Genomic DNA, 128,462 nt, shown 5'->3' on the forward strand with positions numbered 1-128,462 from the left:
TGTGAGAGCGGCAGTGCAGGATCAGTGGTGTCATTGCTCTGTGCGTCCTGTGGGGGAAGTGTGGTACCGTATCTATAGTACAGTATGTTATTTGTGTGTGAGGGCAGCAGTGCAGGATCAGTGGTGTCATTGCTCTGTGCGTCCTGTGGGGGCAGTGTGGTACCGTATCTATAGTACAGTATGTGATTTGTGTGTGAGAGCGGCAGTGCAGGATCAGTGGTGTCATTGCTCTGTGCGTCCTGTGGGGGCAGTGTGGTACCGCATCTATAGTACAGTATGTTATTTGTGTGTGAGGGCGGCAGTGCAGGATCAGTGTTGTCATTGCTCTGTGCGTCCTGTGGGGGCAGTGTGGTACCGTATCTATATAGTACAGTATGTTATTGTGTGTGAGGGCAGCAGTGCAGGATCAGTGGTGTCATTGCTCTGTGCGTCCTGTGGGGGCAGTGTGGTACCGCATCTATAGTACAGTATGTTATTTGTGTGTGAGGGCAGCAGTGCAGGATCAGTGGTGTCATTGCTCTGTGCGTCCTGTGGGGGCAGTGTGGTACCGTATCTATAGTACAGTATATTATTTGTGTGTGAGAGCGGCAGTGCAGGATCAGTGGTGTCATTGCTCTGTGCGTCCTGTGGGGGCAGTGTGGTACCGTATCTATAGTACAGTATATTATTTGTGTGTGAGAGCGGCAGTGCAGGATCAGTGGTGTCATTGCTCTGTGCGTCCTGTGGGGGCAGTGTGGTACCGTATCTATAGTACAGTATGAGATTTGTGTGTGAGGGCAGCAGTGCAGGATCAGTGGTGTCATTGCTCTGTGCGTCCTGTGGGGGCAGTGTGGTACCGTATCTATAGTACAGTATGTGATTTGTGTGTGAGAGCGGCAGTGCAGGATCAGTGGTGTCATTGCTCTGTGCGTCCTGTGGGGGCAGTGTGGTACCGCATCTATAGTACAGTATGTTATTTGTGTGTGAGGGCGGCAGTGCAGGATCAGTGGTGTCATTGCTCTGTGCGTCCTGTGGGGGCAGTGTGGTACCGTATCTATATAGTACAGTATGTTATTGTGTGTGAGGGCAGCAGTGCAGGATCAGTGGTGTCATTGCTCTGTGCGTCCTGTGGGGGCAGTGTGGTACCGTATCTATAGTACAGTATGTGATTTGTGTGTGAGGGCGGCAGTGCAGGATCAGTGGTGTCATTGCTCTGTGCGTCCTGTGGGGGCAGTGTGGTACGTTTCTATAGTACAGTATGTTGTGTGTGAGGGCGGCAGTGCAGGATCAGTGGTGTCATTGCTCTGTGCGTCCTGTGGGGGCAGTGTGGTACCGTATCTATAGTACAGTATGTTATTTGTGTGTGAGGGCAGCAGTGCAGGATCAGTGGTGTCATTGCTCTGTGCGTCCTGTGGGGGCAGTGTGGTACCGTATCTATAGTACAGTATGTTATTTGTGTGTGAGAGCGGCAGTGCAGGATCAGTGGTGTCATTGCTCTGTGCGTCCTGTGGGGGCAGTGTGGTACCGCATCTATAGTACAGTATGTTATTTGTGTGTGAGGGCAGCAGTGCAGGATCAGTGGTGTCATTGCTCTGTGCGTCCTGTGGGGGCAGTGTGGTATCATATCTATAGTACAGTATATTATTTGTGTGTGAGAGCAGCAGTGCAGGATCAGTGGTGTCATTGCTCTGTGCGTCCTGTGGGGGAAGTGTGGTACCGTATCTATAGTACAGTATGTGATTTGTGTGTGAGAGCGGCAGTGCAGGATCAGTGGTGTCATTGCTCTGTGCGTCCTGTGGGGGCAGTGTGGTACCGTATCTATAGTACAGTATGTTATTTGTGTGTGAGAGCGGCAGTGCAGGATCAGTGGTGTCATTGCTCTGTGCGTCCTGTGGGGGCAGTGTGGTACCGTATCTATAGTACAGTATATTATTTGTGTGTGAGAGCGGCAGTGCAGGATCAGTGGTGTCATTGCTCTGTGCGTCCTGTGGGGGCAGTGTGGTACCGTATCTATAGTACAGTATGTTATTTGTGTGTGAGGGCAGCAGTGCAGGATCAGTGGTGTCATTGCTCTGTGCGTCCTGTGGGGGCAGTGTGGTACCGTATCTATAGTACAGTATGTGATTTGTGTGTGAGAGCGGCAGTGCAGGATCAGTGGTGTCATTGCTCTGTGCGTCCTGTGGGGGCAGTGTGGTACCGCATCTATAGTACAGTATGTTATTTGTGTGTGAGGGCGGCAGTGCAGGATCAGTGGTGTCATTGCTCTGTGCGTCCTGTGGGGGCAGTGTGGTACCGTATCTATATAGTACAGTATGTTATTGTGTGTGAGGGCAGCAGTGCAGGATCAGTGGTGTCATTGCTCTGTGCGTCCTGTGGGGGCAGTGTGGTACCGCATCTATAGTACAGTATGTTATTTGTGTGTGAGGGCAGCATTGCAGGATCAGTGGTGTCATTGCTCTGTGCGTCCTGTGGGGGCAGTGTGGTACCGTATCTATAGTACAGTATATTATTTGTGTGTGAGAGCGGCAGTGCAGGATCAGTGGTGTCATTGCTCTGTGCGTCCTGTGGGGGCAGTGTGGTACCGTATCTATAGTACAGTATATTATTTGTGTGTGAGAGCGGCAGTGCAGGATCAGTGGTGTCATTGCTCTGTGCGTCCTGTGGGGGCAGTGTGGTACCGTATCTATAGTACAGTATGTGATTTGTGTGTGAGAGCGGCAGTGCAGGATCAGTGGTGTCATTGCTCTGTGCGTCCTGTGGGGGCAGTGTGGTACCGTATCTATAGTACAGTATGTTATTTGTGTGTGAGAGCGGCAGTGCAGGATCAGTGGTGTCATTGCTCTGTGCGTCCTGTGGGGGCAGTGTGGTACCGCATCTATAGTACAGTATGTTATTTGTGTGTGAGGGCAGCAGTGCAGGATCAGTGGTGTCATTGCTCTGTGCGTCCTGTGGGGGCAGTGTGGTACCGTATCTATAGTACAGTATATTATTTGTGTGTGAGAGCGGCAGTGCAGGATCACTGGTGTCATTGCTCTGTGCGTCCTGTGGGGGCAGTGTGGTACCGTATCTATAGTACAGTATATTATTTGTGTGTGAGAGCGGCAGTGCAGGATCAGTGGTGTCATTGCTCTGTGCGTCCTGTGGGGGAAGTGTGGTACCGTATCTATAGTACAGTATGTTATTTGTGTGTGAGGGCAGCAGTGCAGGATCAGTGGTGTCATTGCTCTGTGCGTCCTGTGGGGGCAGTGTGGTACCGTATCTATAGTACAGTATGTGATTTGTGTGTGAGAGCGGCAGTGCAGGATCAGTGGTGTCATTGCTCTGTGCGTCCTGTGGGGGCAGTGTGGTACCGCATCTATAGTACAGTATGTTATTTGTGTGTGAGGGCGGCAGTGCAGGATCAGTGTTGTCATTGCTCTGTGCGTCCTGTGGGGGCAGTGTGGTACCGTATCTATATAGTACAGTATGTTATTGTGTGTGAGGGCAGCAGTGCAGGATCAGTGGTGTCATTGCTCTGTGCGTCCTGTGGGGGCAGTGTGGTACCGCATCTATAGTACAGTATGTTATTTGTGTGTGAGGGCAGCAGTGCAGGATCAGTGGTGTCATTGCTCTGTGCGTCCTGTGGGGGCAGTGTGGTACCGTATCTATAGTACAGTATATTATTTGTGTGTGAGAGCGGCAGTGCAGGATCAGTGGTGTCATTGCTCTGTGCGTCCTGTGGGGGCAGTGTGGTACCGTATCTATAGTACAGTATATTATTTGTGTGTGAGAGCGGCAGTGCAGGATCAGTGGTGTCATTGCTCTGTGCGTCCTGTGGGGGCAGTGTGGTACCGTATCTATAGTACAGTATGAGATTTGTGTGTGAGGGCAGCAGTGCAGGATCAGTGGTGTCATTGCTCTGTGCGTCCTGTGGGGGCAGTGTGGTACCGTATCTATAGTACAGTATGTAATTTGTGTGTGAGAGCGGCAGTGCAGGATCAGTGGTGTCATTGCTCTGTGCGTCCTGTGGGGGCAGTGTGGTACCGCATCTATAGTACAGTATGTTATTTGTGTGTGAGGGCGGCAGTGCAGGATCAGTGGTGTCATTGCTCTGTGCGTCCTGTGGGGGCAGTGTGGTACCGTATCTATATAGTACAGTATGTTATTGTGTGTGAGGGCAGCAGTGCAGGATCAGTGGTGTCATTGCTCTGTGCGTCCTGTGGGGGCAGTGTGGTACCGTATCTATAGTACAGTATGTGATTTGTGTGTGAGGGCGGCAGTGCAGGATCAGTGGTGTCATTGCTCTGTGCGTCCTGTGGGGGCAGTGTGGTACGTTTCTATAGTACAGTATGTTGTGTGTGAGGGCGGCAGTGCAGGATCAGTGGTGTCATTGCTCTGTGCGTCCTGTGGGGGCAGTGTGGTACCGTATCTATAGTACAGTATGTTATTTGTGTGTGAGGGCAGCAGTGCAGGATCAGTGGTGTCATTGCTCTGTGCGTCCTGTGGGGGCAGTGTGGTACCGTATCTATAGTACAGTATGTTATTTGTGTGTGAGAGCGGCAGTGCAGGATCAGTGGTGTCATTGCTCTGTGCGTCCTGTGGGGGCAGTGTGGTACCGCATCTATAGTACAGTATGTTATTTGTGTGTGAGAGCAGCAGTGCAGGATCAGTGGTGTCATTGCTCTGTGCGTCCTGTGGGGGCAGTGTGGTACCGTATCTATAGTACAGTATATTATTTGTGTGTGAGAGCAGCAGTGCAGGATCAGTGGTGTCATTGCTCTGTGCGTCCTGTGGGGGCAGTGTGGTACCGTATCTATAGTACAGTATGTGATTTGTGTGTGAGAGCGGCAGTGCAGGATCAGTGGTGTCATTGCTCTGTGCGTCCTGTGGGGGCAGTGTGGTACCGTATCTATAGTACAGTATGTTATTTGTGTGTGAGAGCGGCAGTACAGGATCAGTGGTGTCATTGCTCTGTGCGTCCTGTGGGGGCACTGTGGTACCGCATCTATAGTACAGTATGTTATTTGTGTGTGAGGGCAGCAGTGCAGGATCAGTGGTGTCATTGCTCTGTGCGTCCTGTGGGGGCAGTGTGGTACCGTATCTATAGTACAGTATATTATTTGTGTGTGAGAGCGGCAGTGCAGGATCAGTGGTGTCATTGCTCTGTGCGTCCTGTGGGGGCAGTGTGGTACCGTATCTATAGTACAGTATGTGATTTGTGTGTGAGAGCGGCAGTGCAGGATCAGTGGTGTCATTGCTCTGTGCGTCCTGTGGGGGCAGTGTGGTACCGCATCTATAGTACAGTATGTTATTTGTGTGTGAGGGCGGCAGTGCAGGATCAGTGGTGTCATTGCTCTGTGCGTCCTGTGGGGGCAGTGTGGTACCGTATCTATATAGTACAGTATGTTATTGTGTGTGAGGGCAGCAGTGCAGGATCAGTGGTGTCATTGCTCTGTGCGTCCTGTGGGGGCAGTGTGGTACCGCATCTATAGTACAGTATGTTATTTGTGTGTGAGGGCAGCAGTGCAGGATCAGTGGTGTCATTGCTCTGTGCGTCCTGTGTGGGCAGTGTGGTACCGTATCTATAGTACAGTATATTATTTGTGTGTGAGAGCGGCAGTGCAGGATCAGTGGTGTCATTGCTCTGTGCGTCCTGTGGTGGCAGTGTGGTACCGTATCTATAGTACAGTATATTATTTGTGTGTGAGAGCGGCAGTGCAGGATCAGTGGTGTCATTGCTCTGTGCGTCCTGTGGGGGCAGTGTGGTACCGTATCTATAGTACAGTATGTTATTTGTGTGTGAGGGCAGCAGTGCAGGATCAGTGGTGTCATTGCTCTGTGCGTCCTGTGGGGGCAGTGTGGTACCGTATCTATAGTACAGTATGTGATTTGTGTGTGAGAGCGGCAGTGCAGGATCAGTGGTGTCATTGCTCTGTGCGTCCTGTGGGGGCAGTGTGGTACCGCATCTATAGTACAGTATGTTATTTGTGTGTGAGGGCGGCAGTGCAGGATCAGTGGTGTCATTGCTCTGTGCGTCCTGTGGGGGCAGTGTGGTACCGTATCTATATAGTACAGTATGTTATTGTGTGTGAGGGCAGCAGTGCAGGATCAGTGGTGTCATTGCTCTGTGCGTCCTGTGGGGGCAGTGTGGTACCGTATCTATAGTACAGTATGTGATTTGTGTGTGAGGGCGGCAGTGCAGGATCAGTGGTGTCATTGCTCTGTGCGTCCTGTGGGGGCAGTGTGGTACGTTTCTATAGTACAGTATGTTGTGTGTGAGGGCGGCAGTGCAGGATCAGTGGTGTCATTGCTCTGTGCGTCCTGTGGGGGCAGTGTGGTACCGTATCTATAGTACAGTATGTTATTTGTGTGTGAGGGCGGCAGTGCAGGATCAGTGGTGTCATTGCTCTGTGCGTCCTGTGGGGGCAGTGTGGTACGGTATCTATAGTACAGTGTTATTTTTGTGTGAGAGCGGCAGTGCAGGATCAGTGGTGTCATTGCTCTGTGCGTCCTGTGGGGGCAGTGTGGTACTGTATCGTCCCTAATCTAAAGCATATTTGTGTGTGAGAGCGGCAGTGCAGGATCAGTGGTGTCATTGCTCTGTGCGTCCTGTGGGGGCAGTGTGGTACCGTATCTATAGTACAGTATGTTATTTGTGTGTGAGAGCGGCAGTGCAGGATCAGTGGTGTCATTGCTCTGTGCGTCCTGTGGGGGCAGTGTGGTACCGCATCTATAGTACAGTATGTTATTTGTGTGTGAGGGCAGCAGTGCAGGATCAGTGGTGTCATTGCTCTGTGCGTCCTGTGGGGGCAGTGTGGTACCGTATCTATAGTACAGTATATTATTTGTGTGTGAGAGCAGCAGTGCAGGATCAGTGGTGTCATTGCTCTGAGCGTCCTGTGGGGGCAGTGTGGTACCGTATCTATAGTACAGTATGTGATTTGTGTGTGAGAGCGGCAGTGCAGGATCAGTGGTGTCATTGCTCTGTGCGTCCTGTGGGGGCAGTGTGGTACCGTATCTATAGTACAGTATGTTATTTGTGTGTGAGAGCGGCAGTGCAGGATCAGTGGTGTCATTGCTCTGTGCGTCCTGTGGGGGCAGTGTGGTACCGCATCTATAGTACAGTATGTTATTTGTGTGTGAGGGCAGCAGTGCAGGATCAGTGGTGTCATTGCTCTGTGCGTCCTGTGGGGGCAGTGTGGTACCGTATCTATAGTACAGTATGTGATTTGTGTGTGAGAGCGGCAGTGCAGGATCAGTGGTGTCATTGCTCTGTGCGTCCTGTGGGGGCAGTGTGGTACCGCATCTATAGTACAGTATGTTATTTGTGTGTGAGGGCGGCAGTGCAGGATCAGTGGTGTCATTGCTCTGTGCGTCCTGTGGGGGCAGTGTGGTACCGTATCTATATAGTACAGTATGTTATTGTGTGTGAGGGCAGCAGTGCAGGATCAGTGGTGTCATTGCTCTGTGCGTCCTGTGGGGGCAGTGTGGTACCGCATCTATAGTACAGTATGTTATTTGTGTGTGAGGGCAGCAGTGCAGGATCAGTGGTGTCATTGCTCTGTGCGTCCTGTGGGGGCAGTGTGGTACCGTATCTATAGTACAGTATATTATTTGTGTGTGAGAGCGGCAGTGCAGGATCAGTGGTGTCATTGCTCTGTGCGTCCTGTGGGGGCAGTGTGGTACCGTATCTATAGTACAGTATATTATTTGTGTGTGAGAGCGGCAGTGCAGGATCAGTGGTGTCATTGCTCTGTGCGTCCTGTGGGGGCAGTGTGGTACCGTATCTATAGTACAGTATGTTATTTGTGTGTGAGGGCAGCAGTGCAGGATCAGTGGTGTCATTGCTCTGTGCGTCCTGTGGGGGCAGTGTGGTACCGTATCTATAGTACAGTATGTGATTTGTGTGTGAGAGCGGCAGTGCAGGATCAGTGGTGTCATTGCTCTGTGCGTCCTGTGGGGGCAGTGTGGTACCGCATCTATAGTACAGTATGTTATTTGTGTGTGAGGGCGGCAGTGCAGGATCAGTGGTGTCATTGCTCTGTGCGTCCTGTGGGGGCAGTGTGGTACCGTATCTATATAGTACAGTATGTTATTGTGTGTGAGGGCAGCAGTGCAGGATCAGTGGTGTCATTGCTCTGTGCGTCCTGTGGGGGCAGTGTGGTACCGTATCTATAGTACAGTATGTGATTTGTGTGTGAGGGCGGCAGTGCAGGATCAGTGGTGTCATTGCTCTGTGCGTCCTGTGGGGGCAGTGTGGTACCGTATCTATATAGTACAGTATGTTATTGTGTGTGAGGGCAGCAGTGCAGGATCAGTGGTGTCATTGCTCTGTGCGTCCTGTGGGGGCAGTGTGGTACCGTATCTATAGTACAGTATGTGATTAGTGTGTGAGGGCGGCAGTGCAGGATCAGTGGTGTCATTGCTCTGTGCGTCCTGTGGGGGCAGTGTGGTACGTTTCTATAGTACAGTATGTTGTGTGTGAGGGCGGCAGTGCAGGATCAGTGGTGTCATTGCTCTGTGCGTCCTGTGGGGGCAGTGTGGTACCGTATCTATATAGTACAGTATGTTATTGTGTGTGAGGGCAGCAGTGCAGGATCAGTGGTGTCATTGCTCTGTGCGTCCTGTGGGGGCAGTGTGGTACCGCATCTATAGTACAGTATGTTATTTGTGTGTGAGGACAGCAGTGCAGGATCAGTGGTGTCATTGCTCTGTGCGTCCTGTGGGGGCAGTGTGGTACCGTATCTATAGTACAGTATATTATTTGTGTGTGAGAGCGGCAGTGCAGGATCAGTGGTGTCATTGCTCTGTGCGTCCTGTGGGGGCAGTGTGGTACCGTATCTATAGTACAGTATATTATTTGTGTGTGAGAGCGGCAGTGCAGGATCAGTGGTGTCATTGCTCTGTGCGTCCTGTGGGGGCAGTGTGGTACCGTATCTATAGTACAGTATGTTATTTGTGTGTGAGGGCAGCAGTGCAGGATCAGTGGTGTCATTGCTCTGTGCGTCCTGTGGGGGCAGTGTGGTACCGTATCTATAGTACAGTATGTGATTTGTGTGTGAGAGCGGCAGTGCAGGATCAGTGGTGTCATTGCTCTGTGCGTCCTGTGGGGGCAGTGTGGTACCGCATCTATAGTACAGTATGTTATTTGTGTGTGAGGGCGGCAGTGCAGGATCAGTGGTGTCATTGCTCTGTGCGTCCTGTGGGGGCAGTGTGGTACCGTATCTATATAGTACAGTATGTTATTGTGTGTGAGGGCAGCAGTGCAGGATCAGTGGTGTCATTGCTCTGTGCGTCCTGTGGGGGCAGTGTGGTACCGTATCTATAGTACAGTATGTGATTTGTGTGTGAGGGCGGCAGTGCAGGATCAGTGGTGTCATTGCTCTGTGCGTCCTGTGGGGGCCGTGTGGTACGTTTCTATAGTACAGTATGTTGTGTGTGAGGGCGGCAGTGCAGGATCAGTGGTGTCATTGCTCTGTGCGTCCTATGGGGGCAGTGTGGTACCGTATCTATAGTACAGTATGTTATTTGTGTGTGAGGGCAGCAGTGCAGGATCAGTGGTGTCATTGCTCTGTGCGTCCTGTGGGGGCAGTGTGGTACCGTATCTATATAGTACAGTATGTTATTGTGTGTGAGAGCAGCAGTGCAGGATCAGTGGTGTCATTGCTCTGTGCGTCCTGTGGGGGCAGTGTGGTACCGTATCTATAGTACAGTATGTGATTTGTGTGTGAGAGCGGCAGTGCAGGATCAGTGGTGTCATTGCTCTGTGCGTCCTGTGGGGGCAGTGTGGTACCGTATCTATAGTACAGTATGTTATTTGTGTGTGAGAGCGGCAGTGCAGGATCAGTGGTGTCATTGCTCTGTGCGTCCTGTGGGGGCAGAGTGGTACCGCATCTATAGTACAGTATGTTATTTGTGTGTGAGGGCAACAGTGCAGGATCAGTGGTGTCATTGCTCTGTGCGTCCTGTGGGGGCAGTGTGGTACCGTATCTATAGTACAGTATATTATTTGTGTGTGAGAGCGGCAGTGCAGGATCAGTGGTGTCATTGCTCTGTGCGTCCTGTGGGGGCAGTGTGGTACCGTATCTATAGTACAGTATATTATTTGTTTGTGAGAGCGGCAGTGCAGGATCAGTGGTGTCATTGCTCTGTGCGTCCTGTGGGGGCAGTGTGGTACCGTATCTATAGTACAGTATGTTATTTGTGTGTGAGGGCAGCAGTGCAGGATCAGTGGTGTCATTGCTCTGTGCGTCCTGTGGGGGCAGTGTGGTACTGTATCTATAGTACAGTATGTGATTTGTGTGTGAGAGCGGCAGTGCAGGATCAGTGGTGTCATTGCTCTGTGCGTCCTGTGGGGGCAGTGTGGTACCGCATCTATAGTACAGTATGTTATTTGTGTGTGAGGGCGGCAGTGCAGGATCAGTGGTGTCATTGCTCTGTGCGTCCTATGGGGGCAGTGTGGTACCGTATCTATAGTACAGTATGTTATTTGTGTGTGAGGGCAGCAGTGCAGGATCAGTGGTGTCATTGCTCTGTGCGTCCTGTGGGGGCAGTGTGGTACCGTATCTATATAGTACAGTATGTTATTGTGTGTGAGAGCAGCAGTGCAGGATCAGTGGTGTCATTGCTCTGTGCGTCCTGTGGGGGCAGTGTGGTACCGTATCTATAGTACAGTATGTGATTTGTGTGTGAGAGCGGCAGTGCAGGATCAGTGGTGTCATTGCTCTGTGCGTCCTGTGGGGGCAGTGTGGTACCGTATCTATAGTACAGTATGTTATTTGTGTGTGAGAGCGGCAGTGCAGGATCAGTGGTGTCATTGCTCTGTGCGTCCTGTGGGGGCAGAGTGGTACCGCATCTATAGTACAGTATGTTATTTGTGTGTGAGGGCAACAGTGCAGGATCAGTGGTGTCATTGCTCTGTGCGTCCTGTGGGGGCAGTGTGGTACCGTATCTATAGTACAGTATATTATTTGTGTGTGAGAGCGGCAGTGCAGGATCAGTGGTGTCATTGCTCTGTGCGTCCTGTGGGGGCAGTGTGGTACCGTATCTATAGTACAGTATATTATTTGTGTGTGAGAGCGGCAGTGCAGGATCAGTGGTGTCATTGCTCTGTGCGTCCTGTGGGGGCAGTGTGGTACCGTATCTATAGTACAGTATGTTATTTGTGTGTGAGGGCAGCAGTGCAGGATCAGTGGTGTCATTGCTCTGTGCGTCCTGTGGGGGCAGTGTGGTACTGTATCTATAGTACAGTATGTGATTTGTGTGTGAGAGCGGCAGTGCAGGATCAGTGGTGTCATTGCTCTGTGCGTCCTGTGGGGGCAGTGTGGTACCGCATCTATAGTACAGTATGTTATTTGTGTGTGAGGGCGGCAGTGCAGGATCAGTGGTGTCATTGTTCTGTGCGTCCTGTGGGGGCAGTGTGGTACCGTATCTATATAGTACAGTATGTTATTGTGTGTGAGGGCAGCAGTGCAGGATCAGTGGTGTCATTGCTCTGTGCGTCCTGTGGGGGCAGTGTGGTACCGCATCTATAGTACAGTATGTTATTTGTGTGTGAGGGCAGCAGTGCAGGATCAGTGGTGTCATTGCTCTGTGCGTCCTGTGGGGGCAGTGTGGTACCGTATCTATAGTACAGTATATTATTTGTGTGTGAGAGCGGCAGTGCAGGATCAGTGGTGTCATTGCTCTGTGCGTCCTGTGGAGGCAGTGTGGTACCGTATCTATAGTACAGTATATTATTTGTGTGTGAGAGCGGCAGTGCAGGATCAGTGGTGTCATTGCTCTGTGCGTCCTGTGGGGGCAGTGTGGTACTGTATCTATAGTACAGTATGTGATTTGTGTGTGAGAGCGGCAGTGCAGGATCAGTGGTGTCATTGCTCTGTGCGTCCTGTGGGGGCAGTGTGGTACCGTATCTATAGTACAGTATGTTATTTGTGTGTGAGAGCGGCAGTGCAGGATCAGTGGTGTCATTGCTCTGTGCGTCCTGTGGGGGCAGTGTGGTACCGCATCTATAGTACAGTATGTTATTTGTGTGTGAGGGCAGCAGTGCAGGATCAGTGGTGTCATTGCTCTGTGCGTCCTGTGGGGGCAGTGTGGTACCGTATCTATAGTACAGTATATTATTTGTGTGTGAGAGCGGCAGTGCAGGATCAGTGGTGTCATTGCTCTGTGCGTCCTGTGGGGGCAGTGTGGTACCGTATCTATAGTACAGTATATTATTTGTGTGTGAGAGCGGCAGTGCAGGATCAGTGGTGTCATTGCTCTGTGCGTCCTGTGGGGGCAGTGTGGTACCGTATCTATAGTACAGTATATTATTTGTGTGTGAGAGCGGCAGTGCAGGATCAGTGGTGTCATTGCTCTGTGCGTCCTGTGGGGGCAGTGTGGTACCGTATCTATAGTACAGTATGTTATTTGTGTGTGAGGGCAGCAGTGCAGGATCAGTGGTGTCATTGCTCTGTGCGTCCTGTGGGGACAGTGTGGTACCGTATCTATAGTACAGTATGTGATTTGTGTGTGAGAGCGGCAGTGCAGGATCAGTGGTGTCATTGCTCTGTGCGTCCTGTGGGGGCAGTGTGGTACCGCATCTATAGTACAGTATGTTATTTGTGTGTGAGGGCGGCAGTGCAGGATCAGTGGTGTCATTGCTCTGTGCGTCCTGTGGGGGCAGTGTGGTACCGTATCTATATAGTACAGTATGTTATTGTGTGTGAGGGCAGCAGTGCAGGATCAGTGGTGTCATTGCTCTGTGCGTCCTGTGGGGGCAGTGTGGTACCGCATCTATAGTACAGTATGTTATTTGTGTGTGAGGGCAGCAGTGCAGGATCAGTTGTGTCATTGCTCTGTGCGTCCTGTGGGGGCAGTGTGGTACCGTATCTATAGTACAGTATATTATTTGTGTGTGAGAGCGGCAGTGCAGGATCAGTGGTGTCATTGCTCTGTGCGTCCTGTGGGGGCAGTGTGGTACCGTATCTATAGTACAGTATATTATTTGTGTGTGAGAGCGGCAGTGCAGGATCAGTGGTGTCATTGCTCTGTGCGTCCTTTGGGGGCAGTGTGGTACCGTATCTATAGTACAGTATGTTATTTGTGTGTGAGGGCAGCAGTGCAGGATCAGTGGTGTCATTGCTCTGTGCGTCCTGTGGGGGCAGTGTGGTACCGTATCTATAGTACAGTATGTTATTTGTGTGTGAGGGCAGCAGTGCAGGATCAGTGGTGTCATTGCTCTGTGCGTCCTGTGGGGGCAGTGTGGTACCGCATCTATAGTACAGTATGTTATTTGTGTGTGAGGGCGGCAGTGCAGGATCAGTGGTGTCATTGCTCTGTGCGTCCTGTGGGGGCAGTGTGGTACCGTATCTATATAGTACAGTATGTTATTGTGTGTGAGGGCAGCAGTGCAGGATCAGTGGTGTCATTGCTCTGTGCGTCCTGTGGGGGCAGTGTGGTACCGTATCTATAGTACAGTATGTGATTTGTGTGTGAGGGCGGCAGTGCAGGATCAGTGGTGTCATTGTTTTGTGCGTCCTGTGGGGGCAGTGTGGTACGTTTCTATAGTACAATATGTTGTGTGTGAGGGCGGCAGTGCAGGATCAGTGGTGTCATTGCTCTGTGCGTCCTGTGGGGGCAGTGTGGTACCGTATCTGTAGTACAGTATGTTATTTGTGTGTGAGGGCAGCAGTGCAGGATCAGTGGTGTCATTGCTCTGTGCGTCCTGTGGGGGCAGTGTGGTACCGCATCTATAGTACAGTATGTTATTTGTGTGTGAGGGCAGCAGTGCAGGATCAGTGGTGTCATTGCTCTGTGCGTCCTGTGGGGGCAGTGTGGTACCGTATCTATAGTACAGTATATTATTTGTGTGTGAGAGCGGCAGTGCAGGATCAGTGGTGTCATTGCTCTGTGCGTCCTGTGGGGGCAGTGTGGTACCGTATCTATAGTACAGTATATTATTTGTGTGTGAGAGCGGCAGTGCAGGATCAGTGGTGTTATTGCTCTGTGCGTCCTGTGGGGGCAGTGTGGTACCGTATCTATAGTATAGTATGTTATTTGTGTGTGAGGGCAGCAGTGCACGATCAGTGGTGTCATTGCTCTGTGCGTCCTGTGGGGGCAGTGTTGTACCGTATCTATAGTACAGTATTTGATTTGTGTGTGAGAGCGGCAGTGCAGGATCAGTGGTGTCATTGCTCTGTGCGTCCTGTGGGGGCAGTGTGGTACCGCATCTATAGTACAGTATGTTATTTGTGTGTGAGGGCGGCAGTGCAGGATCAGTGGTGTCATTGCTCTGTGCGTCCTGTGGGGGCAGTGTGGTACCGTATCTATATAGTACAGTATGTTATTGTGTGTGAGGGCAGCAGTGCAGGATCAGTGGTGTCATTGCTCTGTGCGTCCTGTGGGGGCAGTGTGGTACCGCATCTATAGTACAGTATGTTATTTGTGTGTGAGGGCAGCAGTGCAGGATCAGTGGTGTCATTGCTCTGTGCGTCCTGTGGGGGCAGTGTGGTACCGTATCTATAGTACAGTATATTATTTGTGTGTGAGAGCGGCAGTGCAGGATCAGTGGTGTCATTGCTCTGTGCGTCCTGTGGGGGCAGTGTGGTACCGTATCTATAGTACAGTATATTATTTGTGTGTGAGAGCGGCAGTGCAGGATCAGTGGTGTCATTGCTCTGTGCGTCCTGTGGGGGCAGTGTGGTACCGTATCTATAGTACAGTATGTTATTTGTGTGTGAGGGCAGCAGTGCAGGATCAGTGGTGTCATTGCTCTGTGCGTCCTGTGGGGGCAGTGTGGTACCGCATCTATAGTACAGTATGTTATTTGTGTGTGAGGGCGGCAGTGCAGGATCAGTGGTGTCATTGCTCTGTGCGTCCTGTGGGGGCAGTGTGGTACCGTATCTATATAGTACAGTATGTTATTGTGTGTGAGGGCAGCAGTGCAGGATCAGTGGTGTCATTGCTCTGTGCGTCCTGTGGGGGCAGTGTGGTACCGCATCTATAGTACAGTATGTTATTTGTGTGTGAGGGCAGCAGTGCAGGATCAGTGGTGTCATTGCTCTGTGCGTCCTGTGGGGGCAGTGTGGTACCGTATCTATAGTACAGTATATTATTTGTGTGTGAGAGCGGCAGTGCAGGATCAGTGGTGTCATTGCTCTGTGCGTCCTGTGGGGGCAGTGTGGTACCGTATCTATAGTACAGTATGTTATTTGTGTGTGAGGGCAGCAGTGCAGGATCAGTGGTGTCATTGCTCTGTGCGTCCTGTGGGGGCAGTGTGGTACCGTATCTATAGTACAGTATATTATTTGTGTGTGAGAGCGGCAGTGCAGGATCAGTGGTGTCATTGCTCTGTGCGTCCTGTGGGGGCAGTGTGGTACCGTATCTATAGTACAGTATGTGATTTGTGTGTGAGGGCGGCAGTGCAGGATCAGTGGTGTCATTGCTCTGTGCGTCCTGTGGGGGCCGTGTGGTACGTTTCTATAGTACAGTATGTTGTGTGTGAGGGCGGCAGTGCAGGATCAGTGGTGTCATTGCTCTGTGCGTCCTATGGGGGCAGTGTGGTACCGTATCTATAGTACAGTATGTTATTTGTGTGTGAGGGCAGCAGTGCAGGATCAGTGGTGTCATTGCTCTGTGCGTCCTGTGGGGGCAGTGTGGTACCGTATCTATATAGTACAGTATGTTATTGTGTGTGAGAGCAGCAGTGCAGGATCAGTGGTGTCATTGCTCTGTGCGTCCTGTGGGGGCAGTGTGGTACCGTATCTATAGTACAGTATGTGATTTGTGTGTGAGAGCGGCAGTGCAGGATCAGTGGTGTCATTGCTCTGTGCGTCCTGTGGGGGCAGTGTGGTACCGTATCTATAGTACAGTATGTTATTTGTGTGTGAGAGCGGCAGTGCAGGATCAGTGGTGTCATTGCTCTGTGCGTCCTGTGGGGGCAGAGTGGTACCGCATCTATAGTACAGTATGTTATTTGTGTGTGAGGGCAACAGTGCAGGATCAGTGGTGTCATTGCTCTGTGCGTCCTGTGGGGGCAGTGTGGTACCGTATCTATAGTACAGTATATTATTTGTGTGTGAGAGCGGCAGTGCAGGATCAGTGGTGTCATTGCTCTGTGCGTCCTGTGGGGGCAGTGTGGTACCGTATCTATAGTACAGTATATTATTTGTGTGTGAGAGCGGCAGTGCAGGATCAGTGGTGTCATTGCTCTGTGCGTCCTGTGGGGGCAGTGTGGTATCGTATCTATAGTACAGTATGTTATTTGTGTGTGAGGGCAGCAGTGCAGGATCAGTGGTGTCATTGCTCTGTGCGTCCTGTGGGGGCAGTGTGGTACTGTATCTATAGTACAGTATGTGATTTGTGTGTGAGAGCGGCAGTGCAGGATCAGTGGTGTCATTGCTCTGTGCGTCCTGTGGGGGCAGTGTGGTACCGCATCTATAGTACAGTATGTTATTTGTGTGTGAGGGCGGCAGTGCAGGATCAGTGGTGTCATTGTTCTGTGCGTCCTGTGGGGGCAGTGTGGTACCGTATCTATATAGTACAGTATGTTATTGTGTGTGAGGGCAGCAGTGCAGGATCAGTGGTGTCATTGCTCTGTGCGTCCTGTGGGGGCAGTGTGGTACCGCATCTATAGTACAGTATGTTATTTGTGTGTGAGGGCAGCAGTGCAGGATCAGTGGTGTCATTGCTCTGTGCGTCCTGTGGGGGCAGTGTGGTACCGTATCTATAGTACAGTATATTATTTGTGTGTGAGAGCGGCAGTGCAGGATCAGTGGTGTCATTGCTCTGTGCGTCCTGTGGAGGCAGTGTGGTACCGTATCTATAGTACAGTATATTATTTGTGTGTGAGAGCGGCAGTGCAGGATCAGTGGTGTCATTGCTCTGTGCGTCCTGTGGGGGCAGTGTGGTACTGTATCTATAGTACAGTATGTGATTTGTGTGTGAGAGCGGCAGTGCAGGATCAGTGGTGTCATTGCTCTGTGCGTCCTGTGGGGGCAGTGTGGAACCGTATCTATAGTACAGTATGTTATTTGTGTGTGAGAGCGGCAGTGCAGGATCAGTGGTGTCATTGCTCTGTGCGTCCTGTGGGGGCAGTGTGGTACCGCATCTATAGTACAGTATGTTATTTGTGTGTGAGGGCAGCAGTGCAGGATCAGTGGTGTCATTGCTCTGTGCGTCCTGTGGGGGCAGTGTGGTACCGTATCTATAGTACAGTATATTATTTGTGTGTGAGAGCGGCAGTGCAGGATCAGTGGTGTCATTGCTCTGTGCGTCCTGTGGGGGCAGTGTGGTACCGTATCTATAGTACAGTATATTATTTGTGTGTGAGAGCGGCAGTGCAGGATCAGTGGTGTCATTGCTCTGTGCGTCCTGTGGGGGCAGTGTGGTACCGTATCTATAGTACAGTATATTACTTGTGTGTGAGAGCGGCAGTGCAGGATCAGTGGTGTCATTGCTCTGTGCGTCCTGTGGGGGCAGTGTGGTACCGTATCTATAGTACAGTATGTTATTTGTGTGTGAGGGCAGCAGTGCAGGATCAGTGGTGTCATTGCTCTGTGCGTCCTGTGGGGACAGTGTGGTACCGTATCTATAGTACAGTATGTGATTTGTGTGTGAGAGCGGCAGTGCAGGATCAGTGGTGTCATTGCTCTGTGCGTCCTGTGGGGGCAGTGTGGTACCGCATCTATAGTACAGTATGTTATTTGTGTGTGAGGGCGGCAGTGCAGGATCAGTGGTGTCATTGCTCTGTGCGTCCTGTGGGGGCAGTGTGGTACCGTATCTATATAGTACAGTATGTTATTGTGTGTGAGGGCAGCAGTGCAGGATCAGTGGTGTCATTGCTCTGTGCGTCCTGTGGGGGCAGTGTGGTACCGCATCTATAGTACAGTATGTTATTTGTGTGTGAGGGCAGCAGTGCAGGATCAGTGGTGTCATTGCTCTGTGCGTCCTGTGGGGGCAGTGTGGTACCGTATCTATAGTACAGTATATTATTTGTGTGTGAGAGCGGCAGTGCAGGATCAGTGGTGTCATTGCTCTGTGCGTCCTGTGGGGGCAGTGTGGTACCGTATCTATAGTACAGTATATTATTTGTGTGTGAGAGCGGCAGTGCAGGATCAGTGGTGTCATTGCTCTGTGCGTCCTTTGGGGGCAGTGTGGTACCGTATCTATAGTACAGTATGTTATTTGTGTGTGAGGGCAGCAGTGCAGGATCAGTGGTGTCATTGCTCTGTGCGTCCTGTGGGGGCAGTGTGGTACCGTATCTATAGTACAGTATGTTATTTGTGTGTGAGGGCAGCAGTGCAGGATCAGTGGTGTCATTGCTCTGTGCGTCCTGTGGGGGCAGTGTGGTACCGCATCTATAGTACAGTATGTTATTTGTGTGTGAGGGCGGCAGTGCAGGATCAGTGGTGTCATTGCTCTGTGCGTCCTGTGGGGGCAGTGTGGTACCGTATCTATATAGTACAGTATGTTATTGTGTGTGAGGGCAGCAGTGCAGGATCAGTGGTGTCATTGCTCTGTGCGTCCTGTGGGGGCAGTGTGGTACCGTATCTATAGTACAGTATGTGATTTGTGTGTGAGGGCGGCAGTGCAGGATCAGTGGTGTCATTGTTTTGTGCGTCCTGTGGGGGCAGTGTGGTACGTTTCTATAGTACAATATGTTGTGTGTGAGGGCGGCAGTGCAGGATCAGTGGTGTCATTGCTCTGTGCGTCCTGTGGTGGCAGTGTGGTACCGTATCTGTAGTACAGTATGTTATTTGTGTGTGAGGGCAGCAGTGCAGGATCAGTGGTGTCATTGCTCTGTGCGTCCTGTGGGGGCAGTGTGGTACCGCATCTATAGTACAGTATGTTATTTGTGTGTGAGGGCAGCAGTGCAGGATCAGTGGTGTCATTGCTCTGTGCGTCCTGTGGGGGCAGTGTGGTACCGTATCTATAGTACAGTATATTATTTGTGTGTGAGAGCGGCAGTGCAGGATCAGTGGTGTCATTGCTCTGTGCGTCCTGTGGGGGCAGTGTGGTACCGTATCTATAGTACAGTATATTATTTGTGTGTGAGAGCGGCAGTGCAGGATCAGTGGTGTTATTGCTCTGTGCGTCCTGTGGGGGCAGTGTGGTACCGTATCTATAGTATAGTATGTTATTTGTGTGTGAGGGCAGCAGTGCACGATCAGTGGTGTCATTGCTCTGTGCGTCCTGTGGGGGCAGTGTTGTACCGTATCTATAGTACAGTATTTGATTTGTGTGTGAGAGCGGCAGTGCAGGATCAGTGGTGTCATTGCTCTGTGCGTCCTGTGGGGGCAGTGTGGTACCGCATCTATAGTACAGTATGTTATTTGTGTGTGAGGGCGGCAGTGCAGGTTCAGTGGTGTCATTGCTCTGTGCGTCCTGTGGGGGCAGTGTGGTACCGTATCTATATAGTACAGTATGTTATTGTGTGTGAGGGCAGCAGTGCAGGATCAGTGGTGTCATTGCTCTGTGCGTCCTGTGGGGGCAGTGTGGTACCGCATCTATAGTACAGTATGTTATTTGTGTGTGAGGGCAGCAGTGCAGGATCAGTGGTGTCATTGCTCTGTGCGTCCTGTGGGGGCAGTGTGGTACCGTATCTATAGTACAGTATATTATTTGTGTGTGAGAGCGGCAGTGCAGGATCAGTGGTGTCATTGCTCTGTGCGTCCTGTGGGGGCAGTGTGGTACCGTATCTATAGTACAGTATATTATTTGTGTGTGAGAGCGGCAGTGCAGGATCAGTGGTGTCATTGCTCTGTGCGTCCTGTGGGGGCAGTGTGGTACCGTATCTATAGTACAGTATGTTATTTGTGTGTGAGGGCAGCAGTGCAGGATCAGTGGTGTCATTGCTCTGTGCGTCCTGTGGGGGCAGTGTGGTACCGCATCTATAGTACAGTATGTTATTTGTGTGTGAGGGCGGCAGTGCAGGATCAGTGGTGTCATTGCTCTGTGCGTCCTGTGGGGGCAGTGTGGTACCGTATCTATATAGTACAGTATGTTATTGTGTGTGAGGGCAGCAGTGCAGGATCAGTGGTGTCATTGCTCTGTGCGTCCTGTGGGGGCAGTGTGGTACCGCATCTATAGTACAGTATGTTATTTGTGTGTGAGGGCAGCAGTGCAGGATCAGTGGTGTCATTGCTCTGTGCGTCCTGTGGGGGCAGTGTGGTACCGTATCTATAGTACAGTATATTATTTGTGTGTGAGAGCGGCAGTGCAGGATCAGTGGTGTCATTGCTCTGTGCGTCCTGTGGGGGCAGTGTGGTACCGTATCTATAGTACAGTATGTTATTTGTGTGTGAGGGCAGCAGTGCAGGATCAGTGGTGTCATTGCTCTGTGCGTCCTGTGGGGGCAGTGTGGTACCGTATCTATAGTACAGTATGTGATTTGTGTGTGAGAGCGGCAGTGCAGGATCAGTGGTGTCATTGCTCTGTGCGTCCTGTGGGGGCAGTGTGGTACCGTATCTATATAGTACAGTATGTTATTGTGTGTGAGGGCAGCAGTGCAGGATCAGTGGTGTCATTGCTCTGTGCGTCCTGTGGGGGCAGTGTGGTACCGTATCTATAGTACAATATGTGATTTGTGTGTGAGGGCGGCAGTGCAGGATCAGTGGTGTCATTGCTCTGTGCGTCCTGTGGGGGCAGTGTGGTACGTTTCTATAGTACAGTATGTTGTGTGTGAGGGCGGCAGTGCAGGATCAGTGGTGTCATTGCTCTGTGCGTCCTGTGGGGGCAGTGTGGTACCGTATCTGTAGTACAGTATGTTATTTGTGTGTGAGGGCAGCAGTGCAGGATCAGTGGTGTCATTGCTCTGTGCGTCCTGTGGGGGCAGTGTGGTACCGTATCTATAGTACAGTATGTTATTTGTGTGTAAGAGCGGCAGTGCAGGATCAGTGGTGTCATTGCTCTGTGCGTCCTGTGGGGGCAGTGTGGTACCGCATCTATAGTACAGTATGTTATTTGTGTGTGAGGGCAGCAGTGCAGGATCAGTGGTGTCATTGCTCTGTGCGTCCTGTGGGGGCAGTGTGGTACCGTATCTATAGTACAGTATGTTATTTGTGTGTGAGGGCAGCAGTGCAGGATCAGTGGTGTCATTGCTCTGTGCGTCCTGTGGGGGCAGTGTGGTACCGTATCTATAGTACAGTATGTTATTTGTGTGTAAGAGCGGCAGTGCAGGATCAGTGGTGTCATTGCTCTGTGCGTCCTGTGGGGGCAGTGTGGTACCGCATCTATAGTACAGTATGTTATTTGTGTGTGAGGGCGGCAGTGCAGGATCAGTGGTGTCATTGCTCTGTGCGTCCTGTGGGGGCAGTGTGGTACCGCATCTATAGTACAGTATGTTATTTGTGTGTGAGGGCAGCAGTGCAGGATCAGTGGTGTCATTGCTCTGTGCGTCCTGTGGGGGCAGTGTGGTACCGTATCTATAGTACAGTATATTATTTGTGTGTGAGAGCAGCAGTGCAGGATCAGTGGTGTCATTGCTCTGTGCGTCCTGTGGGGGCAGTGTGGTACCGTATCTATAGTACAGTATGTGATTTGTGTGTGAGAGCGGCAGTGCAGGATCAGTGGTGTCATTGCTCTGTGCGTCCTGTGGGGGCAGTGTGGTACCGTATCTATAGTACAGTATGTTATTTGTGTGTGAGAGCGGCAGTGCAGGATCAGTGGTGTCATTGCTCTGTGCGTCCTGTGGGGGCAGTGTGGTACCGCATCTATAGTACAGTATATTATTTGTGTGTGAGAGCGGCAGTGCAGGATCAGTGGTGTCATTGCTCTGTGCGTCCTGTGGGGGCAGTGTGGTACCGTATCTATAGTACAGTATATTATTTGTGTGTGAGAGCGGCAGTGCAGGATCAGTGGTGTCATTGCTCTGTGCGTCCTGTGGGGGCAGTGTGGTACCGTATCTATAGTACAGTATGTTATTTGTGTGTGAGGGCAGCAGTGCAGGATCAGTGGTGTCATTGCTCTGTGCGTCCTGTGGGGGCAGTGTGGTACCGTATCTATAGTACAGTATGTGATTTGTGTGTGAGAGCGGCAGTGCAGGATCAGTGGTGTCATTGCTCTGTGCGTCCTGTGGGGGCAGTGTGGTACCGTATCTATAGTACAGTATGTGATTTGTGTGTGAGAGCGGCAGTGCAGGATCAGTGGTGTCATTGCTCTGTGCGTCCTGTGGGGGCATTGTGGTACCGCATCTATAGTACAGTATGTTATTTGTGTGTGAGGGCGGCAGTGCAGGATCAGTGGTGTCATTGCTCTGTGCGTCCTGTGGGGGCAGTGTGGTACCGTATCTATATAGTACAGTATGTTATTGTGTGTGATGGCAGCAGTGCAGGATCAGTGGTGTCATTGCTCTGTGCGTCCTGTGGGGGCAGTGTGGTACCGCATCTATAGTACAGTATGTTATTTGTGTGTGAGGGCAGCAGTGCAGGATCAGTGGTGTCATTGCTCTGTGCGTCCTGTGGGGGCAGTGTGGTACCGTATCTATAGTACAGTATATTATTTGTGTGTGAGAGCGGCAGTGCAGGATCAGTGGTGTCATTGCTCTGTGCGTCCTGTGGGGGCAGTGTGGTACCGTATCTATAGTACAGTATATTATTTGTGTGTGAGAGCGGCAGTGCAGGATCAGTGGTGTCATTGCTCTGTGCGTCCTGTGGGGGCAGTGTGGTACCGTATCTATAGTACAGTATGTTATTTGTGTGTGAGGGCAGCAGTGCAGGATCAGTGGTGTCATTGCTCTGTGCGTCCTGTGGGGGCAGTGTGGTACCGCATCTATAGTACAGTATGTTATTTGTGTGTGAGGGCGGCAGTGCAGGATCAGTGGTGTCATTGCTCTGTGCGTCCTGTGGGGGCAGTGTGGTACCGTATCTATAGTACAGTATGTGATTTGTGTGTGAGAGCGGCAGTGCAGGATCAGTGGTGTCATTGCTCTGTGCGTCCTGTGGGGGCAGTGTGGTACCGTATCTATAGTACAGTATGTTATTTGTGTGTGAGAGCGGCAGTGCAGGATCAGTGGTGTCATTGCTCTGTGCGTCCTGTGGGGGCAGTGTGGTACCGCATCTATAGTACAGTATATTATTTGTGTGTGAGAGCGGCAGTGCAGGATCAGTGGTGTCATTGCTCTGTGCGTCCTGTGGGGGCAGTGTGGTACCGTATCTATAGTACAGTATATTATTTGTGTGTGAGAGCGGCAGTGCAGGATCAGTGGTGTCATTGCTCTGTGCGTCCTGTGGGGGCAGTGTGGTACCGTATCTATAGTACAGTATGTTATTTGTGTGTGAGGGCAGCAGTGCAGGATCAGTGGTGTCATTGCTCTGTGCGTCCTGTGGGGGCAGTGTGGTACCGTATCTATAGTACAGTATGTGATTTGTGTGTGAGAGCGGCAGTGCAGGATCAGTGGTGTCATTGCTCTGTGCGTCCTGTGGGGGCAGTGTGGTACCGCATCTATAGTACAGTATGTTATTTGTGTGTGAGGGCGGCAGTGCAGGATCAGTGGTGTCATTGCTCTGTGCGTCCTGTGGGGGCAGTGTGGTACCGTATCTATATAGTACAGTATGTTATTGTGTGTGAGGGCAGCAGTGCAGGATCAGTGGTGTCATTGCTCTGTGCGTCCTGTGGGGGTAGTGTGGTACCGCATCTATAGTACAGTATGTTATTTGTGTGTGAGGGCAGCAGTGCAGGATCAGTGGTGTCATTGCTCTGTGCGTCCTGTGGGGGCAGTGTGGTACCGTATCTATAGTACAGTATATTATTTGTGTGTGAGAGCGGCAGTGCAGGATCAGTGGTGTCATTGCTCTGTGCGTCCTGTGGGGGCAGTGTGGTACCGTATCTATAGTACAGTATATTATTTGTGTGTGAGAGCGGCAGTGCAGGATCAGTGGTGTCATTGCTCTGTGCGTCCTGTGGGGGCAGTGTGGTACCGTATCTATAGTACAGTATGTTATTTGTGTGTGAGGGCAGCAGTGCAGGATCAGTGGTGTCATTGCTCTGTGCGTCCTGTGGGGGCAGTGTGGTACCGCATCTATAGTACAGTATGTTATTTGTGTGTGAGGGCGGCAGTGCAGGATCAGTGGTGTCATTGCTCTGTGCGTCCTGTGGGGGCAGTGTGGTACCGTATCTATATAGTACAGTATGTTATTGTGTGTGAGGGCAGCAGTGCAGGATCAGTGGTGTCATTGCTCTGTGCGTCCTGTGGGGGCAGTGTGGTACCGTATCTATAGTACAGTATGTGATTTGTGTGTGAGGGCGGCAGTGCAGGATCAGTGGTGTCATTGCTCTGTGCGTCCTGTGGGGGCAGTGTGGTACCGTATCTATAGTACAGTATGTTATTTGTGTGTGAGGGCAGCAGTGCAGGATCAGTGGTGTCATTGCTCTGTGCGTCCTGTGGGGGCAGTGTGGTACCGTATCTATAGTAGAGTATATTATTTGTGTGTGAGAGCGGCAGTGCAGGATCAGTGGTGTCATTGCTCTGTGCGTCCTGTGGGGGCAGTGTGGTACCGTATCTATAGTACAGTATATTATTTGTGTGTGAGAGCGGCAGTGCAGGATCAGTGGTGTCATTGCTCTGTGCGTCCTGTGGGGGCAGTGTGGTACCGTATCTATAGTACAGTATGTTATTTGTGTGTGAGGGCAGCAGTGCAGGATCAGTGGTGTCATTGCTCTGTGCGTCCTGTGGGGGCAGTGTGGTACCGCATCTATAGTACAGTATGTTATTTGTGTGTGAGGGCGGCAGTGCAGGATCAGTGGTGTCATTGCTCTGTGCGTCCTGTGGGGGCAGTGTGGTACCGTATCTATAGTACAGTATGTGATTTGTGTGTGAGAGCGGCAGTGCAGGATCAGTGGTGTCATTGCTCTGTGCGTCCTGTGGGGGCAGTGTGGTACCGTATCTATAGTACAGTATGTTATTTGTGTGTGAGGGCAGCAGTGCAGGATCAGTGGTGTCATTGCTCTGTGCGTCCTGTGGGGGCAGTGTGGTACCGCATCTATAGTACAGTATGTTATTTGTGTGTGAGGGCGGCAGTGCAGGATCAGTGGTGTCATTGCTCTGTGCGTCCTGTGGGGGCAGTGTGGTACCGTATCTATAGTACAGTATGTGATTTGTGTGTGAGAGCGGCAGTGCAGGATCAGTGGTGTCATTGCTCTGTGCGTCCTGTGGGGGCAGTGTGGTACCGTATCTATAGTACAGTATGTTATTTGTGTGTGAGAGCGGCAGTGCAGGATCAGTGGTGTCATTGCTCTGTGCGTCCTGTGGGGGCAGTGTGGTACCGCATCTATAGTACAGTATGTTATTTGTGTGTGAGGGCGGCAGTGCAGGATCAGTGGTGTCATTGCTCTGTGCGTCCTGTGGGGGCAGTGTGGTACCGTATCTATAGTACAGTATGTGATTTGTGTGTGAGAGCGGCAGTGCAGGATCAGTGGTGTCATTGCTCTGTGCGTCCTGTGGGGGCAGTGTGGTACCGTATCTATAGTACAGTATGTGATTTGTGTGTGAGAGCGGCAGTGCAGGATCAGTGGTGTCATTGCTCTGTGCGTCCTGTGGGGGCAGTGTGGTACCGCATCTATAGTACAGTATGTTATTTGTGTGTGAGGGCGGCAGTGCAGGATCAGTGGTGTCATTGCTCTGTGCGTCCTGTGGGGGCAGTGTGGTACCGTATCTATATAGTACAGTATGTTATTGTGTGTGAGGGCAGCAGTGCAGGATCAGTGGTGTCATTGCTCTGTGCGTCCTGTGGGGGCAGTGTGGTACCGCATCTATAGTACAGTATGTTATTTGTGTGTGAGGGCAGCAGTGCAGGATCAGTGGTGTCATTGCTCTGTGCGTCCTGTGGGGGCAGTGTGGTACCGCATCTATAGTACAGTATATTATTTGTGTGTGAGAGCGGCAGTGCAGGATCAGTGGTGTCATTGCTCTGTGCGTCCTGTGGGGGCAGTGTGGTACCGTATCTATAGTACAGTATGTTATTTGTGTGTGAGGGCAGCAGTGCAGGATCAGTGGTGTCATTGCTCTGTGCGTCCTGTGGGGGCAGTGTGGTACCGCATCTATAGTACAGTCTGTTATTTGTGTGTGAGGGCGGCAGTGCAGGATCAGTGGTGTCATTGCTCTGTGCGTCCTGTGGGGGCAGTGTGGTACCGTATCTATATAGTACAGTATGTTATTGTGTGTGAGGGCAGCAGTGCAGGATCAGTGGTGTCATTGCTCTGTGCGTCCTGTGGGGGCAGTGTGGTACCGCATCTATAGTACAGTATGTTATTTGTGTGTGAGGGCGGCAGTGCAGGATCAGTGGTGTCATTGCTCTGTGCGTCCTGTGGGGGCAGTGTGGTACCGTATCTATATAGTACAGTATGTTATTGTGTGTGAGGGCAGCAGTGCAGGATCAGTGGTGTCATTGCTCTGTGCGTCCTGTGGGGGCAGTGTGGTACCGTATCTATAGTACAGTATATTATTTGTGTGTGAGAGCGGCAGTGCAGGATCAGTGGTGTCATTGCTCTGTGCGTCCTGTGGGGGCAGTGTGGTACCGTATCTATAGTACAGTATGTGATTTGTGTGTGAGGGCGGCAGTGCAGGATCAGTGGTGTCATTGCTCTGTGCGTCCTGTGGGGGCAGTGTGGTACGTTTCTATAGTACAGTATGTTGTGTGTGAGGGCGGCAGTGCAGGATCAGTGGTGTCATTGCTCTGTGCGTCCTGTGGGGGCAGTGTGGTACCGTATCTATAGTACAGTATGTGATTTGTGTGTGAGGGCGGCAGTGCAGGATCAGTGGTGTCATTGCTCTGTGCGTCCTGTGGGGGCAGTGTGGTACCGCATCTATAGTACAGTATGTTATTTGTGTGTGAGGGCGGCAGTGCAGGATCAGTGGTGTCATTGCTCTGTGCGTCCTGTGGGAGCAGTGTGGTACCGTATCTATATAGTACAGTATGTTATTGTGTGTGAGGGCAGCAGTGCAGGATCAGTGGTGTCATTGCTCTGTGCGTCCTGTGGGGGCAGTGTGGTACCGCATCTATAGTACAGTATATTATTTGTGTGTGAGAGCGGCAGTGCAGGATCAGTGGTGTCATTGCTCTGTGCGTCCTGTGGGGGCAGTGTGGTACCGTATCTATAGTACAGTATATTATTTGTGTGTGAGAGCGGCAGTGCAGGATCAGTGGTGTCATTGCACTGTGCGTCCTGTGGGGGCAGTGTGGTACCGTATCTATAGTACAGTATGTTATTTGTGTGTGAGGGCAGCAGTGCAGGATCAGTGGTGTCATTGCTCTGTGCGTCCTGTGGGGGCAGTGTCGTACCGCATCTATAGTACAGTATGTTATTTGTGTGTGAGGGCGGCAGTGCAGGATCAGTGGTGTCATTGCTCTGTGCGTCCTGTGGGGGCAGTGTGGTACCGTATCTATATAGTACAGTATGTTATTGTGTGTGAGGGCAGCAGTGCAGGATCAGTGGTGTCATTGCTCTGTGCGTCCTGTGGGGGCAGTGTGGTACCGCATCCATAGTACAGTATGTTATTTGTGTGTGAGGGCGGCAGTGCAGGATCAGTGGTGTCATTGCTCTGTGCGTCCTGTGGGGGCAGTGTGGTACCGTATCTATATAGTACAGTATGTTATTGTGTGTGAGGGCAGCAGTGCAGGATCAGTGGTGTCATTGCTCTGTGCGTCCTGTGGGGGCAGTGTGGTACCGCATCTATAGTACAGTATATTATTTGTGTGTGAGAGCGGCAGTGCAGGATCAGTGGTGTCATTGCTCTGTGCGTCCTGTGGGGGCAGTGTGGTACCGTATCTATAGTACAGTATGTGATTTGTGTGTGAGGGCGGCAGTGCAGGATCAGTGGTGTCATTGCTCTGTGCGTCCTGTGGGGGCAGTGTGGTACGTTTCTATAGTACAGTATGTTGTGTGTGAGGGCGGCAGTGCAGGATCAGTGGTGTCATTGCTCTGTGCGTCCTGTGGGGGCAGTGTGGTACCGTATCTATAGTACAGTATGTTATTTGTGTGTGAGGGCAGCAGTGCAGGGTCAGTGGTGTCATTGCTCTGTGCGTCCTGTGGGGGCAGTGTGGTACCGTATCTATAGTACAGTATGTTATTTGTGTGTGAGGGCAGCAGTGCAGGGTCAGTGGTGTCATTGCTCTGTGCGTCCTGTGGGGGCAGTGTGGTACCGTATCTATATAGTACAGTATGTTATTGTGTGTGAGGGCAGCAGTGCAGGATCAGTGGTGTCATTGCTCTGTGCGTCCTGTGGGGGCAGTGTGGTACCGTATCTATAGTACAGTATGTTATTTGTGTGTGAGGGCGGCAGTGCAGGATCAGTGGTGTCATTGCTCTGTGCGTCCTGTGGGGGCAGTGTGGTACCGTATCTATAGTACAGTATATTATTTGTGTGTGAGAGCGGCAGTGCAGGATCAGTGGTGTCATTGCTCTGTGCGTCCTGTGGGGGCAGTGTGGTACCGTATCTATAGTACAGTATGTTATTTGTGTGTGAGGGCAGCAGTGCAGGATCAGTGGTGTCATTGCTCTGTGCGTCCTGTGGGGGCAGTGTGGTACCGCATCTATAGTACAGTATGTTGTGTGTGAGGGCGGCAGTGCAGGATCAGTGGTGTCATTGCTCTGTGCGTCCTGTGGGGGCAGTGTGGTACCGTATCTATATAGTACAGTATGTTATTGTGTGTGAGGGCAGCAGTGCAGGATCAGTGGTGTCATTGCTCTGTGCGTCCTGTGGGGGCAGTGTGGTACCGCATCTATAGTACAGTATGTTATTTGTGTGTGAGGGCGGCAGTGCAGGATCAGTGGTGTCATTGCTCTGTGCGTCCTGTGGGGGCAGTGTGGTACCGTATCTATATAGTACAGTATGTTATTGTGTGTGAGGGCAGCAGTGCAGGATCAGTGGTGTCATTGCTCTGTGCGTCCTGTGGGGGCAGTGTGGTACCGTATCTATAGTACAGTATATTATTTGTGTGTGAGAGCGGCAGTGCAGGATCAGTGGTGTCATTGCTCTGTGCGTCCTGTGGGGGCAGTGTGGTACCGTATCTATAGTACAGTATGTGATTTGTGTGTGAGGGCGGCAGTGCAGGATCAGTGGTGTCATTGCTCTGTGCGTCCTGTGGGGGCAGTGTGGTACGTTTCTATAGTACAGTATGTTGTGTGTGAGGGCGGCAGTGCAGGATCAGTGGTGTCATTGCTCTGTGCGTCCTGTGGGGGCAGTGTGGTACCGTATCTATAGTACAGTATGTTATTTGTGTGTGAGGGCAGCAGTGCAGGGTCAGTGGTGTCATTGCTCTGTGCGTCCTGTGGGGGCAGTGTGGTACCGTATCTATAGTACAGTATGTTATTTGTGTGTGAGGGCAGCAGTGCAGGATCAGTGGTGTCATTGCTCTGTGCGTCCTGTGGGGGCAGTGTGGTACCGTATCTATATAGTACAGTATGTTATTGTGTGTGAGGGCAGCAGTGCAGGATCAGTGGTGTCATTGCTCTGTGCGTCCTGTGGGGGCAGTGTGGTACCGCATCTATAGTACAGTATGTTATTTGTGTGTGAGGGCGGCAGTGCAGGATCAGTGGTGTCATTGCTCTGTGCGTCCTGTGGGGGCAGTGTGGTACCGTATCTATATAGTACAGTATGTTATTGTGTGTGAGGGCAGCAGTGCAGGATCAGTGGTGTCATTGCTCTGTGCGTCCTGTGGGGGCAGTGTGGTACCGTATCTATAGTACAGTATATTATTTGTGTGTGAGAGCGGCAGTGCAGGATCAGTGGTGTCATTGCTCTGTGCGTCCTGTGGGGGCAGTGTGGTACCGTATCTATAGTACAGTATGTGATTTGTGTGTGAGGGCGGCAGTGCAGGATCAGTGGTGTCATTGCTCTGTGCGTTCTGTGGGGGCAGTGTGGTACCGTATCTATAGTACAGTATGTTGTGTGTGAGGGCGGCAGTGCAGGATCAGTGGTGTCATTGCTCTGTGCGTCCTGTGGGGGCAGTGTGGTACCGTATCTATAGTACAGTATATTATTTGTGTGTGAGGGCAGCAGTGCAGGATCAGTGGTGTCATTGCTCTGTGCGTCCTGTGGGGGCAGTGTGGTACCGTATCTATAGTACAGTATGTTGTGTGTGAGGGCGGCAGTGCAGGATCAGTGGTGTCATTGCTCTGTGCGTCCTGTGGGGGCAGTGTGGTACCGTATCTATAGTACAGTATGTTGTGTGTGAGGGCAGCAGTGCAGGATCAGTGGTGTCATTGCTCTGTGCGTCCTGTGGGGGCAGTGTGGTACCGTATCTATAGTACAGTATGTTATTTGTGTGTGAGGGCAGCAGTGCAGGATCAGTGGTGTCATTGCTCTGTGCGTCCTGTGGGGGCAGTGTGGTACCGTATCTATATAGTACAGTATGTTATTGTGTGTGAGGGCAGCAGTGCAGGATCAGTGGTGTCATTGCTCTGTGCGTCCTGTGGGGGCAGTGTGGTACCGCATCTATAGTACAGTATGTTATTTGTGTGTGAGGGCGGCAGTGCAGGATCAGTGGTGTCATTGCTCTGTGCGTCCTGTGGGGGCAGTGTGGTACCGTATCTATATAGTACAGTATGTTATTGTGTGTGAGGGCAGCAGTGCAGGATCAGTGGTGTCATTGCTCTGTGCGTCCTGTGGGGGCAGTGTGGTACCGTATCTATAGTACAGTATATTATTTGTGTGTGAGAGCGGCAGTGCAGGATCAGTGGTGTCATTGCTCTGTGCGTCCTGTGGGGGCAGTGTGGTACCGTATCTATAGTACAGTATGTGATTTGTGTGTGAGGGCGGCAGTGCAGGATCAGTGGTGTCATTGCTCTGTGCGTTCTGTGGGGGCAGTGTGGTACCGTATCTATAGTACAGTATGTTGTGTGTGAGGGCGGCAGTGCAGGATCAGTGGTGTCATTGCTCTGTGCGTCCTGTGGGGGCAGTGTGGTACCGTATCTATAGTACAGTATATTATTTGTGTGTGAGGGCAGCAGTGCAGGATCAGTGGTGTCATTGCTCTGTGCGTCCTGTGGGGGCAGTGTGGTACCGTATCTATAATACAGTATGTTGTGTGTGAGGGCGGCAGTGCAGGATCAGTGGTGTCATTGCTCTGTGCGTCCTGTGGGGGCAGTGTGGTACCGTATCTATAGTACAGTATGTTGTGTGTGAGGGCAGCAGTGCAGGATCAGTCAGTGGTGTCATTGCTCTGTGCGTCCTGTGGGGGCAGTGTGGTACGTTTCTATAGTACAGTATGTTGTGTGTGAGGGCGGCAGTGCAGGATCAGTGGTGTCATTGCTCTGTGCGTCCTGTGGGGGCAGTGTGGTACGTTTCTATAGTACAGTATATTATTTGTGTGTGAGGGCAGCAGTGCAGGATCAGTCAGTGGTGTCATTGCTCTGTGCGTCCTGTGGGGGCAGTGTGGTACGTTTCTATAGTACAGTATGTTGTGTGTGAGGGCGGCAGTGCAGGATCAGTGGTGTCATTGCTCTGTGCGTCCTGTGGGGGCAGTGTGGTACGTTTCTATAGTACAGTATGTTATTTGTGTGTGAGGGCAGCAGTGCAGGATCAGTCAGTGGTGTCATTGCTCTGTGCGTCCTGTGGGGGCAGTGTGGTACCGTATCTATAGTACAGTATGTGATTTGTGTGTGAGGGCAGCAGTGCAGGATCAGTGGTGTCATTGCTCTGTGCGTCCTGTGGGGGCAGTGTGGTACCGCATCCATAGTACAGTATGTTATTTGTGTGTGAGGGCGGCAGTGCAGGATCAGTGGTGTCATTGCTCTGTGCGTCCTGTGGGGGCAGTGTGGTACCGTATCTATATAGTACAGTATGTTATTGTGTGTGAGGGCAGCAGTGCAGGATCAGTGGTGTCATTGCTCTGTGCGTCCTGTGGGGGCAGTGTGGTACCGTATCTATAGTACAGTATGTGATTTGTGTGTGAGGGCGGCAGTGCAGGATCAGTGGTGTCATTGCTCTGTGCGTCCTGTGGGGGCAGTGTGGTACGTTTCTATAGTACAGTATGTTGTGTGTGAGGGCGGCAGTGCAGGATCAGTGGTGTCATTGCTCTGTGCGTCCTGTGGGGGCAGTGTGGTACCGTATCTATAGTACAGTATGTTATTTGTGTGTGAGGGCAGCAGTGCAGGGTCAGTGGTGTCATTGCTCTGTGCGTCCTGTGGGGGCAGTGTGGTACCGTATCTATAGTACAGTATGTTATTTGTGTGTGAGGGCAGCAGTGCAGGGTCAGTGGTGTCATTGCTCTGTGCGTCCTGTGGGGGCAGTGTGGTACCGTATCTATATAGTACAGTATGTTATTGTGTGTGAGGGCAGCAGTGCAGGATCAGTGGTGTCATTGCTCTGTGCGTCCTGTGGGGGCAGTGTGGTACCGTATCTATAGTACAGTATGTTATTTGTGTGTGAGGGCGGCAGTGCAGGATCAGTGGTGTCATTGCTCTGTGCGTCCTGTGGGGGCAGTGTGGTACCGTATCTATAGTACAGTATATTATTTGTGTGTGAGAGCGGCAGTGCAGGATCAGTGGTGTCATTGCTCTGTGCGTCCTGTGGGGGCAGTGTGGTACCGTATCTATAGTACAGTATGTTATTTGTGTGTGAGGGCAGCAGTGCAGGATCAGTGGTGTCATTGCTCTGTGCGTCCTGTGGGGGCAGTGTGGTACCGCATCTATAGTACAGTATGTTGTGTGTGAGGGCGGCAGTGCAGGATCAGTGGTGTCATTGCTCTGTGCGTCCTGTGGGGGCAGTGTGGTACCGTATCTATATAGTACAGTATGTTATTGTGTGTGAGGGCAGCAGTGCAGGATCAGTGGTGTCATTGCTCTGTGCGTCCTGTGGGGGCAGTGTGGTACCGCATCTATAGTACAGTATGTTATTTGTGTGTGAGGGCGGCAGTGCAGGATCAGTGGTGTCATTGCTCTGTGCGTCCTGTGGGGGCAGTGTGGTACCGTATCTATATAGTACAGTATGTTATTGTGTGTGAGGGCAGCAGTGCAGGATCAGTGGTGTCATTGCTCTGTGCGTCCTGTGGGGGCAGTGTGGTACCGTATCTATAGTACAGTATATTATTTGTGTGTGAGAGCGGCAGTGCAGGATCAGTGGTGTCATTGCTCTGTGCGTCCTGTGGGGGCAGTGTGGTACCGTATCTATAGTACAGTATGTGATTTGTGTGTGAGGGCGGCAGTGCAGGATCAGTGGTGTCATTGCTCTGTGCGTCCTGTGGGGGCAGTGTGGTACGTTTCTATAGTACAGTATGTTGTGTGTGAGGGCGGCAGTGCAGGATCAGTGGTGTCATTGCTCTGTGCGTCCTGTGGGGGCAGTGTGGTACCGTATCTATAGTACAGTATGTTATTTGTGTGTGAGGGCAGCAGTGCAGGGTCAGTGGTGTCATTGCTCTGTGCGTCCTGTGGGGGCAGTGTGGTACCGTATCTATAGTACAGTATGTTATTTGTGTGTGAGGGCAGCAGTGCAGGATCAGTGGTGTCATTGCTCTGTGCGTCCTGTGGGGGCAGTGTGGTACCGTATCTATATAGTACAGTATGTTATTGTGTGTGAGGGCAGCAGTGCAGGATCAGTGGTGTCATTGCTCTGTGCGTCCTGTGGGGGCAGTGTGGTACCGCATCTATAGTACAGTATGTTATTTGTGTGTGAGGGCGGCAGTGCAGGATCAGTGGTGTCATTGCTCTGTGCGTCCTGTGGGGGCAGTGTGGTACCGTATCTATATAGTACAGTATGTTATTGTGTGTGAGGGCAGCAGTGCAGGATCAGTGGTGTCATTGCTCTGTGCGTCCTGTGGGGGCAGTGTGGTACCGTATCTATAGTACAGTATATTATTTGTGTGTGAGAGCGGCAGTGCAGGATCAGTGGTGTCATTGCTCTGTGCGTCCTGTGGGGGCAGTGTGGTACCGTATCTATAGTACAGTATGTGATTTGTGTGTGAGGGCGGCAGTGCAGGATCAGTGGTGTCATTGCTCTGTGCGTTCTGTGGGGGCAGTGTGGTACCGTATCTATAGTACAGTATGTTGTGTGTGAGGGCGGCAGTGCAGGATCAGTGGTGTCATTGCTCTGTGCGTCCTGTGGGGGCAGTGTGGTACCGTATCTATAGTACAGTATATTATTTGTGTGTGAGGGCAGCAGTGCAGGATCAGTGGTGTCATTGCTCTGTGCGTCCTGTGGGGGCAGTGTGGTACCGTATCTATAGTACAGTATGTTGTGTGTGAGGGCGGCAGTGCAGGATCAGTGGTGTCATTGCTCTGTGCGTCCTGTGGGGGCAGTGTGGTACCGTATCTATAGTACAGTATGTTGTGTGTGAGGGCAGCAGTGCAGGATCAGTGGTGTCATTGCTCTGTGCGTCCTGTGGGGGCAGTGTGGTACCGTATCTATAGTACAGTATGTTATTTGTGTGTGAGGGCAGCAGTGCAGGATCAGTGGTGTCATTGCTCTGTGCGTCCTGTGGGGGCAGTGTGGTACCGTATCTATATAGTACAGTATGTTATTGTGTGTGAGGGCAGCAGTGCAGGATCAGTGGTGTCATTGCTCTGTGCGTCCTGTGGGGGCAGTGTGGTACCGCATCTATAGTACAGTATGTTATTTGTGTGTGAGGGCGGCAGTGCAGGATCAGTGGTGTCATTGCTCTGTGCGTCCTGTGGGGGCAGTGTGGTACCGTATCTATATAGTACAGTATGTTATTGTGTGTGAGGGCAGCAGTGCAGGATCAGTGGTGTCATTGCTCTGTGCGTCCTGTGGGGGCAGTGTGGTACCGTATCTATAGTACAGTATATTATTTGTGTGTGAGAGCGGCAGTGCAGGATCAGTGGTGTCATTGCTCTGTGCGTCCTGTGGGGGCAGTGTGGTACCGTATCTATAGTACAGTATGTGATTTGTGTGTGAGGGCGGCAGTGCAGGATCAGTGGTGTCATTGCTCTGTGCGTCCTGTGGGGGCAGTGTGGTACCGTATCTATATAGTACAGTATGTTATTGTGTGTGAGGGCAGCAGTGCAGGATCAGTGGTGTCATTGCTCTGTGCGTCCTGTGGGGGCAGTGTGGTACCGTATCTATAGTACAGTATATTATTTGTGTGTGAGAGCGGCAGTGCAGGATCAGTGGTGTCATTGCTCTGTGCGTCCTGTGGGGGCAGTGTGGTACCGTATCTATAGTACAGTATGTGATTTGTGTGTGAGGGCGGCAGTGCAGGATCAGTGGTGTCATTGCTCTGTGCGTCCTGTGGGGGCAGTGTGGTACCGTATCTATAGTACAGTATATTATTTGTGTGTGAGGGCAGCAGTGCAGGATCAGTGGTGTCATTGCTCTGTGCGTCCTGTGGGGGCAGTGTGGTACCGTATCTATAATACAGTATGTTGTGTGTGAGGGCGGCAGTGCAGGATCAGTGGTGTCATTGCTCTGTGCGTCCTGTGGGGGCAGTGTGGTACCGTATCTATAGTACAGTATGTTGTGTGTGAGGGCAGCAGTGCAGGATCAGTCAGTGGTGTCATTGCTCTGTGCGTCCTGTGGGGGCAGTGTGGTACGTTTCTATAGTACAGTATGTTGTGTGTGAGGGCGGCAGTGCAGGATCAGTGGTGTCATTGCTCTGTGCGTCCTGTGGGGGCAGTGTGGTACGTTTCTATAGTACAGTATGTTATTTGTGTGTGAGGGCAGCAGTGCAGGATCAGTCAGTGGTGTCATTGCTCTGTGCGTCCTGTGGGGGCAGTGTGGTACCGTATCTATAGTACAGTATGTGATTTGTGTGTGAGGGCAGCAGTGCAGGATCAGTGGTGTCATTGCTCTGTGCGTCCTGTGGGGGCAGTGTGGTACTGTATCTATAGTACAGTATGTTATTTGTGTGTGAGGGCAGCAGTGCAGGATCAGTCAGTGGTGTCATTGCTCTGTGCGTTCTGTGGGGGCAGTGTGGTACCGTATCTATAGTACAGTATGTTGTGTGTGAGGGCGGCAGTGCAGGATCAGTGGTGTCATTGCTCTGTGCGTCCTGTGGGGGCAGTGTGGTACCGTATCTATAGTACAGTATGTTGTGTGTGAGGGCGGCAGTGCAGGATCAGTGGTGTCATTGCTCTGTGCGTCCTGTGGGGGCAGTGTGGTACCGTATCTATAGTACAGTATGTTGTGTGTGAGGGCAGCAGTGCAGGATCAGTGGTGTCATTGCTCTGTGCGTCCTGTGGGGGCAGTGTGGTACCGTATCTATAGTACAGTATGTTATTTGTGTGTGAGGGCAGCAGTGCAGGATCAGTGGTGTCATTGCTCTGTGCGTCCTGTGGGGGCAGTGTGGTACCGTATCTATATAGTACAGTATGTTATTGTGTGTGAGGGCAGCAGTGCAGGATCAGTGGTGTCATTGCTCTGTGCGTCCTGTGGGGGCAGTGTGGTACCGCATCTATAGTACAGTATGTTATTTGTGTGTGAGAGCGGCAGTGCAGGATCAGTGGTGTCATTGCTCTGTGCGTCCTGTGGGGGCAGTGTGGTACCGTATCTATAGTACAGTATGTGATTTGTGTGTGAGGGCGGCAGTGCAGGATCAGTGGTGTCATTGCTCTGTGCGTCCTGTGGGGGCAGTGTGGTACCGTATCTATATAGTACAGTATGTTATTGTGTGTGAGGGCAGCAGTGCAGGATCAGTGGTGTCATTGCTCTGTGCGTCCTGTGGGGGCAGTGTGGTACCGTATCTATAGTACAGTATATTATTTGTGTGTGAGAGCGGCAGTGCAGGATCAGTGGTGTCATTGCTCTGTGCGTCCTGTGGGGGCAGTGTGGTACCGTATCTATAGTACAGTATGTGATTTGTGTGTGAGGGCGGCAGTGCAGGATCAGTGGTGTCATTGCTCTGTGCGTCCTGTGGGGGCAGTGTGGTACCGTATCTATAGTACAGTATATTATTTGTGTGTGAGGGCAGCAGTGCAGGATCAGTGGTGTCATTGCTCTGTGCGTCCTGTGGGGGCAGTGTGGTACCGTATCTATAATACAGTATGTTGTGTGTGAGGGCGGCAGTGCAGGATCAGTGGTGTCATTGCTCTGTGCGTCCTGTGGGGGCAGTGTGGTACCGTATCTATAGTACAGTATGTTGTGTGTGAGGGCAGCAGTGCAGGATCAGTCAGTGGTGTCATTGCTCTGTGCGTCCTGTGGGGGCAGTGTGGTACGTTTCTATAGTACAGTATGTTGTGTGTGAGGGCGGCAGTGCAGGATCAGTGGTGTCATTGCTCTGTGCGTCCTGTGGGGGCAGTGTGGTACGTTTCTATAGTACAGTATGTTATTTGTGTGTGAGGGCAGCAGTGCAGGATCAGTCAGTGGTGTCATTGCTCTGTGCGTCCTGTGGGGGCAGTGTGGTACCGTATCTATAGTACAGTATGTGATTTGTGTGTGAGGGCAGCAGTGCAGGATCAGTGGTGTCATTGCTCTGTGCGTCCTGTGGGGGCAGTGTGGTACTGTATCTATAGTACAGTATGTGATTTGTGTGTGAGGGCAGCAGTGCAGGATCAGTGGTGTCATTGCTCTGTGCGTCCTGTGGGGGCAGTGTGGTACTGTATCTATAGTACAGTATGTTATTTGTGTGTGAGGGCAGCAGTGCAGGATCAGTGGTGTCATTGCTCTGTGCGTCCTGTGGGGGCAGTGTGGTACCGTATCTATAGTACAGTATGTTATTTGTGTGTGAGGGCAGCAGTGCAGGATCAGTCAGTGGTGTCATTGCTCTGTGCGTTCTGTGGGGGCAGTGTGGTACCGTATCTATAGTACAGTATGTTATTTGTGTGTGAGGGCAGCAGTGCAGGATCAGTCAGTGGTGTCATTGCTCTGTGCGTTCTGTGGGGGCAGTGTGGTACTGTATCTATAGTACAGTATGTTATTTGTGTGTGAGGGCAGCAGTGCAGGATCAGTCAGTGGTGTCATTGCTCTGTGCGTTCTGTGGGGGCAGTGTGGTACCGTATCTATAGTACAGTATGTTGTGTGTGAGGGCGGCAGTGCAGGATCAGTGGTGTCATTGCTCTGTGCGTCCTGTGGGGGCAGTGTGGTACCGTATCTATAGTACAGTATGTTGTGTGTGAGGGCGGCAGTGCAGGATCAGTGGTGTCATTGCTCTGTGCGTCCTGTGGGGGCAGTGTGGTACCGTATCTATAGTACAGTATGTTGTGTGTGAGGGCAGCAGTGCAGGATCAGTGGTGTCATTGCTCTGTGCGTCCTGTGGGGGCAGTGTGGTACCGTATCTATAGTACAGTATGTTATTTGTGTGTGAGGGCAGCAGTGCAGGATCAGTGGTGTCATTGCTCTGTGCGTCCTGTGGGGGCAGTGTGGTACCGTATCTATATAGTACAGTATGTTATTGTGTGTGAGGGCAGCAGTGCAGGATCAGTGGTGTCATTGCTCTGTGCGTCCTGTGGGGGCAGTGTGGTACCGCATCTATAGTACAGTATGTTATTTGTGTGTGAGAGCGGCAGTGCAGGATCAGTGGTGTCATTGCTCTGTGCGTCCTGTGGGGGCAGTGTGGTACCGTATCTATAGTACAGTATGTGATTTGTGTGTGAGGGCGGCAGTGCAGGATCAGTGGTGTCATTGCTCTGTGCGTCCTGTGGGGGCAGTGTGGTACCGTATCTATATAGTACAGTATGTTATTGTGTGTGAGGGCAGCAGTGCAGGATCAGTGGTGTCATTGCTCTGTGCGTCCTGTGGGGGCAGTGTGGTACCGTATCTATAGTACAGTATATTATTTGTGTGTGAGAGCGGCAGTGCAGGATCAGTGGTGTCATTGCTCTGTGCGTCCTGTGGGGGCAGTGTGGTACCGTATCTATAGTACAGTATGTGATTTGTGTGTGAGGGCGGCAGTGCAGGATCAGTGGTGTCATTGCTCTGTGCGTCCTGTGGGGGCAGTGTGGTACCGTATCTATAGTACAGTATATTATTTGTGTGTGAGGGCAGCAGTGCAGGATCAGTGGTGTCATTGCTCTGTGCGTCCTGTGGGGGCAGTGTGGTACCGTATCTATAATACAGTATGTTGTGTGTGAGGGCGGCAGTGCAGGATCAGTGGTGTCATTGCTCTGTGCGTCCTGTGGGGGCAGTGTGGTACCGTATCTATAGTACAGTATGTTGTGTGTGAGGGCAGCAGTGCAGGATCAGTCAGTGGTGTCATTGCTCTGTGCGTCCTGTGGGGGCAGTGTGGTACGTTTCTATAGTACAGTATGTTGTGTGTGAGGGCGGCAGTGCAGGATCAGTGGTGTCATTGCTCTGTGCGTCCTGTGGGGGCAGTGTGGTACGTTTCTATAGTACAGTATGTTATTTGTGTGTGAGGGCAGCAGTGCAGGATCAGTCAGTGGTGTCATTGCTCTGTGCGTCCTGTGGGGGCAGTGTGGTACCGTATCTATAGTACAGTATGTGATTTGTGTGTGAGGGCAGCAGTGCAGGATCAGTGGTGTCATTGCTCTGTGCGTCCTGTGGGGGCAGTGTGGTACTGTATCTATAGTACAGTATGTGATTTGTGTGTGAGGGCAGCAGTGCAGGATCAGTGGTGTCATTGCTCTGTGCGTCCTGTGGGGGCAGTGTGGTACTGTATCTATAGTACAGTATGTTATTTGTGTGTGAGGGCAGCAGTGCAGGATCAGTGGTGTCATTGCTCTGTGCGTCCTGTGGGGGCAGTGTGGTACCGTATCTATAGTACAGTATGTGATTTGTGTGTGAGGGCGGCAGTGCAGGATCAGTGGTGTCATTGCTCTGTGCGTCCTGTGGGGGCAGTGTGGTACCGTATCTATAGTACAGTATATTATTTGTGTGTGAGGGCAGCAGTGCAGGATCAGTGGTGTCATTGCTCTGTGCGTCCTGTGGGGGCAGTGTGGTACCGTATCTATAATACAGTATGTTGTGTGTGAGGGCGGCAGTGCAGGATCAGTGGTGTCATTGCTCTGTGCGTCCTGTGGGGGCAGTGTGGTACCGTATCTATAGTACAGTATGTTGTGTGTGAGGGCAGCAGTGCAGGATCAGTCAGTGGTGTCATTGCTCTGTGCGTCCTGTGGGGGCAGTGTGGTACGTTTCTATAGTACAGTATGTTGTGTGTGAGGGCGGCAGTGCAGGATCAGTGGTGTCATTGCTCTGTGCGTCCTGTGGGGGCAGTGTGGTACGTTTCTATAGTACAGTATGTTATTTGTGTGTGAGGGCAGCAGTGCAGGATCAGTCAGTGGTGTCATTGCTCTGTGCGTCCTGTGGGGGCAGTGTGGTACCGTATCTATAGTACAGTATGTGATTTGTGTGTGAGGGCAGCAGTGCAGGATCAGTGGTGTCATTGCTCTGTGCGTCCTGTGGGGGCAGTGTGGTACTGTATCTATAGTACAGTATGTGATTTGTGTGTGAGGGCAGCAGTGCAGGATCAGTGGTGTCATTGCTCTGTGCGTCCTGTGGGGGCAGTGTGGTACTGTATCTATAGTACAGTATGTTATTTGTGTGTGAGGGCAGCAGTGCAGGATCAGTGGTGTCATTGCTCTGTGCGTCCTGTGGGGGCAGTGTGGTACCGTATCTATAGTACAGTATGTTATTTGTGTGTGAGGGCAGCAGTGCAGGATCAGTCAGTGGTGTCATTGCTCTGTGCGTTCTGTGGGGGCAGTGTGGTACCGTATCTATAGTACAGTATGTTATTTGTGTGTGAGGGCAGCAGTGCAGGATCAGTCAGTGGTGTCATTGCTCTGTGCGTTCTGTGGGGGCAGTGTGGTACTGTATCGTCCCCAATCTAAAGCATATTCGTGTGTGAGGTAAAAGAGACATTGCCGTGTAATGTGAGAACCTGAGCGTCACACACGCAGCTCTGGTCTCCTCAGTGCAGAGCGGCTGGTCGCCTGCCTGCAGTGCTAGCCCGTCCGAGGAAGTCTCCCGGAAAAGGACTCCGGACGTGGCCTGGAGGAGGGCTCAGCAGGCTAGGAGGAGTCTCCGGTGTTGGCTGGCTGCTGACTCAGACATGGATTTCCGAGCACGGGACCCGGCTAAGGGCTGAGCTGTGGCTACGTACCACAAAGCTGCCGGCCGCTCAGCAGCATGAGGAGCTGGGGAAGCGACAGTGAAGAGGACAGGAGCCCTCTGCTGGGAGAACACGATGGGGCGAGCGGCAGCATCCAGCACAGCCCGCCTGCCAGAGGTGAGAGCCTGCGGGAGCCGGGGGCGAGCGGTGAGAGCCGGGGGCGAGCGGTGAGAGCCGGGGGCGAGCGGTGTGCCTGCTCCTGTGCCGCGTACAAGGGCTGCGATCAGCTGACTGCGTCACGTGACTTGTATGTGGTTGTGTTCCACATAGCCTGTGTGTGTGCGCTGTATATTACACTCGGACAGCGCCATTCCACAGCGCTTTACATTCATATTCTCTGTCCCCATTGGGGCTCACAGGCCCTGTCAGTAAGCAGTGTGGTAGGAAACCTATGGAAACATAGTAGGACATAACATCCTGTCTTGGGGAGTTTACCCTGGATGTCGGCGCACACCATGTATAGTGTCTGTGCATAAATACAATGTGGTGTATATAGTCATTTTGTGTATTTACAGTGCGTGCATAAATAGTGTTTGTGAATATACAGTATGTATACTATACAGTGTGTGTGTATGTGTATATATGTGTATGTGTGTATATATATATATATATATATATATATATATATATATATATATATATATATATATACACCCCAGCCTCAGTCACATAATATAATTGCTTCCTCATTCCATTTCTACCCTGATCCTCCCCATCGGCTTTTGCCTGCTGCTCTCCTGATATAAACAATGCCATGTGACGACTGACACTGATTGGCTGCAGCCGGCACATGGCAGCTTTGACAGGCGACTGGAGGGAGACCTGAAAGCTGGGGTGGAGAGGAGGCACTGATTCAGGGGATGGGTATACTCCATACTTGATACCTAACGACAAGTTTTACCGTAGAGGAAATCCTTGTCCTCATGCAGTTGGGGTGTTACCGGGCATGTGATGGCAGCCGCTATGTGGGGCGCCAGATGACACTGAGGTGCTCATGTTTACTCTTCTACAGAACCTGCATAGCCCACAGTAAGAATTTTATTTTTTGCAATGTTAGGGGGGGTATATCAATCACTAGATTTTATCAGTGAACAGCTGGTTCTCCAATGACCCCACACAGCAGTATGGGAGGGTGATTGGGCTCACCAGTTTCAATAATCAGTCATGTAGCAATTCCTGGGTATTGGAGGGAATGGCACAACCTGTAGGTTTATCAGGACCCGGACACTGTGCTGAAAAATGGTGGTAGAAAGGGCGTAGGGCACATCCTCCCCCCCCCCCCCCCCCTCTCATATGCAGACACTTCAGCACCAAATTTGCATCTTAGAAAACAGCATCAAAACGTCATGCAGTTTTGTCTCAGTTTTTGCCAGGAGATGCATAAATGTATAAATTTCAGAACCAAATCTGCATCTCCTGGCGAAAAAAACACAGTTTAGGTGCGGTATTTTGATGCTGAAATGTCTGCACCAAATTTGCATCTCCTGGCAGAAAACCGCATCGGAACGACATCAAAACCGCAGATTTTGTGAGGTTTTCTGCCAGGAGATGCAGTATTGGTGCAGAAATTTGTTGTATAAATTCCAGCAAGGAAGTCATTTGGTGGTCCAGCTCACCCCAAAGTACAGCCGTCTTAGTCTCCGACATCCCGGAAGCACGTGATCACGCTGCTGGTTCAGCATATTGAAGGCAGGAAAAGGGGAAAATAGATCCAGCTTCCAAAGAAGGATATGCAGAGAAAATCCACTTTTTTAATTCATTTTTCTTTAAAAGCGATACAAAACTTTGTAGTCCTCACATGAATAACAGCAGTCACAAACAGTGAACAACACCAGACATGTTTCTATCAGAGACTGATCTTAAGGGGGCTTTACACGCTACGATATCGTTAATGTTTTATCGTCAGGGTCACGTTGTTAGTGACGCACATCCGGCGTCATTAACGATATCGCAGCGTGTGACACTGACCAGCGACCTTAAGCGACCTCAAAAATGGTGAAAATCGTTCACCATGGAGAGGTCGCCCCAAACTCAAACTCAAAAATCGGTAAGGGTTGTTTATCCAGGTGATTCATCGCTCATGCGGCAGTACAGATCGCTATGTGTGACACCGCAGGAGCGAGGACCGTCTCCTTACCTGCCGCAATGCGGAAGGAAGGAGGTGGGCGGGATGTTACGTCCTGCTCATCTCTGCCCCTCTGCTTTGATTGGCCGGCCGCTTAGTGACGTTGCGGTGAGGTCGCTGTGATGCCGAACGTCCCTCCCCCTTGAAGGAGGGATTGTTCGGCAGTCACAGCGACGCCGCCGACCAGGTAAGTATGGTGCGATCCCTACGGCAGCGATCACAAATAATCGCATGCACGACGGGAGCGGGTACTTACATGCTCGCTATCGCTACAAATTGCTAGCGATATCGCTACCGTGTAAAGCCCCCTTTAGGCTATGTTCGCACGTTGCGTTTTTTCCCGCGTTTCTGCAGCGTTTTTAGCGGCAGCGTTTTTGTGCTAAAACGCATGCGTTTTTGATTTCCAGCAAAGTCTATGGGAAAAGCAGAAATCCTGTCTGCACTTTGCTTTTTGTTCAGCAGCGTTTAATTTGCATATTTGTGGTCAAAAACCATGCTGAAAAAGAAGCAGCATGTCAGTTGTTTTTGCCATTTCTGCAGCGTTTCCTTAACATTGGAGTCAATGAGAAATGGCAAAAAGCAACCAAAATCACAATTCCTGCGTTTTTCATGCTTTTTTACCTGCTTTTCAACTGCGTTTTTGGCTCCAAAAACGCATGCTTTTCTGGGCAAAAATTAATGGGTTCTAATGTTCCTTTACACACACACAATAACCGAAAATTTAAATGTAAAAAATTAATAAACTTTAGCTATTTTTCTGTTTAAATGTGCATAACCACTATTATTACATTAAAAATGATAATTTCCCATATATATTTATTAAAAGTTAATTTTATACTTTTTTTCTCTTTTTTCATTCTTTTTGACTAATTCAACTTTATTTCTCAGTGTCTTGATCTCAAAAACGCATCTGCAGAAACGCAGGTGAAAACACAGGTAAAAAGCACTAAAAACGCACTAAAAACGCATGCGTTTTTAGCGCTAAAAAATGGTCAAAAGCCATTTGGTCAAAAACCAAGGGAAGGAAAACGTGCAGAATAAACTGCAGGTACTCCGACGCAACGTGCGCACATAGCCTTAGACTCGTTGAGACTTATCAGGATCATTCTCTGATAGAAACATGTCTGGTGTTTTTCACTGTTTGTGACTGCTGTTATTCATGTGAGGACTACAAAGTTTTGTATTGCTTTTAAAGAAAAATTAATTAAAAAGTGGATTGTATCTGCATATCCTTCTTTGGAAGCTGGATCCTTTTTTCCTTTTTTAAAATCCAGCACCAAATCTGCATCTCTTGGCAAAAGAAAATGTATTTTTCTGCCAGGAGATGCAGGTCTGATTGAATTCGGTTCACCTAAGGTGAGGTCACTGAGTTCAGTGAGTTCATCTGAGGTGAGCTTACCTGCGGGCACAGGTGGGTTACCGTGGGAACCTCCAGTTGTGACTGCAGATATACTCAGTGACGTCATCGCTCACAGCTACAGCTCAGTCAGTGTCTGCTCAAAGCCTTAGTGGGCAGTTATCTTCTCTAATGTTCCTAGGCGCTGTGAGTTCAGTATGTAGCAGAGCCGGAATTGTCGTGAGACCTCGTGTGGATTATGTAGGACTTTGTGTTTGGGAGGTTAATAAATTGGAGAAAGAAAGTGTTTTGGTTTTTTTGTATTTTATTTTTTTGTTTGTGATTATTTCTTCTCACTTACAGGATTAGTAATGGGGGGGAGTTCATAGACCCTTACCATTACTAATCTAGGGCTTATTGGCAGCTGTGAGCTGTCATTAATTTCTTATCTCTTATATTATCCTGACTGCCACTAAACTGGGGCAATCGGGATGAAGCGAGTAAAGTGCTGGTATTGTCACATCTATTGGATGCGACAATTCTGGGCGGCTGAAGGATTATATTTTTAGCTGGGGGGCCCTAATAACAATGTGCCCTCCCTTCCTGAGAATACCAGACCCAGCTGTCTGCTTTTTTTTTTTTTATCATGGCTGAGTATCAAAATTAGGGGACCACCCAACATTTTTTTTTCCATTATTTATTTAAATAATTTAAAAAAAAAAAAAAAAAGCCACATGGGGTCTTTCCTATTTTATACACAGCTAAGATAAGCACAGGGGGCTGCAGCCTGTAGCATATGCTTTATCTACACTCGCAAGCAATGTGACAGCCACGCAGCAGACTCGGTGAGTATAAGGCTATGTGCCCACGCTGCGGATTTACCGCGGATTTTGCCGCGGATTTGCCGCGGATTTACCGCGGATTTGCCGAAAATCTGCAGCAGCAGCACTTCCAAGCCATTTCAATGGCATTTTGGAAATGCTGTGCCCATGCTGCGGATTTTTCCGCGGCGGATTTGCCGCGGATTTTGATGCGGAAAAATCTGCAGCATGTCAATTATTGTTGCGGATTTTGGTGCGGATTTTTCCCATGCAAGTCAATGCAAGGTGTAAAATCCGCAAGAAATCCGCAGGTCTGTTCCCACAGGCTCTTTTTCCTGCGGATTTGGTGCGGATCTCGCAAACAAATCCGCAGGAAGTGATGTAGGATAGTTCAGGAAGAGGAAGTTTCACCATTTTGTAGTGTAGAGTAGTGGCAGTGTAGTCGTGTTGTGTCCGGACTCTGGATTGCCAGCTAAAAGCAGCTAGTTACAGGCTGCTTGCTTTTAGCTGGCAAAACAGGATCCCAGCTCTTTTTTCACAATTCTTTTAAAAAAAAAAAAAAATGTGCTCCGCTGTATTTTCACTGTCCAGCCCGATGCAAGCAAGCAACTGAGGGCTGTGCTTCTCAGCGGGATAAGGCTGAAGCATTCTCTGCCCCTCCCGCTGAGAAACACAGTCCTCAGCTGCCCCTGAAAATGGCGGCTTCATTGTGAAGCGCCATTCTCAGGTGCTGTACCGAGGCTCATCCAGCCGCCCTGATGCATTTGGCTGGCTGGGTAATCTGAAGGGGTTAATGCCAGTTTTCTGCAAACTGGCACTAAGCCCGAGGTTCATAATGTCATGCCTGTGTAGACACGGCCATTATGAACCTCTGTTTGGTAATAAAGAAAAGAAAACACTTTTTGAAAAATTTTATTTGAAATAAAAACACACAAACATCCCTGATTCCCATCTTTATTACTCCCTGAATCCCCCGACGATAATCCATGACAGCTCCGATGTGCACCCGGCTGACCCGGGCACTGGCGTCAGCCGGTCACAGCAGCTGTCAGTGTACGAGATGCTGCACAGCTCTCTTCTGTCTGCTGGGACCGGCTGACGTCCGTGCCCGGGTCACATGAGTGCACATCGGAGCCCGGCACATCAGCTGGTCGGTGTGCAGTCAGCTGACCCGCTCGCGAATTAAGTCAGCTGACGATGTGCAGTCATGTGACCCGGGCACGGACGTCAGCCGGTCCCAGCAGCCGTCAGTGTACGAGATGCTGCAAAGCTCTCTTCCGTCTGCTGGGACCGGCTGACGTCCGTGCCCGGGTCAGATGAGTGCACATCGGCCGACTATTCAGCTGTCGATGTGCACTCAGCTGACCCGCCCGCGCTCGCGAATTAAGTCAGCTGACCGGCTGACTTCTGTGCCCGGGTCAGCTGATGCTCTGAAGTCAGCTGACCCGAGCTCAGCTATGAACTGAGCTGACCCGGCCAGTGAGTTCTGCCGCTCCCAGCAGCCAGCAGAGAGCTTTCCTGTGATATTGTCCCGGATTAACCTCTGAGGCTTGGGAGTAATAAAGATGGGAATCAGGGATGTGTGTGTGTGTTTTTATTTCAAATAAAATTTTTCAAAAAGTGTTTTCTTTTCTTTATTACCAAACGGAGGTTCATAATGGCCGTGTCTACACAGGCATGACATTATGAACCTCGGGCTTAGTGCCAGTTTGCAGAAAACTGGCATTAACCCCGTATTACCCAGCCAGCCAAATGCATCAGGGCGGCTGGATGAGCCTCGGTACAGCACCTGAGAATGGCGCTTCACAATGAAGCCGCCATTTTCAGGGGCAGCTGAGGACTGTTTTTCTCAGCGGGAGGGGCAGAGAATGCTTCAGCCTTATCCCGCTGAGAAGCACAGCCCCCAGTTGCTTGCTTGCATCGGGCTGGACAGTGAAAATACAGCGGAGCACATTTTTTTTTTTTTTTTTTTTTTTTTTAAATAACAGTGAAAGGGAACATGGGACCACATTTTTTGGCTATAAGCTGCGGCCACCACCACTGGGTTATTATATACAGCCTGTTAGAATGTAAGAGCCCAGTGGTGTTGGCCGCAGCTTTTCTGTATAAGCACACTGTGAGACTGCTAACAAAATGGATAATGGAGAAGAAAGGAGGGTTGGGACAGGAAATGACACAAAGAGACTTTTTTTTGCCTTCAAAACAGTCAAAGCTTTATTCAGAAACACATTAGAGTACAATGGACAAAATCCGCATCAAAATCCGCAACGAAATCCGCGTCAAATCCGCGTCAAATCCGCAGCTATGCTAAGGTGCGGATTCTGGGGGAAAGCTGCGGATTTTGAGGCACAAAAATCCGCAGCAACATTCTCTCGTGGACACATAGCCTAACTGTCCTGCTTTGCAGCCCTTTAGCCCTTCCTTCCACTACTTTACAGCACAATTTTCGGGTCCCCATTGATTTATATGGGGTTCGCCGTCTGGTCCCGAATTGGATTTTTTTTCTAAGTCTGTCTGGACCTGCCAAACTCGAACATCTGAATATGACAAACTGTGGAAGGAGAAGCGCAATAGGGTTTTACCAAAATTAATGGGAAGAAGCTAGAATGTGAACATTCACCTCAAGAGGTTGTGCTAGTCACAACGCCTATAACAGCAAGGAATATCCAGGTGAACAGCTGCAGCCCCGGGTGTAGTGTCAGTAGATAGGGAAAGAATTGAGTAGTCCAGCCACGCTTATCACCACATCAGGAATGTATTAATAATTTGTCTTTTTATTTCATACACAGGTCAACGCGTTTCAGGAGTCTCAGCTCCCTTCATCAGGACCACAGGCAAAAGAACATAAAATCTTATTTATGTTCTTTTGCCTGTTGTCCTGATGAAGGGAGCTGAGACTCCTGAAATGCATTGACCTGTGCATGAAATAAAAAGACAAATTATTAATACGTTCCTGACAGTGGCGTAACTAGAGTTTGACGGGCCCTGGTGCAAAATTTGGACTGGGGCCCCCCTCCACGTACACAGACACTTGGGGAACGGGATAATGACACTGACACAGGATAATGATGCTGACACTTGGCTCTTACCTACAGCACCCAGGTTTCCCATGATCTGTAATCCCTCTACCAGAACACAGCTTTCCTATGTTCTGATATCCATCTTGTCCTCGGCACCCAGCTTTCCCATGCTCTGCTATACATCATTCCCTCAGCACCCAGCTGTTACGTCACCGCCGGAGTCTGCTCCAGCGACTTCTGCTCCGATCGCCAGGCGACGCCATGTTCCTGCCGTGGATTGTGCTGGTGATGGGAGAGAAGTTGATGCCAGCGGCACCAGTGGGCGCAGGCTCCGATCATCCACTGGGTTGGGTTAGCTTGGGATCTGCAGTACCGCTGGCTGACTGTGGGTGGCATGTGTCTTCCAGCTGAAGTTGCCAGCGTTCAGCTACAGCCAATGGGAAGACACCACACCCTTCTTATTTCCCCTCCTGTCACATGATTACTGCCAGATATAGTTCTGATTTCCTGGCTCCTGTTACGTCCTATTCTGTTGGTGATTCCGTTGTTGACTTCTGTGTGTTTTTGACTACCCATCTGCCTGCTGTTTATGTACCTCCCTGCCCAACCCGGATTTGACCTCTGCTACGTTTGCTGACTACGTCACTGCCTGCCGATTCTGTCCCTGTTCCGCAATTCCTGGTTTGACCCTGCCTGACTACTACTCTCATCAGACTGTAGCCTTCCACAGGTAGTGATCTCCAGGGTCCTGTGTAATTCCAAATCCCTGTATGGGGGTTAAAGGGTTTCAGGGTTCTGGGGTCCTACTTGTTGAGTGGCTTCCCTCTAGCCTGTCCAATTACAGCCCGTCTGAGTCTGTGGATCCAGGCAGGCGTTACACCAGCTTTCCCATATCAGAGCATGGGAAAGCTGGGTGCTGAGGGAAACAGCCTTTTTCCCTAAGCACAAAACATTCCCATCCCATGCTTGTATCTTTGTCCCCCCTTGTATATAGTTCTCCAAATACAATAATGGCCCTCACATAGCCTTCCATATTGTATAAAGGGTCCCACATAACCCTTCATATATTAAAATGCAGCTACATAGTCCTCCATGCATTATAATGCATTTCCCATAGTCCTCCATGTATTATACTGCACCACAGTCCTCCATGTATTATAACGCACCCCCATAGTCCTCCATGTATAAAGTAGCTTCCATAGTCATCCATATATTATAATATAGCCCCCATAGTCCTATATGTATTACAATGCAGCCCCATAAACCTTCATATTGTATTATGCAGCCCTATACTCCTCCATGTATAATGCACCCATATAGCCCATGTATAAGGTGTCCTTCATGTTTATTATGCTGCAACATAGACCTCCATGTATAATGCAGCCCCATAGACCTCCATGTATCATGCAGCCCCATAGACCTCCATGTATCATGCAGCCCCATAGACCTTCATGCATCATGCAGCCAGCCCCCCCAGGGCCTCCATGTGTCATGCAGCAAGCTCCCCAGGGTCTCCATGTGTCATGCAACCAGCCCCTTCCCAGGCCACCATGAGGCATGCACCCCCCCCCAAGGACTTCATGTGTCCTGCAGCTAGCCCCCCCAGGGCCTCCATGTGTCATGCAGCCAGTCAAGCCCCCCCCCCCCAGTGCCTCCATGGGGCCTGGCTGCAGGACACATGGAGGCCCTGGGGGCTGGCTGCAGGACACATTGAGTCCTTGGGCTGCAGCCCATGTGCCCTGCAGCCCATGTGTCATGCAGCCAGCACCCCCCCCCCCCCGCAGGGCCTCCATGTGTCATGCAGCCAGCACCCCCCCCCCCCGGGCCTCCATGTGTCATGCAGCCAGCACCCCCCCCAGGGCCTCCATGTGTCATGCAGCCAGCCTCCCCCCCCAGGGCCTCCATGTGTCCTGTAGCCAGCCCCCCCCAGGGCCTCCATGTGTCCTGCAGCCAGCCCCCCCCCCCCCAGGGCCTCCACATGGAGTCCTTGGCCCTGGGGGTCTGGCTGCAGGACACATGGAGTCCTTGAGGGGGCCCTGGCTGCAGGACACCTGGAGGCCCTGGGGTGCAGCCCCTTAGACCTCCATGTATCATGCAGCCCCATAGACCTCCATGTATCATGCAGCCCCATAGACCTTCATGCATCATGCAGCCAGCCTCGAAAGGGCCTCCATGTGTCATACAGCAAGCTCCCCAGCCCCAGTCCCCAGGGTCTCCATGTGTCATGCAGCCAGCCCCTTCCCAGGCCACCATGAGGCATGCAGCCAGCCTCTCGACTACCCCCCCCCCCCCCAGGACTCAATGTGTCCTGCAGCTAGCCCCCCCAGGGCCTCCATGTGTCCTGCAGCCAGCCCCCCCCCCCCCAGGGCCTCCATGTGTCCTGCAGCCAGCCCCCCCCCCGGGCCTCCATGTGTCCTGCAGCCAGCCCCCCCCAGGGCCTCCACATGGAGTCCTTGGCCCTGGGGGTCTGGCTGCAGAACACCTGGAGGCCCTGGGCCATGTGACCTGCAGCCAGACCCCCCCCCCCCCAGGGCCTCCATGTGTCAAGCAGGCAGGCCCCCCCCCCCCCCAAGGACTCCATGTGTCCTGCAGCCAGCCCCCCATGGCCTCCATGTGTCCTGCAGCCAGGGCCCCCCCAGGGCCTCCATGTGTCCTGCAGCCAGCCTCCCCGTGTATTCACTGATTTATTTTAAAAAAAAAAACAAGTACTCATCTCTCTTCTCCTTCCACCGCAGTTCTGTACTCACCTCCTCTACTTGTTTCACCGCTGCTCGTCCTCACTTCTGTCCTCGTTCCCCCGTGGCTTCGGTCGGCGTCCTCCTGCGCTCTGTGCTCTCACCACACACAGCAGTCGCACAGGAGTGACGTCACCGCAGGCACGGGGGAAGACTGATGATGCAAAGAGCGGCGCCGGCCACTCTATGCAATATGAAAGCACTGCAGTCCGTGTGCGGTGAGTGACGGGAGCGCGGTGCGGTGAGTGACGGGAGCGCGGTGACGCCACCGCTGACACCAGGCAGGGGGGCCCGGTGTCAGCGGCGGCGTCCGGGTCATATAGCGGCCGCGCCGCGTGGTCTGCGGCAGAACAGCGCAGCACCTCTCTCACAGAGAGGAGCTGGCTGCTGATCTGCCTGGCGGCCGCGGGCCCCTAACCTCCCGGGCCCGGTCGCAATCGCGACCGCGGTAGTTACGTCCCTGGTTCCTGATGTGGTGATAAGTGCGGCTGGACTACCCGATTGTTTCCCTATCTACTGAGGCAAACTCACAGATGTTCGAGTTTATCTCTAAAGCTGACTCAATGACCAAACTCTGATGCTCTCATCCAAAACATTGTAACTCTTACCAAGGCATATTGATGACATTTCTTCAAATCTCATCAGGAAGGCTGTAAGTGTGATATAGGCTGTGTGCGCACGTTGCGTTTTTTCCCGCATTAACGCTGCATTTTAAACTGCAGCGTTTCAGTGCCAAATTGCATGCGTTCTACTTCCCCAGCAAAGTCTGTGAGTAGTCCGAAAATTCAATGTGCACGCTGCATTTTTAAAAGCAGCGTTTTGGATGGCAAAAATCGCTGCGGAAAAAAAAGCAGCATGTCACTTCTTTTGTGTGTTGTAGCTACATTCTCCACCCATTGAAATCAATGATGTGGGTCAAACTCAACCAAAATGCACTTGGACTGCATTTTTGTTGCATTCCGCATGCTTTTTTGACAAACAAAACGCAGGTCTTTCAGTCTCTCTCTGTCGATGTCTATCAATCTCTCTGTCGGTCGGTCTCTTTCTCTGTCAGTTGGTCTCTGTCTGTCTCTCTATCTGTCTCTCCCTCTCGCCCCCTCTATCATACTCACCGATCACTGACTGATCACCGACACGTCGCTGCACAGCTGTCACACTGCTCTGGCAGCTTCTCTTTTGAAAATGCCGGCCGCTCATTATTCCATCTTGTATTCACTGCTTTCCCCGCCCACTGGAGCCTATGATTGGTTGCAGTCAGACACGCCCCCACGCTGCGTGACCACTGTCTAACTGCAACCAATCACAGCCGCCGGTGGGCGGGTCTATATCGTGCAGTAAAATAAATAAATAACAAAAAAAGACGTGTGGTCCCCCCTAATTTTGATACCAGCCAAGATAAAGCCACGCGGCTGAAGGCTGGTATTCTCAGGATGGGGAGCTCCATGTTATGGGAGCCCCCCAGCCTAACAATATCAGCCAGCAGCCGCCCGGAATTGCCGCATCCATTAGATGCGACAGTTCCGGGACTCTACCCGGCTCATCCCAAATTGCCCTGGTGCGGTGGCAATCGGGGTAGTAAGGAGTTAATGGCAGCCCATAGCTGCCACTAAGTCATAGGTTAATCATGGCAGGCGTCTCCCCGAGATACCTTCCATGATTAATTTGTAAGTTAAAGAAAATAAAGGATTTTTCGTTGTGTGTTTATTTGGAATAAAAGACAAAATAAAACACCCTCTTTCACCACTTTATTAAAATCCCCAAACAGCCCTCGAGGTCCGGCGTAATCCACACAAGGTCCCCGGACGCCTTCAGCTCTGCTACATGAAGCTGACAGGAGCGGCCGTAGAACACCGCCGCTCGCTGTCAGCTCCACGCAGCAACTGTAGTGAGCCGCGCGATCAGCGATGACGTCCCTCAGGTTACACGCGGCCACCGCTGAATCCTCCAACTGTGACAGAAAGTCGCCCGAGTGACTGATGTGAGCTGCGCGATCAGCGATGACGTCACTCAGGTGACCCGCGGCCGCCACTCTCAGGTGGAGGACTCCAGCTGTGGCCGCGGGTAACCTGAGTGACGGCACCGTTGCTCACTTCAGTCAGGAGATTTGCGGTCATCGGTGAGTCCTTCACGGGTGACCGCTAATCAGGACGCGACACACAGAGCCGCGGTATGACAATGAAGTCGGGTGAAGTTCATTCTCATCGCGCGACTCTGTCTGTGTCTGCGGGCATGTAGCAGTGCTGAATTGCCGTGGGACCAAACTGTAAAAAAAAAAATGCATGCAAAACGCATACAAAATGCATGCGTTTTGGATGCATTTTTTTTTGACAAACGCAGTGTTTACAGTTGTCCAGTCTGCCAGAGGGTGCGTTTTGTTTCTGCACTTGACAGAACGCAGCGTGCGCCCATACCTATACTGTGAATTTCCATGTGCAAATCCACAGCAATCCTGCCACATATGAAATGTATTACGTTGCTTTTACTTTGTTAGTGAATGGCTGACCACAATCTAGAGATTCAAAATGACTCAATAATTTGTCCTATTTGATAAATATTCTAATGTGTGTATATATAATTTGATTTATCTGTATACAGTATATCACAAAAGTGAGTACATCCCTAATTGAAAATGGTCAAATTGTGCCCAAACTGTCAATATTTTGTGTGGCCATTATTATTTTCAAGCACTGCCTTAACTCTCTTGGGCACAGAGGTCACTAGAGCTTCACAGGAGCCACTGGAATCCTCTTTCATCCTCCATGGCAATATCACAAAGCTGGTGGATGTTAGAGACCTTGCGCTCCTCCACCTTCTGTTTTGAGGATGCCCCAGAGATGCTCAATAGGGTTTAGGTGTGGAGACATGCTTGGCCAATCCAGCACCTTTACTCTCAGTTTCTTTAGCAAGGCAGTGGTCATCTTGGAGGTGTTTATGTAGTATTCCAACATAATAACGACCCCAGAGGCCTAGTTTCTGAAGAGAGGAGATCTTGAACTGCTTCAGTATGTCACAGTACATGTTTGCATTAATGATCTCTCTATGAACTGTAGTTCCCCACAGCCGGCAGCACTTATGCAGCCCCAAACCATGACACTCCCACCACCATGTTTGACTGTAGGCAAGAAGACACACTTGTCTTTCTACTCCTTCAGCTGGTTACCGTCACACATTCTTGACAACATCTGAACCAAATAAGGCTGCTTTCACACTACGTTTTTTTAACATGCGTCATGAACGTTTTTTTAACGCAAAAACGGATCCAGTGCAAATGCGTTTTCATTTCAGTGCATTTGCAATGGACTCGCGTCAACATGCGTTCACATGAATTTGCGTGCGTTAAAATGAGGATCCAGCGACTTGCAGTTTTTTAACTTTTTTCAAAAACGCTACTTGTAGCGTTTTTGAGCTGCGTCCAAATACTGCAAATCGCTGGATCCTGACTATACTGCACGCAAACGCATGTGAACGCTGGCATGCTGATAGACAGGATTCTGCTTGCTCTACTGAGCATGCCCAGAAACCAGCCTGGCGTGATCAGTCCCTCTCTCCCCCTCCCTCTCTCCCCCTCCCTCTCTCCCCCTCCCTCTCTCCCCCTCCCTCTCTCCCCCTCCCTCTCTCCCCCTCCCTCTCTCCCCCTCCCTCTCTCCCCCTCCCTCTCTCCCCCTCCCTCTCTCCCCCTCCCTCTCTCCCCCTCCCTCTCTCCCCCTCCCTCTCTCCCCCTCCCTCTCTCCCCCTCCCTCTCTCCCCCTCCCTCTCTCCCCCTCCCTCTCTCCCCCTCCCTCTCTCCCCCTCCCTCTCTCCCCCTCCCCCGCCTGAGAGCGGCGGACGCTCATAACCAAGTTAAATATCGGGTAACCAAGCTAAGCGCTTCTTAGTTACCCGATGTTTACCTTGGTTACGTGTGCAGGGAGCCGGCTCCTAGCAGCTGCGGGCTCGTAACCAAGGTAAATATCGGGTATTCAAGCAAAGCACTTCACTTAGTTACCCGATATTTACCTTACCGCAGCTGTCAGATGTCGGCTCCCAGTCTATCACCTTCAGTTCCCCTCACTCCCGATCACATGACTCCAATCCCCGCCCATAAACTTCAAGTGACAGGATCCTGCAAAATAACACATGCGTTTTTCTTTGCAAAAAAAGTTCATGACACATGTTAAAAAAACATAGTGTGAAAGCAGCCTAAGTTTATCTTGATCCCATCAGACCACAGGACATGGTTTCAGTAATCCATGTCTATAGTCTGCTTGATTTCAGGAAACTGCAGGCTTTCCCATGCATCCTCTTTAGGCCTCGCTCACATGAGCATATGAATCGGACAAGGGCAATAAGGGAAAATCATGTTAGTCAATGAGGCAGAGCAAATAACTTTTTTTTTTTTTTTTTTTTGTTTTTCGTCATCCAGATTTGGGATGACAAAGTCGCAGCATGCTGCTAGTGGATGCCTAAATCAGTCAAGACTTGCCAATACAATTCAATGAGTGCCAGAGAAAAACGGATGGCACACACATCATATGTATGCTGTCTGTTTTTTACAAATACATTACCATTCTGTAGCATCATACACTGTAAATGGTCCTGTAAATGCTTGTAGAATATTAGTTGTTGAGAAAAAGTAATGTATTGCATACGGATGCTAGGCAACAAAAAAAATAAAAATCACATGCTCGCATGACATACGGAATACCAATTGGATGTCACTCCTCCTATTCTCATGGTTTAAAATCGAACATACATGTGGGTCATTCCACATCAAGTGGACCAGTTTTAAAAATCGTCCCCACTCGACCTTCTCCGATTTTGCTGAAAATGTATAAGGATGTACATGTATGTCTGAAAAGAGGTTCTGTACATTTTTAGGGCCAGATCTCAAATACATTGGGCACGGTTGACCTTTCACTGGAGGCCCCCCCACCAAGCCTGCGGCTTCAGCTAAGAGGATTTTGCAAACTTTGGCACATAGCCATTAGAGTTCTATACTGGCTATGATTCTGAAATTTGGCATACTAGCTCAACTTTTGCTGCTAAACACGATAAAATTATTACCGGCTATGACAAAACAATATTTCGGCCGCAATTTTGTGTCAAAGTAGCTTGTAAAACGTGTCGCATAAAATTTATGCCTAACTTTACCCATATATAACTCAAGACCAAAAACCAATAGTAACTGGTGCTTTGCCCTGTACAACAAACATCTTCATGACTTTGCATTGCTGCAATATCACGGTCAAAGCATATGTATTTGTGGAAATATTCACACCCACATATGATCACAAACTTTAAAAAAGGGTTGTAACTAGTTTGGAGGTAATCCCATCTCTGCTTTCTTCAGCTATCCCATAGAGAATGAATGAATGAAGCAGAGGGGTGCATGCTCAACCTACGTCCCAAACAGAAAAGTCTCTCCAAAGTCTCAGGATCTTTGGCCCCCCAGCATCCAGTAAGGTGTCCAATATCCTATGCCAGGGGAAAAACTTACAAGTTTGATACAAACCTTTTTAAATCGGGTCTTAGAGAAAACAGTACATATAACATTTGACTCATGCAATTAATCATTGACCTCAGCTTTTTAGCAAATGATCAGCCATGGCAGTCTTCTGAAGGAGGTGCTTTACATCGCTATTTTGTTTTTACCATTTCATGCTCTTGGCTAGCTTAAAATCCACAACTACAATTTAAGAACATTGTGCAAGAGAACACTTTGCTCAATAATGTTTTAATGTGTAAACATCCCAAGGCAAATAACATCTTTTCTAAGGAGCAGGAATGATCTGTACATTTGTATCCTACTTTAGCTGTGATGTAATGTGCAGAAAAAAAACTGATACTATTCAGGTATAGTATGTAGCCAATCTGCTAGATGAGCAATCATAATTACGGTACATAAATATTTTTGTTCTGTATACATAAAGTTTCAGGGGAAAGATAAGGATGGTGGAATTTGTTCTATATAATGTACAGTAAAGTTTCTAATATGGTTGATAGCTGCAACAAAATACGGTAAGTCTCCTCTTAGGCTCAGCCCTTTCATAAACAGATTTCCCCCAGGTGATACTTGTTTTCTAAAAAATCTGTGGAATATTGGTCACCCTATTTTACTGAAACACAATCCATATCATGGGGATTTAGTCTGCATTTCATTTGTTGCTATCACTTTCAGATCATTTACTAAATGGTCTCTACAGACTTGTACTGGCCCACTGGGAAATCGGGGAATCTTCTGGTGGGCCCTGCTAAAGGACCAACACTGACATGAGATATAAGGCTCCTAGCACAGCTATTACCTGCTGAATTAATCAGCATTCATATAGATGTGCTTCCTCCTTCTCTTGCTGAGCTGGCTTTAGGTGTTGGAGTCAGACTGACACGTATGCAGAAGTACCACTGACAGTAACACCTTTCCTTCACAGGTGTCAGTCTGACTCCAACACCTGGCGACAGCACAGGAGGAGAAAGTGTGCATGGATGCAGATTAGCAGAGCAGTGAAAAGCTATGCTAAATGAAGCCTTCTGCAGAGGTGCCAATCTGCCCAGCTTCTATAGTCCCCCCGCCCCTGCCCCCCCGCCATGATGAGATTGTGGGCAGGCTGGTCAGTGAGGTTACCATAGCAGCCACATGCTCTAATGAGGAGCTGATGGCAGCTCTACTGGGCTGGCAGGACTCTTTTTTTCACTGGGATAAGTGAAAAGGGTCTCCCAGACTTTCAGGGTTGGGAGCGAGTGTGTGTCACGCCAGGCATTGTGTAAATCACACCCCCCCCTTACTTCTTGTGTATCCCTGTGCCTGTGTAACACTGTTCCTAGCTGACTTTATTCCCCCCCCCCCCCCACCTCCCTTACCCTCCCTAAGGGTGCGGAACTTCACATGTTGACGAAAGTGAAGGGACCTCATCGTGTGACCCCCGAAGTACTAGAGACTTCAGGACGCGGGTGTGAGGTGCAGTTTTGGCACAGATTAAGGGACTAGGCTAGATAGATTATATGTGGGAAAAGGGGAACTCGGTTAGGCTATATGTGGGAGAAGGGGAATTTTTTAAAGGAGAGCAAAGATTTATAAAAACAGGGCACAGGTGAGGGCGACCAAGAAATTCAACATAATTTTCTCCACAAAAGTGGTGTAAATACAACAGAATTGTAAACCATTTTGTGATTGTAGTCCATTTCTTGTGGTGGTGAACATAAGCTAAAAAATGCGCCAATTCATTAAGAGGCACACGCAGTTTTATTAATCAAGAAAAATTTATTATCCAAGGATTACTTATAAGATATAACTTTTTTTATATGCTAATAGAATAATGGACAAACAATTACCAATAATTAGAAACCTCAAGTGAATAGAAAAAAAATCTAGCCAGTAGTGCCTGATGAAAACAAACTATAGGTGGTCATGGTGGGAGGGGCTGCTCAAAAGCCCCAATTTGTAGACACTCCTGGCTTTGGCATATAAATACTGATCAAAAGTACTGGCATGTGAATGAGGCCTTACGCACTGTACTATCTCACATAATGTGCATGAGGCTGGAGTATGAACAGGTAAAATGTCTACGTAGAGTAGCAGTGGGGAATGCCTCCCCTGTGGGCCCTAGGCACTCCAGTCCATCACTGGGTCTCTTTCACTCACCTAGGTATTACAGATGTTATCATACATTATAGAATGTATTTAGTGTGACTAAATCTCATTTTATAGGGATTTATTGAACAGTGTGAATGGCCCATTAGGGCAGAGTTTAATAATGCTGTCTAATGTTTAAACCTAGATCTGGCAATCATATGCCAAATTTAGTGCAGTGGATTACTGATTTAACAAATCCCTCTAGCATAGGGGTGGGGAACTTTTTTTTCTGCCGGGGGCCATTTGGAAGTTTCTACCAACCTTTGGGGGCCGCACAAAATTATCAATGTGAAAATGAGCCTGCTATATTTGGTCAAACAATTAATTAACTCACCCCTACTATGGTGGCCGGAGCTGCTTGTCTGTGGTGCGGCTGTGATATTTGATAATACTAATCATGTTTCTTCTCACAGCTGCTTTTTCAGGTTTGTTTCGGTCTGGAGCACAGTAAACTCCTTGTGAGAATAAGATTGGTAAATCATATACATCACATAACATACACTGTATATACATCCCAGCATCCCAGGAGATGCTGGAGGCACACACTTCACATAGGAAACACTGGGACTGCTGTATATACATCACAGGACATGCTGAAGGTACATACATCACTGGAGGGGCTGGGGGCATATACATCACATAGGAGACACTGGGACTGACATATATACATCAGATAGGAGACGCTGGGACTCCTGAATATACATAACAGAAGACACTGGGGGCACATACATCACATGAGAGGCTAGGGACATATATATGCCCCCAGCCCTTTCTATGATGTATATACTCCCAGCCCCTCCTGTGTTGTGTATGTCTCCAGTGTCTCCTGTGATGTATATGCCCCCAGCATCTCCAATGTGATGTATAAGTCACAGGAGACGCTGGGAATACACATCACAGGAGACGCTGGGAATACACATCACAGGAGACGCTGGAGGAATACACAAGATGGGCTGAGGGGGCATACACATCACAGGAGATGCTGGGGGCATATACAGCGCAACAGGTGCTGGGGGGGCATACACAACACAAGAGTGGCTGAGGGCACTGACATCACTGGGGGCACAGGCATGGCAAGAGGGGCTGGGGGCACAGGCATGGCAAGAGGGGCTGGGGGCAAGGACAGCACTTTCAGAGCACAGACATCACTGGGGGTGATACACCGCATTTGGAGGGCACGGGGGGCTGCACAGCACTGGGGGGACTGCACACAGCACTTGCAGAGCCCTGATATCACGGGGGGGGACACAAAACCTCGGGCGATACACAGCACTGAGCATTGCACACAACTGTGGGGGGTGGTACACAGAACTGGAAGGCCACAAAGCACTGAACGGGCCACAGAGGGCAGGCGCCGGACACACAGCGCGGGACACTCGGCTCCGGAGGGCAGAGGGGCGGGGACACTCGGCTCCGGAGGGCAAAGGGGCGGGGACACTCGGCTTCGGAGGGCAGAGGGGCGGGGACACTCGGCTCCGGAGGGCAGAGGGGCGGGGACACTCGGCTCCGGAGGGCAGAGGGGCGGGGACACTCGGCTCCGGAGGGCAGAGGGGCGGGGACACTCGGCTCCGGAGGGCAGAGGGGCGGGGACACTCGGCTGAACACGCTGACACTAGACAGCGGGAGAGCCCATTGGTTCGCACAAGCAGCGCATGTGGTGATTTAAAGGGCTGGCAGCCTCAGCTCTGCAGCCCCCGGGAATCTGCCCGGGGGCCACATAAAAGGTCATCAGGCCGGATATATCCCACCCCTGCTCTAGCAGATAGACATTCTCTTTCTTATAGGAGTTTACCACTACTAACGTAACCCCCCCCCCCCCCCCGCCCCCCTTTTCATTTGTCCTAACTGTTTCTAACTACCACTTGTGGAACAATCCAACGATATTTATTAAGTCAGAGAGCATAGAACATCCAATATCAAAATGGTTCTTTAGAGTCCACAATGCACACAAAGGAAACAGATCCGAGTACGCCACCCAGCAATCCAACGCCAAGGAAAATGCAACAACAGTCCTTAGATGAGTTCCTGAAATCCAGCAGCGTGGCCGAGACAACACAGTCCCACGTGCCAGCCACTCTTCACTGTTCAATAATCCATACATGGGTACCAGGACCTGGCCTCAGCAACAGATCCCAGCCCTTCACCAGACACCGCTTCATCTAACTAAACATGTGGCTGATTGTTCCACCTCTCCTTAGATCCACCCCCTTGATGGGAAAGGGTTCACACACACTTTTTGAGTATGTGACTTTATATGGAGAAGTTTCCAGAAACTACAGGCTTGTATTGGTTGAGTCCAATGCAGAGAAGAACAAAGACACAGTTGCCCACTAGATGTTGACCTAGGCCTTATTATATTAAAGTCCAGATACATAGGCCAAGGAGGGACACGCTGTAAGGCCTAAGCCACACGGCATGATAATCGGTGCGAGTGGAGTGCGATAAAAAAATCGCATTCCACTAGGACCAATGTTAGCCTGTGTGTCAGTGCACATGAGCGATTATTTTCTCAGCCCTAATCGGATCGAGAAAACAATCGCAGCATGCTGCGATTGTAATGCAAAACTTTTCTCTATCACCCATTCAAGTGTATGGGGCGAGAGAAACACCGGTGTACTGCGAGTGCAGTGCGAGAATGGCAATAGCCAGCTACGGCGGAGAGAGGGAGATAAATCCCTCCCTCCCCTCCTCAGTGCTGGCTCGCCACCCACAGCTGAGGTCTGCTCGCACGGTCAGACCTCAGTCGCAGGGACACTCGCATGACACTCAGCTCTGCTGTACTGCCAGTGTGAGCAGAGTGTCGTGCGAGAGGATGGCAGTAATCCCCGTGTGGCCCCAGCCTAACAATACTGCTGGAGGCCTGATTACATTATGGTGCAGGCTGGGGGGAGACACTGTTAGGCTATGTGCCCACGGGAGTTTGTACCTGCGGATATATCCGCAGGTACGGCCGCAGGTTTCCCGCAGCTGTTCGCCGGAATCCGCAGCTATTTTTAGCTGTGGTAGTACAGCAAAATAGCTGCAGTAAACCTGCGGACATTCCTGTGGATTACCTGCGGAAGTCCCGGCCCTATCTCCATAGTAGAGGGCCGGGGTTTCCGCAGGTAATTCCGCAGAAAGAATTGACATGCAATTACGTGCGGCTGCGAGACAATCCGCAGCCGCACGTATACGCAGCATGGACACAGCAATCCCCATGTCCCATAGGATAACATGAGGAGTGTCTGTACATGCTGAAACCTGTGGATTTATCTGGAAAATCCAGAAAATCTGCAGATTGTCCGCAGATAAATCCACAGGTTTAATCTCCCGTGGGCACATCCACCACTTTCCTGATATACTTCTACTACCTAACCTGCTCCTGTAAGCTGGTCTCTCTACAGCTCCCATATTTCTATGTTGATGTTTTAGCTTTGATCCTTTCAGTCTGGAAACTGGAATTGGACAAACTGAGCAGGACGCGTCACTGATGGGGACGGTGCTGCCTCTCTGAGTGACAGCAGTCTTGGCTCACATGCCCAGATCACACTTCACTCTTCTCTCAGACTGGTTTACAGTGCGGTGTTTTGATGTAACAAGCTCTGCAATGTGCCAATCATTAGATAATATATCACAGGGTGATCGGCACATCGCTTGTCACATGAAAGCACCCCTAATATATCACAGGGTGAGAAAACAAGGTATTGTAATCAGACCCATGTTATTCAATGAGGCAGTGCAGATCTGCAATTGTTTCTCAGCTTATTTCGTAATTAGAAAAAAATTGCAACATGCTGTAAGTGAATGTGATTTGGACGAGACTCATGTAATCGAGTCTATAGGTGTGAGAAAAAAATTGAATGCCACATGGACCATCCCAATGGCATCTGTTTTTGACGGATACATTACTATTATGTAGCATAGAACACTGTAAATGGTCCTGTTAATGATTTGTAAATGAATAATAGCTGCTGAGAAAAAAACTGATTTGCATATAGACAGCACACAGATGACGATTGAGAAATCATCCTACTTTTCTGGATGAAAAGCTGTCCAATTTTTTCATTAGAGTCAACAGCCAGGCAGCGCCCCCTGCCCCCCAAAAAAGAGGTACTGTTGTCCTATCCATAATTTTGTTTCATTCCTTATAGCATGAGGCATTGCCAACAGCCCATTAGGTAGTCCAGCACATCATCCCATTGCAAGAAGATTTGCATGTCACCCTGCACAGTATCAACAGCATATCATATATGGGCTATTATACGAGGAGGGACTTATAGGTCCATAGGACATCAACCCACAGGTAGGATGGATGTCTGCTCCTTTATGCAAGAAGGATCTTGAAGAGTACTTGCGGAGCCCTACAAAATTACCTCCACTGGGCTACTGGTGTGCAGTTTCTGGTTTAACGATCTTGTGGGTGGCATGTGGGCCTGACTGTCTATAGTGAGACAGCACAGCATTGTGCAGCTTGATAGACCCCTTTTCTTTGCAGATGTGTGGGTTCACACTGAGCACATGTCATGAACAGTTTGCAATGGGTCAGTGATGGTCTCAGGAGACATATTCTTTGAGGGCCACAACAGACCTCCACATGATGGCCAAGTGTACCTTGAATGCTTTTGGGTATTGAAAAGAAATTCTCAGAAACATAGCGAGATGGTCCACTTGGAGCAAAATAATGGCAAGCCTCATAGTCAGAGTATAACCAGTTCCTGGTTGGTAAAGATGTTGACTGGTCCTCATGCTAAGACTTTATGCATTAGGAAACCTTATGCTGTCAAGTGGCTCCACAGACTATGTAGGGGACTCCGAAGAAAAGCAGACAGCGACCCAGGGGTATTTTCAATTTCCTTTAATCCACCAAGTCAGGCAACGTTTCACCCTACATTTGGGCTTTATCAAGCATATACTAAAGCACAAATGTAGGGTGAAATGATGCCTGACTTGGTGAATTAAAGGAAATTGAAAATACCCCTGGAACGCAGTCTGCTTTTCTTCTGTGACACAATAACCAAGAGGATCCCATAGACTTGTCTTGCGTCACTTATCCTGGATGAAGGATTTCACCTGAGATGCTGCAACAGCTTTTTTATGCTGACTATGTAGGGGACTCCGTAATGCCTCATAAAAGTCTGGGAAGAAATCCCTCAAAGCTCCATGTTTCTTCAAGAGCATGCTCAGACATTGACAGCACTACATACAGGCCTGGGGGCCATACAAAGTCACAATATTCGTTTTCCTGGATTCACACACATGGGATACTCCTGTGATTTTAGTATTTTACTTAGATTTTTGTGTTGATTTGTTATCCAGCCCTCAATTTGGTGATAAGTTATGTTCTTAGAAAATGGCACAATTTATATCAGTAAAGATTTCACCTTTTGTTCATTGATATCCAATGTATAATTTTAATGTTCCCTTAACTTTTTGAGTAGTGTATTTATAATGGTACTAGAAGGTGGCCCGATTCTAACGTATCGGGTATTCTAGAATGTGTATGTAGGTTAGCAGATTTAATAATAATATGATCAGTAAGTCTTGAATAATGATGTTTCATTTTTTGCTTGTTGGTCTCCTGCTGTGCAGCATGCATCGGCGTGTTTGACAGTGGGAGACCAACGATCTGAATGGGCAGGGAGCCGGGGTAAGCTAGTAACCATGGTACAAATCAGGTAACTATGCAAAGCGGTTTCCATAGTTACCCGATGTGTACGCTGGTTAACGGCGTACGCCGGCTCCGGCACACGTGTGCCGAGAGCCGGGGTAAGCTAGTAAGCATGTTACACATTGGGTAACTAAGCAAAGCGGTTTCTATAGTTACCCAATGTGTACCATGGTTACCAGCCTACGCCGGCTCCGGCACACGTCTGCCGGGGTAAGCTAGTGGTTTCACACATCCGGCTTTTCTCCACTTTGTCGGATCCGGCGCGCTGCCGTAGGCTGGTTTCAGACGTTCGTGTTTTAGGTACGTGTGACATCCATTTTTAGCACGGATGTCACACGTACCCATGTTATTCTATGATGTGCCTCACACGTCCATGTTTGCACAGGGACCGTGTGACTTTTCATGACCCCGCACGCACACACGCTGGCATCTCCGGTAGCACGGATGTCACACGGATCGCACACTGATGTGATTCGTGTGACATCAGTGTAAAACATACCGGAGAAAATATGGGTCTTTTTAATAAAAATATTTTCTATATTTACTTCTCTCCAGCGATCCTGCCTCCCGCTCCTTATTACCGCTCATTATACTCACTGAGTATTCAGTGCCCTGTGGAGCTGGAAGCGGGAACAGCGCTGGGGACTTCAGTGCCGGGGACCGCATCGCTGGGTGAGCATACAGCAGAGTGTGTGTGTGTGTGTGTGTGTGTACATGCATGTGCGATATGTGTGTATGCGCTCGGTGTATCCATGTGTGTATATGTGCTCTGTGTGTGTATGTATACATGCATGTGCGCTGTGTGTATGCGCTCGGTGTATCCATGTGTGTCTGCAATGTGTGTGTCTGTCTGTCTGTCTGCTATGTATGTGCTCAGTGTGTGTGTGTGTGTGTGTGTGTGTACATGCATGTGCTCAGTGTGTGTATGCTCTCGGTGTATCTGGTATGTGTATATATATATATATATATATATATGTGCTCAGTGTGTGTGTGTTGATAGGCGGTCAGGAGCGGGAGGCAGCAGAGCCGGAGAAAGCAGGTAAATATGAAAAATATTTTTATTTCACAGACCCGTGTTTTCTCCGGTACCTGTCACACGCATGCAAACACGGATGTCACACGTATGACCATAACCATGCGTGTGACTGGTACCTGATTAAACACGGACGTCTGAAAGCAGCCATACACTGTGTACAGTACAGTGGCTGCGCCGCAACTTCCTAGTCACATGCTCCGGTCACATGACAACACGTGATCGGAGCTTGTCGCGCGACCACTGTAGTGTACACAGTGCACGGGAGCGCGCCGGATCCGACAAAGTGGAGAAAAGGTAAGTAACTATTCAAAGTGACAGTGCTGACGTGTGCCGGGAGCCGGGGTAAGCTAGTAACCATGTTACACATCGGGTAACTAAGGAAAGCGGTTTCTATAGTTACCCGATGTGTACTATGATTACCAGCCTGCTCCGGCACACGTGTGCCGGGAGCCCGGGGTAGGCTAGTGGTTTCACACATCCGGCTTTTCTCCACTTTGTCTTGCCGGTGTGGGCTTCCGGGGGTGCAGTAGTCACCTGGGAGTCGGGGCTCCGTGTGGGTTCGGAAAATGCGTGCAAGGGGCGTGGCCAGGGCGAGCGTCCAATGCGTGAGGGGACGGGGCCTGTCCAAGCGGGCAATGCGTGCAGGGGGCCGGGGCGAGCGGCCAATCCGTGCGGGGGCGGAGCCGAGGCGAGCGACCAATGCGACGGTTGTTACTGTAACGACATAATTTTGGAGCAAGACAGACAGACAGAATAAGGCAATTATATATATATATAGATTACACATGTCAATGGAGAATTTCCACTGATGTGTATTATGAACATGTGTTTGCTACATTCTCTTATAGTATAACATATTCACTATAATCTCATTATTGCCTGCAATGTCTAACAGATATCACTGGCTTCTTGCATCATGAGCAAATACAATTAAGCGGCATGCAATTTCTCAGAATCCATGCTTTTTTTTTTTTTAGTTCAGCATCTTAAGGTGTAAAACAAAATATAAACATGAATCCTGCGATATCGTAGAACAGGTAATAACTCTTTTATTAAAATGTAATTGGCCGACACACCAAGGATTCAACCGTACACACTACCAACTCTGTAGCCTCATTTACAATGTCACCTTATGTTTTTTGTTCATTATGTGTCTGTTGGATTATTTGATCACTCCAATTAGCCAGGCAGTACAGTATATTTACTTGGACTATTTCTGTTAAAGGGGTCATCCACTACTCTGACAACCTCTTCTCAATCAGCATGTTTGTCTTATTAAAATGACATCACTTATACTCCCCTCCGATGCTGGCGCTGTTCCAGCAGAGTCGACACTCACTCTCTCAGGGCTTATGTGACATTGTTACGTCACGTGTGCCCATTCAGTGTTGGCTTCACTGTCTCGCCTTTGGATTTATCAAACATCAAGAGGAAGTGAGTGGTTAGCTGAAGCTGCCCTGCTGGAATGGTCCTGTAAGTGAGTATAAGTTTTATTTGACCAGAGGTAAACATGGTGATTGAGACTGGGTTGTCCGAGTAGAGGACAACCCCGTTAATAGAAGAGTTGTCCTTACAACTATGTGCTCTTATATAGAGCAATATTATCTGATGAGAGGGCCGTTTCAATAACTGTTGACAATGAAGGCTTTGGATTACTCTGTGTACAGTCTGAACAGAGCAATTTCTTATAAGCTGTTTCTGGTTCAGCTTTCTGATATGGGAACAAGACTTCTTTATAAGATGTTACTATGAGACCCTGTTCGCATCATGTTTGTGATATCACCTTCAACTTATGCTAAGCCATATGGTCATCATTAACATGACAGATTCCAAGAGTGTGCTTTTCAGATCACTAGAGTAAGTATAGTCTGTACAAAAAAAATATAGCACAGTACACTCCTAATACAATAATATTCAGTGGGAAAAAAAACTAATTTTTTTTAGGAGCTTATGAGTTACAAATGGCACTGGTTTCAACAGAGTCACAGAGAAACTGGAAAAGACACAGGCATAAAAGTGGACATCAACACTGATGACCGCTTCATTGTGAATAATGCCCTTTGGAACTGAATGATGAATGCCACACAAATCCAAGCACATTTAAAGAGGTTTTCTACTACTATTGTGATCACCTTTCTTTTATCCTAACTCTTCCTAACTAACAGTTTAATAATATACTTTTGCTATTTACTCTGGTCCTGTAATTTTATCTGTAAGAGGGTCACAAATACCTTTTATTGTTGTAGCTTTGATACTTCTGGCTGCAGACTGGAATCTGACCAACTTTGTAGGGCACATTACTGGGCTGGTGTGGCTGCTTCTCTGCGAGTGACAGCAGTTTGGGCACGTATGCCCAGATCACACTTCACTACCCTCTCAGCTCCCAGCAGTGATGTGCCCCTGCTCAGTTGGTCCAATCCTGGTCTGAAGTTGCAAAGCTACAACAACAAAGGCATTTACCAGACTTTTAGACATAAGCTTACAAGAGAAAAGTAGATAGAAGTATATTAGGAAAGTGGTAGTTAGGAAGAGTTAGGATAAAAGAAAGGGGATTACATTATTAGTGGAAAACCTTTTTTAAGGGAAGTGAGAGGCACCCAAACGTAATGTCAGACCATTTAAAACAGTTTACATCAGCATGGTCTGCGTACTAGAGAACCTGCAAGGGGAACTGACCACACCATCAGGTACAGGCGTCATCATCTTTCTGGACGAGGGACCATTGGGCCTCAGTGCAGTTCACTGATGAAAGTCGATTCAAGCTGAGTCAAAATGATGGCAACCAATAACGTTGGAGACCTCAAGGAGAGCGATAGCCATCAGCCACACTTGTAAGCAGACGAGCCAATAGTGGTGCTGGTGTTAGTGAGGACAGGTGTGTTTAGTCAATACAGAACTGCCCTAAAATGTATGAATGGTACAATGACAAGCCCCTTCTACTTGCATAACATCATTAATCCAGTCATTGTGCCTTTGAATGAAAAGCACAAGGCTAATTTTCATCTTCATGGGTGACAGTGCTCCAGCTCATCGAGGTTGCAATCATTAGGGAGCGGCTGCTGGAGACTGGGGTATCTCAAATGGAGTTGCCTGCACTTTCTTCAGACCTGAATCCCATAGAAAATCTATGGGCTCTGCAGAGTCTCCATGTAGAGGCTCGTATTGTTGTAATTTTCTATGTGTGTGTATACAAACACATTAAATAATAAAGTTTATACCGGTATCCTGTTAATGCTCATTTCCAAATTAATTTTATAAATGAGCTCATTAATGTTCATTTACACAAGACAATTGTCGTCATTCACATTATGAAAAACCATAAAGTAAATTCTGTTTGTCTCATATATTCATATATGTAAACAGAAAGGTTCATCTTTCATTATCCTTGAGATAAACCAGACCTGCAGGTTTCCCTTTTTAATTAGCTTCTCAGTTCCTATGCAATGTCCAGCCCATTGCCAAGAATTAGCTAGTGGAATGAATCCAGTAACGTATTCTGTTAGCAGATGCTGTACCCATTTGATCGTCTGCAAGAAACAAAAAAGTAAGACAAAATGATTTTATTCATTTATCATTGCAATTCCTTTTTAGTTTTCCTGCATTGTCTGGTCTGCAACTGATGGCTCTTCAATTGTTGTTTTTTTTTTTGTGTATACATATATTTTCTTTGTCTTGAGTCCTGGTGCATAGGGTATGTTCACATCTGGATCCTTTTTTCTCTCTTTTAGAAAAATGCATGTTTTCACCTGAAAATTATTTTGTAATTTTATTAAAAAATATTCTTGATTTTAGTTTTGGCAACTTCTCAGTATCACCCTTCTAAGTAAAATGCTGTTGACAGGCAAATCCAGCAGATAGCTCATCTGATGGCTGTGACTCCAATGGCTTCTGTGTCCTCCTAGTGATCAGGGGCAGCCAAGGTTGACCATGTAATCTCTATGGTTGGATGTTTACACCTGTTTACTAACTGTTCCTAGTCTTGTCAGTACTGTACTGGTACTTCTTAGGCTATGTGCACACGCTGCGTTTTTTTAACGCTGCGTTTTTGTGCCTTTTTGGCCGCTAAAAACACACAAAAACGCACCAGCGGGAAAAAAACGCGCATGCATTTTTACCGCGATTTGGTGCGTTTTTGGCTGCATTTTTGCTGCGTTTTTGATCTCTGCGTTTTTCCAATGCATTGCATGGGGGGGAAAACGCAGAAAAACGCAGGAAAGAATTGACATGTCCATTTTTTTTATTTTTTTTTTAAGCTCAAAAACGCAGCTTAAAAAAAAAGTTGTGTGCGGACAGCAAAAATGAAAACTCATAGACTTTGCTGGGGAAGCAAAGTCATGCAGTTCTGAGGCCAAAAACGCACCCGAAAAACGCGTAAAAACGCCACGAAAAAGTCACTGTGTGAACTTATCCTTATACAGCATTTATTAACAATGCCTGATTAATTCCTATGAAGGCAAATGCTGACATTTATACTCCATTTACTATGAATATACAACCATTCATATTTTATGAAAATATATTTTTAACAGCTTTTTAAAAACAAACCTTGTCAAAATATTTGTTTTGTTTTTGGCTTAATTAAAAATGTATGCCTACTCCTGAGTATTTTTTTTTGTTTTTGTAGATTTGAGCAGAACAAGCCACAAGACGCTGTTCCAGTTGCCATATTGTCGGTAGTCTATGGCCGCCGGACCAAAGCCTTGCGAGCACCCTCTATTCTGCTGGTATTTTTGAGGACTCTTCTGATTAGTGGGCCCATACCAACGTCATGCATACATCACAATGATGGCGTATTGTCCGTACTAATCAGAAGAGTAATACAGTTTGAATTGAAGGGGTTAAATACTGCTCTGCCTGGAGGTTATAAATTGATGAATACGATCACGTATGAATAGGAAGCGTTTTTTGTCAACGCGTTTTAACACTAGAATTACTGGACTCGTGACACCTATATAGAAATACATAGTGCAAAGAAGTCAAAATGACTACCTCAGTAGTTCTAGTGTTAAGGTATCACTGTTTTTACTTGGGACAAACCACAAAAGGTGTGGTTGTCCTAAGGGAGAATTGTGATACTTCAAATTACGTTGACAAATAAACCACTTTCTATTCATGCAGTGATCAAATTCATCAATTTATAACCTCCAGACAGAACAGGATTTAACCCCTTCTATTCCAGTTGTATTAGGTTATGTGCACACGTTGCGTATTTGCATGCAGTTATGCTGCGATCTGCACCGCAGCGTAACTGCATGCGACCCGCGTCCCCTGCATAATCTATGGAGATTATGCAGGAGACGTGCGCACGTGGCGTATTAGAGCGCAGCGCTTCGGCTGCTGCCCGAAGCGCGCGTTCTAAGAAGTGACATGTCACTTCTTTCGTGCGCTCTGCATACAGTCCCCGCTCTGTCTATGGGAGGGGCTATATGCAGAGCGCATGAAATCGGCTTTTGTTTCTGCAGCGATTTGAAGCGCACGTGTGCTGTTCAAATCGCTGCAGAAATTTCTGCAGGGCCAGTACGCAACGTGCGCACATAGCCTTACTCCTCCATTTTGTGGGTCAGCAGCAGCCTGTTTCAAGTGTATGAAGTGGTTGTGCTTGCACAACCCGGCCAGGTGAGCATATTACTCCCTTTTGGTTACATCTTGTAACTAATTTTATTTGCAGTGTTTCTTCTACTCTACCAATCAGAAGGGGCACGTAGGACTTTCACAGGTCTTTGGTCTGGCAGCCTTGGACTACCAACGTGGCTGCTGAACCAGAGTCTGGCAAACCTTTATCCTCAACTCGAGTTTTTTTTCTTTAAAAATCCAACATATAAAGCTGAGTGTATGTATGTATGTCTGTGTGTATGTCCGCTAAAGGAATTCACACCGTCACATTTACTATCACAAAATTTTGCACAGACACCTCATGTGACTCTCATGAGGGAACGTCATAGACTATGTTTTGACGAGAAAATTTAACCCCGTGCTTTACAGGTACTCTCCAGAAAACCTGCCTCCATTAAAGTCAATGGAGCTGGGAGCTACAGGTCATTAATAGGAGCTGTGATTGGTTGCTATAGGCAACAAAGGACATTCTTAGTATAAGAAGCTTATGTGTGAGGTAATATGATTTCTGTGGAGAGACGGATAGAGAGAAACAGACAGACATACAGACATAGACACAGACACACAGAGGCAGACTGGGAGAGCGAGAGAGACAGACGGGGAGAGCAAGACAGAAGCAGGCAGAGATAAGGTTCGGTTCCACTTGCGTTTTGCCCGAACAAGTGCAATCTGATAAAACATCAGATTGCACTCACACCAGTGCAAAACTATGGGGCAGCGTGCATCTGCGATTGATTTCTCATGCCATAGTGGCATGCGGAATGAATCTCAGCATGCTGTGTTTTGCAGCGAGTCTCTGCTCACACCCCCCCCATATAAGTCTATGGGAGTGTGTGAAACATCGCACTGCACTCGCATGTCATCCGACCGAAGTGCGATGTACGCAGAGACAGGCAGCAGAGGAGATGGGGAGAAAGTGTTCCCTCCATCTTCTCCACATCTGTGATACGATCGCAAGATCGCATCACAGTCGCATGACCCATTAGCATATCACTTCCGATGCTCTCGCATGGAAAGCTATGCACAAGTGGAACTGTACCCATACAGAATGAAGCAGACAAACAGAGACTGGGAGTAACAGCGAGACAGTTGCGATCCCGGGCAACGCTGGCTACTCCAGCTAGTGAATAAATAAAGCACAAAATTCTGGGCTAGTTTCTTATGACTTTATGATTGGAGCTTTGCTTTTCTGATACAAAGGTAGGTTAGGATCCTCCTAGATACTGTTACATATTGAACTGAATAACACAGTTAGTTCCCTCTAGTGATATCTACAGTATGATATAACCTGTTGTCTATCCTGTGCATTTGATGATCTGTATAAAAAAACCGCTCCAACCAGCATAAAGATATATGAAAGTGAACCTGTCATCAGGTTTTCCCATAAACTGCTGCCTTCCCATATGATTGATGTGAATCACATGTAGCCGTAAATGTAAAGATTGGTGCATAGCCAAATTATTTCATTGTGCTTCCTTTAGGTAAATGACAATAATGTAAAGTTTACAATAGTTAGGTTTTTGCTAGTCCTATCTTACTAGTCACATTGGGCCACTGTGGGCAGCTCTAGCTATATAACATTAATTACCAATAGGTCTGTTTGAGGAGACATTTCATTTTGTTTGTTTTTTAATACTCAAAAACACAAAGTAGCAACACACATTCATAAATGTGTAAGAAAAAAAAGAGTTTTTTTCGGCTCACCTGTCCCCTACATATGCTCCAGGGTGTTCGCAGTCCGCCGGCTAGTCCACACCGGTATAACAGGAATAAAAGAGGAACAAGTATGAACTCGGCACCAATTCCATAAAAAAAAATCTTTGGTCCTTTATTGAAAAAATATTTTCTTAAAATTCCATCCAGATACGCACAGTACAAAAGTGACTGACAGGGTAAGCTTTACGCGTTTCGGACTGAATAAATAAAACCAGAGAATTCCTTATGATTATGGAATTGGTGCCGAGTTCATACTTGTTCCTCTCTTACATTCATAAATAGCTGGAATGGCCTTTTAATATACTTATAATATAATAACTAATATACTGAGCAATATGGAAAATCTAGTGCCTAGCATGGCTGATATATGTGATGAGTCTCGGAAGGGGTCATCGCACGCGTGTATATGGATGCACTTTTTCCTCTTGTGAATAGTGTGCCTCATGCACTATCGGTTACATCCGTGTTTATGCCTGGCTTGCTCTCTGTACACATTTGGCTTGCTAAGTAAATAGAACAGTAAATGTCATCATTACCTGGGCTGGAAAACTTGTCCTGCTCCTCATACACACAATCGTCTCCATTTTATTCTCCATGACTGTTCACATGAAAAATGTCTTTTTGTGTTTCAGTGCCTGCGTGTTGTTCTGCGCGCTACAACTTGGCAGTGTTGGCATTACTTGGCTTCTTCATGTTGTACGCACTACGGGTAAATTTAAGTGTAGCGCTGGTGGATATGGTAAATTCAACATCGAGTGAACAAGTAAACCGAAGTACCAGTGTGTGCCCTGACCATTCGGTTTCACCCAGCAAACCTCATAATTCCACGGTAAGAACACTTCCATTATTAAAGTGTACTTTTAATCTGTGTCAGTCAGAAAGGAATTTCTGTATCATTTCTGTATTGTGCTTTATTATTTCTTCCTTTCTTAAACCCTTGGATACTCAACCATTTTTTTTCTGCCTTAGTTATTTTCCTCTTCTCTTTCCAAAAGCTATAACTTTATTTTTCTATCAACATAGTTTTTTGAGGACATGTTTTTTTCAATCACACCATTCATTTTACAATATGATGTTTTGAAAATGAGGGGAATAAAAAATCCAAATGGGGTGGAATTGACAAAAAAAATATAGCAATTATGCCAGTGTGTGTTTGTTTTTTTTTTTTTTTTTTTTTCTTACAATGTTCACTTTTCTGTAAAAATGACATGGTAACTTTTATTTCACTGGTTTTGTTTGATTATGGTGATATTGATGTAGGACACATGTCTGAAGCAGGCAGTGTTGCTAGTCTTAAAAGATTTGGAGCATCAGACCCAAAATGCATATCTCCCCATACAACTTTCGCACCATTTAAGATCTGTCTGTTTGTCTGTTTGTCTGTCTCTATTACTGTATACCCATATTGCTCCTATAAAATAAATATTACCACTAGTGTTGAGCAGACCCGGACCGGCAAAATCCGGATCCCCGCGGCTTGAGCGGCAGATCCAAGTCCGACCCGGACGTGGGATTCCAGGTGCACGATCCGGATTTGGCAATTTTTTTCTTTTTTTCCGCTCTCTCGCTCTCGCTCTCCCCATTGACATATATATGGGCCCGGATTCCGGATCGGATCCGGACTTCTTGGTTAACCTGCCGCTGATCCGCTGGACCCGGATTATTGGCAGTCCGCTCAACTCTAATTACCACTACATTATGACCACTGCTATATAGTAAATAAATATTACCTACACACTACACTATATATAGACCATTAATAACATGACCACTATACATGGCCCAAATAATACCACTACATGTAAGAGGTTAAAGGGAACCTGTCTCCAGTTTTTTTCAGAATTGAACCAAAATTATCACCTTCTGGAGCTCCTGGGCCACATTCTATGAAGGTGCACTTTGTTCCCTGACTCCCCGTGCAGACGCCAAAAATACCATTATAAAATCTGCTGCCACATATGTAAATTAACCGTTCTGGTCGGATGGGCGTCCTTTTCTTCAGCTCCTGTCTCTCCTTCTGCCATTGTTTGCCGTCCTCCTTTCATGATTGTTGTGGGTGACACCTCCCTCATCATGCAAGTTGCTCTGCAAAATCTGGCGCCTGTGCAGTCATTCCCAGCTTGCGCAGGTGCAATTTGCTCTGCCCCATCGCCGGCAGAGCAGAAAACATAGGTACGCTTGCGTGATCCATTGAGGGTTTTTGCGCAGGCACGAGATTATGGCCGACAATGTGGATGATGTAACCTGTGCCATCCTCATACCCAACCTAATTCTCACGCATGTGCACTTAGCTCTGCCTCAAGGTTTATAAAGGTATTTCTGGGGTCTGCAAGGGAAGTCACGGAACAAGGTGCACCTTCATAGAATGCAGCTCAGTAGCTGCAGAAGGTGATACTTTTGGTTAAGTCAAGAAAAAAATGGTGACATGTTCCCTTTGTTTGTTATATACAGTACGGTGACTTAGTGCCTTGAAAAAGAATTCAAACCTTGTGAACTTTTCCATATTTTTTTCACGTTACACCCACAAACAAATAAAATTTATTGGGATTTTATGTGATATACCAACACAAATTACAGTAGGAAGATTTTGTGACATGTAAAGGAAATGATACAAGGTTTTCTAAATGTTTTTAAAATATAAATGTATAAATTGTAACATACATTTGTATTAAGCCCCCCTAGTCTGATGCTGCTAAATAAAATTCTGAGTGGCATATTGCCTCCAGAAGTCACCTAATTAGTAAATTGAGTCCACCTGTGTGTAATTTGTTCTCAATGTAAGTACAGCTGTTCTGTGAAGGCCTCAGGTGTGTTTGAGAACATCAGGGATCCAGCAGCATCACGAAAAACAAGAAACACAACTCACAGATCCAGGATAAACTTGTTGCGTAATGCAGGGTTAAAGGGAACCTGTCAGGTCAATATGCACCCAGAACCACAAGCTGTTCTTGGTGCATATTACTAATCCCTGCCTAACCGTCCCTGTATACCGGGGATGGGGAACCTTTTTACTGCCGGGGGCCATTTGGAATTTTCTACCAACCATCGGGGCCGCACCAAATTATCAACTTGACAATAACCGGCTATATTTGGTCAAACAATTAACTCACCTCTACTGTGGTGGCTGGAGCTTCTCTTTGGTGTGGCTGTGATGTTCGGTGATATTGATCATCTTGTTTCTCACAACTGCTTTTCCAGGTTTGTCTTGGTCTGGAGATGCTGGGGGCATACACATCACAGGAGACGCTGGGGCACATAAATTACAGGAGACACTGGGAGTACACATCACAGGAGGGGCTGGTGCATGTACATCACAGGAGGGGCGAGGGCATGTACATCACAGGAGGGGCTGGGGCATGTACATCACAGGAGGGGCGGGGGCATGTACATCACAGGAGGGGCTGGGGCATGTACATCACAGGAGGGGCTGGGGCATGTACATCACAGGAGGGGCTGGGGCATGTACATCACAGGAGGGGCTGGGGCATGTACATCACAGGAGGGGCTGGGGCATGTACATCACAGGAGGGGCTGGGGCATGTACATCACAGGAGGGGCATGGACAGCCATGGTGATGGCATAGACATGACTGGGGACAAGGACAGCACTGGCAGAGGCACGGACAGCACTAGGTGGCATCACTAGGGAGGCACAGACAGGACTGGGGGAGCATAGACATCTCCAGGAGGGCACGGACTGCACTGGGGGGCATAGACAGCAGTGAGAGGGTACAGACAGCAGTGACGAGTACAGAGCACTTGGGGGGGGGTACACAGTACTGAGGGGTGGCACAGAGCAGTGGGGGGCACGGACAGCACTGACCATGGCATGGACAGCACTGGTGGCAGCATGGACAGCATTAGGTGGTGCGGACAGCACTGGGGGAGCATAGACATCACCCAGGGGGCTACAGAAAGCACTGGGGGACACGGACAGCAGTGGGAGGTTACACAGCGCTGAGGGGGTACACACTGTACTAGGGGGTACACACTGTACTAGGGGGTACACACTGTACTAGGGGGTACACACTGTACTAGGGGGTACATACTGTACTAAGGGGTACATACTGTACTAGGGGGTACACACTGTACTAGGGGGTACACATTACTTTGGGTACACACAGCACTGGGGTGTACACAGTACTAGGGGTACACACAGCATTAGGGGGTACACACTATACAAGGGGGTACACAGCACTGGGGGTTACACACAGCACTGGGGGTACACAGTATTAGGGTTACACACAGCATTAGGGGTACACACTGTACTGGGGGTACACAGCACTGAGGGGTACACATTACTAGGGGTACACACAGCACAAGGGGGGTACACACAGCACGAGGGGGTACACAGCACTGAGCGGGGGGGGCAGCAATGGGTTGAGTACTCACAGTACTGGGGTGGGGGGAGGAGTCACACACAGCACAGGTCCGGGAGGCTGGTAAATCTGCTGCAGCTCTTCTGTGACTTTATCGCAGCGTGCTGCTTACCCCGCCCACCAGAGCATGCTAGCACAGGGCGGGGTTAAGCCTAGAATGTATGGGCTGCAGTCAGGTCCTGGAAAGAGCCTGTACATTCTAGCGTTTAGTAGTGAGTCTGTTTAGAATGTACGGGCTGAAGCCAGGATCTGGATGAAGCCCTTACATTCTATCATCTACCCACAGGGCATCATGCAGTGGGATTTAAAGGGCCGGCAGCTGAGAAAAGCGCGGCTGCCGCCAGAGCAATGCGGTCCCCGGGAATGTGCCCAGGGGGCCGCATAAAAAGTCGTCATGGGCTGTATACGGCCCGCGGGCCGGAGGTTCCCCACCCCTGCTGTATACACTAGCATAGATAAAGTGATCTTTAGAAAAAGTATTTTTAAAGATCTTTTACCGTATGCTAATGAGCGAGGGGACTAGCCCCCTGGGCTTTAGTTCCCGGCCAGTTGCCCCCATTAGCATATTAGTATGTCCCTGTGGGCGTGCTAACATGCTAATGAATGTGCAGCATCACAGGATGATCTCACTCACCTCTCCGCCACCATCGCGTCTGACTCTGGATTTCGGTTCAGTGCGCATGACCTCGGAGTTTCGGTCAGTACCCAAGAATAGTATAATTAAAAATGTCAGCTCAAAACCCAAAAAATAAGCCAATACTGAGCCCCAGATCCCGAAAAGTTGTTAAAACGTTACTGGTCAGACAAAATGGCAACAAAAGCACAATTTTTTATTTTTTTTCGCCACTTAGAGAAAAGTAAAACTATACATGTTTTGTATCTACAAACTTATACTGACCTGGGGGAATCATAATGTCAGGTCAGTTTTACTATGTATTGAACACAGTAAATAAAAAACACCAAAACAATCGTTTTGCACTGACGAGGGGCAAGCACCCCGAAACACCGTGTCTGCAAATTGGGATTCTGATCTGGCTTATATATCCTGAGTCATATTGCAAAGGATTGTCGAAAATCCACTTGTGACTTTTAGGATCGCTACTTCCAATAGGTGGCGCTGTGCTAGAGTTTGTCTCCTTTACTGGAGAGACAATTTGAATATTTCCAAGAGGGGCATTGCAGCTATAAGTCCCCTTACCTGGCAGCCAGACTGGCTTGCAAAGTCTCCTTAAGGAGAATAGTGTTGCCCCGTGGAATTTTAGGGGCATTGCAGCTATAAGTCCCCTTACCTGGCAGCCAGACTGGCTTGCAAAGTCTCCTTAAGGAGAATAGTGTTCCCCCGTGGTCCCCACATAGCTTTCTCATGAGCCAGATCAGACACCCCCATACTTTGCACTGACGAGGGGCAAGCACCCCGAAACACCGTGTCTGCAAATTGGGATTCTGATCTGGCTTATATATCCTGAGTCATATTGCAAAGGATTGTCGAAAATCCACTTGTGACTTTTAGGATCGCTACTTCCAATAGGTGGCGCTGTGCTAGAGTTTGTCTCCTTTACTGGAGAGACAATTTGAATATTTCCCAGAGGGGCATTGCAGCTATAAGTCCCCTTACCTGGCAGCCAGACTGGCTTGCAAAGTCTCCTTAAGGAGAATAGTGTTCCCCCGTGGAATTTTAGGGGCATTGCAGCTATAAGTCCCCTTACCTGGCAGCCAGACTGGCTTGCAAAGTCTCCTTAAGGAGAATAGTGTTCCCCCGTGGTCCCCACATAGCTTTCTCATGAGCCAGATCAGACACCCCCATACTTTGCACTGACGAGGGGCAAGCACCCCGAAACACCGTGTCTGCAAATTGGGATTCTGATCTGGCTTATATATCCTGAGTCATATTGCAAAGGATTGTCGAAAATCCACTTGTGACTTTTAGGATCGCTACTTCCAATAGGTGGCGCTGTGCTAGAGTTTGTCTCCTTTACTGGAGAGACAATTTGAATATTTCCCAGAGGGGCATTGCAGCTATAAGTCCCCTTACCTGGCAGCCAGACTGGCTTGCAAAGTCTCCTTAAGGAGAATAGTGTTCCCCCGTGGAATTTTAGGGGCATTGCAGCTATAAGTCCCCTTACCTGGCAGCCAGACTGGCTTGCAAAGTCTCCTTAAGGAGAATAGTGTTCCCCCGTGGTCCCCACATAGCTTTCTCATGAGCCAGATCAGACACCCCCATACTTTGCACTGACGAGGGGCAAGCACCCCGAAACACCGTGTCTGCAAATTGGGATTCTGATCTGGCTTATATATCCTGAGTCATATTGCAAAGGATTGTCGAAAATCCACTTGTGACTTTTAGGATCGCTACTTCCAATAGGTGGCGCTGTGCTAGAGTTTGTCTCCTTTACTGGAGAGACAATTTGAATATTTCCCAGAGGGGCATTGCAGCTATAAGTCCCCTTACCTGGCAGCCAGACTGGCTTGCAAAGTCTCCTTAAGGAGAATAGTGTTCCCCCGTGGAATTTTAGGGGCATTGCAGCTATAAGTCCCCTTACCTGGCAGCCAGACTGGCTTGCAAAGTCTCCTTAAGGAGAATAGTGTTCCCCCGTGGTCCCCACATAGCTTTCTCATGAGCCAGATCAGACACCCCCATACTTTGCACTGACGAGGGGCAAGCACCCCGAAACACCGTGTCTGCAAATTGGGATTCTGATCTGGCTTATATATCCTGAGTCATATTGCAAAGGATTGTCGAAAATCCACTTGTGACTTTTAGGATCGCTACTTCCAATAGGTGGCGCTGTGCTAGAGTTTGTCTCCTTTACTGGAGAGACAATTTGAATATTTCCCAGAGGGGCATTGCAGCTATAAGTCCCCTTACCTGGCAGCCAGACTGGCTTGCAAAGTCTCCTTAAGGAGAATAGTGTTCCCCCGTGGAATTTTAGGGGCATTGCAGCTATAAGTCCCCTTACCTGGCAGCCAGACTGGCTTGCAAAGTCTCCTTAAGGAGAATAGTGTTCCGCCGTGGTCCCCACATAGCTTTCTCATGAGCCAGATCAGACACCCCCATACTTTGCACTGACGAGGGGCAAGCACCCCGAAACACCGTGTCTGCAAATTGGGATTCTGATCTGGCTTATATATCCTGAGTCATATTGCAAAGGATTGTCGAAAATCCACTTGTGACTTTTAGGATCGCTACTTCCAATAGGTGGCGCTGTGCTAGAGTTTGTCTCCTTTACTGGAGAGACAATTTGAATATTTCCCAGAGGGGCATTGCAGCTATAAGTCCCCTTACCTGGCAGCCAGACTGGCTTGCAAAGTCTCCTTAAGGAGAATAGTGTTCCCCCGTGGAATTTTAGGGGCATTGCAGCTATAAGTCCCCTTACCTGGCAGCCAGACTGGCTTGCAAAGTCTCCTTAAGGAGAATAGTGTTCCCCCGTGGTCCCCACATAGCTTTCTCATGAGCCAGATCAGACACCCCCATACTTTGCACTGACGAGGGGCAAGCACCCCGAAACACCGTGTCTGCAAATTGGGATTCTGATCTGGCTTATATATCCTGAGTCATATTGCAAAGGATTGTCGAAAATCCACTTGTGACTTTTAGGATCGCTACTTCCAATAGGTGGCGCTGTGCTAGAGTTTGTCTCCTTTACTGGAGAGACAATTTGAATATTTCCCAGAGGGGCATTGCAGCTATAAGTCCCCTTACCTGGCAGCCAGACTGGCTTGCAAAGTCTCCTTAAGGAGAATAGTGTTCCCCCGTGGAATTTTAGGGGCATTGCAGCTATAAGTCCCCTTACCTGGCAGCCAGACTGGCTTGCAAAGTCTCCTTAAGGAGAATAGTGTTCCCCCGTGGTCCCCACATAGCTTTCTCATGAGCCAGATCAGACACCCCCATACTTTGCACTGACGAGGGGCAAGCACCCCGAAACACCGTGTCTGCAAATTGGGATTCTGATCTGGCTTATATATCCTGAGTCATATTGCAAAGGATTGTCGAAAATCCACTTGTGACTTTTAGGATCGCTACTTCCAATAGGTGGCGCTGTGCTAGAGTTTGTCTCCTTTACTGGAGAGACAATTTGAATATTTCCCAGAGGGGCATTGCAGCTATAAGTCCCCTTACCTGGCAGCCAGACTGGCTTGCAAAGTCTCCTTAAGGAGAATAGTGTTCCCCCGTGGAATTTTAGGGGCATTGCAGCTATAAGTCCCCTTACCTGGCAGCCAGACTGGCTTGCAAAGTCTCCTTAAGGAGAATAGTGTTCCCCCGTGGTCCCCACATAGCTTTCTCATGAGCCAGATCAGACACCCCCATACTTTGCACTGACGAGGGGCAAGCACCCCGAAACACCGTGTCTGCAAATTGGGATTCTGATCTGGCTTATATATCCTGAGTCATATTGCAAAGGATTGTCGAAAATCCACTTGTGACTTTTAGGATCGCTACTTCCAATAGGTGGCGCTGTGCTAGAGTTTGTCTCCTTTACTGGAGAGACAATTTGAATATTTCCCAGAGGGGCATTGCAGCTATAAGTCCCCTTACCTGGCAGCCAGACTGGCTTGCAAAGTCTCCTTAAGGAGAATAGTGTTCCCCCGTGGAATTTTAGGGGCATTGCAGCTATAAGTCCCCTTACCTGGCAGCCAGACTGGCTTGCAAAGTCTCCTTAAGGAGAATAGTGTTCCCCCGTGGTCCCCACATAGCTTTCTCATGAGCCAGATCAGACACCCCCATACTTTGCACTGACGAGGGGCAAGCACCCCGAAACACCGTGTCTGCAAATTGGGATTCTGATCTGGCTTATATATCCTGAGTCATATTGCAAAGGATTGTCGAAAATCCACTTGTGACTTTTAGGATCGCTACTTCCAATAGGTGGCGCTGTGCTAGAGTTTGTCTCCTTTACTGGAGAGACAATTTGAATATTTCCCAGAGGGGCATTGCAGCTATAAGTCCCCTTACCTGGCAGCCAGACTGGCTTGCAAAGTCTCCTTAAGGAGAATAGTGTTCCCCCGTGGAATTTTAGGGGCATTGCAGCTATAAGTCCCCTTACCTGGCAGCCAGACTGGCTTGCAAAGTCTCCTTAAGGAGAATAGTGTTCCCCCGTGGTCCCCACATAGCTTTCTCATGAGCCAGATCAGACACCCCCATACTTTGCACTGACGAGGGGCAAGCACCCCGAAACACCGTGTCTGCAAATTGGGATTCTGATCTGGCTTATATATCCTGAGTCATATTGCAAAGGATTGTCGAAAATCCACTTGTGACTTTTAGGATCGCTACTTCCAATAGGTGGCGCTGTGCTAGAGTTTGTCTCCTTTACTGGAGAGACAATTTGAATATTTCCCAGAGGGGCATTGCAGCTATAAGTCCCCTTACCTGGCAGCCAGACTGGCTTGCAAAGTCTCCTTAAGGAGAATAGTGTTCCCCCGTGGTCCCCACATAGCTTTCTCATGAGCCAGATCAGACACCCCCATACTTTGCACTGACGAGGGGCAAGCACCCCGAAACACCGTGTCTGCAAATTGGGATTCTGATCTGGCTTATATATCCTGAGTCATATTGCAAAGGATTGTCGAAAATCCACTTGTGACTTTTAGGATCGCTACTTCCAATAGGTGGCGCTGTGCTAGAGTTTGTCTCCTTTACTGGAGAGACAATTTGAATATTTCCCAGAGGGGCATTGCAGCTATAAGTCCCCTTACCTGGCAGCCAGACTGGCTTGCAAAGTCTCCTTAAGGAGAATAGTGTTCCCCCGTGGAATTTTAGGGGCATTGCAGCTATAAGTCCCCTTACCTGGCAGCCAGACTGGCTTGCAAAGTCTCCTTAAGGAGAATAGTGTTCCCCCGTGGTCCCCACATAGCTTTCTCATGAGCCAGATCAGACACCCCCATACTTTGCACTGACGAGGGGCAAGCACCCCGAAACACCGTGTCTGCAAATTGGGATTCTGATCTGGCTTATATATCCTGAGTCATATTGCAAAGGATTGTCGAAAATCCACTTGTGACTTTTAGGATCGCTACTTCCAATAGGTGGCGCTGTGCTAGAGTTTGTCTCCTTTACTGGAGAGACAATTTGAATATTTCCCAGAGGGGCATTGCAGCTATAAGTCCCCTTACCTGGCAGCCAGACTGGCTTGCAAAGTCTCCTTAAGGAGAATAGTGTTCCCCCGTGGAATTTTAGGGGCATTGCAGCTATAAGTCCCCTTACCTGGCAGCCAGACTGGCTTGCAAAGTCTCCTTAAGGAGAATAGTGTTCCCCCGTGGTCCCCACATAGCTTTCTGATGAGCCAGATCAGACACCCCCATACTTTGCACTGACGAGGGGCAAGCACCCCGAAACACCGTGTCTGCAAATTGGGATTCTGATCTGGCTTATATATCCTGAGTCATATTGCAAAGGATTGTCGAAAATCCACTTGTGACTTTTAGGATCGCTACTTCCAATAGGTGGCGCTGTGCTAGAGTTTGTCTCCTTTACTGGAGAGACAATTTGAATATTTCCCAGAGGGGCATTGCAGCTATAAGTCCCCTTACCTGGCAGCCAGACTGGCTTGCAAAGTCTCCTTAAGGAGAATAGTGTTCCCCCGTGGAATTTTAGGGGCATTGCAGCTATAAGTCCCCTTACCTGGCAGCCAGACTGGCTTGCAAAGTCTCCTTAAGGAGAATAGTGTTCCCCCGTGGTCCCCACATAGCTTTCTCATGAGCCAGATCAGACACCCCCATACTTTGCACTGACGAGGGGCAAGCACCCCGAAACACCGTGTCTGCAAATTGGGATTCTGATCTGGCTTATATATCCTGAGTCATATTGCAAAGGATTGTCGAAAATCCACTTGTGACTTTTAGGATCGCTACTTCCAATAGGTGGCGCTGTGCTAGAGTTTGTCTCCTTTACTGGAGAGACAATTTGAATATTTCCCAGAGGGGCATTGCAGCTATAAGTCCCCTTACCTGGCAGCCAGACTGGCTTGCAAAGTCTCCTTAAGGAGAATAGTGTTCCCCCGTGGAATTTTAGGGGCATTGCAGCTATAAGTCCCCTTACCTGGCAGCCAGACTGGCTTGCAAAGTCTCCTTAAGGAGAATAGTGTTCCCCCGTGGTCCCCACATAGCTTTCTCATGAGCCAGATCAGACACCCCCATACTTTGCACTGACGAGGGGCAAGCACCCCGAAACACCGTGTCTGCAAATTGGGATTCTGATCTGGCTTATATATCCTGAGTCATATTGCAAAGGATTGTCGAAAATCCACTTGTGACTTTTAGGATCGCTACTTCCAATAGGTGGCGCTGTGCTAGAGTTTGTCTCCTTTACTGGAGAGACAATTTGAATATTTCCCAGAGGGGCATTGCAGCTATAAGTCCCCTTACCTGGCAGCCAGACTGGCTTGCAAAGTCTCCTTAAGGAGAATAGTGTTCCCCCGTGGAATTTTAGGGGCATTGCAGCTATAAGTCCCCTTACCTGGCAGCCAGACTGGCTTGCAAAGTCTCCTTAAGGAGAATAGTGTTCCCCCGTGGTCCCCACATAGCTTTCTCATGAGCCAGATCAGACACCCCCATACTTTGCACTGACGAGGGGCAAGCACCCCGAAACACCGTGTCTGCAAATTGGGATTCTGATCTGGCTTATATATCCTGAGTCATATTGCAAAGGATTGTCGAAAATCCACTTGTGACTTTTAGGATCGCTACTTCCAATAGGTGGCGCTGTGCTAGAGTTTGTCTCCTTTACTGGAGAGACAATTTGAATATTTCCCAGAGGGGCATTGCAGCTATAAGTCCCCTTACCTGGCAGCCAGACTGGCTTGCAAAGTCTCCTTAAGGAGAATAGTGTTCCCCCGTGGAATTTTAGGCGCATTGCAGCTATAAGTCCCCTTACCTGGCAGCCAGACTGGCTTGCAAAGTCTCCTTAAGGAGAATAGTGTTCCCCCGTGGTCCCCACATAGCTTTCTCATGAGCCAGATCAGACACCCCCATACTTTGCACTGACGAGGGGCAAGCACCCCGAAACACCGTGTCTGCAAATTGGGATTCTGATCTGGCTTATATATCCTGAGTCATATTGCAAAGGATTGTCGAAAATCCACTTGTGACTTTTAGGATCGCTACTTCCAATAGGTGGCGCTGTGCTAGAGTTTGTCTCCTTTACTGGAGAGACAATTCAAAACAATCGTGTAATTGCACTTTTTTTTTTATTTTGCAATTTCACCACACAAAAACCAAGGAGGTTGACAAAACAGTCAGGAAAAAAACGCAGGTGTTTTGTGTGTCTGTGCATGAGATTTCTGGAATCTCATAGGCTTTGCTGGGACTGTGAAAGCAGAGTTTTATTAGCATGGATTTGCATAAAACCAAGGAAAACAAACATGCTAAAAAATGCTGCAAAAACTCCCTGTGTGAACATAGCTTAAAGACCATGTCTCACTAAGCAACATCGCTAGCAACATCGCTGCTGAGTCATGGTTTTTGTGACGCAACAGCGATCCTTCTAGCGATGTTGCTGTGTGTGACATCCAGCAACAACCTGGCCCCTGCTGTGAGGTCGCCGGTTGTTGCTGAATGTCCTGGACCATTTTTTAGTTGTTGCTCTCCAGCTGTGAAGCACACATCGCTGTGTGTGACAGCAAGCGAGCAACGAACTGAATGTGCAGGGAGCCGGCTTCTGACAGCTGCGGACGCTGGTAACCACAGTAAACATCGGGTAACCAAGCTAAGTGCTTTGCTTGGTTACCCGATATTTACCTTGGTTACCAGCGTACGCCGCTCTCAGGCTGCCTGTGCTGGCTCCCTGGGTTTGCTTATTAACCCGATGTGTACTCTGGCTACGAGTGCAGGGAGCCAGCGCTGGTAACCAAGGTAAATATCTGGTAACCAGCGAAGCATTATGCTTGGTTACCCGATATTTACCTTAGTTACCAAGCGCAGCTTCGCTTCCACGCGTCGCTGGTCGCTGGTGAGATCTGCCTGTTTGACAGCTCACCAGCGACCCGTGTAGCTACGCTCCAGCGATCCCTGCCAGGTCAGGTCGCTGGTGGGATCGCTGGAGCGTTGCTTAGTGTGACGGTACCTTAATTGTATTTTTACTTAAGTTCTCTAGTGTTCTCACCCACTACAAAGTAATTTTCATGGCACCCCATAGAGTATGATGCAGAACCCCCACATGCACATTATGATGACACGATAATGCCCCAACACATTATCATGCTGCCACAGTGCCCCCATCAATGCAGGTTGCACCGTAAGTGCCCACATAATGTACAGTATCCCCAAAATCCCCCCAAAACAGTATGATACTGCTACAGTGGCCCCCTTCCACCGCATGAAGACCCACAGCCCTCCTATACGCAATATGATAACCCTCTAGCCTCCCTAACAAATGTGCCTTTCTCATCCCCCCCATACACTGTATGATATCACATTAGCCCCCCCACATTCTCTAACACACAGCATGATGGCCCCACAACTCCCCTATATATAGTTTGTAAGTCTCCCTCCACACACAGTATTATAACCCCATAGCTCTCCTACACACAGTATTATCTCCCCCATAATCTCTCACACAAAGTATGATGACACCCATAGTGCCTTATATACAATATTTTGGCCCCACAGCTTTATACACATTATGATGATGGACCTCACAGCGCTTTATAAACAGTTTGATGATAATATAAAAACACCAAAGCTTTTACTCACCCAATAATGATTACCCTGTTCACTGCAGCCCCCATATACTCTTCTGACTTAGAATGGGCCAGCGTGGATAGGTTGACGTCTCATAAGCTGCAGGCTGAGACCCACAAGATAAAGAATCGTAGGATCGGGAGCTTGTAGCGTCCTGCTCTATTGTGTTATTGAGCTGTATTGGCGTTTGGCTTCAAGGTGTCTCTGACAGATACACTTCAGTGTGGTAGTCGCCAGAAATCTGGGGCTCTGAGTAAGTTAAAAAACTGAAACCTCAGATTTTTGAGTCTTTAAATGCCCCTAGGCTCTGGAGTAAGCAAGTGACACTCCTGAGAGGAACTCGGCGACGTCATCCACTCGACCTGATGTGTGGACGTCTCATACAGCACCATGTAACAAAGGTGCATAACAATGAAGGACTAACCCATACTTGGCACCTTCCTCTCTATATATTTACTCTCTCTCTTCCTACCTCATTACTTCAAGAGGCATCGGCACAATGTGCATCCAAGGAGGAGGTGGTGGACTTTGACTCCTTTTTAGAATAGGCTGTAAGGTCTGAGGTTTAGTGTCATCCATTGGGCACAGTTACTTCTCCCCATAACCGCTGTTCTAAATACCTGATAGGTATAGTTGTCTTTCAACCAGTAAAGGTCCAAGAAAACATATAGTCACACAGACTGGTGATGCAGTAGTGTATACTTTAAAGAAAGTTGAGTAATGAAGAACTCTGAGAAGTGTTAGTGTTTTTTGTTCTATTTTCTGGTATGATAATCGTGGTTTCTTTAAAAACACTTTGTTAATGTCTATTCTTACTTTAATTCAAGGGTAAGAAGTATGACTGGGATGCAGATACCCAAGGCTGGATACTTGGTTCCTTTTTTTACGGATACATTCTCACTCAAATTCCTGGTGGATACCTAGCTGGTAGAATTGGTGGCAAACTATTACTGGGATTCGGCATTCTGGGCACTGCAGTATTCACCTTACTAACGCCGTTGGCTGCCGATTTAGGTGCTGGGTACCTTATAGCAGTTCGAGCACTGGAAGGACTTGGAGAGGTAAGAATTTATTTTAGGAGGAATTTAGGTCTTACAGCAGAAAGTATTGAGCATGGGACGTGTTGGACTTTTTCTAACCAGTGTGAGAGCTTTGCTGTGAATGAATGATGGGCCCAACCTTGTTAGTGTTGGTGAAGACTCTTCACATGGCACCCTGTCATGATTCCCCTGTATTCGCTGCATGAGTGGGAGGTCACTGAATGCATGTGATTTGCATGCGTGTGGACACATGCAACTAGATTGTCATCCGCTTCTCTCAATAGGACACTGGGAGAAGCTGGCTAAGACTGGTCAGTATGTGACCAAAAGTATGCAAATCGTATTCAAGAAAGTCACATGACCACCCTCTCGTTCTGCGAATGAGCACCGGAGAATGTTTGATAGGGAGTCCATTGCACACTATAATAATTCCGCTGTCACAGAGAGTCACAAAGTGCAGTGTTTTCAGCTCAGAAAACCCCTTTAAAGGTAGTTATAAACATTGGTTTCAAGTTGGTCTAAACTGACCGTTCAACTGAAGTCATGATTTGGCCAGTAAATTTTAGCAGGGATTAATTGTTTTAGCCAATTAATGAGAATAGATAATCTAGAAAGAAGCTTTCTATGTTTAACACTACATCCCATAGTTGGTAGTACACAATCTGTAACTGAATGTTCCAAGAAAGATTATGGATCGGTGTCATTAGATCTAACATTAAAATTAAAATGTAGAGTAAAGTAATTGGATCCAGCGGTAATCCAATTCCGGATAAAATATATTTTATTTTTATTTCATATAAAAACTTGGAGTCAGTTCATCGCAAGGCAATAAAAAGATATTATGAGTGACAGAGGTGGAGGGGTAGTATACACGTACGAACTATGCATTTCTGTGACTCAGGGTCACCTTCATTATGGTCCAGATATTGATCCGGATCCGGCACTCCGGAAATTAAAAAAAAAAATTAAAAAATTAAAAAAACAAAAGAGAATATAAGAATGAAGCAAGTGCTTCATAATTACGAAGGCTCTGGAGCAGCTGTAACTGCTCCCACAGCTCCCCATTCACTTTCTCGGCCACTCGTCTTTGCTCATCCATATGCACTGCTTTCCCTGGCCACCGGCCGTCCTGGCATCTGTGATTGGTTGCAGTCAGATGCTCCCCCAGCCTGTGTGACAGTCACACTGCAGCCACTCACAGGCACTGTATCATGGTATAAAAATAAATAAGTAAAACAATTGGTGTAGGGCCCCCACATATTGTGAAACTCAGCACAAATAAAGTCTATGGCTATAGGCTGCAGTCCCCAGGCGTGCGCCTATCTTGGCTGTGCATCAAAATAAGAGAAATCGCATGCGGCTTTTTGTATTTATTTAAAGTAAATAATTTTAAAAAGTGGTGTGCTGTCCCTCCAGTTTTGATCTCAGCCATGAAAAAGCCCAACAGCTGGGGGCTGGTATTCTCAGGCTGGGGAGGTCCATGCTTATTGGGCCGCCCCAGCCTAAAAATAGCAGCCCGCAGCCGCCAAGGATTGTTGCATCCATTAGGTGTGACAACCTCCGCACTTTACCCAGCTCTTCCGATTGCCCTGGTGCGGTGGCAATCGGGTATTATCATTTTTTTTTTCTTTAATTCCTTATTATTCTAGTTTTGGAAGGCAACTTCATAAAAAAAAACAGTGTTGTGGGTTTTTTTGTTTTTATTTTGTTTTTTTTCTTTTTCTCCTCTGTAACAACTTACTGTTATCAGTATCTGTGTTCTCACCACACTTAGCCATTTCCATTAGAACCTGGTTATGTTTGTGAGCACATTTGTATTACCTTTAAGAAATGAAAATGTTTGTCATGCTCCGTAAAATATTCTGTTTATGCAGGGTGTGACCTTTCCAGCCATGCATGCAATGTGGTCATCTTGGGCCCCACCTCTCGAGCGTAGCAGACTTTTAAGTCTGTCTTATGCAGGTGAGTATAAGGAAACTGTTCAGTCATTAAAGCAGTGAACGATCATATGCCTCAAATCACTGTGTAGTGAACGCTGTATATGTGTGTGTGTGTGTGGGTATATGTATATATATATATATATGTGTGTGTGGAACAACTAGAAAAAAAATTAAGGTAAAAAAATGTGGTCATGACACACTGTTATTTTACTGCTGACAGGGTGATATGGAGGTAATAATATCCCCAAATTCTGTACTCCTATCTCCCATTCTGAATACCTACCAGGTATATGGCCCCCATCGTGGAATATATATATATATAGATATAGAGACAGATAGATAGATAGATAGATAGATATAGAGAGAGAGGTGTGTGTGTATAGAGTTATATACTGTGTGTGTGTGTGTGTGTGTGTGTGTGTGTGTGTATAAATATATATATGATCCAATCCCATCCAGGTGTACAGTAATGCCTTTATACACTATATTATTTATTGCCTTACTTTTACAGATGTGATGCTCACCATGCTTCAGTTTGGTCCTGGCACTAGAAGCAAAGTCTCCCATATCTCGAGGACCTGCAGTGATGTAATGAAGAGGCAGGACACTGTGCTGCTCTGGCCCACCTCTCTTCATTAAATCACTGCAGGTCCTTGTCAGCTACGGGAGACTTTGTTTCTAGTGCAGAGGCAGGATCAAAGTGAAAGCGATGTGAGCACTGAGCACAGAGACTGCAGGCTCTGTGCTGTGATGGTATGCTGTACTCTGGCCCGGACACTGCAGTGATCTGCACTTCCTCCGGGCCAGACATGAGTGCAGCGGCACCCTGCTCCTGCCTCCTAAACAGTGGACACACAGTCTCCCCAGCCTCTGCAGGAAGCCGGCAGCTGGAGCACCCACGTGTGTCTGCTGTTTACATTAAACAAGTATTGATTTGCTGCTCCTCACACCCGTTTCTAGTCACTGACTGCAGAGAGAGGTGGGCGGGGAGCAGCTAATGAATATTCGTTTACTTTAAGCAGCGGGCACACGGGGTTTCGCCAGCCGCCGGCTTTCTGCAGCAGTGACCCTCCCTGCCTCCTGTGATCCCGCTGCATAGCGCTGACACTCCACAGCTCCCTACCCCGCAGGTACCCCGCTTTGACATTCAGACCATAAGACGCACCCCACACTTTCCTCCCAAATTTGGAGGAAAAAAAGTGCGTCTTATGGTCCGAAAAATACGGTATATGTATGTGTGTGTGTCCACCCACATCCTGTCCACCACCATTAACTTGAGAATGGCGGCAGCTATAGGCATAGAAGTGGTGTCTAGGTATAGTAAAGTAGCCATGCGCTACGCAATGAAAACACCTATAGCGCTACTTGGTGGAAAACAATGGAGTTAGCATTTTTATCTCGAAAACAGAAAAAGATAGAGAAAAAAAGTAATTTAAAAAATTGTAGGGCATCATCAATTCAATACGAATCGACACCTTGCATACAGAAATGCTATGATCTGAAACCCATGACCCCCCAAAACATTGAATGCTGGTCACGCATATGGCGCTCATTTAACTTTGATGCTTAAAGTGGCCACCTTCAGCTGCAATGCACATCTGGACTCTGGACAGCATACTGTATCTTGCTGCACGTTGTGCAATATGGTAGGTAACACGTTTGCACAAGCATCTATGATACGTCATCGTACGTCCTGCAATGTTGGTGGAGGGGTCGCATACACCTGCTGTTTGATGTGACCTCACAGAAAGAAGTCCAATGGGGTCAGGTCAGGTGAGCGTGGAGGCCACTCCACGCATCCACCAGACCCAATGACTTGTAGGAAGGTCTCCATGAGGTATCGCTTCACGTCTGCAGCCTTGTGAGTTTTACACGTTCTAATCATAGCATTTCTGTATGCAAGGTGTCGATTCGTATTTGAAATTCACTTTTTTTCTCTATCTCGTTCCGTTTTCGAGATAAAAATGCTAACTCCATTGTTTTCCACCAGGTGGCGCTGTAGGTGGTTTCATTGCGCAGCGCATGTCTACTTTACTACACCTAGACACCACTTCTATGCCTACAGCTGCCGCCGTTGTCAAGTTACAGCAGTGGCGGTGGACAGGATATAGGTGGACACTGTGTGTGTGTGTGTGTGTGTGTGTGTGTGTGTGTGTATATTGGCTGGCATATATATATAATTATATATAATATATATATATATATATATATATATATATATATATATATATATATATATATATATATATATATATATATATATATATATATATATATATATATATATATATATATATATATAATATATTCCTGTCTGTCTGTCTGTGTGTTTGTCTGTCTATGTGTGCGGCTCTGTCTGTGTGTCTGCCTCGTTCCAGGTCTGTCACTTTTTTCTCCTCTGTCTCTTTCCCCCTCTGTCTCTTTCCCCCTCTTTCTATTTATTTCTCTGTCGCTGTATCTCTGTCTTTGACTGTCTCTCTCTCTCTTTCCCTGTCTGTCAGTCTCTGTCTGTGCTTATGTCTGTCTGTCCCTTTCTGTCTCTATCTGTCTCTCCACTGACATCATATTACCTCACACACAAGCTTCTTATACTAACAATTTATTTTGTTCCTATAGCAACCCCTCACAGCTCCTATTAATAAGCTGTAGCTCCTATCTCCATTGACTTTAAATGGAGACAGGATTTTTGGAGTGTAACTGTAAAGCGTGGGGTTAAATTTTCCTATCAAAACATAGTCTATGACGTTCCCTGAGTCACATGGGGTGTCTGTGAAAAATTTCGTGATTGTAAATGCGACGGTGCGGATTCATTTAGCGGACAAACACACATACATACATACACACATACATACATACACACATACATACATACATACATACATACATACATACATACACTCAGCTTTATATATTAGATATATATATTAGTGTGAAGTTTCCTTTTTTCATATTATGATAACTGCTTCTTTTTTTGTAGGAGCTCAGCTTGGCACTGTTGTATCTCTGCCTCTGTCTGGTTTAATCTGCTATTATATGGATTGGATTTATGTGTTCTACATTTTTGGTAGGTAATTTATCAATAAAAAAGTGGTAACAACATAGTAAAGCATTCATTTTTCAGCATATTTCAGTGCTGACACGCTTATTAATATCTAGCGCATTTGTAGCTGTATGATCAGGTTACAACAATTGTGTTATGTGCAGGCAAATTTCTACACAGGTCACAAATTCAGATTTAATCATCATATACAGTACAGTGCCTTGCGAAATTATTAGGCCTCTTGAGTTTTTCAACCTTTTCCCACTTTCAGGCTTCAAACATAAAGAATAAAAATTTTATGTTATGGTGAAGAATCAAAAACAAGTGTGAGACAATTGTGAAGTTGAACGAAATTTATTGCTTATTTTAAACTTTTTTAAAAAAGAATAAACTGAAAATTGGGGCGTGCAATATTATTCAGCCCCTTTACTTTCAGTGCAGCAAACACACGCCAGAAGTTCATTGAGGATCTCCGAATGATCCAATGTTGTCCTAAATGACTGATGATGATAAATATAAGCCACCTGTGTGTAATCAAGTCTCCGTATAAATGCACCTGCTTTGTGATAGTCTCAGTGTTATGTTTAAAGCGCAGAGAGCATCATGAAGACCAAGGAACACAACAGGCAGGTCTATGATACTGTTGTGGAGAGGTTTAAAGCTGGATTTGGTTACAAAAAGATCTCCACAACTTTAAACATCCCAAGAAGCACTGTACAAGCTATCATATTGAAATGGAAGGAGGAGTATCATACCACTGCAAATCTACCAAGACCCGGCCGTCCCTCAAAAATTTCATCTCAAACAAGGAGAAGACTGATCAGAGATGCAGCCAAGAGGCCCATGATCACTATGGATGAACTGCAGAGATCTACAGCTGAGCTGGGAGAGTCTGTCCATAGGTCGTACACTGCACAAATCTGGCCTTTTATGGAAGAGTGGCAAGAAGAAAGCCATTTCTCAAAGATATCCATAAAAAGTGTCATTTAAAGTTTGCTACAAGCCACCTGGGAGACACACCAAACATGTGGAAGAAGGTGCTCTGGTCAGATAAAACCAAAATCAAACTTTTTGGGCACAGTGCCAAATAATGTTTGGTGTAAAAGCAGCACAGCTCATCACCCTGAACACACCATCCCCACTGTCAACATGTTGGTGGCAGCATCATGGTTTGGGCCTGCTTTTCTTCAGCATGGATAGGAAAGATGGTTAAAATTGATGGAAAGATGAATGGAGCCAAATACAGGACCATTCTTGAAGAAAACCTTTTGGAGTCTGCAAAAGACCTGAGACTGGGACGGAGATTTGTCTTCCAACAAGACAATGATCCCAAAACATAAAGCAAAATATACAATGGAATGGTTCACAAATAAACGTATCTGGGTGTTAGAATGGCAAAGTCAAAGTCCAGACCTGAATCCAATGGAGAATCTGTGGAAAGAGCTGAAAACTGCTGTTCACAAACGCTCTCCATCCAACCTCACTCAGCTCGAGCTGTCTGCAAAGGAAGAATGGGGAAGAATTTCACTCTCTCGATGTGCAAAACTGATAGAGACATACCCCAATGACTTGCAGCTGTAATCGCAGCAAAAGGTGGAGCTACAAAGTATTAACTTAAAGGGGACGAATAATATGGCACGCCCCAATTTTCAGTCTATTATTTTTTATAAAAGCTTAAAATAAGCAATAAATTTCGTTCAACTTCACAATTGTCTCCCACTTGTTGTTAATTCTTCACCATAAAATTTAAATTTTTTATCTTTTATGTTTGAAGCCTAAAATGTGGGAAAAGGTTGAAAAATTCAAAGGGGTCGAATACTTTCGCAAGGCACTGTAGTTCAGTTGTGTACAATGGTAATATTTTGTTCTTAAACCTATTCTCAAAATCTGCCGTACATGATGTGGTGATAAATCCAGTTCAGGAGCAGAGCTATACTATACTGTACTATAGCGGACACTCTGCTGGAACTGCTCCGATTGATGCTAGCACCAATCGTGGCCATTTAACGCTTATAATGTCACTGTTAACCCTCAGGCGATTTACCGTTTTGCGTTGTTTCTTTTTTGCTTCCCTTCTTCCAAGAGCCGTAACTTTTTTTTTTTTTTTTTCCCATCAATCTTGACATATGAGGGCTTTTTTTTTGTGGGACGAGTTGTACTTTTAAATTAAACTATAAGTTTTACCATATAGTGTACTGGAAAATGGAAAAAAAAAATTACATGTGCGGAAAAATTGCAAAAAAAAGTGCAATTGCATGATAGGTTTTGGAATATTTCATTCACCATGTTCACTATATAATAAAACTGATGTCAGTATGATGCCTCAGGTCAGTACGAGTTCGCTGACACCAAACATGTATAGGTTTACCTTTATCTAAGGGGTTAAAAAAAATCACACCTTTTGCACCATTTTTCATGACCCATAGCATTCTCATTTTTTGGAATATGGAGCTCGGTAATGGCTTATTTTTTACTTCTCGAGCTGCCGTTTTTAATTGTACCATTTTTGCGCAGATGCTACGTTTTCATTGCCTGTTATTGAATTTTGCACAAAATTTGCGATGACCAAAAAAACCCCATAATTTAGGCGTTTGGCATATTTTTTGCTGCTACGCCGTTAACCGATCAGGTTAATAGATTTTATATTTTGATTTGTCATTTCTGAACGCAGCGATATTGAATGTGTGTATATTTTATTTTTTTTTTATTTTTATATAACTTTTATTTTTTTACTAGTCCCCAAAGGGGCTATAATAATCAGCAGTCTATTCGCTGATTCATTTCTGTGGACCTGAGCTGCACAACTCAGATATGCAGAAATGCTCATTTCTGAAACAACCAGCGTTCTGCTTGCTGTTACATTAAGTGAGTCATGATAACACAGGAGTCCTCACATGACACTGTACTACCATGGCAACCATTGGCTCCATGTGATCACGTCTCATGGACTCTGATAGAGGTGGGAAAGTGAGCGTTACCCGCTCCGGTCACTTAAATCGCACTGTCACATTTTGACAGCGCGATTTAAGTGATTAACAGGCGCGGGTGGATCATGGATCCACCTATGCCTGCAAGGCACACATGTCAGCTGTTCAAATCAGCTGACATGTGTGGGGATCACGACCGGCTTACCGCAGCAGCCGGTGGTGATGACCCCTTCATGATTTAGGATATACCGATACGTCCTCAGTCGTGAAGGGGTTAATAGTAGGTGAAGCTGGCTCCTTCTTTTCACTACATCGGCCCTCATGCTGATGGTTGCTTTGGCAACCTGTAGCCAACCAATGGCTTCCAGATCTGCCTAACAAGCCTCTAAAAAAGAGAAAAAAATTACAATCAAATTTGTAAAAAAAAAAAAAAAAAAAAACAATAAAAAATGAAATACAGTTCGAAAAAAATACCAAAATATTTTTCACCATTACGAATGCTGTTTTTATGTAAATACAAAGGTAAAGAAAAAAGTACAATTAATTGAGATCACCACGGCTGGAACAACCAAAGTCCTAAAACTCTCACGTTACTTAACCGGTAAAGTGAATACCTTTAAAAAAGATTACAAAAATATCACCAAAAGTAGCTTTTTCATCATATTGACACACACAGAATGGAATAAACAGGAAAAAGGAATAAAAATGTATTAAAATTAAGTCACATATTAAGAAAAAAAATACTATAAGTGCAAAAAGAACAGCTCCCTGAAAAACCCCTGGTTTCTTCAGGGTGCACAGAAAAAGTGCTCCAGCCACGCACTCCAAAACAAAAAACCTTTTTTTTTATTCATAAAGAAAGGCCCATCAAACCATGGTGTTTTGATGAGTGAATAAATAGAATGTTTTCACCTAAAATATCAACTCATCTGGCAACTAATAACCCCTCCTACCAATTTTTCAGCAAAAAATAAAGCTATCAGAATACGGTACAGCAAAAACAAAATAAAAAAAAAAAGTTACCGTGAAGAAAAAAAAATTATAAAAATCTGAGATCACTGTAATCATACTTACCCAAAGAATAAATTTGTCTTAAGACTTTTACAGCATGGTGAACTCGGTTTTAAAAAAAAAAACAAAAAAAAAACACCCCAAAAAACAGCAATTCGGGAATTGTTTCTATTAGTTTGGTTTCCCAAAAATTCATAATAAAAAGCTGTCAAAAAAATTTTACCTACCAAAACTTACCAAGAGAAAGTACAATTGATTGCACAAAAAGAAAAAGCCTATACTCAGGTCTGTTAAAGGAAAACTAGGAGTTTTTCATGTTACCAGTGTCTCAGAAGATCAGGAAAGGCAATATGGCCCCAGAAACCTATCCTGCAATACAAATACATGACTCAAAGCGAAAAGAGCCCGCTTTTTTAGTCCTGCAGTATGCACATACCACAATTGAAACTAACATGTGTGTTGCAGAGAAGAACCCACTTAAAGGGGTTGTACAAAAACTGAACAATGACATATCACGTCAATAAGCAATCAATGCAAGATTGGTGGGGGTCTGACAGCCCCATCAACTAGCTGAAACTGCTCATGCAGCAATTGGAACCAAGTTATGTACAGTCATGAAGATTTGAGACAAAATTTGCAGTTTCTTTGGTATTTTGTTTTTTTTATTTTTTTTTTGTTTTTAGAAATTTTTGTCAGATGTTTCTATGATATACTGAAGTACAATTCCAATCCCAATTCCAAAAAAAGTTGGGACTTTGTGTAAAAGAAAACAAGAATGCAATGATTTTGAAATCTCTTCTAGCCATATCTTATTCATAAAGGAACGTATAACATATATCAGAAGTTGAAAGTTAAGGCCACTTTACACGCTGCGATATCAGTACCAATATCGCTAGCGTGGGTACCCGTCCCCATCGGTTTTGCGACGCGGGCAAATCGCTGCCCGAGGCGCACAACATCGCCCAGACCCGTCACACAACTTACCTGCCCTGCGACGTCGTTGTGACCGGCGAAACGCCTCCTTTCTAAGGGGGCGGTCCGTGCGGCGACACAGCGACGTCACAGCAGCGTCACTGAATCGCCGCCCAATAGAAGCGGAGGGGCGGAGATGAGCGGGGCGAACATCCTGCCTACCTCCTTCCTTCCGCATTGTGGCCGGGAGGCAGTTAAGGAGAGGTTCCTCGTTCCTGCGGTGTCACACGGAGCAATGTGTGCTGCTGCAGGAACGAGGAACAACTTTGTTACTGCTGCAGCAACGATATTAGAGAATGGACCCCCATGTCACCGATGAGCGATTTTGCACGTTTTTGCAACGATGCCAAATAGCTCATAGGTGTCACACGCAACGGCATCGCTAAAGCGACCGGATGTGCGTCACCAATTCCGTGACCCCAACGAGATAGCTTGCGCGATGTCGCAGCGTGTAAAGCGGCCTTTAGAGATAAAAAGGAATAAAAGTGGTTACCTCTGCGCTGTTGATGATGTGAAGAAAAAGGTTTGTGCTGAGGAAGAAGGGTGGAACACTTCGAAACGCATCCACAATAAACTGTAGCTCCTTTTCTTCATATCAACAGCAGCTAGATGTAACCACTTTTATTCCTTTTTATCTCTACAAATCATGACCTCTGGTCCTATGGAAAAAAAATGACTGATGGCACATCCTACCTTTCTAATGCGAATAAGTGCAGACTGAACATGAAACATAATAACAAAAAGGAGACAGTTGGACTCTGTGGTGCTAAGATATGTGGAACAATGAATATGTAAATATAGACAGGCATTACTGCTATGAAAAATATGTAAAAATTCAGATACGCAGCACACAAAAATTGGCCAGTTTTATGTGAACACAACAACCAGCGGGAAGGTGAACTCCTTTATGATGGGTTCCTATCAAACTAATGTCTCTTTTTGGATTAAAAAACCTACAGTTTATGGGCGTACAGGAACTTGCAAATGGAGAATTTATATAGCCTAAGGCTGAAGAGCAGAAGTGCTCAATCAGAAGGCATGATCGTCTAATCTAAGAAAAAGACTAATGGCACATCCTACCTTCCGGTCCCATGGCGTCTGCACCACCTGTTTCATACCAAGCATGATTCTTGTGCTGTGGTGACCACAACTGTACAAGGCGAGCAAGTCATCCTTTGCATATTGTATCTAGATATCAGATAATACCCTCTCGTGCGTTCTTCAGTCCCTTAGCTCCTGCACAAGATGACAGTTAAACATTTTTCCATTTTAGACAGTGTCTGGGTCAGATAACATAAATTGACAGATTACATTTAAGGTTCTCTGCACAGAAATTTCAGATTTGATCTGTCAGCACGTGTATTAACTGAACTTCTGTTTTTCTCTTTATGAACAGGGGCTCTAGGTGTTGTCTGGTTTATATTGTGGTTATGCATAGTCAGTGATACTCCTCAAACCCATCGCACAATATCAGACTCTGAGAGAGAATATATTTTGTCAGCCCTCAAACATGAGGTAAGTGTTTTAGAGTCTTTTGTACTTTTTCTGTGGTGGTGGGATGTTCTTTGTTAATATTAAAGGAAGCCTGTCACCAGATTTAACGACTATAAGCTGCGGCCACAACCACTGAGCTCTCATAAGAGCCCAGGCTGTGCTGTATAACGTAAAAAACACTTTTATAATCACCTAAAGGGCGGTCGGGTCCGATGGGTGTCATTGCTCTCCGATCCGGCGCCTCCTCTCTGCTGCAATCGCCATCCCCCTTCTGCCCAGCCAGTGTGCATGACGCGTCCTATGTCATCCACAATTGCCGGGTTTGCGGTCTTGCGCCGGCATACTTTCATCTGTCTTGCTGAGGGCAGATCAAAGTACTGTAATGCGCAGGCGTGAGGAAATGTTAAAGACTGCCCGCGCATACACACTACAATAGTTTTATCTGCCCTGAGTAGGGCAGATCAAAATGCACCTGCGCAGGACCTAAATGCCGGAAAGTGTGGATGACGTAGGACGCTTCAGAAGGAGGACGGCAATCGCCACAGAGAGGATGCGCCAGATTGGAGAGCAGTGACGCCCATTGGACCGGACCACCCCTGAGGTGGCCTGGGCACTTATATGCAGTATTCTGGAATACTGTATATAAGAGCCCACTTGTGGTGGCTGCAGCTTATAGTTGCCAAATCTGTTGACAGGGTTTTTTTAAGCTGGTCGGAGACATAACATTTTTGTAAGTGGCCCTGACTGATGCCACCACAGCAGTGCAAGCCAGCTATTTAGCTTTTTATCTCACTTATACTAAAATGAACATACATGCTTGTCAGTTCAGGAGCTAAGCAGAGTACAGTTATGTTATGTTTATGACTGCCCTTTAAGGCCATGTGCACACGTTGAGTATTTGTGAGGTTTTTTTCCCCTCAGAATTAGTAAGTCACAATCCGTGGAAAAGTATAATATAAACACGGGCACCGCTTCTGCGTTTTAGCTTACAAATACTGAAGTGAAAAAAATTCACCAACTACTCAACGAGTGCATGTGGCCTAAAGCTAGTTACCAAATTTATTACGAATGAAATGTCTTTGTGGCTTTTTGTTTTCTAGCTGTCTAGGGACACCAATATACCGGTTTGTGCTATGCTGAAATCACTGCCGCTGTGGGCTATTGTTGTAGCTCATTTTTCGTACAATTGGACCTTCTACACTCTGCTGACTTTATTGCCTACCTATATGAAGGAAATTTTACGGTTTAATGCGCAGGAGGTAAGACCAGGCTAGGACACTGCTAAACTTTTTACTTTTGAGAACAAAGTAATAATTCATTAACAAATGTTCGTTATGATTTGAATATCTTTTTATTCATGCACAAGAGCTTTTAGGCAGAAATGATACATAGGTGTAGCCACAAGACTTTCTCAAATTACCTTAATAAAATTAATAATTAGTTTTCTTTTCCTGTTTTTTTTACATATTGTGTGATGAATTTTTGCATGTTTCATATGTACAGTTGAAACCTAATAAAACATGAATTATGCATATCCATTTGCAGATGGTCTGGCTTTCTGCAACTAGGACTGTGGATAAATGGAAGCAGGAATTATGTTATACAGATCATATCATATACACATTAAAAAAATGGCCTGTTTTCATATACACTAGTTATAAAAAGTTAGGGATATTTTGGCTTTCAGGTGAAATTTCAGGATGATCCTAAAATGCAATCTAACTTTTTCAGGTGAAGGCAAAGTGACCTTCTCTAAACTTTTAAACTTATGAATGCACATGTTGAATGTTACTTTTTGCACAACTTGCTGTTCTCTAAGAAAGAGCTTAATGGCAAAATTCACAACAGGTGTTTTTTCCATGAATCGCCCAATAAATTTCTGGGGTTCAATTAGAATTGGTATTTAAACAGTCATCCTCATCATGGTGTTCACATTTTGACATTGAGTCCAAGACGACCCTTAACAATTGATCAAAAATACTTCCCCCATTGCGAGGCTTCAAGCAGAATGTTCTCAGATGGAAGTGGCCACTAAGCTTTGAGTGTCAGAGTGTCGTCAACATATTGCATCAGAGATGCAGAGAGACTGGAAGAGTCAGAGAAAGGCATAGAAGTGGGTATCCTTTGGCCATATCCCACCCTGATGACTTCATTGTGAACAATGCCTTTTCAACCTGGATGATGAATGCCACACAATTGCAGGCACATATAAGGCAGGTGAGAGGCAAACAAGTGTCAAGTCAGACCATTTGAAACCATTTACATCATCGTGATCTGCGTGCTAGACGACCTGCAAGGGCACCTGACCACACCATCAGTCACAGGTGTCCTCATCTTGCTGGACGAGGGACGAGTGGGCCTCAGTGCTGTTCACTGATGAAAGTTGTTGTGCAGAAATGATGGCTGCCAGCAATGTTGGAGATGTCAAGGAGAACGCTGTCCGTCAGCCACTGTTGTCACCAGATCAACCTTTGGTGGTGGGGTTAGTGTTTGCAGGTGTGTTTAGTCAACACAGACCTGCCCTAAACTTTGTGAATGGTACAACGACTCTGTACACCAGAACCTCAATGACCTGAGGGCCACACTTCAAGAAGAGTAGGAGTCCATGCCTCAGCAGACAATAACTCTACTTGTGAACATTGTGAGATGTTGTCGAGCTGTATTTGGTGCTCAAGGCCACATGACAAGTTTTGAGACATTGACATTGTTTTTTCTTTTTTTTGGGGGGGGGAGGTGTATACCCACAACTGTTGTTGGCTTTTGTTTCAATAATTTGCTTGAGATGAGAAAATCACCATTGTATGCTTCTACATAGATGCCTCTACATAGATGCCCTACTTATCATGATAAAATATCACTGTAGTGTGAACTTTACGTTTTCCATACATTGAACCTGAAAGCCATAAAATGTCTAACTTTTTGAGAGTAGTGTGTATATATATAATTACTTAACGTTTTGGAAATTGAATAAGAGAAACAATACATTTATGTGCCCTTAAGACTTATCATACAAAAGAAAAACAACTCCAATGGCTACCTTGATAGAAACATTATGGCTTTCAGAACGCTGTGATAAAAAATGATGCCACAAATTCATACACCCTGCAGTGTTTCACTTAAAACCCCATATCCTCATTTGTTATGTATCACAGGTCAACCCCAATTGAAGTAGCAAAGATGATGATCTTTTGAGGCTTTGCAATGCATATTGGGCTTGTAAGGAAACCGAGGATAAGGCAATACTGGAGCACAATTATTTTGTGCAACAACCTGATTTATTGTATAGCTATATTTCTAAAGACGGCCATGTAAAAATGGACCGCTCCAAACAAAACCAAATTCTTGGGCACAGTAATACAGTTGCTTGAGAATGGCACTGTGTATCATAAGGTTGGGAAAATTGCAAAAACTGCGGATATGCAAAACTGATATTGCAGCTGAAGACCAATAAGAGATTCATAAGCAAAATGACCCATCTGAGTCTGGCACTGTGCCCATAAATAGCAGTTTAGGTCCACAAGTATGGCATTGTACAAAATAGAATTTTTCCCTTGCCTTACAGCTTCCTGTTTGCGAAAGGTGGTGTATTCCTGATTGACTGTTCAGTCTAATGCAGACCTGGGCAAGGGGCGGCCCGCGGGCCAGTTGCGGCCCGCCTACTATCGGTGACCGGCCCACCCGTCTTAGCTCAGAGTTGGAGGCATGGCCTGATCTATGCCTCAGCCCCGCTCTCACTGCCGGGATCTATATATCCCGCAGTGCAGTGATAAGCAGCTGCCACGCCCCCAGTCTGCCGGTCATGCCCCCTCTTGCTGCCAGTTATGCCCCTTTGGATGCAGGTCACAGTCTCTGGATTCCTTCCATGGCGTCTATGCTGCTAGCCACGCCCCTTTTGCTGTCGTCCACGCTCCCTCTGAATGCTGGACACACACACTCCTCGGATGCCTTCCTTGTCCCCTCCTGCAGCTGTTGATGCTGGCCACGCCCCCTTTGCCTGCCCCTTCTACCAAGGGATCCTCACATGTGACCGGCTCATCTGCACAGCGGCCACTTCAAAAATGTCTGTTCTGCAAATGAGTTAAGTGCATCAGTAGCAGCAGGCAGAGAGCAGAGTGCCTGCAGGAGGGGAGAGCAGAGGAGCAGCACTTGTCTTATCAGGTCCCCCCTGTGCCTGCAAGAGAAGAAGGAGACACACAGGGGACTCAGAAGGCAGCCAGAGGAGCCCCTCAGGCTCTGCTGCTGCAGTGCTGCCTGCCTGTGCCCTCAGCTCCCCCAGGGCCAGTATGTATGCCCCACAGGCCACCAGGGCCAGTATGTATGCTCCCTACTGGCCACCAGGGCCAGTATGTATGCTCTCCACTGGCCACCAGGGCCAAGATGTATGCTCTCCACTGGCCGCCAGGGTGTATGCTCTCAACTGGCCACCAGGGCCAGGGTGTATGCTCTCCACTGGCCACCAGGGCCAGGGTGTATGCTCTCCACTGGCCACCAGGGCCAGGATGTATGCTCTCCACTGGCCACCAGGACCAGGATGTATGCTCTCCACTGGCCACCAGGGCCAGGATGTATGCTCTCCACTGGCCACCAGGGCCAGGATGTATGCTGTCAACTGGCCACCAGGGCCAGGATGTATGCTCTCCACTGGCCACCAGGGCCAGGATGTATGCTGTCCACTGGTCACCAGGGCCAGTATGTATGCTGTCCACTGGTCACCAGGGCCAGTATGTATGCTGTCCACTGGTCACCAGGGCCAGTATGTATGCTGTCCACTGGCCACCAGGGCCAGTATGTATGCTGTCCACTGACCACCAGGGCCAGTATGTATGCTGTCCACTGACCACCAGGGCCAGTATGTATGCTGTCCACTGGCCACCAGGGCCAGTATGTATGCTGTCCACTGGCCACCAGGGCCAGTATGTATGCTCTCCACTGGCCACCAGGGTTTGCTCTCCACTGGCCACCAGGGCCAGTATGTATGCTCTCCACTGGCCACCAGGGCCAGTATGTATGCTCTCCACTGGCCACCAGGGCCAGGATGTATGCTGTCAACTGGCCACCAGGGCCAGGATGTATGCTGTCAACTGGCCACCAGGGCCAGGATGTATGCTGTCAACTGGCCACCAGGGCCAGTGTGTATGCTGTCCACTGGTCACCAGGGCCAGTATGTATGCTGTTCACTGGCCACCAGGGCCAGTATGTATGCTGTCCACTGGCCACCAGGGCCAGTATGTATGCTGTCCACTGACCACCAGGGCCAGTATGTATGCTGTCCACTGACCACCAGGGCCAGTATGTATGCTGTCCACTGGCCACCAGGGCCAGTATGTATGCTCTCCACTGGCCACCAGGGTTTGCTCTCCACTGGCCACCAGGGCCAGTATGTATGCTCTCCACTGGCCACCAGGGCCAGTATGTATGCTCTCCACTGGCCACCAGGGTTTGCTCTCCACTGGCCACCAGGGCCAGTATGTATGCTCTCCACTGGCCACCAGGGCCAGTATGTATGCTCCCCACTGACCACCATATTTTCATTGAATCTTTGTATTGTTTAACTTACTGTTTGTTTATGGAGGGTTAGTGTATATAGTATATACAGTATTGGGTAGAACTGAGTTTATTACATTAGTCCGGCCCTCTAAAACCATCCCAATTTCTCATGCGGCCCCATGGGAAAATTAATTGCCCACCCCTGGTCTAATGGAATAGTTGTGTCTCCGGTCCGAACTATGTGTTCTGTCATGCTGCAAGCAGAGGTAGCATTGCCTTTTCAATATTGAAGGAATGCAGGCGCACTGAGGCTGCCTGGATCCAGATTTAGAGCAGCGATTACAAGCTCTATAATGAAAAGCTTCTAAATGCTACACTTCGTGCCTTAGAGACAAAGCCCCACTGATGGAGTGCAGCAGTGGACGGTAACCTAGACCACAAGCAATAACCATTATTAAAATGGAAAAGCTCTCCACTCGTCAGAACAGAGGATTTTTAATTGCGAGTAAATTTAAAATTTGCTTGTGTTTATAAGCACATTGCAATGTTTCCTATTAAGATGATTTAACAACCCTCTCTAGTACCATTTTGAGATGTGAAAAGGGTTCATTTTGGTGCAGTCCCTCAGGGCTTCTGCAAATGAGACATGGCATGCAAAAATCTGTTCTTTCAATGTAAATGTAGCCACTTCCCACCTGAGGCCTGTAGTCTGCCCAAAGAGTAGTACGCAAAAACATTGTTATATTTGGAGAATTGCTTAACAAATTGTGTCAGAGTGCATTTTCTTCTCTTATGTCTTGAAAAAAAAAACATATTGAAAAAACTTTAATTCTTAATCTTTCTCATGTCCTTTAACAAAAAAAGTAATGCCAAAAAAAACAAACAAAAAAAAGAAAAATCTTATTTAACTTGTTATCACTGGAAAACCCTTTTCTCATTTATTTTTGGGTGGGTGATTACTCTGATCAGTGTGGGTGTGACTGCTGGGACCCTGTACAGATTGGCACAATGGGGCATTTTTATCCACGTTAGAATGGTATGGCAGTGCGCCTATTGATCACTGTTCTATTCATTCTCTATGGGGCTGTTACCGCTGTGCTGGGCTTTCTATGGTAGCCCGATGGAGCGGTTGAGCCCATTGCTGCTCCATTTTGTAACAGAGATAAGTACCCTGTTGGGCGATAAAAGTTCTTCTTTCTTCCGATCAGGTTGGATCCCAGTATTGGGCCCCCATCAGTAACGTGCTAACTTATTCTCACCAAACAATCTCTTTTATTTGAGAGGAATTGTTATCCATCTTAGAACAGGACAATTATAAAATTGTATTTGTTTTTTTCCACCTAAACACTGTATACATAATGAAAAACTATCTTGGATCACTTGGGCAAGTAAAAGCATTACATAGTTTTTATCACAGAAAATAACAGATTCAAATTAGAAAACTGACATCCTAAAGTCCAAAATAGGCCTTATTCTTATGGAGGTAAAGGAACTGTACCTAACATATTTGGCTTTTACAATTACATATGTTGTGGCTTCTACATAGTTTGGTACTCTTGGTCTGCTGTCTTTCATAGTTTCCCCAACCATCAAAGGCTAGTTTCACACATCTGTCTTTTCGCGGAATTGGTGGATCCGGCGCAATCCAGTACAGTGTGATACAGTACAATGGCATTGCGGCAAGTTTCAGTCATATGCTCCGGTCACATGACAGCATGTGACCGGAGCTTGTCGCGCTGCCACTGTACTGTATACACTGTACTGGAGTGCGCCGGATCCGCCAATCCAGCGAAAAGACAGATGTGTGAAACTAGCCTAAAACAGCACAATTGTCAAACAAATGTATTTTGTAAAGTACAGTTCTGTTGCCATGCTCTGATGCTTTTGGATTAAGATACATTTAGTTTAATTAATTGTGCTTTCTTATTTTTTTACTGCCAGAATGGTTTTCTCTCCGCTATTCCTTATTTTGGATGTTGGCTTTGTATGATCCTTACTGGCCATGTTGCAGATCTCATGAGGGAAAGGCTGAATTTCTCAACTGTTGTTGTCCGCAAAATATTCAACACTCTGGGTAAGTTTTGTGCAATTGTTCAGGTAAAGTAAGGATTATGTATGTTGTATAGTGATTGTTCAGCATTAATCATGCAGCAACAGAACTCGAGAGTGTCATCTTCTAAGGCAAAGATGGAGAACCTTTTTTTTTCTGCCAAGGGCCATTTGGAAGTTTCTGCCAATCTTCTTCCAAAATAATCAACTTGAAAATTACCCAACTTTATTTGAGCAAAGAATTATTTCACCCCTACTGTGGTGGCTGGAGCTGCTTCTTCTTGGTGCAGCTGTGATGTTAGGTGATATTGATCATGTTACTTCTCACAGCTGCTTTTCCAGGTTTGTCTCGGTCTGGAGTGCAGTCAATTTTTTGTGTTACGTTTTGTCAGTCATACACATCACATAGGAGGCACTGGGAATCCTGTATATGGATCACAGGAGACATGGGGGCTGCAGTATATACATTACATGGGATATGCTTGGGGCACATAGATCACAGGAGGGGCTGGGGGCATATATACATCACATGAGACGCTGGGGGTATAAATACATCACAGGATATGCTGGAACGTCTATACCTCACAGGAGACGCTGGGGCATATACCTCATAGGAGGTGCTGAGGGGCATATCCCTTACAGGAGGCACTGGGGGCATATACATTACAGGAAATCGAGGCATATACATCATTGGGCACACAGCACTGGGGGGCATGTACAGCACTGGAGACAGTGGAGCTAGTGCTCCTATTCTTCTGTGGGATGGAAGCACATTGCGCGCAAACACCACCCACAAGGTACGGCCTCAGCATACTGGCACTGGCCAGCATGAGGACCTAATCCTTTAGTGTAGTAAACGCTGCGTTCTCGAGCGCACATGGGGATTTAAAAGGACGGCAGCTAGGAAGACGCAGCTTCCGTCTGAGCACTGCAGTCCCCCCCCCTTGCTCTAAGGCTGCTTTCACACTTCCGTTGTTTTGCATTAGTAACAATCCGTCTCCTTGAGGAAATACGGTATCCTGCAAAATATTTTTCAGGATTCCGTTTTTTCCCCATAGACTTGTATTAATGACGGATTGTGACTGATTGCCCTGTGTTGCATCCGCTATGCCACTGATCAGTCATGGAATGACTGACTGCCGGGCGGAAGCAACAAAGAATGTAATGTTTTTTGTAGCGTCGAAAAAACGCAGTGCACAGGATTCCATCGGCATCCATCGTTGGTAATAATGGAAGCCTATGGGCGCCTGAATCCATCCAATCCATCAAATGTCGGATTCCGGCGACTGTTCCATCTTTTAGCAACAGAGCATGCTCAGATGTGTAAATTCCTTTCTGGTTAGACAATCTCTCTGTCTGTCGGTCTCTCTCTCTTTCTGCCGGTCTGTCGGTCTCTCCCTCTCACCCCCTCTCTCATACTCACCGATTACCGGTATGGCGCTGCACAGCTGTCACTCTGCTCCGGCGGCTTCTCCTGCTTTTCGAAATGCCGGCCGCTCATTATTCCAACTTGTATTCACTGTTTCCACCGGCACCTATGATTGGTTGCAGTCACGCTCCCCCACTCTGAGTGACAGCTCTCACTGCAACCAAGCTCAACCGCCAGTGGGTGGGTCTATATCGTGCAGTACAATAAATAAATAATTAAAAAGAAAAAGGCGTGTGCTCCCCCCCAATTTTGATACCAGCCAAGGTAAAGCTACATTGCTGAGGACTGGTATTCTCAGGATGGGGAGCCCCACTTTATGGGGAGCTTCCCAGCCTAAAAATATAAGCCAGCAGCCGCCCGGAATTGCCGCATCCATTAGATGTGACAGTCTCTGGACTCTACCCGGCTCATCCCGAATTGTCTGGTGCGGTGGCAATCGGGGTAATAAGGAGTTAATGGCAGCCCATAGCTGCCACTAAGTCCTAGTTTAGTGATGGCAGGTGTCCATGAAACACCCCCCCATCACTAAACTGTAGTGAAAGTAAATAAACACAAACACCGAAAAATCCTTTATTTGAATTAAAAGACAAAAATCCTTTATTTGAATTAAAAGACAAAAAAACACCCTCTTTCACCACTTTATTAATCCCCTAATACCCCTCCAGGTCTGACGTTATCCATACGAGGTCCCACGACACTTTCAGCTGTGCTAAATTGGAAGCTGACAGGAGCGGCCATAGAGCATGACCACTAGCTGTGAGCTCCACGGAGCAACTGAAGTGAGTCGCGCTGTCAGCGATGACGTCATTCAGGTTACTCGTGGCCACAACTGGATTCTGCCAGGTACAAACTGCTACAACGGATCAGTTTTTTTTAACGAATCCGCCCCATCAATTGTACCACAATCTCCAACGCATCCGTCACAAAACGGATTGTGACTGATGCAAAACAACGGAAGTCTGAAAGCAGCCTAAGGAAATCCCTACATGTGGCATTTATCCCTACTGTAGGAGTTTCCTTTGGACTTTTCTATTTTAATAGCTTTTTATGAAATTAACTTGTAAGTATTTGTAGTAGGATTTAGTCCCGCCGAGCCAAGGACTGATGCGAATGATTTATTACAATATTTGTATTTATTAAAATATCAGCAACATAAGTAACATTTTACTACCTTTTAAAGGGAATCTATCAACAGGTTTGCGCCCCCATCTGAGAGCAGAATAATGTAGAGGCAGAGACCCTGATTCCAGTGATGTCACTTACTGAGCTGTTTGCTGTCATTCTGATAATCTATGTTTACTCTGCTGCAGATCTAGCAGTTTTACAGAGCTCACGAATATGCTAGAGCTAGACTACCTGGCAGCACACCAAGTAGTCCTCTAATGATAATTTACTGCTGATTAAACAGTGATTATATCAAAACTACATTAAGTAGCCCAGTAAGTGACACACTTCTGGAATCAGGATCTCTGTGCCTACATTATGCTGTCCCAGATTAAGTGGCAAAAATCTGTTGACAAATTCCCTTTTAAGCTTAATTTTCTACTAGTACATCTTGTTATGGTGGTTATTAATTGCCCATTCTAAAATAATGGCTACACAACAGGTCCTGCTACAGAGGGGAAGAGCCTAACACCCACAGTATATTAGCATTTCTGCCTTTCAGGTTGCTGATGTGAGCGGTATATGTGCATTGGATGCAGCATTTTTTAATCTGTGATCATCAGATAATCATTCGACTTGGTCTCGCTACTGTGAACACACAATAGTAAAATATATTTTTCCAAAGGGGAAAGAGGAGGCACATCCATAACATAATTTCTTTGCTTACATGTTTCACATCAGCCGTAATTTTTACTCATTATCATTATTTTCTATTAATTTTTATTTCCTATAACAGGAGCTGCCATATTAGTGACAGGGTAAACAGACCAGGCTAGTGACAACTGCTACTGTCAAGGTTGTGCTGCGTGGCACATCGATCTTAGAAACTGTTTTTTTGCCATTCCTAGATTTGATCTGCGTTTGCTCGTGACCCTGACTAACACAATGTCTTCATTTGTAGGAATGATTGGTCCTGCGGTATTTCTGTTGGCGGCCGGTTACACTGGTTGTGATTATACATTAGCTGTTGTATTTCTTGCGCTATCGACCACACTTGGAGGGTTCAGCATGTCTGGATACAATATTAATCACTTAGACATTGCACCATCGTAAGTATCATAACTAGGAATCTTGCATATTAAAACAAACAATATATTTTCTTTCCTATGTTGTGATTTGTAAATGGGTCTGCACAGTATTCATGACAGATATTAGGAATGTTTTGGATAACCTATGATTAAGGACTTGGTTTTACTTATTGTCCGAAACGCGTAAGGTGCCCTTATGCGTGTTCTCCCATTTTTGGATTCTTTTGTAATTTTAAATATCCAATAAACGTTTGAAATTTTAATATTGCTGACTTTTCGGTGCTGAGTCCACTCTTCACCTTTCTCCTGTTTTGGATAACGCAGTAGCAGGTTCCTATGTGACCAATCTTCTATTTAAGGTGTTACAGTATAAATATATGTAAAAAAACAAACCTATATATTGTGTGCGCGTGAATAAAAAATACCAGAATTCTGTTGTAATTTTCAACAAAAAAGGGCATTCTTGGCTTGCACCATTTTGTATTAGGTTTTGTAGGTTTTCTGTGCCTTGTTCGTATAGCGTATGGGCTTCCTGAAAGGGGTGTCAATTGGTGTAAAATTGGATTCATATAAACACCGTAAACAGTACCAAAATTACGACAGAAATTCCTGGCAGCAAGTAAGCTAACTAATAGATTGTGTAAAGGTAGTGTGAAGATATGTCAGATTTATGAACTGCATGCACCACTATCATACCTGGCTCATTTTCAGACTGCCAATATTTTGTTTGCACTGTCTGAGATTAAAGAGGTTGGCCACTGCATTTTGTTTTATTGATGGTCTATCTTCAGGGTAAGAAATCCATACCGAATTGGTTGGTTGGCGTACAACACGCGACAAGCCTATTGATCAGCTGTTACTGGCAGCAGGAAGCTCCCAGATGCTGCCAGATTGTGGCAGCTCCATTATTTCTATAGTGTCCACAACCAGGTACTACAGATCCACCTCTATTCGAGTGAATAGGGATGGGATCTATTATACTCAGCCACGGTTTTGATGGAGCTGCTGTGTTCCGGCAACATCCGGTATCTTCTGGCCAGAGCTGGTAATAGCTGATCGGCCAGGTACCGGGTGTTGCACCATTAATGATCAGATTCTAAAGGTTTATCCTAAGGATTGGTCATCACTTAAAAAGTAGTGGGCAACCTATTTAAATTTGACCCAATAAGAAGCAACTAAACTTTAATTTACTTTTCATTATTGTGTTCTGTAGGCAGTGCTGTCCATGAGCTGCTGCCACCTCTACTGACCGAATCCGTATTATCAATTATTTTGACTAATGTAGCAAAACAATAAGAAAAGCCTGGAAAAAGGATGGGGTTTGGAAACCACTTTCACTGTAATTTTGAGCAAGAAAGAAGCCATATTCCTTAACCCCTTCATGACCGTGCGACTTTTCGTTTTTGTCTTTTGCCCTCCTTTTGAGAGCCGTAACTTTTTTTTCATTTTTCATCAATCTTGCCATATGAGGGATTGTTTTTTGCGGGACGAGTTGTACTTTTAAATTAAACCATAGGTTTTACCATATAGTGTACTGGAAAATGGCAAAAAAAAAAAAAAAACAGGTGCGGGAAAATTGCAAATAAAGTGCGATAGCACGATTTTGTTTTTGAGATATTTTACTCACAGTGTTCACTATATGGTAAATCCATTAAGGCTTTGTGCGCACTGGAAAATGGAATTTTCTCAAGAAAGTTCCGCAGGCATTGAAAGATTACCGCAACCGCGGAAAACCGCACCCGAAAACCCCATGCGGTTTGCCGTGGTATTGTTCGCGGTATTGCCGCGGTTTTGCCGCGTGTGGGTTGGTACATGTGTTTTATTGCATTCAATGCAATAAAGCACATTGAAAAAAAAAAAATTCCTTCTGAGATAGTAGATAAATAAATAAATAGACAGACAGAAGAATAGATAGAGGGATAGATAGAGGGATAGATAGATAGATAGATCGCTGCATTTCTCACGGTCGGTAGTGAGTTCACATTACCGGCCGTGGGAAATGCCCTGTGGTTACCTGTGCTGTCTCGCTGCGAGGCTGCATTCAGCAGTGTCAGTGTCAGTCGCGGCTGGATGCAAGCATCGCAGGACGTGGATTACGTTGGAGCTTTGTTTCGGGGGGGGTTAATTAAAGGATTTTTCGGTGTGTGTTTATTCACTTTACTTACGGGTTGATCATGTCAGCTGTCTCATAGACGCTGCCATGATCAAGCCTGGACTTAATGGCCGCGATCCGCCGCCATTAACTCCTTATTACCTGGATCGCCACTGCATCACGGCATCTAGAAGAGCCGGGGACACTCTGGGACTGCCGCATAATGGATGCGACAGTCCCGGGGCAGCTGCAGCTGATATTCTAGGCTGCGGGAGGTGGGAGGGAGGCGGGGGACATTAGAGAATACCGGACCGCCGCTGTGTGCTTACCTCGGCTGGGCGGTAAATATACAGTGGAGGCCACGTGGGTTTTTTTCTATATTTTCGTTTGATTTCTATGTGTATTCTATGTGTCTGTGTGTGAGTGTGATGTGTGTGTATTCTATGTCTGTGATGTGTGTGTTTACTCTCTGCTCCGCTTCCTCTTCCTGTCATAATGACATCACTTCCCTGCAAACCGCAGGCAGCGATGTACATTAATGCAGGTAAACTGCAAAATACCGGAGGGAATAACGCAGGAAATGCAATGAACCGCACAGAATTTGCTGCCTGCGTTATTCCCTGCGGGATTTCACGATTACATTGCAGTCAATGGAGAGAAATCCCGCAGCAATGTGCGGAAAAGAATTGACATGCAATCCGCATAGTGCATACAGCATTTTTTTTTCCCATAGGTTTTGCTGGTGAATCACTGCAGAGATGTTATGAACATTTTCTGCAGCGAAACATGCAGCAAAACCGCAGGAAATCCGCGGCAAAAACCGGCAAGTGCGCACAGGGCCTAAAGCAGGAAAAGGCGGCACTTCACGGGGGAGTATTTGCAGTGTTTTAATGTGCAATTGTAAGAAAAGTTACAGCATGAGAGGGGAGTGCAGGTACGCCGGACGACGGCCGTTTCGCACTGAAACAGGTTCTTCCACAGGTCCGAATTAGTGACGTCAGCTAACCGCCTTCTTTTAAAGGGTGCTGACGAAGTGTCTTAAGACATATTAAAAAGTATCTGAGATATGTGGATGACATCATCTTGGTGTGGGACGGGTCCAAGACTGATTTTTACAATTTTGTTAAATTTTTGAATGAATCAAATAATTACAATATGAAATTCACTAGCGTATTCGGAGGCTCCACACTAAAATTTCTGAACGTGAAGCTAATGCTAACAAATGGTGAATTGATACGGGAAGTCTTCAGAAAATCTACATCCAGAAACACATTATTACATTACGACAGTTATCACCCGTTCCACACCAAGCGGTCCCTTCCTTTTAGCCAATTTCTTCGCATAAAAATCTCTAATGAATATTCACTACTTTCCCCGCCCACCGGTATATCTGATTGGCTGCAGTTAGACCCCACCCCCAAACAGCGTCTGTTGATTGGTTGGAATCATAGGCGCTGTCTCTGGGTCTATGTCGTGGTATAAAATAATTAAATAAAACAATTGGCGTAGGGTCCCCCCCATAGTAATACCAACACAGATAAAGCCAGCTACAGGCTGCAGCCCCCAGCCATGCGCTTATCTTGGCTGCGTATGAAAATAAGAGGAACCGCATGTGGCTGTGAACAGCCATGATAAAGCCCAACAGCTGGGGGCTGGTATTCTCAGCCTGAGGAGTCCCATGGTTATTGGGACCCCCCAGGCTAAGAATAGCAACCTGCAGCTGCCCGGGATTATCACATCCATTAGATGTGACAAGCCCGGCGCTTCCCGATTGCCCTGGGGCGATGGCAATTGGGGTAATAAGAGGTTAATAACAGCCCACAGCTATCACTAAGCTTTAGATTAGTGATGGCAGGTGTCTCTGACACCCCCCATCACTACTCTGTGAGTGAAAGTAAATAAACATAAACACCAGAAAAATACTATATTTGAAATAAAAGAAATGCCCTCTTTCACCACTTTATGAACTCCAACACACCAACTCCAGTCCCACGACGATTCAGATCTGCTACACCTGAAATTACAGCGCGCAATCATGGAACTTGAGCAAACACTGTAACTGCAGAAAGAGTTAGTCGCGATCAACGTTGACGTCAATCAGGTTAGTGACGGTCACAGCTGGACGTTCACCTGTGACCGCTGGTAACCTGAGTGACGTCACAAGGTGAATTGCGTTCATGCCGGTGAGTCAGCGGGGTTTCCTACAGATCCACTGGCATGAACGCGATTCATCTTCTGAAGTCACCAGGGTTTCCTGCACCTATGCCTCACTGTCTTTTGTGCAGGACCTTGTTGAAGGGAAGTCCAGTAACGTAGGTGCCCTGGTCTCTGTGGTGATCCGTAGTTCCCTAAGCCTGGGTGTCATGGTGATGACCCAGGGTTACTATGGCAGTAATCGGGCCCCCGTGATCACTTTCCAGAAAACCTGATCTCCAGGGAGAGGTAAGAGATGTCTCTCCTTGGCTTCTGACTGCTGCGATCGCTCTGATCAGGAGAAATTCTCTGTTCCTGTTACAGCGGCTGCTGTGTCGGATGTAACAGGAACTATGAACTACGTCATGATAGCAATAGGAGTCATCACATAACCCTTCGTTACCATGACATCCATCGGCTCCACATGATCACTTCACGGGGCCTCCGATGGCGGCAGGGAGAGGCTATGGGCATTTAAATTATGCTTTCACATTTTGACAGCGCAATTTAAGGGGTTAACAGGTGCGGGTGAATCGCAGATCTACCTGCGTCTTGCGAGCCACACATGTCTGCTATACAAATCAACAGATATGGGCGGTTATCACCATCGGCTCACCGCAGCAGCCAGTGGTGATCATCCCTTCATGATTTAGGACATAGCTTTAATAATAATATTTCAATTGTAGTAGAATAGTGAAAACAGCACAATTCCGCCATTGGTTTTTTTATTTTGTTTTTACGGCATTCAGTATGAGGTAAAAATGACTCATTAATGTTAGTGGCAAAATAGAACTTTTCTTCCATCGATGGGCCTGTTTGAGGGCTTGAAGATCCAAGACAATTGGATTTCACATGAGGCCACAGGTTTTCTTTCTAGGGGGACCAATATAGCAGTGACTGCTCCTGCCTGCCATGTCAACTCATCAGCCCCCTGCAATCACGTCACATGGGGGTAATGAGAGCCAGTTCATATATGCACCAGCAGCCAAGCCATTTAAATGTCGGTCATTAATTGATACCGGTTTCTAATTGGTTGAGCAGCAGCGATTGGCGCTAGCTCTGGTCACTACTGTCACAGGCAGATGACAGCTGCATACAAAGCCGGCATCTGCCATATGTGGTGCCAGTTTAGTTTCAAAAACTTCGCCCTACTTAGGACATACAACTAAGTTCCATGTCAGGATGGCATAAATCTGATAGTAATAGGACAGATGTATCAAAACTGTCTACACAGAAGACTTTCTTTGTTTCTCATAGCTACCAACTAGTGCAGCAGAGCTCTGATTTGTTTTTTCTTTTAGAAAGTGTGGATTAATGAGGCAAGATGACAATATTTTCAGCAAAATTGTCACTGTAACAATGATATACTGTAATAGTAATCGTAAGACCTCCATATACATTAGATTACCAACCCTGCCGATATTGGGGATCATCTAAGCCCCCAATGTTAATAGGGGAGCCTCACAACTCTCCCCTAACAAACTATGAATTGAGCTTATTGAATTCAAACGCCCTATCCTTTTCTTCTTCGGGAGATAAGCAATCTCTAAAACTGTCTGGCAGTGGCTTGCTCCACTCTACCCTCAAAAAACTAATACTTCAACATTAATGAGCATGACGAGACGGGAGAAGGGAGCATTTCGCTGAACACTCGGGTATAGTTGGTGTATGGTCCGCTTAATTTACCACCCTACATTGTTTCTACAAAAAAAGAGTAAATAAACTTTGATTTCTTAACACAATAAAAACACAATTTTTTATTTTTTTTTTTAATTTAAGTTTGCTGTTGAATTCAGATATCTGCTGTCATATTGACTTGTCCTTTCTTGATTTACAGTTTTGCCGGCCTTTTACTTGGAATCACGAACACATTTGCTACAATTCCTGGGATGGTTGGGCCAGTTATTGCAAAAGCATTGACTCATGACGTAAGTATATTAGAGACTATTTAAAATGGATTACATTTACAGTCTACTTTCATTCGTTTACAATGGACTGTCACTGGTGATGGAATTAGTTTTCTCTGCAGCACAGATGTTGAGCTGTTTATACCTCTGACCACACCCCTGATTAGTAGATTTAGTCATAAAATGTATATAGACAACTAACTGGTAAACAGTGCTTGGGGAGTGTAGTAAGGGTACCTTCACACTTTAGCGATGCAGCAGCGATCCGACCAGCGATCTGACCTGGTCAGGATCGCTGCTGCATCGCTACATGGTCGCTGGTGAGCTGTCAAACAGGCAGATCTCACCAGCGACCAGTGACCAGCCCCCAGCCAGCAGCGATGTGCAAGCGATGCTGCGCTTGCACGGAGCCGGCATCTGGAAGCTGCGGACACTGGTAACTAAGGTAAACATCGGGTATGGTTACCCGATGTTTACATTAGTTACCAGCGCACACCACTTAGCTGTGTGTGCAGGGAGCAGGGAGCCGCGCACACTGAGCGCTGGCTCCTTGCTCTCCTAGCTGCAGTACACATCGGGTTAATTAACCCGATGTGTAATGCAGCTACATGTGCAGAGAGCAGGGAGCCGCGCACACTGCTTAGCGCTGGCTCCTTGCTCTCCTAGCTACAGTACACATCAGGTTAATTAACCCGATGTGTACAGCAGCTACATGTGCAGAGAGCCGGAGCCGGCAGCACAGGCAGCGTGAGAGCGGCGGAGGCTGGTAACTAAGGTAAATATCGGGTAACCACCTTGGTTACCCGATGTTTATCTTGGTTACAGCTTACCGCAGCTGCCAGACGCCGGCTCCTGCTCCCTGCTCGCTTCATTTGTCGCTCTCTCGCTGTCACACACAGCGATCTGTGTGTCACAGTGGGAGAGCGCCTTTGAAGAAAACGAACCAGGGCTGTGTGTAACGAACAGCGATCTCGCAGCAGGGGCCAGATCGCTAATGAGGTCACTTCTGCGTCACAAAAAGCGTGACTCAGCAGCGATCTCGGCAGCGAGCTCGCTGTGTGTGAAGCACCCCTTAGACTACAGGCACTTTGTCCTGTAGTGATAATCTCCTACTGATAAAACACTGATTGTATTGACACAGCCCGGCATTTGACACATCATTGTAATAAAGTCTACATCATGGTGCTTTCAGATTACAGAGTAAAAACCAGCTGTCTGATGCCCTTTTAAAGGCCCAGTCACACACAACGACTTACCAGCGATCCCGAAAACGATGTGACCTGATAGGGATCGCAGGTAAGTCGCTGGGAGGTCGCAGGTGAGATGTCACACAGTCAGATCTTACCAGCGATGCAGGAACAATACAGGTCGCAGTAGCGACCTGTATAACGATCTCCGCAGTCACTGTGACCCTGTCACACAGTGTCAAACACAGCGATGTGTCCTGCCCAGCAGGACATCGCCTTTGAAGGAAATGGCCTGGACCATTCTGCAACGACTAGAGATCTCACAGCAGGGGCCTGATCGCTGGTAGATGTCACACATAACAAGATCGCTAACTGGATCTCTATTGCGTCACAGAAACTGTGACTCAGCAGCGATCTCGCTAGCGATCTCGTTATGTGTGACGGTACCTTAAGAGTACAAGGTCTTTTTATGTCCTCAATCTTTTCTTGTTTTATTTTGGGGGTTTTTACCCCATAGGGTATGTTCACGACAGGGTTTTTTTGCATGGATTTTGACGGGGATCTTCTGGAAAATCCACCTAAAAAATGTGTTAACATACCCTAATAATGTTTCACATTACTTCCTTACTCTCATAGTCTGATAGAGCACTATTAAGTAGTCATGTTGATCAACAAGCCATCTCAGGGTGTATTTAAATGACTGACCTATGGCTGTTAAATGACCACCGAGTGTCCACATAAAAGCTGATCAGCGGTCAAGTGAGAGCCTGTTTAGACAGGCCAACTGTATTTCCATGCTCACAGTACAATCATGAATAAGATTGTTCTTTGCGCATAGAACATCATGTTCTCAGTAGCAAAGGTCCTTATTATACAGGATAATGTGATGCTGAGAAAGAATCATTTTTAGACAAGCTATGTGCGCACGCTGCGTTTTTGTGCATTTTTAGAGGCCAAAAACGCACCGGTAAAAACGCCTGCGTTTTGGTGCGTTTTGGCTGCGTTTTGCGGCGTTTTTGATCTATGCATTTTTCTGCGTTTTTCCAGTGCACTGTATGGGGGGAAAAACGCAGGAAAGAATTGACATGTCCATTTTTTTTTTTTTTTTTTTTTTTAAAGCTCACAAAATCAGCTTAAAAAAAAAAGTTGTGTGAGGACAGCAAAATGAAAACTCAGACTTTGCTGGGGAAGCAAAGTCATGCAGTTTTGAGCCCAAAATCGCACGCGAAAAACACACTGTGCGCACATAGCCTAAAAGGGACTCTGTCAGCCCAGAATGACTGTTCAAGCCAAGTACAGGCTCTCGGTGCATCATGGTGGGGCTAATCATTAAAGTCCACCTTCCCACCTGCTTGTTTTCCCTCTATCTCCACTCCTCTTTGGCTCTATAAAGCCAGAGCCGTCAATCAAGGAAGAGGGGAGGATGGAGATTGAAGGAAAATAATCAGTTGGGAATGTAGATTTAAATGACTGGCCCCGCCATGATGTAAAAGATCCTGTTCTTGGTTTGAACAGTCTTTTTCTGATGACAGAGTGCCTTTAAATATCAATTCACGCAATGAACGAGCGTGTTGCTCGTTAATGAGGTGTTTGGTAGTCTGTTAAACTAACCAATTATGGGGAAACAAACTTTCCTAGGAACAATGTAGTTTAAGATCAGCCATTGTAAAGCTGGGTTCACACACAGCGACAGCGACAACAACATCGCTGTTACGTCACCATTTTCTGTGACGCAACAGCGACCTTGTAAGTCGCTGTTATGATCGCTGCTTAGCTGTCAAACACAGCAGACGCAGCAGCGATCATAATGACACGCGTCGCTGTGGAAGCCATGCTGCACTTGGTAACTAAGGTAAATATCAGGTAACCATTACCCGATATTTACCTTGCTTACCAGTGCACACGCTTAGCGCTGGCTCCCTGCTCTCCTAGCCAGGGTACACCTTGGGTTAATTACCCGATGTGTACTCCGGCTACGTGTGCAGGGAGACAGCGCTAAGCGTGTGCGCTGGTAACCAAGGTAAATATCGGGTAATGGTTACCCGATATTTACATTAGTTACTAGCACCGCCACTCTCACGCTGCCAGTGCCGGCTCCCTGCTCACGTAGGTGGAGTACACTTCGGGTAATTAACCCGATGTGTACCCTGGCTAAGAGTGCAGGGAGCAGGGAGCCGGCACTGGCAGCGTGAGAGCGGCGGTGCTAGTAACTAATGTAAATATCGGGTAACCAAGGAAAGGGCTTCTTGGTTACCCGATGTTTACCGTGGTTACAGCTTACTGCAGGCTGCCGGACGCTGGCTCCTGCTCCCTGCTCGCTTCAGTTTGTCGCTCCCTCGCTGTCACACACAGCGATGTGTGCTTCACAGCGGGAGAGCGACGAGCAAAAAATGAAGCAGGACATTCAGCAACGAGCGGCGACCTCACAGCAGAGGCCGGGTCGTTGCTGGATGTCACACACCACGACAGCGATGGGACATCGCTGCAACGTCACAGAAAATGGTGACGTAGCAGCGACGTCGTTGTCGCCGTCGCTGTGTGTGACACCACCTTAAGTGTGTACCTTTTATAACAGTATATGTACGTAATAAAAAGTGCTAGATATCAGGAAAGACTTCAGCCTGAAGGTTATTTATGGCTCAAAGCTGCCTTAATCTAAGATAATCTGCCGTCCCATAGAAGATAATCAGAGAGGCATTTATTTGCTATAATGCATTGTGGAGAGCAAAGGTTTTATATACTGTGTGACTTGGTAAAAATATCCTTGACCTTCAGCTTACAATTAGAAAGTAATAAGAACACCGTTTGTAGGGAATATTGAGTTAACATGTTTTTCTAATTTGTTACTTCCCAAGAAATGTTGATACACCCATACATTATAATATACTATATATAGATATATATATATATTAGTCAACTTGTTTTTGTTTTTTTTTTTTTTACAGAACACTGTGGAACAATGGCAAATCGTCTTTTACATCGCAGCTGCCATTAATATTTTTGGAGCCATCTTCTTTGCAGCATTTGCCAGTGGTACAGTTCAAGACTGGGCCATAAGGACTAATAAAGCACAGGAAAGCTAATGACTGCTTCAATGCTACGTGCCTCAAAAAGCCTTGATATATATATATATATATATTTTTTTTTCATTGTCCCAGACAAAAGCTTATAGAACGTTCATCTGTCTATAAGCAAACTGTAGACTCCTCGAAGTGTCTACGTGCTAGTCCTGAAACACTACTACATATGAATGTGATTTCAGATGTGGAAAAGGGAATCTGATACTGTACAGCACAAGAGGTCTCATACCTCACATTTGGTTTACATTTTATTTTAATATAGTACAGGCTTAAGGCTTTTCAGCACATCATTCCATAGTTTAGTAATTTTCTGTGCATAAGAAGTGCCTTATGAAGTATCATTAAAGAATACTGTACTACCTGAAGATATGTAATGAATTTCAGAAATAAAGGGAACCTGCTGCATACTTGTAATTCTGTTTGATGTGGCTGTGGGAAAACATTTTATTTTTATTTTTTATTTACAGGGCCTTGTAAAAGTATTCTTACCCCGTGAATTTTACACCCTCAAACTTAATTGTTTTTTATTAAGATTTTATGTGATATAGCAAAAAGTGTAAGGGAAATAATACATGGTTTACTAAATATTTAAAAATATAAATCTAAAAATTGTGACATGCACTTGCATTCAGCCCCCCACCCCTTCTGCCTCCGATACAATACTTTGTTGGACCAACTTTTTGCTGCAATTACTGCACAAAGGCAGTCACTGACACTAGGGAGGATTTTAATACTTGAGACACGGTAGTACCGGGTACCTCTTGTCATGGTGGGATGGCTTTTACAGTAGTACATGGAAATAACATACAAGTAAGGGAAAACTATGTTGGAATCACAAGATCTAATTTCTTTTTTATACACCCTAAAATCTTGTTTGTTTTGCAGCTGCTGCTTGGGAATCATTCAATGTTTAATTTGCTCAGACGTAGGTATACTTCTTCTTGTGTTAAATTAGTTATAACATCTGGCAAACTTTGATATTTGCCTTGTTGAATAATACGTGGAATAGTCAGTTTCTTGGTGAACACCAATGAAAAGTGCCTGTTTAATACCTCAGCCTTTTCTGTCCTATAGAAGTATCCTGTTATCTTTAGAGGGGCCAATAGAATGTGTTGTATTTTTTGGGCATTGATTTAATTATACAAATTTTTCATATTTATGTTGCAGGCGATTGTGTTTCAGTAACTAACTTTGCTAGCTTGATTTCTTTTTCAGATTTCCTATTGGGATCTTTATACTACTGAAATGCTATTCCAGTATTCTCAGTCTTCAAGATTTTGAATGCCCTTTGTTTTTGTCTAAATTACCATAGTGGTTTCTTTTTTATTCCTGGACAATTTATTACCAGGGGGTATAAGTTTTCTACAGAATTCTAGTAGTTTGCCCTTAAACATGCCTCATTTTTGTTGGGTATCCCCAGCTACCATCACATGGTTTCAAGCTACATTATTAAGCTTTTCTTTTAATTTGTTTAAATTAGCTTTCCTAAAGCTGTTTTTGTGCTTCCTTTTTGAAATGTTTTATTGAATATTACAATAAAACTTACCATATTATGGTCGCTGCTGCCCAAGTGCTCCTGCACCTATAAATCTGAAATTGTATCTGGGCTATTTGACAGTACTAGATCCAGCAAATTATCTCCCCTGGTCGATTTATCTACCATCGAAGAGAAGTAATTGTCTTGAACTGTAGATAAGAACTTAGTTTTTAGCACAACCCGAAGATTCTATGAAGGATAGTTATAATCCCGCATGAAAAGGACCCCATTATTATTTGCTGCCTTTCTAAATTGTTGCAGTAGTTCATCCTCTATCTGTTCAGTTATATTAGGAGGCTTCTAGCAAACTCCAATTATTAGCTTTACGTTATTTCCATCCCCATGTATATTTACCCATACTGACTACGTTGTCGCAGCTCCCCCCAATGTTGTTATTAAACGCCATCTTGGAGGTCCTGGATTTGAGCTTCCCTCCTAGTTCTCTGTAATCATTTTTAAAGACCTTCCATCTCCCTCTTGGTTTCAGTGCGCACCATGACAGCTGGGTTTTCCCCAGCCCCACCAAGCAATCTTTTATCTGATCCTCAATATGCCAAACCCGAGCACCCGGCAGACGAAATACTGTTCGACATTCATGGTCTCTCCGGGAGATGACCCTATCTGTCCCCCTAATTATAGAGTCCTCTACCACCAACATCTGTCTGGCCTTTGCTGCACTCCTATTTTTTTTTCCACCCTACAGCAGTCATTTTCCTGCTTGCTACGAGCAACTTCCTGCTGCATTCCTAATATCAGCCAAACAAGCATATTTACTAGGGTGTGCCAGATCATGACTAGGCTCCATGAAACAGTGTTCAAACTGTGATTAACAAATGGAAAATCAGGGGCTCTGTAAAAACTAAATCACAATCAGAAATCAAAAATTTCGGCCACAACTGCCAGGAAAATTGTTCGGGATGCAAAGAAAAACCCAGAAAAAACATCAGCTGAAATACAGGACTCTGTGGAAAAACTAGCGGTGTGGCTGTTTCAAAATGCATAATAAGGAGGCATTTGAAGAAAAATGGGCTGCGTGGTCGAGTCGACAGAAGAAAGCCATTACTGCACAAATGCCACCAAGTATCTCGCCTACAATACACCAAACAGCACAGAAACAAGCCTTTAAACTTCTGGAACAAGGTAATTTGGAGTGATAACACCAAAATCGAACTTTTTGGCCACAACCATAAACATTACATTTGGAGAGAGATGTCAACAAGGCCTATGATGAAAGGAAGACCATTCTTACTGTAAAGCATGGAGGTGGATCGCTGATGATGTAGGGATGTGTGAGCTACAAAGGCACAGGAAACTTGCTCAAAGTTGAAGGAAAGTTGAATGCAGCATGTTATCAGCTGTTATACTGGAGGCAAATTGGCACTCATCAGTCCAGAAGCTGCAGATGGGATGTACTCGGACGTTCCAACATGACAATGATCCAACACACAAAGCCAAGTTGATTTGTCATTGGCTACAGCAGAACAAAGTGAAGGTTCTGGAGTGGCCATCTCAGTCTCCTGAGCTCAATATCATTGAGCCACTTTGGGGAGAACTCAAGAGCGCAGTTCATGCAAGAAAGCCCAGGAATTTACAGGTACTAGAGGCTGTTTCTAAGAAGAATGGGCAGCTTTACCATCTGAGAAAATGAAAGAGCCTCATTCACAACTACCACAAAAGACTTCAAGCTGTCATTGATGTTAGAGGGGCAATACATGGTATTAAGAAGTGGGGTATGTGAACTTTTGATCAGGGTCAGTTGGATATTTTGGTTCTCGTTATGATTTAAAAAAGAGAAAACACAGCTGTTTGACAATAAATGGTTTCACCCAACCACTAACCATGAGTGGGAAAAAAAAGTTTGTGTTATTCATATTCTTTGAAAAAAAGCCAAGAAACCAAAAATTCTGCCAGGGTATGTAAACTTTTGAGCACAATTGTATATAGTAACCTAGACTGTAGATTAGTGATGAGCGAGTACTAAAAAGCTCGGGTGCTCGAGGCTCGGGCCGAGCCTCCCAAGATACTCGTGTACTCGGCCCGAGCACCGAGCCCAATGTTATCCTATGGGAGACCCGAGTATTTTTGTGAAATGACCAGCGGCAGCATGTAGAAACCATAAAACTGTAAATTAAAAAAAAAAACGTACGTGTGTGTGTAAGCGTGCATATAAATATACATGCGGAGTGGAGTGCGGGAGGGGCCGTAGCCGAGCGGGGAAGTGTCGGGCTAAAGGCACGGTCATTCTGTGAGGGCCGGCCAATCACTGCAATTCCACAACAGGGCTGTGGCATTGCATTGGTCTGCCAGCCAATCCCTGCATAAGGGCTGGCTCTAAAAAGAGCGCCAACATGAAGACCACGAGTACAGCACGAGTATCGCGAGATTACTCGGTCCCCGCCAAGTAGCCCGAGTACAGTGATACTCGTGCGAGTACCGAGTAGTAACAAGCATACTCGCTCATCACTACTGTAGATGCTTTCCCTGATGTTAAAGATAACTTATGAATAGGCCTATTCATGGAACAGGTACCTACAATGATGGTAGTCATACAAATACTGGATAAGAATGGTAACAGTTAGCGTTTACTAGTAAGTAGTAAATAACATTGACCAGACCTTATTGCTCGGCTAATCCAATGGGTTATATTAATTTACACTTCAACTAGCATAATATATTTATCATAGTATACTGTAATTAATGGTATAAAAATGACATTCTGAGCTATTGGGTACTATAAACCTTACTCATTTTTAACATTAAATGCGTCAGATGGAAAGAGTAAATGCCTCTGCAAAAGAATTATGCAAGGCACCACATGACCACAGGGTGGCAATATAAACCAAACACATGTATGTAGTAGTGTGGATGTGTGTGTGTGTGTGTGTGTGTGTGTGTGTGTGTGTGTGTGTGTGTATCTAATATATAGTCATTGCCAAAAGTGTTGGCATCCTTGACATTGTTCCACAAAATTATTTCTCCAAGAAAATTGTTGCAATTACACTTTTTGTCGTAAATCTCAAGAATACAATCCATCTCCAAAATTCTTCATTATCCTTTGTCCACTGCACGCAACATAATCAAGATGTTTACAACCCATGGCGCTGTAGCTAATCTCCCTGGACGTGGACGGCTGAGAAAAACTGATAAAAGGTTGCAGTGCAGGATAGTTCGGGTGGTGGATAAGAAGCCACAATCAAGTTCTAAAAGAATTCAAGCTGTCCTCCACACTCAGTGAGTATCATTGTCATTGCAAGCTATCCATCAACACTTTAATGAAATGAAGCACTATGGCAGGAGACACAGGAGGACCCCACTGCTAACACAGACATAAAAAAAGCTAGACTACAGTTTGCCAAAATATCTGTGAGTAAGCCAATATTCTTCTGGGAAAGCATCTTGTGGACAGATGAGACAAAGATAGAGCTTTTTGGTAAAGCACATCATTCTACTTTTTACTGAAAACTGAATGAGGCCTAAAAAGAAAAGTACCCACAGTCAAATATGGTGGAGGTTCAAAGATGTTTGGGGTTGTTTTGCCGTCTCTGGCCCTGTGTGCCTTGACACTGTGCGAGAAATCATGAAATCTGAAGATTACCAAAGGATTTTGGGTTGTAATGCAGTGCCCAGTGTAAGAAAGCTGGGTTTGAAACCTAGATCATGGGTCTTCCTGCAGGACAATGACAATAAACACCCAGAAATGGATGGAATAAAAATGCCAAAGAGTCTTGGTGGCCAGCAATGAGTCTGGATCTAAAGCCAATTGAATGCCTGTGGAGAGATTTTGAAATTGCTCTTGGGAGAAGGCAGCTTGCAAAAGAGTCCAAAATTCTAGTTGAGATGAGTAAGAATCTTCTTGATGGTTATAGCAAGCAATTGATTGCAGTTATTTATTCCAAAGAGTGTGCAACCAAATATTAAGTTGAAGGGTCCAACAATTTTATCTGGCCCATTTTGGGGGCTTTGTGTGAAATTCTGTCTATATTAAAGCATAAAATCATATTACTCCTACGCTAAAAAAAAGCAAAACGTTTAGAAAGGTGCCTGAGGATCTATATTTGTAAAGCAGGAAGCAGGTATAAAAACACACCTGTCAAATGTGTAACACAATTACAAATTATAAATACCTCTCAAAATATTCCAAAGAGCAATGTACAACATACAAATTTACTGAAAAAAAACTGACTGGTCTGAATGAAACCTATAGCTGGTTTTGCAATGATGATAGCATATTTTATTAATGCATACAGAATTGCAATGATTCACATAAGTCAGGAAATGAAATAGCACCCATCCATGAGAGACAGCAATGATAATTCTGACTATGAAATAGGTGGCTGTCACGCTCGTTGCTGGATGATGGTACTACGGTGAGCTGAAGTGGACCTCATGCAGCACAGGGCGACCCCAGGCCTACCCTAGCGTCGGGTAGAGGACCAGGACTGTGGCAGCTGACACCCATGACAGGGGTGGACACAGGAGCAGACAGGACAGTCTCAAGTGGGGACAGGGACCACCAGGGTGGCTCAAGACAGGTAGGCAGAGTCTCTAATACCAACAGGACAGGCAGGATAGGACTGAAAACAGGTGCCAACAGGCAGGATGGGATGGTAGCCAGGTATGGGCAGAACAGGACTGGAACCAGGCACCAATAGGCAGGACGGGTTGGCAGCCAGGATAGGACTGAGTACAGGGCTGGCAGCTCAGGATAGGACTGATTACAGGACCAAAAGGCAGGACAGGCTGGGACCGGGTGCCAACACGCAGGATGGGATTGGACCAGGAACAGGGCAGGATGGGACAGGTGACTTGACCACTGACTAGACAGAACCAAGTAACAATCTATGGTGTTGTTGAACAAGCCACTCCCCTAGTGGGAGATTGCCCTAAATATCCAGTGCCTATCAGCGAGACACACTTCCTGGGAGCGGTGCACTGGCCCTTTAAGAGTGGATGGCTGCAGGCATGCGCACTCCCTAGGAGCGCTCCTAAAGATCCTGTGACGCGCACACAGACTCTAGGAGGAGGGTGGAGGAGGATCCATATGGAGGAGCGAGCAGAGATGCCGGGCAGCGCAGAAGGCGGTCTAGCCACAGATTTTCAATGATGTTTAGATCAGAGGACTGCGACGGCCATTCTAAAATCTTCAGCTTGCGCCTTTTGAGGTCGTCTATTGTGGATTTTGACTTGTCTTTAGGATTATTATCCATTTGTTGAAGCCATCCTCTTTTCAACATCAGCTGTTTTACAGATGGTGCTATGTTTGCATCAAGAATTTGTTGACATTTTATTGAATCCATTCCTCCCTCTACCCATGAAATGTTCCCCGTGCCATTGGCTTCAACACAACCCCACAAGCATGATTGATCTACCCCCCATGCTTAATTTTTGGCAATTCTATTCCTGAAATTCTGTGCCCTTTTCCGCAACACAGAACTTTGGTCATTATGGCCAAAGAGTTCTATTTTAATCTCATCGGTCAACAGGACTTGTCTCCAAAATGCAGCAGGCTTGTTTAGATGTTCTTTTGCATACTTCTGACTCTGAATATTATGGTGAGGTCGCAGCAGAAGTTTTCTTCTCATGACAGTTGTCTCTGAACAGTAGAACAATGTACCACATCTCCAGAGTCTCCTAAATTTTCTTGAAGGTCATTTGCAGTCAAGCAAGCGTTCTGATTTGCATCTCTAGCAATCTTAAAAAGCTCTCACAGGAAGTTTGCTTGGTAGTGATGGGCGATCCCCCTGATGGTCGAGATCGGGGGGACTCGCTCGATCGTTTTGTAAAGATCGGGATCAAGATAACACGATCTTGCTTCCGATCACCAATTTCGGGCTTTACAGGTTTGGGATGGGGGCGGAGGGGGGGCTGTAAAATAAAGAATAAAGTCCTGCAGACTCTGTCTCCCGCCGCTTCTGCTTCTGAGTCCGATTTATCACTGTGCCGCCCTGTAACTAGCACTGCCTAAACGACCTTACGTGATGTCATAGCCATGTGACCAGTCAAATGTGAATTTTGTATTACCTCGTTGGTTACGGACTGATCACATGGCTATGATGTCATGCAAGGTCCTGTAGTGTCAGAGTATAGGGATGGGCGAACATGCTCGTCGGTACTCGCCCGAGCATCTCAGTACTTGAGATACTCTGTGAGATGCTCAAGCACATGCTCTGCTCCCCCTCCCTGTATGTTGGCGATCTTTTATTATAGGTCACTGACCCAGACCTAACACTCTTTTGTATAGGGGACGACCAATCAATACAATTACAACAGCGAAAAAACGTG

General features: G+C 47.1%; 1 protein-coding gene across 1 annotated transcript; it reads left to right on the top strand.

Moving 5' to 3' along the window:
• Window positions 1–40,596: 40,596 nt before the first annotated feature.
• Window positions 40,597–121,050, top strand: SLC17A5 (solute carrier family 17 member 5). Its single transcript, XM_075338436.1, has 11 exons — window positions 40,597–41,009; window positions 73,183–73,379; window positions 87,431–87,664; window positions 89,518–89,605; window positions 92,561–92,647; window positions 98,930–99,048; window positions 100,128–100,286; window positions 106,456–106,588; window positions 110,058–110,205; window positions 116,307–116,397; window positions 120,509–121,050. Exons 1-11 carry the CDS (start codon window positions 40,910–40,912, stop codon window positions 120,644–120,646), a joined length of 1,494 nt encoding a protein of 497 aa, XP_075194551.1. The 5' UTR covers window positions 40,597–40,909; the 3' UTR covers window positions 120,647–121,050.
• Window positions 121,051–128,462: the final 7,412 nt, after the last annotated feature.

This window comes from Anomaloglossus baeobatrachus, chromosome 3, assembly GCF_048569485.1.
Source record: "Anomaloglossus baeobatrachus isolate aAnoBae1 chromosome 3, aAnoBae1.hap1, whole genome shotgun sequence".
NCBI lineage: Eukaryota > Metazoa > Chordata > Amphibia > Anura > Aromobatidae > Anomaloglossus > Anomaloglossus baeobatrachus.

Excerpts from the sequence above, each read along its gene's own strand:
- SLC17A5 (XM_075338436.1), top strand. The coding sequence starts at position 40,910 with ATGAGGAGCTGGGGAAGCGACAGTGAAGAGGACAGGAGCCCTCTGCTG. Across the intron at positions 87,665-89,517 it reads CACTGGAAGGACTTGGAGAG|GGTGTGACCTTTCCAGCCAT; the intron begins GTAAGAATTTAT and ends CTGTTTATGCAG. Across the intron at positions 100,287-106,455 it reads TACGGTTTAATGCGCAGGAG|AATGGTTTTCTCTCCGCTAT; the intron begins GTAAGACCAGGC and ends TTTTACTGCCAG.